The following is a 144,179-nucleotide window of genomic DNA, read 5'->3' as shown; positions in this document are numbered from 1 at the left end:
ACAAATACAATTTGATTTGATTTGACACCTGTGATAATATTCGGGACATTAGATCGACAGGTACAAACCGCGATTTCGAATTCAACTCTGACTCAGCTGTACCCTTGTTCACACCGGACCCTATTCCTTTGTTTCCTGGGCTAAGAATACGCCGCAGGACGGCAGAGGGCTGGGGTCTTGGTGAGACTGAGATTCAAATAAAATCGCCGGCACTCCCCTCTGTTTTATTGGCAAATGTCCAGTCACACGAGAATAAGATGGATGAGCTTCATTCTAGACATGAAAAGCTGCAATTTTATAAGCTTTGCAGAAACCTGTCTGACTGAATCTATGAACATAGAACTACAGTTGAAGTCGGAAGTTTACACAGACTTAGGCTGGAATCATTCAAACTAGTTTTTCAACCACTCCACAAATTTCTTGTTAACAAACTATAGTTTTGGCAAGTCGGTTAGGACATATACTTTGTGCATGACACAAGTAATTTTTCCAACAATTGTTTACAGACGGATTATTTCACTTATAATTCACTGTATCACAATTCCAGTGGGTCAGAAGTTTACATACACTAAGTTGACTGTGACTTTAAACAACTTGGAAAATTCCAGAAAATGATGTCATGGCTTTAGAAGCTTCTGATAGGCTAATTGACATCATTTGAGTCAATCGGAGGTGTACCTGTGGATGTATTTCAAGGCCTACCTTCAAACTCAGTGCCTCTTTGCTTGACATCATGGGAAAATCAAATTGTAGACCTCCACATGTCTGGTTCATCCTTGGGAGCAATTTCCAAATGCCTGAAGGTACCACGTTCATCTGTACAAACAAAAGTACAGAGGTATAAACACCATGGGACCACACAGCCGTCATATCGCTCAAGAAGGAGACGCGTTCTCTCTCCTAGAGATGAACGTACTTTGTTGCGAAAAGTACAAATCAATCCCAGAACAACAGCAAAAGACCTTGTGAAGATGCTGGAGGAAACAGGTACAAAAGTATCTATATCCACAGTAAAACGAGTCCTATATCGATATAACCTGAAAGGCTGCTCAGCAAGGAAGAAGCCACTGCTCCAAAACCGACTACGGCTTGCAACTGCACATGGGGACAAAGATCGTACTTTTTGGAGAAATGTCCTCTGCTCTGATGAAACAACTTATTGTGGGAAGCTTGTGGAATGCTACCCGAAACGTTTGACCCAAGTTAAACAATTTAAAGGCAATGCTACCAAATACTAATTGAGTGTATGTAAACTTCTGACCCACTGGGAATGTGATGAAAGAACTAAAAGATGAAATAAATCATTCTCTCTACTATTATTCTGACATTTCACATTCTTAAAATAAAGTGGTGATCCTAACTGACCTGAGAATGGAAATTTGTACTAGGATTAAATGTCAGGAATTGTGAAAAACTGAGTTAATATATTTGGCTAAGGTGTATGTAAACTTCCGACTTCAACTGTGAGTGGTTTCTCCATGCCTCATCCAACTTTTGGCCTGTGCCTCATCCAACTTTTGGCTGCTGGACAATGCTCCTGTTCCATAACTTGTGCTTGCACAGGAAGGGCCTGCAGTCTCGCTACTTGAAAAAAGGAAAATAAGAAAAATGTGTTAGCCATATGTAACAACATTTACAAGACATTGTAAAGGGTCATTTATATAATTAGTGTAAATACTTACTCAGATTCACTGGACATGGCAACTTTGGAGATCAGCTTCAATACCATGCAGGCATTGCCTGGTGTCTTCATGCACTAGTGCCTGTCAGCTGTAGCAGTTGTATGGGCCAAGTAGTCAGCAACAAGTGCCTTCTCTGCGTCTGTGAAGCTGGCTTTGATATTTGTCTCAAAAATGTGTCTTGCTACCTGGCTCGTGACGTTGGGAGTTGGTATCTGATGAAAGAACAAGAAAAAACAGTTTTGATTTTAGAAACCTGTACTGTCAAAAAAGTATTGTGTAATGATAAAAAACTGTGTTCTACTTAACAGTGTTGTACTTAATTGGCATGAAACCTTTGTAGGTCATTGGAAGGGTTGTAGATGGCTCTTCCAGTTGTGGAAATGAAGAATCTCTCATCTTCTTCCACGTCATCAAAGTTTTGAAGACAAGCAGGTTGAACGTGTCGGTAGTACATATCCAACCACTGAAAATGTAGACAAAAAATACATATTTACCAGGATGGTATTAAATCAATCACATTCACAATAACTAGATTGTGGTAAACATACTTACTGCGTCTTCCTCCTCGTCTAACGAAACGGTTGCCACTTGCTGTGTCCCTGTCTTGTGTTGCTTAACACCGATGACAGTCCATTTCTCACCATTTGGCAACTTGCACGACTCCCTTGAGAGCCATTCGTTCAGCTACAATAGGAAATGTGACATATCAATAAAACATATGCCAAAAAAGAAAATACGATTCAACATTATAGCAAATGTATGACATTAGTTAACTTACGGTCATATTTTTTACAACTCCAGCCCTTTGGAGATGTTTCAGCATGAGCAGAGACTCCAGGTAGTACAGAATGAGCAGTTGTTCATTTTCGTCCAAGGATTCTTCACTCATGGCCTTCCTAATGACACCCAGAAAGTCTTTCTTAGCCACCTCCAAGATTGCCAAACATTATTTTTGGTGTCTTCGCGACTGTCACCATCTGTGTGTACCTGCAGAAAAACAATAATACATTAATGATATGCAGAACGTCAATAATACACACTTAAAATGTAACATACATTTCTGTGAAGATCAATTTTAAATATATACCTTTTCCCAGTAATATCGTGAGACACTTGCTTGCTCATGGACTTCTGGATGTCATTCAGGCACTCTTGGAAATGCTTGCATTGCTCATATAAGCCCCTGTCTGTCTGGATGAGGTTTGTTGCAGTGGTGTTGTAGCGAAGAAACCTCTTCAGATTCTTCATGTAGTTTGCAGTGGTTTGCTTATTCTGTCCAATGTTTGCAAGCTTGGTAAAAAATAACCTGATTTTTTCCAAGTCATGGACAAAATCCAGTGACGGTATGGTGGAGTCTATGCACAACAAAAACCTTGACACATTTGCAACCTGTACATCAAAATGAAATAATGTTAGTTACATAGTTAATAACTACTTTAGAATGTAGTAATTCTTATTTTAATTATTTCAATAGTTAAATTAAGTAAAATTGCTGTACATACCTCCTGTTTGAAATTGGGAAAGTTGTGGTCGTCACGGAGATATTTGCCAAATCCAGCCAGCAGATCACAATCCAGAGGGTGCTTTTGGTATAAACCACTGCTTTGCATCGCCTTTCTCAGTTTCTTGTTCCATGACCGGGTCATTGGTCTGGAAAACATTTGGTATGCAGATATGAATCAATAAAATACATCCATGTTCACTTATACATTTATGTGTAGTACTTGATAAAGAGATTATTTATATTTGTATTTACTTACGGTTGGTACAAGGCAGACTGGTCATCCTCCATTTTGATGTCTGATTCTGCATCTACATCTGCATCTTCAGTTGGTGCCAACACAAGAGCCACTTCCACTTGGCTGAAATATCATACAGATAAACAAAAACATTTATATTATATTACAATCAAACATGATTGGACAACAGTTAAAATGAGTTAAAATATTATGTAACTTGCATATATATTATTTTATCAGTGTAAAAAACATCTTACCCAGGTGATTGTTTGACTTCTGGCTTGTTCTTAACAATGTGACCAGTTTGTTCAAGCTTCTGGATCAGGAGTCGGAATGCATCTTGTTGTGTAACGATACAGCTGAGTGAGCTGTTGTCAAAGATCCTGCCTTGCCAAAGATGCTCTATCATGGAATCTCGGGCAGCGGCAATTTCTTGAATAATCTCTTGTTTTGGTTTTAGCTTCATGCACACTCTGCTGAGGTGTCGAGAGATGTTGTCCTGGTTGTTCAAGCAAAATCTGCAGACAAGAGGGATCCTTCTTTTGTTTTCTGTAAGACAATAAATGCACAATAAGTTAATGTAATGAAGTTATTACTTAATAAAACATATACAGCAGGATTTACAAACAAATAAAATATTGGTTGCCAAGTGATTTCAAAGACATTTTGCACAATAAATAGCAATATGTCAATACTTATACACCTATTATTACTAGTTCTAGCAGAGCTACTACTAACATTAATAACACCAAGATAGTAATAGTCATAGACATTGAATAATTAAAGAGATAACTTACACTGAACCAGTAGCAGTTCCAGATGCCATCTTGCGCCAAAAGGAAGGAAGTAATAGGAGTTTAAAGAAATCTAAATAAGAAATCTCTGAAGAATAAGGAAATAAGCAATAATCCAAAATCTCAGCTCCCAGAAGGAAAGAGTGTTGCCTTTGCTCTCAATTGGAAGTTCTGTTCTGAACTAGATTATATTCTGGTGTCTTGGTCAATATATGTACAATCAGATAGGCCCAACCCTTTTCTTCATTAAAATATTCCATTCAGGGTAAATTGACACATTAGCAGATGAATTGATCACAGATCAAGTGTTAAATTGCCAAGCCCCAATGAAATAGATATTAGGTAACATTAGCATATGGTATAGAATATCACTTCACTCCTCACAATAGCTCTAGCACCTTTGGGTACAATCCTCAGATATTCTGTGGAGAACATTCAGTTTCCATAGGGAATGAATGGGAGTCGAGTCTCCCGCCCTAGCTCCCGTACCGTAAGGATTACCTTTGTTGATTTTAAGCATCCTGGAGCAACCGGAAGTGGTAAGATTGATCCTAAACGTGGTTTTGATATCAATTAGTGAAAAACACTGCATTCAACCCTCTGTAAATCAGTCAGTTCTTTATGTAAATACTTGAAGCTCAGGATTCTGTAAAAGCGTATCCCAATGAGGACAAATGTTTACTTTCAGCTTCCTGTGACAAACAGAAGTCATACGGGCTGTTTCGAAGTGTTACTCTCATTTGAATAAAGTTGAAAGGCTGGGAGGATCTTTACATTTACATTTTTAGTCATTTAGCAGACGCTCTTATCCAGAGCGACTTACAGGAGCAATTAGGGTTAAGTGCCTTGCTCAAGGGCACATCGGCAGATTTTTCACCTAGTCGGCTAGGAACCAGCGACCTTTCGGTTAATGGCACTACGCTCTTAACCACTAAGCTACCTGTTAACCCACCATAATCTTTAGCTATTCCCTTCTTCAGAGCTCTAGTCGGTCCAGTGAGGGGATCCATGCTCCCTCACCAGACAGTCACATATTCTATTCATCTTTACATCTTTACATGTTAAACCAGTGCATCACTTTATTCCCAAACCACGGGTCACGGGTTCCCCTCCCCACCTATCAATGAAAAACAGTAAGAGACATTGTGATTGCTGTCTTCCACCCCCCACTCCAACCTCCCACTGTAAAGTCAAATCCAGTTCCGTTTCCACATAGGGTCCAGGCTGACCCCAAAAGTTCTGTTTTTATATTGTTTTGTTTGAGAGTTTGTTGGTCTGGGGAATGTGTGGTGAGGTGTGTGTATCTGTGTGTGCGTATCAGGTGGAGTGTGTATGTGTGCTTCGGGGTGAGAGCGGCAGAACCGTTGACACTAGAAACACAATTCAACCACAGAAACATTCCTAAGGTCCTCCCGATTTGCACAAGCCTACCCTTGACCATTTGGAATTAACCCTTAACAGTGAAAACAGGGTGTATTTATTCAAACAGTTGACCGTGACCTCACTTTCCATAGAAATACATTGCCTGTTGCACTAACTTCAACCTGATGCTTATGTGGGTTATGATTGCTACATCAAACTGTCTTCTATGACAACCCATCAGGCCACTATTAGGTTTACCTCTGTAAATCAGTCAGTTCTTTATGTAAAGACTTGAAGCTCAGGATTCTGTAAAAGTGTGTCCCAATGAGGATATATGTTTACTTTCAGCTTAAAATTGGGGTCATATGGGCTGTTTCGAAGGGTTAAAAAGGTCACATCCTTCCAAAATGTCAAATGTGTGATTAGGCAACCCTCATGAACCGGTACAAAATGACCAGTGCCCCCCTGTGGCCGAACCCGGGTAGGGGATGTGTGGCCCCCCTAGGGGGTCTCTCCTTACCCGACCATGGATCCTTAGTCCACCCCGGGGCCCCTCGTTCCATCCCCACCATCTAAACCTGGTAACCCGTTCGATCACCCTGTGGAAAAGCGGGACTGAATCAGCTTAAAATGACCAGTAGACCTCCACATGTCTGGTTCATCCTTGGGAGCAATTTCCAAACGCCTGAAGGTACCACGTTCATCTGTACAAACAATAGTACGGAAGTATAAACACCATGGGACCACGCAGCCGTCATACCGCTCAGGAAGGAGACGCGTTCTGTCTCCTCGAGATGAACGTACTTTGGTGCGAAAAGTACAAATAAATCCCAGAACAACAGCAAAGGACCTTGTGAAGATGCTGGAGGAAACAGGTACAAAATTATCTATATCCACAGTAAAACGAGTCCTATATCGACATAACCTGAAAGGCCGCTCAGCAAGGAAGAAGCCAATGTTCCAAAACCGCTTGCAACTGCACATGGGGACAAAGATCGTACTTTTTGGAGAAATGTCCTCTGGTCTGATGAAACAAAAATATAACTGTTTGGCCATAATGACCATCGTTATGTTTGGAGGAGAAAGGGGATATTTGAAAGCCAAAGAACACCATCCCAACCGTGACGAACAGGGGTGGCAGCATCATGATGTGGGAGTGCTTTGCTGCAGGAGGGACTGTTGCACTTCACAAAATAGATGGCATCATGAGGAAGGAAAAATATGTGGATATATTGAAGCAACATCTCAAGACATCAGTCAGGAAGTTAAAGCTTGGTCTCAAATGGGTCTTCCAAATGGACAATGACCCCAAGCATACTTACAAAATTGTGGCAAAATGGCTTAAGGACAACAAAGTCAAGGTATTGGAGTGGCCATCACAAAGCCCTGACATCAATCCTATAGAAAATGTGTGGCCAGAACTGAAAAAGCGTGTGCGAGCAAGGAGGCCTACAAACCTGACTCAGTTACACCAGCTCTGTCAGGAGGAATGGGCCAAAATTCAACCAACTTATTGTGGAAAGCCTGTGGAAGGCTACCCGAAACGTTTGACCCAAGTTAAACAATTTAAAGGCAATGCAACCAAATACTAATTGAGTGTATGTGGGTTATGACCCACTGGGAATGTGATGAAAGAAATAAATGCTGACATAAATCATTCTCTCTACTATTATTCTGACATATCACATTCTTAAAATAAAGTGGTGATCCTAACTGACCTAAGAATGGGAATTTGTACTAGGATTAAATGTCAGGAATTGTGAAAAACTGAGTTTAAATGTATTTGGCTAAGGTGTATGTCAACTTCCGACTTCAACTGTAAGTGGTTTCACCATGCAGCGACACGATCGAACGACGGTGGCCTCTGGCAAATCCAAAGGGGTAGGGGTGTCCTTCTTCATAAACAACAACTGGTGCACTGCTTCCAGTGTGAAGGAAAATCATGATTTTGCTCAGCTGACATAGATTACCTCATGGTAAGCTGCAGACCTTCTATCTACTAAGAGAGTTCTCATTCATAATTGTGACCCGTTTCAGGAAGAAAGCCATATGTCGCACGTCACTATTTCACAGGAGAGGCACATTTATTTATTTTTAAATCAAAACGTGTTTTATGGCAGAAATGCCTTCTGGAACATGTGAACTTTCATGTGCTTTAATAACAAACTTGTATGCCATCTGTAAATACTAATACAATTATCACATTATGAGCCTAGTTGGTTTAGCCATGGAAAAAGACTTGAACCTTCCCGCTAGCCATGATTGGCTGAGATTATGAATGTGCTGGAAATGCAGAGAGATGAGTTCAGATTGGTCTGCTATGTAGCACACTTCTGTCTATAACATGAGCTGTTCAGTATGTGTAGATAATCCTTGCTACCGTGGCTTTTTTTGAAAGATATAATGGAGAACTGCAAAAGTGTTGCTACTGCTCTCAACAACATTGCTTCCCTGAATTTAGCAGGCGCTATCGACAAAGATCAGTGTGAAAAACTTGTGTTGGCCTACTTTCTGGAGGACGATCGTGCCATGCTGACTCTCTCTGAATCTGTCATTGAACCAGAAATTGTAGAGTCTTCTGATGACAGTGATGGGGAAGAAATTACGATCAACAGTGGAAAGAGTTGACTGAGTTTTGAATTCAGTGGAATGCTAATTGGAAGCAGACTATGATAGCTAAGGAGATGGAGAACATTCTGGTGTTTGATTGCAAATGCGGAGGGAGTCGAAAAGAGAACACAGAAGGCTGTTATATAAAATACCTGTCATTGGATTACATCTTCAAACTAAGGGCAACCATGGTGTCCATAACAGAGAGGGAGAAGAGTCTAGCTAGCTACATTTTCAGATATTATACGTTTCTAATTTTGTCAGAAAGTCATTTTCCTTGCAAGTTAAAGCGTACTTTTAGCTAGCTAGCTAACGTTAGCTGGCTGGCTCGCTAGCTAATGTTATGTGTATGATCTGTGTAGTAATATTATTAGTATCTCAGAAATCCATTTGCATTCCTAGTTAAAACCTAATGTTAGCTAGGTAGTTAACATTGAACCTCGTTGGTTAGCTTTAGCTACCTGCAGATTCATACTACAGCATTTCATGCATGGTGGCTAGCTATGACAATCGGTTTGTATTGCTAGTACTGTATGGGTGAAGATTATGGCTAATTGTTTAGCTAGCTAGCTAATTTACATGTCTAAACAATATACCACATCGCCAGATGATTACATGATCTGTATACTAATATTATTCATATCTCAGACATTCATTTGCATTGCTAGTTATAGCCTAATGTTAGCTAACAAAAGACTCCACTTTGCCAGATGATTACATGACCCATCAAGTTAGCCAGGTGTGTCTGGGGGTGATTATGGCCATCTATTGTATTTCATGAACAAGTGAACAGCTCTAGACAATAGAGACCCATCTTCTTAGATAGATGTGGCTGGGGAGTGGTTATAGCCTCTCTTTCACATGACCCATCAATTTAGAGAAGTGTGTCTGGGTAAGCCTCATCTAATAATGCTAAATAATGTTATCTGGAATTTGTCTTTCAGCATGAGTAGAACACGGCCGACTCTCCTCCACCAGTCATACAAGGAGAATGGTCTAATGCCTCCCATCAAAAAGAGAGCTGGCCCAAGCAAGCACAGGTTACACCTGAAGCATGAGGACTTGTAGCAAGTTGTGAACTTCATCAACAACTATGCAGAGGATAATGCAATAGTATTACCTGGATGCCACCCAGGACACAAACACCTTGGTGGAAAGCTGCTGCCATCTCATTTGACAAAAGCAGCGGTGTGGAATCTCTACAAGGAATTGATGACAACACTTGGTATGTAAAGCATAAACAACATGTTTTCATTTACCTTCAACATGATTGGCACTAATTTTATTGATCTTACATTATTTGTTTATTTTCCAGAGGTAAGTGCAGTTGGGCTGTCTTCCTTCAGGAATTTGTGGAGAAAATTGCTGCCCCACATCTCAAGCACTAAGCCCAGGACAAACCTGTGCTGGCAGTTCCAGAGGAACAACAATCAGGTCTTCAGATCTGCCAATCTGCCAGAAGCTGTAAAATCAGCTAAGCTGAAGAAGCAAGAGCAGCATCTCCTGCTTGTTCAGAGTGAGCAGTCTGTCTACCAGAAGATGGTTTCTGACTGCAAGACCACCTGTCAAGACCTGCAGTTTTCTCTGGGTGGCCCTACTGAACAAGCAAGAAAAGAAATTAGGATGCATTACAGATTAGATTTTGCTCAACAGGTAAGCAACATTTGCTCCTTTATACTGATTGAGGACCTTATTACTGATGAATGTGTTTGTTTTTATGACTGTGTTTTTCTTTCTGCTTGCATTTTGTGTTTATTCTGATGTGTGTATTTTCGGTAATTTATGTAATTCAGGGATAATCTGTAAAAGAGACCTTGGTCTCACTATGAATCCCTGACAAAATAAAGGTTATATATTTTTTTAAATAAATGTAAAGCAGCCACGCGTCTTTCACTGACCTGTGTAAAGACAGACTGACATTGATGTGACAATACATTTTCATTTCTCTAATGTTCTTTTGTTGTTGTTTGCAGGTGCACTGTCCTTCTGACCCTATGCAGCCAGGTCCCATCTACTTTTTAACAAGAACAAGTTTGTGCTCTGGTGTTGTGCCTGGCGGACCATGCACAAGCTCCACCACAGTCTGGACACAGGCCACACAAAGTCTTCCCCTGACTGGTGCTTCGGCCTCATCAAGCAGCGCTTCAGAAAGACCAGAGTGAACACTTTGTCAGAGATTGCTGGTATGGTGAAGGACAGCACTGTGACAGGGGTCAACATCCCACAGCTGGTTGGACTGGAGGATGGTACGGTGCTGGTGGAAAGCTATGGCTGGCAACAACGCCTGACACGTACTTCAGGCCGCTGCCACAGATAAAGCAGTACCAGCACTTCAGGTGAATATCATTTTCATTGCATTGTATGAGGTTATTCTTATTATCTAAACTTGGGAGGTGAATTGATGTTATGCAAGGTTATAATGTCGTCTACGTTTTTTTGTTTTACAGCTTCGATGCTCTGGAGCCTGGTATTGTTGTGGCCAAGGAGCGTTCGGACTCAGTCGGGACCAGGTTTCAGCTGCTGCGCAACGCTGATGTCTTTCCTCCTATAGATGGTCTGCCTTTAAAAGCACCATCTAGACTGGACACAATTAGACAAACTTATATTTTTTAGAAGATCAGGGAGTTTTGCGACGAAGAGGACATGGACATCATATGCCCTGCACCAAAGTCAAGGGCAGGACAGAAACAGGCTCTCCGAATATAGATTCCCTTGTTCATGCGTGGTGCGGATGGACCAGTTCATCACTGGGGGCGAGTTTTGTACTGACTCAATGTTTCAAAACCAGGTCAAGAGATATGCTATGAATAGAGTATATCTAAGCCTTATTAACACTCTCTCTCTCTCTCTCTCTCTCTCTCTCTCGCTCTCTCTCTCTCTCTCTCTCTCTCTCTCTCTCTCTCTCTCTCTCTCTCTCTATCCCCCTCTCTCATATTTCTCTTTCCCTATTTCTATCTCTCCCTCTGTTGTTGTCCAGCTCGTTATTATTCTTTTTTTCAGCTTTGTCCATATCCTCTATAATTACTGTAATTGTCCATCTCTCTGAGACAGGCACCTGAAATGGACCTCTGATTACAAAACACGGGGCTTGAATCCAGCCTGATCATGTCCTGTTTGTCATCCCAATGATCCCACCACTTCATAAATTCACTCCCACTTACTCTCCATTATCAGCTAGTATAATTATAGTATCATTATAGTATCATCTACATCATCCAATTGTATCATTTGCCAGTTGAATAACATATTTACTATATGAAGAAATGTGCAGACTATCAGATCACATGCTGTTAAATCGACTAACATGTACTTGATCTCCTTGATCTATTGATTGATCAGTTGTGTTCTCTAAGCCTTGGCCTAGTTAAAATATTTCTAGCCTATCTATCTACTGTCTCTATCTATGGGTAACAGGGTTGACGTGTTATGATTGATGTGTTCAGTTTTCCATCACAAAACACTAGAAAATGGCCAAAATGAGTAGGACCAGCTCACCTGCTTTTACACGATGATTTGACTATTAGATGTTCAATGTTTCTTAAAAAAAAGAAATAAAAAAATAACATTTTACTATATTAAAACGAGAGTTCAGTTCACGTAACAGGGTTGACATTAAACATTAGGGACAATGTAAATTATTCACTGACTTTGTCAAAGCAACAAAATAACTCGGACTTTACAATCATGGTGAAAACTTGGGGACATTTTTTGGGTTAAAGGAAAAATCCACTCAAAAACTATATATATATATATATATATATATATTTATTTGGTAGTCCACTGTTGATACAGTCACAATTATTTTTCCATGTCAGCAGTCAAGTTTTCAAGATATAGCACTTTCAAGAAGAAAAGTGTAGCATGCTATATCCTTTAATCTTCCTAGAACATGACGTGGGACATGCCAAAATTGGGACTTTCAGAGAAAACAACCAATTTATTTTATTGAAAACACACTACTATTGGAATCTTTACATTGATTTAGTTTAGTTATATCATTGATGTACAGTATGTGACACAACTATTAAATTGAGTGTTTTATCAACATGTACACACACAATGTCACAAGGACATTAAAGGCACTCTATAAACCACAACACAGAGCTGTCACTATGCTATTACTACACTATAGACCTTATTCACTCGAGAATACTACTTTTCTGTACACTATGGACCGCTCGACACTATCAATAACAAAAGCTAACCAGGTTCACATTCAGTCTGTTAGAATTTTTAATCCAGAGTATTTTACAATATGGTAATAGCTCAACCCAGCCCTCTGGTAGGTTATTGAGTTTACACCATTATTGCTTCTTCTACCCATTCTTTCAGATAGGAGATGTGTCAAGGGCCATTATCACTTATGCCATTATCATGTGAATGTGTGATTGGTTCCATCTGTTGAACACCTGTTGAAGTCTTCTTATTTCCTCATCATCAGCTGTCATACATTCACCCATTACAAACCTTTTATGTAATTAATAAGATATTCTGCTCCAATTTTCCACATACATTCGCTTTATTCCTCCACTATAATTTTAAATCCTTTCTTTCATTTCTTTACAGTACTAAACTGTACTCCTTTCTTTCATTTCTTTACAGTAATAGACCAACCCTCTAGAAAGTTGAGAGCACTCTCTCCATAGTGCTTGTACAGTACAAATGCAACCTCATCCTTGCTTGCACTTTTAGGGCTCAGAAACGGCTGTAGATCTCTCTTTTCTCTATCCTTCTTCTCTAACCCTGCTCTCTATTTATTTATCCATCTGCACTCTATACTAGCTCTCTCTATCCTTTTTCATGCAGTATTCATCAATTTTCTGTAGCATCACTCTATCTATCAGAGGGCCATGGTGAGATGGAGAAGCGGCACTTATCTCGATTAGTTTCCCAAGCTAACCACCTGCTTTCTTTGAACAGTAATCAGAGCTTCATTACATTTTAGTCATTTTAGCAGACGCTCTTATCCAGAGCGATTTACAGTTAGTGAGTGCATACATTATTATCTTTATTTATTTATTTATTAATTTTTTCATACTGGCCCCCCGTGGGAATCGAACACACAACCCTGGCGTTGCAAACACCATGCTCTACATCCCTGCCGGACATTCCCTCCCCTACCCTGGGCCAATTGAGCGCCGCTACGGTCTCCCGGTCGCGGCCGGCTACGACAGAGTCTGGATTCGAACCAGGATCTCGAGTGGCACAGCTAGCACTTAGACTTGGCTTAAACCACTGCGCTACTCGGGACCACAACAATGTGGTTCACACCAAGTCAGTGTTAATATTTCTCTGTCGCCCTCTGTTTTATTTCTCTATTTTTCTCCAAATCTCCCTGTGTCTGGGCAATTAAGAGATTACAAATTAGATTACAAGTATGCAGGTTAAGGGGGCTGCATGGAGAGTCAGGTTCAGCTCAGTTCATCCTCCTCCTTTCCCTCTCTTTATTTCTCTACTTTCTCTCTCTCACACACACACACACACTACTTTCGTTCTTTGTCTTTCTAATTCTATCTTTCTCTCTCTGTAGGAGCACGGTGTACAATTAAGTCTAGCAGTATACTATGCAGGCTAATAGGCCAGAGGAGACACTGATGACATTAGATAACATTAGTGACAGTCTCGAGACTGGGAGAGAGAGGAGGCCACAGGTTCATCTGGAGGCCACAAGTATAGCGGTCAGAGAGAGCATGGACATTGGGCTTGTGATGGTCAGTCCATATTTATTGGGTTTATGATGGTCAGATTGAGGCGGCCAGTGAAAGCATGGTCATTTATTGTTCGTTCCATGAAATGAGTCCCTTTTGGGTAGTGTAACTTGGTGAAAAAAAAACATAAAAAATAAAAGAAAACATAACTTTTTTACATTCTGTCATAAAGAGCACATCTTCAACTTAATAAAAACATGTTTTCCCATCTCAAGAGGGTAAAAAAAAATATATATATAGTAAGTGCCTATTAAGTGCCAAATAAAGTAACAGGGTTGACCATAATAGGGTTGATGATTTCATCTTAAATCAGCTATAAATCCCTTTGTGACAGGAGGAATGTAATCTTGTTGTGTGCAACAGGGAGGGGTAATTGAATGCAAGCTTAAAACATTTTTTATAGCCTGTCTATCTATGGGTAACTGTTCATTTCATTAAAATTTTAGTCATTTAGCAGACACTCTTATCCAGAGCGACATACATTAGTGCATTAATTTTAAGACAGCTAGGTGAGGTAACAACTTACCACAATCGTAGCAAGTACATATTCCCTCAACAAAGTAGTTATCAGCAAAGTCAGTGTTAGTAGTACAATCATGACATGTTGACATGTTATGCTCGACCCATTCAATTTTCCACCACAAAACACCAGAAAACGGACAAAAAGAGTAGAACCAGCTCAACTGCTTTATCACTATGATTTAACTATTAGATGTTCAATGTTTATTTTTACAAAATAATTTAAAAAGGAATGGTTTCACCATATTAAAACGAGAGTACAGTTTCCTTAACAGGGTGACCTTAAAATAAGGGAGAGGTTGTTTTTCTTTATCTTAAAATGAAACAATAATCACATGAAATAAATAATAATCTCCAGAAATGACTTTGTCAAAGCAACAAAACAACTAAGGCTTTACAATGATGGTGAAAACCTGGAGGAATTTTGTGGTTAAGTGGGTTAAAATCTTCCTAGAAGTAATACTAATAATAATAACTTAGTATAGCGCTTTTCAATACAAGTTACAAAGTGCTTCACAACATAAAATAATACAATAAAAGTACTATCAAAGAAACGAGAAATGAATTTTTTTTCTAATTAAAGGCTATGCTCAAACCCTACACCCCAACCCGAGCACTCCGTTCTGCCAACTCTGGTGTCTTGGCCCTCCCACCCCCAGTCGAAGCTCTTCTCTGTCCTGGCATCCCAATGGTGGAACCAGCTTTCCCCAGAAGCTAGGACAGCAAAGTCCCTGCCCATCTTCCGAAAACATCTGAAATCCTACCTCTTCAAACAGTATCTTAAAGCTTCCTTATTGAGGTAAAATGTACTTTCTATGCCTGTGATATGTGGTTGTCCCACCTAGCTATCTTAAGATGAACACACTAACTGTACGTCGCTCTGGATAAGAGTGTCTGCTAAATTACTAAAATGTAAATGTAAAATGTAAATCATATATTGAAAGCATACTGTACATTAAAAGTATCTTTATAAAAGTGTGTTTAGCATTGATATAAAAAGAGGCACTGAATCTGCAAGCCTGATCTCATCTACTGTAGCAGACCATTCCAAAGGGCCCTAATGGCAAATGCCTGGTCTTTAGTTTCAACCTAGACTTTGAAATGGTCAACAGCGCCCTGCCAGAGGATCTCAGGATGCGTCCTGGCTCGTAGGGAGATAAAATATCTGAGATATAGGATGGGGCTAAACCTTAAACGTGATTAATACATCTATTCCCAAAGTAACTGGTAGCCAGCGAAGAGAAGCTAAAATAGGTGTGATATGGTTACATTTCCTGGTGCCTGTTAAAAGCTGAGATGAAGCATTTTCAACTAACTGTAGATGATGGAATGATTCTGACTGAGACAGGTATACAAATAGTTACAGTGATCTAGGCGTGAGGAAATTAAAGCATGTATACGTTTCTCCAGATCAATGACTGAGATAAAACTTGACTTTAGCATATTTCTTAGATGATAAAAGCAGGACTGGACAACCTTTTTAACATGCAACTCGAGGTTTAGGTCAGGGTCAAAGAAGACACCAAGGTTTCTGGCCATTTGCTTTACCTTTGTGGACAAATGGCCAACGTTATCTACAATCTGAGTTAAAGCAAGGTGGGGACCAAATACAACCTCTGAAGGTGTCACAGCGGGTGCACAGAGGGACATGCCAAAATACTGAATTTTGGCACTTTAGCAAATCTTTATTCATATTAAACATCAGATTTATTGAATTGTACATGTGGTATATATTAAAGTGCACTTCATTTAATATAACAGGCTTTTAAAATTAAATATTGGTGCACTATTTCTACTCAACATATCAAAGGGACGCGAAAGGGACTCACTTCGTGGAACGGCCCTTATGATGGTCAGAAAGAAACTGGCCCCTTTCTACGGCAATGTTATTTACTGTTTATCCCTTTCAGTCATGCACACATGATAGAAATTTGTGAATATATCTTAGATCTTTGATTAGATTTGATTAGATCATAGTTCTATCTCATCCGATAACACACAGACTATACCATAAATGTCAGTGTATGACAGTTTGCGTCGATGCACAGTTGATATATAGTGTTGAGTAAACAAACAGAGAGAGAGCAAGAGAGAGGTAGAGAGATGTAGAGAGAGACAAAGTAGTCACTAAAACACGTTCAGAAGTGTATTCTGTCCAGTTTCCACAGCCTTGACCTTATCCCCACTGGACGAGACAGAAGGACAGAAGACTGAATCCCTTTTGAAATTCAACCCTATAAACAACAGCAATGGTTTCAATGCAAACTGCTGTTTGTGCTCCTACAGTATATGACTTTACTGGCTGTTGTGAGAACAAATCAGCTATGGAAACAAAGACTGCATAATTTGTGCAGGGTATTGAGATGCTCAATCGGTATCCATCTGTAATCATTTTAATCAAGAGTGAAATCTTATCTCATGAATCTAAAGCGCTTTAATTGTCCATGGAACTTAATTCCCTATTCATGCACTGTATTCTCTCTACCCGTATTCTGACCTTGAATTTAGGAATGAGGTAACGCATGTTTCAGCCAGCTATTCATTCGGGGTGGCGATTAAAGAAATGAAGGCGTGGCGGAGGTGTGTCTACCAATTCTGACCTTGACTTATTTATTATTTATTATTATTCATAAATACTTTCTTACCCTAAATAATATACAAGATCAGAGTATTTTTTAAATCTGCCAATTGGTGCTGAAAAGTACATGGGCTTCTTTCATTGATCCCTAATATTCTGAACGGTTCACTCCATATATTCTAGTGAGTCTGTTGAGAAAATTCAAATTAAAGGGACATCAAATTTAAAGGGATGGCTTTAGATAAATGTCCTGAAAACCCTATTGAATGAAAACTCCACCAGAAAATCTGTTGGCCAGCAAGTGGAAGGGTTTTCAGCGGTTGAATTAAATGTATTCAGTGCGCACAAGGGAAATACGCCTGCAAATCCCTTTATGCATCTGCATAAGGTAAGTCTGAATACCAACTACTGAGAAGTGCATAGGAAAGGCATGCCTAGGAAAGGCGTACATTTCCTAAGTCTGAATCGGGACCCATATGAGTAATGCATTCTCATAATCTCCAATTACTTATTGAATCATTGAACAGAGGGGATGGGCATTGAGGCTAACATACTGTATCTGACCTTTAACATTAGCTAGTATTTTTCAGGTGAGTTCCTAATTCATAGAAAACCCTGAAAAACAGCTCTAGCTGTAAACCCACTTCTCTGCAGCTAGTTGAAGGACGTATGAATGTTATGTAAATATGCATACAGTACATAGGTAATGGATGGAACTTTTTATGACTAAGCTTGAAATGTCGGTCATGGGTGAATAGAAAACAAAGGTGAGGTAAGGTTAAATGGTAGATTTGTGTCAGAAACCTGAGCTAAGAAGGCAGCTTTATAAAACATGATCATCAGTTAGCCTAGATAGAGAGATACATGGAGATCTATCGCTTTCAACTACAACTCAGTGACCTCAACTAATGACACATAGTGAGAGGGAGAGGTTGATGAATCCAAGATCTAGGGCAACAGCACTAGGTCTGGGGATCATGTGAGATTTTGGCCACTACGAAAAGGGAGGAAAAACAGACAACTTTCCCAACAAATCCCAAGTTTTGGTAGGCGGGGCTTAAAATGTGGGCAGGTGAAAAATAATCCCCTCGGAAACATGACAGACACAATGTGGACGCTAGATAGCTAGGCTAATTTTAGTCAAACCCAGTCAGTGGCACATTCAAACGACTCCCTCGACACACAAATTCATTGAAAATATTTTCCGCAAGCAACATCTAGCCAGGTACTAATTCTGGAGGTTCACTCCAGGGCAAAAACCAAAAACCCAATTGACGCTTGTATTACTAGCAGACTTGTATGTCAGAATATGTTAATATGGGAGGCAAAAGGCATACCTAGGGAGACGACTGATGACCAGATCCACTTGGTAGCCATTCAGCTATTTGACCGACGTGACACGTGACACCCTGAGTCCTTCAGGATTAGGATGGTGCATGTGTGTGTGTGTACATTTGTGTACGTGTGTGTACGTGTGTACGTGTGTGTGCATGCATGGGTGGATTCGGAGGTAGCTGCTAAAGATGTGACCGTGTACACACACACCATAGCTGTCGTATGCAAAGGACTGCTATCATCCTAGCTAATAAACAACCACCCCTCTTTAACGCAGATGATTATGCCTTATAATCATGCTAAATATAACTCTAATTAGGTTTGAGCTGTAAGTCAACAAGATATGCAAAGTGCTGTATAGTGCGTAAGCACATTCAAATATCTGCTTGCGATTGCTGCATCCATTTATTTATTTTTTACTTTTAAATTAATTATTTACACCAATTGATTCTGGCAGAATATAACTTATAAATGCCTTGTGAGTTTAGTTCAATTGTTTTACCCCATAAGCACCCAAAATATAAGCCTGTTTTACTCAAAACATGGTTCAAACTATAATTGTTATCTCATGGAGGGTCAGTCCTTGCATCCATAGCTCTGTCTATGAATTTGAGAGTGATTACATTTCTCCAGCACCATCCCTCAACTATTTACCCTTTATATTCAACAAAAATCTGAACCATGAGAAATGGTGTAATTATCAACAAATGAAGTCCCTGATCCACTTGATAGTCTGAAGTAGTTACAAAGTAACCTTGGGACAAATACAACTAATATATTGTTACATCGGCGGCCAGTAAAGGAAATGGAGTAGCTGCCATCTGAAGTGAAGATTTGCACAATTGTGAAAACTCTGAATTCAAACAATACATTTAGATAAGCACAGGTGGAACCTTGAAGACAAGGTTATTACATTTGAGGCTTCAAGCAGTATACATTTTCCTCAAATATTCTCTCTCCCACTCTGGTCCTTTCTATGTTTCCCTCTTTATTTCTTCCAATCTAAATCCTCATCATGTTAATCTTCACTTTGATTTAAATGTTTGCTTCCCTCTCCTGTTGTGCTCCCTCGCCCTTCTCCTCACTTCTCCTTCCTCTATTTCCCTTCTCTCCATTGAAGTGAAAAGTCAACTTAGTTTCTATTCCCCCCTGTCAAACCCATCATGTTTTTCTTAAATGTTCTTAATTTTACTTCCATCTCCTGCTAGCCTTTGATCATGTTCTGCTTCTCCTCCTCCTTTCTCCACTACCCCTCTTGTTTTATACTTTTTCAGCTAGTTCTCCTGAGCTCCTATCATTCTTGCTGACTCATCTTCTGGCGGATTGGTCTGGGCTGTGGCCTATCAGGCCTAATCAGGCACTCAATAAGACACCCGAGGGGGGAAAGGTTCCTTATGTAACTAGGTCCTGCTGGCTAATTACATTTACATTTTAGTCATTTAGCAGACGCTCTTATCCAGAGCGACTTACAGGAGCAATTAGGGTTAAGTGCCTTGCTCAAGGGCACATCAACAGATTTTTCACCTAGTCGGCTCGGGGATTAGAACGAGCGACCTTTCGGTTACTGGCACAACGCTCTTAACCACTAAGCTACCTGCCGCTAATCGGCTGGCCGGTGTGACGCCCATTCTACCCCCGTGGCTATTTCCATCTCTGGGTCTGAGAGGTTGCTTTTTAGGATTTGGCATAGGAGGGAGGCACCTGTGGTGGCATTGCGTGTGTAAGGTGGATGGCAGAGAGGTTGGACAGCAATTTTACGTCAACATCGCTTTTCGTCAACACCCACTGATAACTCTAATGCTACCAACGCCACGCACCACCTTGTATTGAGCTTCCTCATTCACCTCAGTGAAAAACGGCACTGTCCAATTTACAGTAGCTATTACAGTGAAAACATACCATGCTATTGTTTGAGGAGAGTGCAGAACAACAAAAAATGTATCACGGCAACTGGTTTGATACATTCACCTCTGAAGGTAAATAATGTACTTACATTCAGTAATCTTGAGGTAAAATGTAGCATAGTTTGGTTTGATATAATCCATTTTTATATTCAAATGTAGGAACTGGGTTCTACAGTTTGAACCCTTGCTGTCTCCACAACCACCACGCCCGGCCATCTAGATGTGTGAAAGTTAGTGTATAAGCTAATGATCCATCATGTATGATATTTCTGGGAGTGTGTAAACTTACATTTTGTATTACCATATTATTTTTGTATGTTCTCTGTAGTTATGTAGTTCTCTGTAGTGAAAATGTATCATATGACCAATTCTGCACATCTGGGCAGACTTGAAACAATATAGTCCAAAATAGTCCACAAACACACTGCTGCCATCTAGTGGCCAAAATTTAAATTGCGCCTAAACAGAAGCAGAAGAACACCATCCCAACCGTGAAGCACGGGGGTGCAGCATCATGCTGTAGGGGTGCTTTGCTGCAGGAGGGACTGGTGCACTTCACAAAATAGATGGCATCATGAGGAAGGAAAATGATGTGGATATATTGAAGCAACATCTCAAGACATCAGTCAGGAAGTTAAAGCTTGGTCACAAACGGGCCTTTCAAATGGACAATGACCCCAAGCATACTTCCAAAGTTTTGGCAAAATGGCTTAAGGACAACAAAGTCAAGGTATTGGAGTGGCCATCACAAAGCCATGACCTCAATCCTATAGAACATTTGTGGGCAGAACTGAAAAAGCGTGTGCGAGCAAGGAGGCCTACAAACCTGACTCAGTTACATCAGCTCTGTCAGGAAGAATGGGCCAAAATTCACCCAACTTATTGTGGGAAGCTTGTGGAAGGCTACCCAAAACGTTTGACCCAAGTTAAACAATTTAAAGGCAATGCTACCAAATATTAATTGAGTGTATGTAAACTTCTGACCCACTGGGAATGTGATGAAAGAAATAAAAGCTTAAATACATCATTCTCTCTACTATTATTCTGACATTTCACATTTTTTATATAAAGTGGTGATCCTAACTGACCTAAGACAGGGAATTTGTACTAGGATTAAATGTCAGGAATTTCTGAAAAACTGAGTTTAAATGTATTTGGCTAAGGTGTATGTAAACATCCGACTTCAACTGTATGAATCCCTCTGGGTGCTGGGGTGTGGGTGGCTGGTTCCGGTCGCTCAGCTGGTCCCGAAAGATCGAGTTCTCTCCTCTCCAGGTGTTGGACAACCTGGAGAACACGATCCATCACTTCTCCCAAGCTGGCTAGTATCATCGAATGCTCCCGGACCCATGCCACGACTCCGGGCATGTGCTCATCTCCTGCTGACTCCATGTCCGGGTGTTTGATTCTGTGATGAGGTGATGTTGAAGGAGTCAGGCGCAGAGTCAGGCGCAGAGTTACGCAGTAACGCGTCAAAAACTCCAGTGCGCAAAACAGGCGCACTGGAAAATACAAGGTACACAGGGAAATATCCCGGCGATACAAAATACAAGGAGCTCCACCGAGCTACACTACTTTCCACAATAAACAATCACACATAAAGACAAGGGGGCAGAGGGAACACTTATACATGTACTGATGAGGGGATATGAACCAGGTGTGTGTAATAAACAAGACAAAACAAATGGAATGATAAGATGAGGAGCGGCAGTGGCTAGAAGGCCGGTGACGACGAACGCCAAAGTCTGCCCGAACAAGGAGAGGTGGCAGCTTCAGAGGAAGTCGTGACATCTATAAGTTTGACACTCATGTTTGGCCCTTTGCCTGCTTTTTGTACAGGAATTACGAGATACATTTCCCTAGCTAAGTTACTATCCATTCATAAAGGTTGGACTATAATCATGTCACTGGACATGCTTTGGCGCCAGAGCAGCCCAGAGTCGGTCCAAGAAAGTTGGGTATTGTTCTTGCTCCTTTGGCCAGTCCAGGTAGTTCCTGGTCTTCACCAGTCTGGCCAGCCTGTGGTGGGTGGACAGCTGACAAGGAGGGATTTCCTCCAAGAAGACCAGGATGAGGAAGTCCCTTTGCTCCACCCGCAGCCAGAGGAGCAAAGCAGCGTACCACCCTGCTTGCCACCGCTGGCTTCTCTCTGAAGCTAAGCAGGGTTGGTCCCTGGAAAGGAGACCAGATGCTGCTGGAAGTGGTGTTGTAGGGCCAGTAGGAGGCACTCTTTCCTCTGATCTAAAAAATAAATATCCCAATGCCCCAGGGCAGTGATTGGTTACATTGCCCTGTGTAGGGTGCCGTCTTTCGGATGGGACGTTAAACAGGTGTTTTGACTCTCTGTGGTCACTGAAGATCCCATGGCACTTATCGTAAGAGTAGGGGTGTTAACCTTGGTGTCCTGCCTAAATTCCCAATTTGGCCCACATACCATCATGGCCACCTCCCAGCTTCCAATTGGCTCATTCATCCCCTTCCTCTCCCCTGTAACTATTCCCCAGGCTGTTGCTGTAAATGAGAATTTGTTCTCAGTCAACTTACCGGGTTAAATAAAATAAATCAATAAGCTTCATCTCCAAAGAGCACCAGTTGCTGTGGAGGTAGTGGTGGCTGACCAAGCAGACGGTCCGGCGGCTGCTGTGGTGACTGTCTGTGATGTTGTCCACAATGTCCTTCCCCAGCTGGAAGTCTCTGCTGTGCATGAGCAGGAAAGGTGTACCTCATTGTTACAGGTTAGGCAGAAGCTCCTCCACCACCCAGCGCTCATCTTTCCCACTGTAGGACACAAAGGTGTTGTAACGGTAGCTTCCCTTGTTGTTCAGGAGCACAACCTCCTCCAGCCAGCCACGAGTGATGTAGAACAGATCAATCAGATACTATCCAGCCAGGTGATATAGTAGCACCACTAGCGTAAAGAGCAAGAGGCCCAGGGAGTTGTAAACAAACAAAATGAACCCTATGTCCATTGAACAATGGATTTGAGCAAGTTCTGAGTGCCATGCTTATCTTTGCAACTTATTCCCTCGAAGGTAGAGTCCCAAAACATGATTCCGTTTCGCCCACCTATGAAATCAAGCATTGCCGCAACTGCATTGTAAAGGTAGATCTTGTATAAACAGATGCCTTAGGCTCTTTAGGGGCCCAGTGAATTTTTCCATTATCATAAGCTCACTCTAAATATCCAAATGTAAGTCTCTCAATGACTGTAAGTCTTCGCAAAGGTCATTTTCCAGGTAGCCGATTCTGCAGCCATAGAGTACCAGGGTCTCCAATCTAGTCGAGTTGTGAAAGATGATGGCAAGACCAGTTTGCCGATTGAGGACTGCTCCTATAAGTTGCAAATCCCTCAGGTGCAGACGTGTATTCAGACTGGTTAGATCCACAAATGAAGCTGAGGGCTTTGACTCTAGCTTGAAGCGTTGAAGTAACTTGAAGTAGCTCCCAGCAAAGATGGACCCGCACAGGATCCACTCTGTCCTCGCAGTGAGCTCAATGACAGCCTCACAAAGGCCTGTCACAGTCCTGAAAAGACACCGTCTCGCTGTAGAGATGCAGGCCCAAGCCTGGGTTCGGTGTACTATCGCCCCCAGTAATGAGAGCTGATGCAGAGGTATTTCAGACATCGAGGTATGCTGCCAAATACACGACATATAAGTATGTGGACACCCCTTTAAATTAGTGTATTCCGCTATTTCAGCCACACCCGTTGCTGACAGGGGTATAAAATTGAGTACACCGCCATGCAATCTCCATAGACAAACATCAGCAGTAGAATGGCCTTACTGAAGAGCTCAGTGACTTTCAACGTGGCACCATCATCGGATGCCACCTTTCCAATAAGTCAGTTCGTCTAATTTCTGCCCTACTAGAGCAGACCCGGTCAATTGTAAGTGCTGTTATTGTGAAGTAAAAACATCTAGGATTAACAATGGCTCAACCGCGAAATGGTAGGCCACACAAGCTCACAGAACGGGACCGCCGAGTGCTGAAGCGCGTAACGTGTAAAAATCGTCTGTCCTTGGTTGCAACACTCACTACTGAGTTCCAAACTGCCTTTGGAAGCAACATCAGCACAAGAACTGTTCTTCGGGAGCTTCATGAAATGGGCTTCCATGGCCAAGCAAGCCTAAGATCACCATGCGCAATGCCAAGCGTTGTCTGGAGTGGAGTAAAGCTCGCCGCCATTGGACTCTGGAGCAGTGGAAACACGTTCTCTGGAGTGATGAATCACGCTTCACCATCTGGCAGTCCAACAGACAAATCTGGGTTTGGCGGATGCCAGGAGAACGCTACCTGCCCCAATCCATAGGACCAACTGTAAAGTTTGGTGGAGGAGGAATAATGGTCTGGGGATGTTTTTCATGGTTCGGGCTAGGCCCCTTAGTACCAGTGATGGGAAATCTTAACTTTATAGCAAACAATGACATTCTAGACGATTCTGTGCTTACAACTTTGTGGCAATAGTTTGGAGAAGGCCCTTTCCTGTTTCAGCATGACAATGCCCCTGTGCACAAAGCGAGGTCCATATAGAAATGGTTTGTCGAGATCGGTGTGGAAGAACTTGACTGGCCTGCACAGAGGCCTGACCTCAACCCTATCGAATACCTTTGGGATGAATTGGAACGCCGACTGCGAGCCAGGCCTAATCGCCCAACATCTGTGCCTGATCTCACAAATGGTCTTGTGGCTGAATGGAAGCAAGTCCACGCAGCAATGTTCCAATATCTAGTGGAAAGCCTTCCCAGAAGAGTGGAGGCTGTTATAGCAGCAAAGGGGGGACCAACTCTATATTAATGATTTTGGAATGAGATGTTCGACGAGCAGGTGTCCACAAACCTTTAATCATGTAGTATACAACATTTTTGATTTTGGAGGGAAGTTCCGGTCTCCCAGAGACAGATTCTTTATTGAACTAAGGTGAGCAAAAGATGATGCCTCAATGTGCACCAGTGGATTTGCCTCTAGAGGGAGGTGCTCCAAGCAGTGCAGATCAAAAAAATGTAATTATTTGATTTCTGATATCTGGTTATGGAGTAGGTTTAAAACCTTCAACTTCTGCAATCCCAGAAAGGCAAAGTTTTCGATTGTGGATATACGACCATCACTTAATAACAGTTCTTCCAGGTTTTTAATGCAACAGAACTCTCCACGATGAATGCTAAAAATAATATTTGCCTGTAATTATAGGGCTTCTAACCACAAGATAAGACTATGTTGAGTTTTGCAAAGGGATGTGAATCTTGTATTGTTTAAGGAAAATTAATTAATAGACAAAACTTGGAGATTTCTCAAGACATGGATAAAGCACAGATAAATAAATGTATGTGTGACGCATACAAATATATATGGTTATATTTTGTTGTTGTTGTGATATCCAATTGGTAGTTACGATCTTGAGAGGTGAAGGTCGAGAGCCATGCATCCTCCAAAATATGACCTGCCAAGCCCCACTGCTTCTTGACACACCGCTCCATGCACCAATGTGTCGGAGGAAACACCATCCAATTGACACGGCCCGCCACAATGAGTCGCTAAAGCACGATGAACCAAGGCAATCCCCCGGCCAAACCCCCACCTAACCCAGACGATGCTGGGCCAATGTGTGCCGCCCCAAGGGGCTTCCGGTCACGGCCGGCTGTGACACAGCCTGGGATCGAACCCGAGGCTGTAGTGGCGCATCAGCACTGCGATGCAGTGCCACTCGGGAGGCCTGTACGGTCATATTTTTTACATTTTAATTTGTTTGTTATTTTATGGAGCCATACCTTGTATTGTTCTTTAGGCCTCCCAGGTATTTGCATTGAAAGTAATGTATATGATTACTGCCGCTAGGGCGAACTGTTACGTCAATGGGGAGCGTTAGTGGGATCGTGAGATCTTGGAGGTTTTTTCTTCAATCGTGGAGAATGCCTACTACTGAACACTACTAACGTTTCTCCGTCTCATCATTTCACCCTGTTAATTTAGTTATGTAATGTTCAAAAGTGAAATATGACTCTCAATATATTGAGATAACATGGTTAACTATATAGTCCATGAGTTTGGTGATGTTTGAAGGCAAGTGAAGGGAGTTTTAACCGAGTGAAGAACTTGTTGGTATTTTCCCCATTGTAAGTAGGTTGCTTCTGGTTTACATGTAAGAGAAGGGATTAAGATGGCGTCCAAACATTTTTGTACTTTTTTTCAACAATGTTTTAGATACTATTTGTTTTATTTTCTATGAACAAAGGCTCAGTTTAGTTCAGGTAATATATGTACATATGTGATGTCAGGATAAAATGTGTTAAAGTGTTAATATTTGTACGAAAATAGTGTTTAAACGACAGGGTGTTGTACGACAACACCCTGTGGTTCTCCGCTAACATCAAGGCGGTGACCCGATCCTGTAGGTTCATGCTCTACAACATTCGGAGAGTACGACCCTGCCTTACACAGGAAGCGGCACAGGTCCTAGTCCAGGGACTTGTCATCTCCCGTCTGGATTACTGCAACTCGCTGTTGGCTGGGCTCCCTGCCTGTGCCATTAAACCCCTACAACTCATCCAGAATGCCGCAGCCCGTCTGGTGTTCAACCTTCCCAAGTTCTCTCACGTCACCCCGCTCCTCCGCACACTCCACTGGCTTCCAGTTGAAGCTCACATCTGCTACAAGACCATGGTGCTTGCCTACGGAGCTGTGAGGGGAACGGCACCTCCGTACCTTCAGGCTCTGATCAGTCCCTACACCCAAACGAGGGCATTGCGTTCATCCACCTCTGGCGTGCTGGCCCCCCTACCTCTGCGGAAGCATAGTTCCCGCTCAGCCCAGTCAAAACTGTTCGCTGCTCTGGCACCCCAATGGTGGAACAAGCTCCCTCACGACGCCAGGACAGCGGAGTCACTCACCACCTTCCGGAGACACTTGAAACCCCACCTCTTTAAGGAATACCTAGGATAGGATAAAGTAATCCTTCTACCCCCCCTTACCCCACCCCAAAGAAAGAAAAAAAAACATATTGTAAAGTGGTTATCCCACTGGCTACAAGGTGAATGCACCAATTTGTAAGTCGCTCTGGATAAGAGCGTCTGCTAAATGATGTAAATGTAAATGTAAATGTAAATGTTTGCTAGCTTTATCCTAACCAATTTTATCTTGGCTAAGCGCTAGCTAGTACTAGGATAGTTGGTTTCAGTTCATGTTAGCTTACATGTTAATGGTTTATAATGTAATGGTTGTAGCATTGTTTAGCATAGGCCTCTAGTAATTTATAGCTTTTTCGAAATTGACACTGATAGTACAGTGAGTTATATATAATGTGAACGTGTAGATGTATGGTGATAGTTTTTTTAACCTGAGACCTTTTGTTTTTGATACTGGAATATGGAATGTGAAGATGTAATACTACAATAGAGTTGTAATGTATAATTGATTTTGACAACAAAAAAATGAACAAAAGAGAACAATGTTTTAATAAATCTTGGAGAATATTCAGACCTCTTAACTTTTTCCACTTTGTTACGTTACACCCTTATTCTAAAATGTATTACATTGTCTTTTTCCTCATCAATATACACACAATACCCCATAATGACAAAGAAAAAAAACAGGTTTTTAGAAATGTTTGCAAATGTATTAGAAATAAAAAACTGAAATATGACATTTACATAAGTATTCAGACCCTTTACTCAGTACTTTGTTGAAGCATCTTTGGCAGCCTAAAGTCTTCTTGGGTATGACTCTACAAGCTTGGCACACCTGTATTTGGGGAGTTTCTCTCATTCTTCTCTGCAGATCCTCTCAAGCTCTGTCAGGTTAGATGGGGAGCGTCGCTGCACAGCTATGTTCAGGTCTCTAAAGAGATGTTCGATTGGGTTCAAGTCCGGGCTCTGGCTGGGCCACTCAAGGACATTCAGAGACTTGTCCCGAAGCTACTCCTGCGTTGTTTTGGCTGTGTGCTTAGGGTCATTGTCCTGTTGGAAGGTGAACCTTCGCCCCAGTCTGAGGTCCTGAGTGGTCTGGAGCAGGTTTTCATCAAGGATCTCTCTGTACTTTGTTCCGTTAATCATTCCCTCGATCCTGACAAGTCTCCCAGTCCCTGCCGCTGAAAAACATCCCCACAGCATGATGCTGCGACCACCATGCGTCACCGTAGGGATGGTGGCAGGTTTCCTCCAAACGTGACGCATGGCATTCAGGCCAAAGTGTCCAATATTGGTTTCATCAGACAAGAGAATCTGGTTTCTCATTGTCTGAGAGTCCTTTAGGTGCCTTTTGGCATTCCCTCGATCCTGACAAGTCTCCCAGTCCCTGCCGCTGAAAAACATCCCCACAGCATGATGCTGCGACCACCATGCGTCACCGTAGGGATGGTGGCAGGTTTCCTCCAAACGTGACGCATGGCATTCAGGCCAAAGTGTCCAATATTGGTTTCATCAGACAAGAGAATCTGGTTTCTCATTGTCTGAGAGTCCTTTAGGTGCCTTTTGGCAAACTCCAAGCGGGCTTTCATGTGCCTCTTACTGAGGAGTGGCTTCCGTCTGGCCACTCTACCATAAAGGCCTGATTTGTGGAGTGCTGCAGAGATGGCTGTCCTTCTGGAAGGTTCTCCGATCTCCACAGAGGAACTCTGGAGCTCTGTCAGAGTGGCCATGGTCACCTCCCTGACCAAGGCCCTGCTCCCCCAATTGCTCAGTTTGGCCGGGCAGCCAGCTCTAGGAAGAGTTGGTGGTTCCAAACTTCTTCCATTTAAGAATGATGGAGGCCACTGTGGCTTCTTGGGGAACTTCAATACTACAGAAATGTTTTGTGTACCCTTCCCCAGATCTGTGCCTCAAAATAATCCTGTCTCTGTGCTCTATGGACAATTCCTTCGACTTGGTTTTTGCTCTGACATGCACTGTCAACTGTGGGACCTTAAATAGGCAGGTGTGTGCCTTTCCAAATCATGTCCAATCAATTGAATTTACTACAGGTGGACTCCAATCAAGTTGTAGAAACATCTCAAGGATGATCAATGGAAACAGGATGTACCTGAGCTCAATTTCGAGTCTCATATTAAAAGGGTCTGAATACTTATGTAAATAAGGTATTTCTGTTTTTTTGTTTTAATAAATATGCAAAAAGTTCTACAAACCTGTTTTCACTTTGTCATTATGGGGTAATTTGTGTAGATTGATGAGGAAATTAATATTTTTAATTCATCCATTTTAGAATGAGGCTGTAACGTAACAAAATGTTGAAAAGGGGAAGTGGTCTGAATACTTTCCGAATGCCCTGTATTTCCAACCCCTTTTCAATAAAACAAATTAGCATGCTAGAACTGATAAAACATTTTAACACATCAAGAATTAAGGCAAAACACAGGAAAACCCTCTAGAGCCCATTAGATACATTCACTCGGAGGTGGTTTAAACTTCATTCTAATTTAAACTTTGCTTATGGAAAACCATATCAAGCTAAATGTTTTACGCATGCTCAGTTCGAGCGCTGCGCTAGTGGACGCAGCCCGTAGAATGCCGCAGCCCGTCTGGTGTTCAACCTTCCCAAGTTCTCTCACATCACCCCCCACCTCCGCACACTCCACTGGCTTCCAGTTGAAGCTCGCATCCGTTACAAGACCATGGTGCTTGACTATGGAGCAGTGAGGGGAACGGCACCTCCGTACCTTCAGGCTCTGATCAGTCCCTACACCCAAACGAGGGCATTGCGTTCATCCACATCTGGCCTGCTGGCTCCCCTTCCTCTGCGGAAGCATAGTTCCCGCTCAGCCCAGTCAAAACTGTTCGCTGCTCTGGTACCCAAATGGTAGAACAAGCTCCCTCACGACGCCAGGACAGCGGAGTCACTCACCACCTTCCGGAGACATTTGAAACCCCACCTCTTTAAGGAATACCTGGGATAGGATAAAGTAATCCTTCTACCCACCCCCCCCCCCAAAAAAAATAAATAAATAAATAACATAAATATGAACAAAAAAAAAATTTGAACATTAAATAAATATTTAAAAAAAAATAAAAAAATAAAAAAAATTGTAAAGTGGTTATCCCACTGGCTATAGGGTGAATGCACCAATTTGTAAGTCGCTCTGGATAAGAGCGTCTGCTAAATGACGTAAATGTAAATGTAAATGTATGGACATTTTAAATGGAAGTTATGGAACTCCCTCACGTGCTTCTGTTATGGGGAAAAGTCCCCAATGAAACTGATATTAAATGTGGAGGATGATACATATGTTGGCCATTAAGTAGCCTATCAATTTATATGCCTATGTAAGCTACTGTAGCCTACCATTTGATACAACAAAAATGACGATATCACTGGAGTCATTGCAAATCAATTTGTGCCACTTGTGTATCCTTCCTGGAGCTGGCAAAGGATGTAATAAATAGCTTATAACTTCAGTTTGTTGTTGTTGTAGCCTTGTGTTATTATGCAATTATTAATGGCCATGTATAGTTAATGAAATTGGAAGTTATCAATTGTGATCATGGTCACAGTTCTATCACAATTGCAGATCAGCTGTTGTTAGAATGCATTAGATTGAAGGTAACTGTCAGTCAGATTAGGCTACAGGTTTTTTTTTTAAATACCTATTTAGTTGATATCCATATTATTAAAATATTATTAAATGATTGAAATTACGACCCCATCCTCAGTAGCGGGTTCCAGCAGGCTATTGGGCAAACAGAAGCACTTCTTACCTTGCTATTCATGTTATATACATTAGTCTGTCAATTTCAACTAAGCAAGCTGCTAAATCGTTCATTTGACATATTGCTTAGGCTACTGTAGGCTATCAGGGGCTATAGGCTACCTACATCTAGCTAACCAAACCATGGCAAATTTGAATTACAATCATAAACCCAGATTTTAGTCAGTAGGCCTAGCCTATGCCTATTGAAATGACAAGTCAATCTTGAAAATAGGCCATTTATATTGGTTTGTAGTCTTAACATCGGGCACATAATAACAGCACAATTGCCAGAAAATAGCCTAACATTTGTTTTTTGAAGTTCGTCCAAGTGTTTCTTGCTCAGAGATTTAGAGATCCTATGTACAACTTTCATCCCTGAAACTTTACTGTTGGATTTATCTATAGTTATGCACATGCACTTAAGGTATTTATTGACAATTCAATTTTTTGATTTATTAGGATCCCCATTAGCCGACGCCAATGGCGACAGCTAGCCTTACTAGGGTCCGATACATAACAAAAAAGACATTACAGATAAAATACTTTACAATTTACATTTCAAAACATGAACATGTAGTGTGTGTGTGTGCATCTATCACTTACACATACATGTCAGTACATACACACAACATAGCAGTCAAACGAGTTAACATCCATTAATGTAAAATGATCTGGCGAGTTTAATAAAAGCAAATTATGTTTTCTCTTGCGACATATTCAAATTCGTTTATCAGTCACGTTAGCTCACAATAATTATTATTTTGATGGAAAACCGAATTTAGCTTCTTACGTCGTAAAAAGTTATGTTGATATTCCTTCTTAATTTGCTTGATAACATTATTGAAAAATTGTTTATTGGCTAAATGTGGCAACTCCTCTCTTGCTGCTGAAAAAAAAGGGATAGTTTTAAGGCCTTGTGGGCGGGTTTTGAGTAGTCATTGCGATACAAATTTTGCCCAGACCTGGCAACCCTGATTGCATCTCATCTATAATAATTTAGAGGCATACTAAGAAATGAAATGTTTTTAAAACCTGCAAACCCACCTTTACCGGTGGTCTTTAGATGAGGGAAAGTCAAGACAATATCTTCAAGACCATAGAAACTTGGGATCGCATATCTAGTTGCATTAGATAGTTTGGGCTACTCAGAGTGGCAATCTCAGACCACATGACTAATCAAAAGAGAACCATCGCGCTCTCCCAGAAGCTTGGCTGGTGCGTAAAATCTGCGAATTCAGACAAACGAAGAGGTGTAATGGGTGTCGTGGAAATTCTAACCAAGTAGGAGAGTCACAGTCGTTTCTTCAAACAATCATACTTTAATATCGATTAATTGTTCCAATAATGGAGCTGGTCAATGACCACCCGTAGGTGATCGTTGAGAGCCCAACGAGCAAAGTAGGGTTTACAACCTTAATAGACCAAGAACATCCTCCTGAGTACGTGACAAAAAACAGATATGCTGGAATGGGTCAAAAAGTGAGGTTTGGTATGTGAGAAAGGAGTATTGCCCAGCCAGATTCACATTTGCTGTGAAGACTATTCTAATTGTATAGAAACCAGGGTTTGGCCCCTAAGACAAGGTTATTCTTATCAGCTATCCATACCAGAGCCATCTCCTCCCTGGTACCTCATAGTACACAAACACCAATTCAATCTATGGAATGTAGGCTTTAGGTTTTACCACCTAGCCATCATAAATCAATTGCCAGCCCAAGCTCCAGAGGCAACTCAGTTCACATAGACACAAAGTGAGAAAGTATTTATCAAACCTTATTCGATGCATAAACAGTATTAAAACCTAATCTCGTCATTTTCTACCATATGGGTTCGCACTCAAAAATATGTAGCATAATGCTTATTTTTTTTACTGCATCAGGGATAGTGTACATAGACATTTCGGCTTTACAGCCTTCTTCAGTGTGTAGGTATAATTGTCTTTCATTCAAAACAGCATTTGTAAAGAACAACAGATGAGCAGCAGGTGCTTCTAATCATTGTTGCCACTCATCGGCCAATCAGGGTCTACCTGTTTACAAATTAGTCACAAAAAGATACAGAATTATAGGGAATGGGAGCGGGCACGAAGAGCAACACACAAATCAATCGCCCCAGGTGTCCGCTTACCTAAACACATCACATCAATTCATGAGATAGCCCAGGAATGTCAGTGAAGATGTGTTATTACTACACTACATAAAACCTCTGTCAAGTAATTTTGGCCCTGCATTATCAAAAGAGTGGTAAATTGTTTAATCCCATCAACTACAGTGGGGGAAAAAAGTATTTAGTCAGCCAACAATTGTGCAAGTTCTCCCACTTAAAAAGATGAGAGAGGCCTGTAATTTTCATCATAGGTACACGTCAACTATGACAGACAAAATGAGAAAAAGAAATCCAGAAAATCACATTGTATGATTTTTTATGAATTTATTTGCAAATTATGGTGGAAAATAAGTATTTGGTCAATAACAAACATTTCTCAATACTTTGTTATATACCCTTTGTTGGCAATGACACAGGTCAAGCGTTTTCTGTAAGTCTTCACAAGGTTTTCACACACTGTTGCAGGTATTTTGGCCCATTCCTCCATGCAGATCTCCTCTAGAGCAGTGATGTTTTGGTGCTGTCGCTGGGCAACACGGACTTTCAACTCCCTCCAAAGATTTTCTATGGGGTTGAGATCTGGAGACTGGCTTGGCCACTCCAGGACCTTGAAATGCTTCTTACGAAGCCACTTCTTCATTGCCCGGGCGGTGTGTTTGGGATCATTGTCATGCTGAAAGACCCAGCCACGTTTCATCTTCAATGCCCTTGCTGATGGAAGGAGGTTTTCACTCAAAATCTCACAATACATGGCCCCATTCATTCTTTCCTTTACACGGATCAGTCGTCTTGGTCCCTTTGCAGAAAAACAGCCCCAAAGCATGATGTTTCCACCCCCATGCTTCACAGTAGGTATGGTGTTCTTTGGATGCAACTCAGCATTCTTTGTCCTCCAAACAAGACGAGTTGAGTTTTTACCAAAAGGTTCTATTATGGTTTCATCTGACCAAATGACATTCTCCCAATCCTCTTCTGGATCATCCAAATGCACTCTAACAAACTTCAGACGGGTCTGGACATGTACTGGCTTAAGCAGGGGGACACGTCTGGCACTGCAGGATTTGAGTCCCTGGCAGCGTAGTGTGTTACTGATGGTAGGCTTTGTTACTTTGGTCCCAGCTCTCTGCAGGTCATTCACTAGGTCCCCCCGTGTGGTTCTGGGATTTTTGCTCACCGTTCTTGTGATCATTTTGACCCCACGGGGTGAGATCTTGCGTGGAGCCCCAGATCGAGGGAGATTATCAGTGGTCTTGTATGTCTTCCATTTCCTAATAATTGCTCCCACAGTTGATTTCTTCAAACCAAGCTGCTTACCTATTGCAGATTCAGTCTTCCCAGCCTGGTGCAGGTCTACAATTTTGTTTCTGGTGTCCTTTGACAGCTCTTTGGTCTTGGCCATAGTGGAGTTTGGAGTGTGACTGTTTGAGGTTGTGGACAGGTGTCTTTTATACTGATAACAAGTTCAAACAGGTGCCATTAATACAGGTAACGAGTGGAGGACAGAGGAGCCTCTTAAAGAAGAAGTTACAGGTCTGTGAGAGCCAGAAATCTTGCTTGTTTGTAGGTGACCAAATACTTATTTTCCACCATAATTTGCAAATAAATTCATTAAAAATCATACAATGTGATTTTCTGGATTTTTTTTTCTCAATTTGTCTGACATAGTTGACGTGTACCTATGATGAAAATTACAGGCCGCTCTCATCTTTTTAATTGGGAAAACTTGCACAATTGTTGGCTGACTAAATACTTTTTTCCCCCACTGTACATCTAGAGATATTGTAGAGAACCAACAGGAACATATGTTATATGTTTTAAGATGATGTAAATAATTGAATGTATTGGAGTGAATGGATACTTAGTAAAAATCATTTGAGCAAAAAAGTTACATTTTCTGATGTTCTAAAAGCCCGCTGAAAGCACCTGGAAGAATCTCCTCAGTGTCACTCTGTTTGGAGTTTTGGCTCTTTGGATCATCTGGGTTTCTGGTTGGATGAGTGAGAAATGCGTGATGACTTATAGAGGAAGGTTGCCTCAATTTTTTTACCAGATATTGTTATGGTGGTAACGTTACAGTAAGCAGCTTTGATGTCGACAATATGACACTTCACATATGAGAGAAGACACGCATCCCAATGACTTCTCCAAATTCCACAAACTGGTTGAGTGCAGCATCTCAGGTCAACTGGCAGAGCCTCATCCTTCTAGAGGACTACAAATATCAGATGTATACAGTTAGGTTGGTAATTTTGTGGTAAATCCAAAAGACCCAATGATAGAGGAGTTGGTCACACACACACACACACACACACACACACACACACACACACACACACACACACACACACACAAAGGAGAACTGGTTAGACTTTGACTGTAACAACACAAAGCGATGCAACAGTAAGTTTATTTCAGATTAATCTCAACTCTCACTTCTCCTAAATCTTATCTTAATAAAGCACCTTTATTTTTGCTGACTGAAAATATGACTGCTGATATATAACAGAGAAAGAAGCATGAACAGCAGTTATGGTTTTCCAGTGAATCTGTTTAGTTTTTTTTAAAGGTGAACAGAATTTCATTTGACAGAAATACATAGAGCAGAATATACAGTGCATTCGGAAAGTATAAAGACCCCTTCCCTTTTTCCACATTTTGTTACATTAGTCTTATTCTAGAATGTATTTTTTTTTTTTAAATCCTCATCAATCTACACACAATACCCCATAATGACAAAGCAGTTGATTAAAAATAAAAAACAGACATACCTTATTTACATAAGTATTCAGACCCTTTGCTATGAGACTCGAAAATGAGCTCAGGTGCATCCTGTTTCCATTGATCATCCTTGAGATGTTTCTACAACTTGATTGGAGTCCAGCTGTTGTAAATTCAATTGATTGGACATGATTTGGAAATGCACACACCTGTCTATATAAGGTCCCACAGTTGACAGTGCATGTCAGAGCAAAAACCAAGCCATGATGTTGAAGGAATTGTCCGTAGAGCTCCGAGACAGGGTTGTGTCCAGGCACAGATCTGGGGAAGGGTACCAAAACATTTCTGCAGCATTGAAGGTCCCCAAGAACACAGTGGCCTCCATAATTCTTAAATGGAAGAAGTTTGGAACCACCAAGACTCTTCCTAGAGCTGGCCGCCCGGCCAAACTGAGCAATCAGGGTAGAAGGGCCTTGGTCAGGGTGGTGACCAAGTACCCAATGGTCACTCTGACAGAGCTCCAGAGTTCCTCTGTGGAGATGGGAGAACCTTCCAGAAGGACAACCGTATCTGCAGCACTCCACCAATCAGGCCTTTCTGGTAGAGTGGCCAGACGGAAGCCACTCCTCATTAAAAGGCACTTGACAGCCCGCTTGGAGTTTGCCAAAAGGCACCTAAAGGACTCTGACCATGAGAAACAAGATTCTCTGGTCTGATGAAACCAAGATTGAACTCTTTGGCCTGAATGTCCAACAGTCACGTCTGGAGGAAACCTGGCAACATCCCTACAGTGAAACATGGTGGTGGCAGCATCATGCTGTGGGGATTGTTTTCAGCGGCAGGGACTGGGAGACAAGTCAGCATCGAGGGAAAGATGAACGGAGCAAAGTACAGAGAGATCCTTGATGAAAACATGCTCCAGAGTGCTCAGGACCTCAGACTGGGACGAAGGTTCAACTTCCAACAGGACAATGACCCTAAGCACACAGCCAAGACAATGCAGGAGTGGCTTCGGGACAAGTCTCTGAATGTCCTTGAATGGCCCAGCCAGAGCCCGGACTTGAACCCGATCTAACATCTCTGGAGAGACCTGAAAATAGCTGTGCAGCGACGCTCCCCATCCAACCTAACAGAGCTTGAGAGGATCTGCAGAGAAGAATGGGAGAAACTCCCCAAATACAGGTGTACCAAGCTTGTAGCATTATACCCAAGAAGACTCAAGGCTGTATTCGCTGCCAAAGGTGTTTCAACGAAGTACTGAGTAAAGGGTCTGAATACTTATGTAAATGTCATATTTCCGTTTTTTTTAAATATACATCTGCTAAAATTTATAAAAAACAGTTTTTGCTTGGTCATTATGGGGTATTGTGTTTAGATTGATGAGGGGGGAAAACAATTTAATCAATTTTAGAATAAGGCTCTTACGTAACAAAATATGGAAAAAGTCAAGGGGTCTGAATACCTTCCGAATGCACTGTATAGTTGGGTAACACTTTACCTTACAGTACCAATAGCTACATCCCATACGTACAACACTGTTATATTGGGTCGTAAGCCAGGTAGCCTAATAATACAACCCCACAAGGATTCCACACTGTTTTCAAAGTAAAGCAACCAGCCACAGGCGGCGTGTTGCGATGTTTTGTAGTGATAAGAAAAAGTCTGAAGAAAGTTGCACACACTATTACTCTGTGAGTATACAACTTTCTCTTTTCATTTTCCAAGTTTATGGTATGCCCCTTGTCAATGATTTCAGTTTGCATCTTTAGCTCTTGCTTGAACTCCCGAGTGGCGCAGTGGTCTAAGGCACTGCATCGCAGTGCTAACTGTGCCACTAGAGATCCTGGTTCGAATCCAGGCTCTGTCGCAGCCGGCCGCGACCGGGAGACTCATGGGCGGCGCATAATTGGCCCAGCGTCGTCTAGGGTAGGGGAGGGAATGGCCGGCAGGGATGTAGCTCAGTTGATAGAGCATGGCGTTTGCAACGCAAGGGTTGTGGGTTCGATTCCCACGGGGGGCCAGTATAAAAAAAATATGTAATCACTAACGGTAAGTCGCTCTGGAAAAGAGCGTCTGCTAAAATGTGTAAATGTAATAAAGACAAAACTAACATAGACTGACTTGCACTGACCTGACGTGACCATATGGTGGTGCTGTGGACTCATACATTGACTGGACTCGGATCTAGAGTCTGAGGAAATCAAGAACATATCATTCACTACTGTGCATTTTAAACTTTATTGTGAATACTGAAGATACATAAAAGATATATGACTTATTGTATCTGAGTGGACTACAGAAGTACAGTAGGTTTACACTCTTGTCTATAATCAAAACATTTAATGATTTGCTGTCAAATCCATACATCATAATTTAATATTCCATCAATATTCTTCAATCAACCATTATAGTATTTCAGTTAAACATGAACAAAAACCAGTATGAAACTCGATATAATTTACGTTAGGCAATTACATACATTTCTATTTATACATCCAGAATTATGAATCTATTTTATATAAATTTTTTCTAGTGAACTAAAAAGTGTTGTAAATTGATACAAAGGTCAGATTTGTGGAGTGCAACTCCTCAAAATACCACGGTCCTGACAAGAAAGATATTAATAAATCATAGCATTTCTGAAATAAAGTAGGTATACTGAACAACAGAGGTTTTGCCTCTAGAATATCAATATAACATTATGTTATACACCCTGTACAACAGAAACACATACAACAACATTCAAACAAACCCTTTCATAGAGTGTTAAGGCAGTCCATATTGATATTATAGTGCTTCAATACACATTTGAATTGCATAAGCAGCCCACAGTTTCTATTTCTGCTACATTACTATCTCTAGATTTTCTATATCACTTAACGCCATTTTCAAATCGGCAAAAACAAGACAACCATTTACACGTAATGCAAACTATAAAGCCCCAGATTATACATTTCATTTAAATGTATACACCACCTACATTCTTAGTAATATTGCACAAAATGACTCCAGTGGATCATGAATGATGAATCCAAACGAGGAATTACAATGAGGAGACAGTGAAAGCTACAAATGGAGTTTAGAAACATTCACAGATGCAAGAAGAGGTGGGTCAGGAGGGAGCTGCAGTTGAGTGGGGGATGACTTGGATGAGGACCAGGGCTGGCTCCAGGCATAAGTGACATTGTGTCCTCGGCCCTGATGAAGACACAAAATATCAACGGGAAGAGAAATCATCCGAGAAGGTGGATGATGACACAGAGGTACTCTAACTTGAAATACTCGACCGGTAACCTTAATATAGTGGGTGTAATTTGATAAGTTGATGTTTGATGTCTACTTTGTTTGATGGTCTTTACTGAATAAGTTTCACAAAAATGTTAGGCTGACAGACTGTGTCTATCTATGCAATGAACTTGTGTCATCCTTTTGTCATACAGTAGGGGGCAGAAGACAATGCTAAATGAATCTACTCATACAACATACATACACACCCACCACTGTTAAAACTGAAATGTATCACACATAGACATACTCATACATACCGTGCACTTGCACCAACATGCATGAGGAAAATGACACAGAAACACTAGTCAGAAGACATACCGGTAGACATACACACACACACCAGACACACCCACACAAACACCAGACACACCCACACACACACCAGACACACCCACACACCCACACACACACACCAGACACACCCACACACACACCAGACACACCCACAAACACACCAGACACACCCACACACACACCCCCACACACACACACACACACCAGACACACCCACACACACACCAGACACACACACACACCAGACACACCCACACACACACCAGACACACCCACACACACACCAGTGGAGGCTGCTGAGGGGAGAACGGCTCATAATAACGTTTGGAACAGAGCAAATGGAATGGCATCCAACACATGGAAACCAGTGTTATTATTACACAGCCTGACAATAACAAGGGCATCGGACGTCCATCTCCCTTAAAACCATGTACAGTGTTTTAAGTCTGGGAACTCATCAGAGCGTACTGATGTTGCTAATTGATTTAGCGAGCACACTTCAGGGACTCCAAAACAGAAGGTGCTCCTATGAATACCTAATGAGAGAGATCAAGACACACCCAGACTGTTTCAGTGGGGATTCATGTGTCTGTGCGGACTAAAATAGATGGAAACCTGGACATCAAAAGGGTCAATACTGGGTGTGTGATTGGGAGTTTCTGTGTATTTTCTTTGTTCATTACAGCTCACCTTGGCCAGTTTCTCTCCCTCCTCTCTCTTCACCACTCTCTCGTGTGTCACATGAGCCTGTAAGAGATCACAAAAAGTTCCTGAAAACATAATCTTCTTTCATCTATTCTCTCTTTCATCATCTACTTACACTAACACAGTCCTCTGTTTTATTTTCTGCATGCATTGACACAAATACAGTGCATTCGGAACATATTCAGAGCCCCTTGACTTTTTCCACATTTTGTTACGTTACAGCCTTATTCTAAAATTGAATAAATAAATAAATAAAAACACAATACCCCATAATGACAAAGCGAAAACAGGTTTTTAGAAATTTTATAAAAAATTAAAAACAGAAATACCTTATTTACATAAGTATTCAGACCGTTTGCTATGAAACTCGAAATTGAGCTCAGGTGCATCTGTTTCCATTGATCTTCCTTGAGATGTTTCTACAACTTAATTGGAGTCCACCTGTGGTAAATTCAGTTCATTGGACATGATTTGGAAAGGCACACACCTGTCTATATAAGGTCCCACAGTTGACAGTGCATGTCAGTGCAAAAACCAAGCCGTGTGTATGTGTGTTTGTGTTTGTGTTTGTGTGTGTGTGTGTGTGTGTGTGTGTGTGGCCATGGCCGTGGCCGTGTGTGTGTGCATGTTCACGTGCAGATTTAATTAACAGAAAGTAACAAACAAAAATCAACTAAAAATCTATTTGAAAGTCTGTTTGACTTCCAGCCCTCAATTCGACCTCGGTCCTTGGTAGTCGCTGTCCTATCACTGTGATAAGGAGACCAAGAATGGATGAAGAAGGCCAGCTCTCCCTCTCTCTCAGCTGGAGTCACTCTCCTCTACACAATTAGCATCAAACCACGGTTACCCCGGTCATCGTGGCGGTGAGGGATGCAACCCTGTGAGCGAGAGACTCTAGCAGGGACTCTAAATAACATTTCTACTACTTTAGGTGGTTCCTAATTGGACAGAACACCATGCTGTACATAGCCTATAGGGAACAACACTGTGGATCCATTACCTCGTAAAGGAACAATAAAGAAATGCCATTCAGGTTTACGTGGTAAATTAAAGTTATTCTTGGCATTGGAATGCCTTTAAAGGATTTTGAGAGGCACTTTATGGATATTGTTGATTACAGTAACATGATTAGAAATTGACCCACTAACAGAATGACGGAAGATGAAAGCCCACATGTGCATGCAGAGATGTTGTAACAAGCACACACGTATACACGCGCACGCACACACACTTATGAAAATGCTTATCCCTGTTACAGTTTACAGCTTTTCTCGATTGTTTACACACATTTTCTGAAAGCATGCCTCATATTCTCAGAACTCTACAAACAAATCAAAAAACACACACACAATGGGCAAAACCCCTCAATTCTCCAGCAAAATGAAACTTTACATTCAAAACAATGTTATTTCTTATCAAAATGGTATTTTGTTTTCAAATGACACACACAAACCATCATATGAATATACATTTATAAGAACCAGTTGAACACTGATGTGCTCAATGTAAAACACTATGATGAATGGAAAACACTTCTTCTTCATTCATCATAATGACTTAGGCCTTTTTTTGGTTCAGTGTTGCCATTACTACAGACAGTACATACATATGTGTGTTGTAAAATATTTGAGAATATTGTTTTTATACACATTGTTTAACACACAAATACACGGTAACAAATATATTTCATTTTTCCCACAAAAACAATGTACACAGTGTACATCCCATTCCCAACCAACACAAAGTTGCACATACAGTGGTCTACATACAAAACAGAAGAATTTAATGTATACAGTTACAGTAAAAATAAAAAAATAAAAAATATATATATGCTGCTCTTCTGTTGCGGTCTGGCCACAGCACCTCATCCACATCACAAGCAATGTTTTCCCTGGCCAAGCAGCGGGGGAAATATCGCCTAGCATGGCGATTCCAGCCATGAAAAGCATCAGCTGCTATATCTCCACATGCATCTTCCATAGCTTGGAGAAGAGGTATACGCGTTTGTGGATTTCGGTCATACACTTTCCTTCTCCAGGCAGAAAAAAATTCCTCAATAGGATTGAGGAATGGAGAATATGGAGGGAGATAAACAACTAAAAAGCGTGGGTGGGCAGTGAACCAGTTACGAATCAGAGCAGCCCTGTGGAAACTTACATTGTCCCAAATGACAACGTACCTGAGCTGCTCTGGGCCATCTACCTGATCTGGTGGAATGAGTGTGTTGTGTAGGGTGTCCAGGAATGTGATCAGATGGGCGGTGTTGTAGGGGCCAAGGGTAGCATGGTGATGGATGACGCCGTGGAGGGTAATCGCTGCACACATTGTGATGTTCCCTCCGCGCTGGCCAGGGACTTGAACAATGGCACGCTGGCCGATGATATTCCTTCCCCTCTTTCTTCTTTTTGTGAGGTTGAATCCAACCTCATCAATGAAGATGAACTGGTGCTCCACTGCAGCCACCTCTAGCTCAAGGACTCTCTGAAACACACATGACAATATCAGAAATAGACATGGAGTGGTCACTATTTTGAAGCACAATCATTATGATTACAATACTGAAATATGTATAATTTATACAGTGTTGAGAGTATGCATCAATTGTGGGATTGTATAGGACTCACATGCACATAGTTATATCGCAATTCTTTGACTCTTTCTGAATTGCGTTCAAATGGCACCCTGTAGACCTGCTTCATCCTGAGATTATTTCTGCGCAAGACACGGTCCAGTGTTGATAAGCTTACCCTATCAATATTTTGAAATATCTAATTGTTTTATATTATTTTTCTATGTATTTGCCGTAATGTTATGGCTTTATTTTCTAGGACCATGTTCATGATTTCAGTTTCCTGTTCAGGAGACAGAACACGTTCCCGACCACCTTGTGTTGGTAATCTTTCAGTTCTGCCAAACAAATAGTAAAATGCTGTAAATACAAAGTAGAAATACATTTCCCAAATACTTGAAACATACTTTATTTTTACAGTCCTACAGAACAGTCCACAGGCAATACTGTACTACTGTACTCATTGAGTACTGTATTGATATGCAGTACTGCAATTTTCTATTGAGAGTAGATTTCTTACCTATTCTCATTTCGGGAATGTCCGGATGATGGATGCTACAGTGTACATGCTCAAATTTGGCTGTACTCTTTTCCCAGCCTCCCTCATTGTTAGACCATGGTTGACCACATGATCAACCAAAGTGGCTCGGATCTCATCAGAGATTACGGTCCTTGGCCTTCCTCGTCCTCGTCCTCGTCCTTGTCCTCCTCCTCTTACTCTCACTCCTCTGGCTCTGCCTCTGTTTCCAATGTTGGCATCCATTGCTCCAAAACAGAAGAGCTCACCTGTTGCCCTTTTATGCTAAAGCTCTTATTGCTAATTGTAAAACTGTGTGACGGGTGTTTGCCCATGTGATGAGTCAGTGTGCATATTTGAATGGCAGTGTGTTCATTGTGAAAACAAGAGATTTTCTGCATGAAAATTGTGCCAAATGCAAAGATTTGTGTGTAGTGTTTAAAAAAAAGTGTATTGTAGAACTGCGTTTGAGTGTAAAGCAGGAATTGTGCTTGTAGTTTAGCAGAATTGGTTCAGGGGGTTGGTGCATGAGTTACATGTTGTGGTCATTGTGTCTCAAGTACCAGTATTTGTGTGTAAACAATTGAGAAAAACTGTAATTCCTTATTCTAAACACCTGGGCTCTCTATCACTAAATGCTACACACATATTACCTCCCAAAGCCCTCTTCAATTACACCCACTACTGATACTGTACTGCCCTGAAAACAGCCAACCAACCATAACCTGGATACTGTTCAAGTAGGACTGCTGAATTTCAATTACAACTGACACACCACCACATCAAAACTTAAAGGGATAGTTCCCCTACATCAGATATATCCATATTATTTATTTAGTAGCCAGTTTATCTAAAGCAGTTTCTCCCTGTCCATAGACTGATTTCAAGGTAAGGAAACCAATATCTAAATATGTAATTTCGCTAAACTATCCCGGTAAGTTGCTGTTACTGTACTGTGTGTATGCTACATGTTGTACGAGAAAGGAGTCTTACCTGTGAAGCCTTCATTTTCTGCAGTCAACAACTGACTTATCGCCAAAGAGTGATGAATGTGTGTGTGTGTGTGTGTGTGTGTGTGTGTGTGTGTGTGTGTGTGTGTGTGTGTGTGTGTGTGTGTGTGTGTGTGTGTGTGTGTGTGTGTGTGTGTGTGTGTGTGTGTGTGCATTTGGATAGATAGAGTCTGTGTATGTGCAACTGCAGAATTTCTGCACACATACTAGCACACATACTAGCACACTCTTGCAAACACACTAAACTTATTAGGTATACCTTACTGAATCAACAAATCAAGTCAGGATCCAATTTACTGGCTGTGCTGGTTTGTGTCAAAAACTAATCAGCAATGATAAATAGTGCACATTTCCCTAAACATGTCTTTGGGGAGGAAAATATACAAAACACAAGACCTGCAAACTGTGAACTGAATTTCAATGAGAGGAAGGTGACTGGAATAATGTCAGAAGTTTAAAGGGAGAGGGTAAGTGTGAGACATCACATATACAACTGATATACTGTACGCTTTATGTATAGTGCATGAATATGTTATAGATAGTAAATAAACTGGAAACGAAGGTAAATAAATTGGAAAGCACTAAAAGCTCCTCAATGCTCAATCACTGGGGGTATGGTCTGTCGACTGATAATCACTCGTGGACAGATCTACGTAAACATAACTGGTACCGTATAATCTGTCAGGAAGGAATGGGATGTGTGGGATAACAAGCATTTTTTACATTTACATTTTAGTCATTTAGCAGACGCTCTTATCCAGAGCGACTTACATTTAAGTTTTTATACTGGCCCCCCGTGGGAATCGAACCCACAACCCTGGCATTGCAAACGCCATGCTCTACCAACTGAGCTACATCCCTGCCGGCCATTCCCTCCCCTACCCTGGACGACGCTGGGCAAATTGTGCACCGCCCCATGGGTCTCCCGGTCGTGGCCGGCTACGACAGAGCCTGGATTCGAACCAGGATCTCTAGTGGCACAGCTAGCACTGCGATGCAGCGCCTTAGACCACTGCGCCACTCGGGAGAGTGAGCAGTAGTAGTTCCGGTGTTTGGGTTTTTCGTCACTGGTTATTTGGACAAACTACGATTTCGCAGATGTTAGCATCAATCAAATTTCTGAAGGGGAGGGGAAATTCGCCCCGTAACTTGCAAAGACAGAGGGTGGAGCTCCTCGTTCCGTTTTCACTCTTTGTTCTAGCATCTCTTGATCCCTTCTCTTAACACGGATGAAACCAGAACAATTACGCAAGACTTTGGTTCTGAGTTAACCAAGATTAATCCACTAAAAACGAGGTCTCTTGGTTGGTTGCACTGATGTCCTTAACAGTGCATTAAAAAGAACATCTGCAGTGATTTGCTGGTGAAATCTGCAAGGCACCAGAAATCAATGTGATACATTTTTTCAGTAATTCAACTGCAGACAATTTGAAAGATAGTTCTATAGTTCTGGGAAACAACTGTGTGTGAGTGTGCTTGGGTGTGTGAGTAATAGAGAGCACAATTGAGAGAGAAAGAGAGAGAGAGAGAGAGAGAGAGAGAGAGAGAGAGAGAGAGAGAGAGAGAGAGAGAGAGAGAGAGTTACTAAAGCGACAAAGAGAAAAATACAGTAAAGGCACATTATCTTAACAAACAGCCAAAAAGCACAAAGTGAAGTTGAGTACTGTAGGGGTAAACTATCTCTCTCCCTTTCGCCCTCTCTCTCTTTCTCGCCGGTCAGGACCGGTTCTCCATCAGCCCAGTAGAGCTTTCTGTCAATTTAAACGACCCAAGGCCATATGTAATATACAGCAGATTTGAATGTACAGCACAACCAGGTAGTTTTGAGGTTGCATAGGTCCTTGAGTTGGACAGTTCCACTGAAATTACACTCACGCTCTGGTCCAGAGTGATCAGACCTATAATTTGAGACCATTTGGGAAAATATTAGAGCTTTCTGTCAATTTTAAACGACCCCAGGCCAAATGTAATTTACAGCTCATTTGAATGTAAAGCAAAACCAGATCGTTTTGAGGTTCTATAGCTACTTGAGTTGAACAGTTCCACTGTAATTACACACATGCTAGGAGGATCTTCTGTGGAGAACATCTTCCCAGCCATTAAACATTCAGTTTTCATAGGGAATGAATGGGAGTCGCGTCTCGCACCCTAGCTCCCAATCCAAACCTTGCACAGTGACGGTTCTGGTACCTACGTGTCCGGGAGGACCAGACGAACACCCCTCACCCTGGGCCTGAGCTTACTCCATGGAACTACAGGCCTCCAGGCCTCTAGGCCTACACTCCCTGCCCGGTCAACACAACTCTACCTGGGCGTGAGAGTACAACTGAACCCTTCCCGGTCAACACCCCTCACCCTGGGCCTGAGCTTACTCCATGGAACTACAGGCCTCCAGGCCTCTAGGCCTACACTCCCTGCCCGGTCAACACAACTCTACCTGGGCGTGAGAGTACAACTGAACCCTTCCCGGTCAACACCCCTCACCCTGGGCCTGAGCTTACTCCATGGAACTACAGGCCTCCAGGCCTCTAGGCCTACACTCCCTGCCCGGTCAACACAACTCTACCTGGGCTTGAGAGTACAACTTACTCCCTGCAACAACAGACATCCAGGCCTCTAGGCCTACACCGGCTCGAGATTATCTAGAGTCACCAAAGGATATTTTGTGGAGAAAATCTTCCCAGCCTTTCAACATTCAGTTTTCATAGGGAATGAATGGGAGTCGCGTCTCCCAAACTAGCTCCTGAACCAAACCTCGTTAGGTTTAGGTAGGAAGGGGTATGTGCAGCAGTCTGAATTTAATATATTTCCAGATTATGGTTCGGGGGCATTTAAAGAGCAACACATGTGAAGAGCAGCTGTTTTGGGCAAGAAATTGACATCCAAAAAGGTCTTAGGACAAGGCCCAAAATAAAGCCTGACCTACATTTGAGGTGCTTCTGGGTGAGAGCAGCAGAACCGTTGAGGTTAGAAACACAATTAAACCACAGGAACATTCCTAAGGTCCTCCCGACCACGTGGAATTAACCCTTAACAGTGAAAACAGTTTATTACAAATTATGGCAAAAGTGTGTTCAATAGATAAGAAGGGTGGAAATAAAAACTATTTTTTTAATGTGTTGTTTAATTTAAAGTACAGGATACCCAAAACGGACATTTTAAGTCGAACATACATGGCTAAATATATTACTAAAATTTCAGATTTACATTTTAAAAGGGGGTTTAAGGATAGTTTTGAGTCCCATCAGTTATTGGTGATTTCAAGCTGACTGACGTAGCTGTCAAGCCATTCCAAATCTTCTCCTTCTCCACCAATTTTTTTTTTGTTGCACCCCATAGTCAAATAACAGTTCTTCCTGCACCGGAATGTCTCGTTTGGCAATGAAAAGGATGACGTTCCACACTTTGCCATCCTCTTCAAATTGCTGAAGCTGACCCTTTATGTTTCTTCTCTTTCTGGAGTGGTTGATCCTCCGTCCAATTGTGTCCATCTCTGGGTAGCAAGGGCAGGGCACAGTCTTTGTCACGATCGTCACACATAGAGGACCAATGCGCAGCGTTGAAGGTGAACATATTTTATTACTATAAATGATCACACGATCAAAAACGAAAACGTGACGTCTACGGTTTCACACAAACCGAAATGAACAAGAAACCACAAACACAACGTGAAAGACAGATAGTTAAATATGGCTCCCAATCAGAGACAACGAGCCAACAGCTGACACTCGTTACCTCTGATTGGGAGTCACTCAAACAAAGAAATACAATAACCTAGAACCCACAACAAAACATAGAAACTAACACCCTGGCTCAACATACGAGAGTCCCCCGAGCCAGGGCGTGACAGTACCCCCCCCTAAAGGCGCGGACTCCGACCGCGCCAACGAAACACAACAGGGGAGGGACCGGGTGGGCACTCCGCCTAGGCGGCGGATCCGGCTCCAGTGGAACAGGCACGTGCCGTGCCGGACCGACGACGCACACCACTGGCTTGGTGTGGGGAACAGGCACGGGCCGTGCTGCACTGACGACGCACACCACTGGCTTGGTGTGGGGAGCAGGAGCGGGCCGGACAGGGCTGACGAACCGCCCCACAGACTTGGTGCTGGGAGCAGGAATGGACCGGACCGGGCTGGCGATGTGCACCACATACCTGGTGCGGAGAGCAGGAACGGGCAGAGCCGGGCTGACGAGACGCACCACAGACTTGACGCGGGGAGCAGGAATGGGCCGGACCGGGCTGGCGACGCGTACCCCCGACCTGGTGCGGGGAGCAGGAACGGGCAGAGCCGGGCTGACGAGACGCACCACAGACTTGATGCGGGGAGCAGGAATGGGCCGGACCGGGCTGGCGACGCGTACCCCCGACCTGGTGCGGGGAGCAGGAACGGGCAGAGCCGGGCTGACGAGACGCACCACAGACTTGATGCGGGGAGCAGGAATGGGCCGGACTGGGCTGGCGACGCGCACCGCAGGTTCGGTGCGGGGAGCAGGAATAGACCGGACCGTACTGGGGACACACACCACTGGCTCTACACCGGGATCTGGAACGGGCCGGACCGGACTGGCAACACACGCCAGTACCTCTCGCCGTGCCTCCACACCTTCCATCCCCTCTTCTACCAGTGGCCCCCGTAACCCGGCGGCCTTCTCCGGCAACCCACTGGACCGCTCTATCGCGGCCTCCTGCTGGTCCGCCGTCGTGAGCCCCCCCCTAAAAAATTTCGGGGCGTCTCTCCTACCCTTGGACCACGTCTCCATATCCCTCGCCAGCTTCTCGCCCTTCTGCCATAATGTCAAGCCCTTGTCTTCCTCCCTCGGCTTGACCCAGTCCAGGAGGCGAAGGAGATCTGTGAGGGATCTCCCTGGCGATGGCTCCTGAACACGCTGCTTGGTCCCATCTTGGTGGTTTCTTCTGTCACGATCGTCACACATAGAGGACCAATGCGCAGCGTTGAAGGTGAACATATTTTATTACTATAAATGATCACACGATCAAAAACGAAAATGTGACGTCTACGGTTTCACACAAACCGAAATGAACAAGAAACCACAAACACAACGTGAAAGACAGATAGTTAAATATGGCTCCCAATCAGAGACAACGAGCCAACAGCTGACACTCGTTACCTCTGATTGGGAGTCACTCAAACAAAGAAATACAATAACCTAGAACCCACAACAAAACATAGAAACTAACACCCTGGCTCAACATACGAGAGTCCCCCGAGCCAGGGTGTGACAGTCTTTGCATCTATGCAGCACGTTTTCCCTGATGCATCGTTGTAGAAGTATAGGTACCCCATCTCGTCTTCATCTGTTGCTGCCAAAAGTTTTTTCCCTTGCTTCCCTGAGATTGGGAGACCGTGGTAGTCACAGATGACTTCCCCTTTTGCAAATGTCTGTGTCGTCATGACCTTTCTTCCTTTGACAGGGTCACTGGCAATGTACAGTCCTTTCCACTTCTGGGACTTCACCAGCTTCATAATTGCCTTGTTGTCTTTTGTTGTGTCAGTGTTGCTTGAAGGTCGCCAGTAACGAAGGACATCCTCCACCTTCACTTTGTTCTTCTCCCAGTTCTGCCGTTCAATGTATATCTCTACTTTTCTGGCAGTGGGTTCTCTTCTGGGAAAGTGAGCTGTAACAAAGCAAAGACAAAAATACATGTGTTATTTTTAATTTAATTTATTCAATAGCAGAAGCCCTTATCCAGGACTACATACAGTCATAGTTGTGTGACTAAATAAAGTACATTCTCGTAATACCTAATATGATAAAATTGTATTCAGTTTACTGTATTTTAGCTGCATGTTACCGATGACATAATCCCGTCTCATTTTCCCTTGCTGGCTTCTCCACTTGTCATAACAGAATCTCTCATGCTTTCCTGCAATCAGTAGTCTGTCCTTCTTCTTGATTGATTGTCCATCAACTGTGACAGGGAAGTGTTGATAGAAGAGGTTCAAGGCCTGTGCCTGATCCAACTTTTGGCTGCTGGACAATGCTCCTGTTCCATAACTTGTGCTTGCGCAGGAGGGGCCTGCAGTCTCACTACTTGAAAAAAGGAAAATATCAAAAATGTGTTAGCCATATGTAACAACATTTACAAGACATTGTAAAGGGTCATTTATAAAATTAGTGTAAATACTTACTCAGATTCACTGGACATGGCAACTTTGGAGATCAGCTTCAATACCATGAAGGCATTGACTGGTGTCTTCATGCGGTAGTGCCTGTCAGCTGTAGCAGTTGTATGGGCCAAGTAGTCAGCAACAAGTGCCTTCTCTGCGTCTCTGAAAATGGCTTTGGTATTTGTCTCAAAAATGTGTCTTGCTTACAAGAAAAAACAGTTTTGATTTTTGAAAAATGTACTGTCAAAAAGAATAGTGTAATGATACAAAACAGTGTTCTACTTAACAGTGTTGTACTTACTTGGCATGAAACCTTTGTAGGTCATTGGAAGGGTTGTAGATGGCTCTTCCAGTTGTGGAAAAGAAGAATCTCTCATCTTCTTCCACGTCATCAGAGTTTTGAAGAAAAGCTGGTCGAACGTGTCGGTAGTACATATCCAATCACTGATAATGTAGACAAAAAAAAACATATTTACCAGGTTTGTATTATATCAATCACATTCACAATAACTAGATTGTGGTAAATATACTTACTGCATCTTTCCTCCTCATCTAACGAAATGGTTGCCACTTGCTGTGTCCCTGTCTTGTGTTGCTTAACACTGATGACAGTCCATTTCTCACCATTTGGCAACTTGCACGCCTCCCTTGAGAGCCATTCGTTCAGCTACATTAGGAAATGTGACATATCCATAAAACATATGTCAAAAATGCAAATACATTTCAACATTAGGGCAATTATATGACATTAGTTAAGTTACGGTCATATTTTTTAAAACTCCAGCCCTTTGGAGATGTTTCAGCATGAGCAGAGACTCCAGGTAGTACAGAATGAGCAGTTGTTCATTTTCTTCCAAGGATTCTTCACTCATGGCCTTCCCAATGACACCCAGAAAGTCTTTCTTGGCCGCCTCTAAGATTGCCAAACATTCTTTTGGTGTCTTCTCGACTGTCACCATCTGTGTGTACCTGCAGAAAAACAATAATACATTAATGATTTGCAGAACATCAATAATACACACTTAAAATGTAAAATACATTTCTGTGAGGATCAATTTTAAATATATACCTTTCCCCAGTAATTTCCTGAGATACCTGCTTGCTCATGGACTTCTGATGGTCATTCAGGCACTCTTTGAAATGCTTGCATTGCTCATACAAGTCCCTGTCTGTCTGGATGAGGTTTGTTGCAGTGGTGTTGTAGCGAAGAAACCTCTTCAGATTCTTCATGTAGTTTGCAATGGTTTGCTTATTCTGTCCAATGTTTGCAAGCTTGGTAAAAAATAACCTGCTTTTTTCCAAGTCATAGACAAAATTCAGGGATGGTTTTGTGGAGTCCATGTAAAACATAAACCTTGACACATTTGCAACCTGTACATGAAAATGAAAATAATGTTAGTTACATAGTTAATAACTACTTTAGAATGTAGTAATTCTTATTAAAATATTTCAATAGTTAAATTAAGTAAAATTGCTGTACATACCTCCTGTTTGAAATTGTGAAAGTTGTGGTCGTCACGGAGATATTTGCCAAATCCAGCCAGCAGATCACAATCCAGAGGGTGCTTTTGGTATAAACCACTGCTTTGCATCTCCTTTCTCAATTTGTTGTCCCATGAATAGTTCATTGGTCTGGAAAACATTTGGTATGCAGATTAGAATAAATCAAATACATCCATGTTCACTTATACACTTATGTGTAGTACTTGTTCAAGATATTATTTATATTTGTATTTACTTACGGTTGGTACAAGGCAGACTGGTCATCCTCCATTTTGATGTCTGATTCTGCATCTACATCTGCATCTTCAGTTAGTGCCAACACATGAGCCACTTCCACTTGGCTGAAATATCATACAGATAAACAAAAACATTTATATTATATTACAATCAAACATAATTGGAAAACAGTTAAAATTAGTTAAAATAATATGTAACTTGCATATATATTATTTTATCAGTGTAAAAAATATCTTACTCATGTGATTGTTTGACTTCTGGCTTGTTCTTAACAATGTGACCAGTTTGTTCAAGCTTCTGGATCAGGAGTCGGAGTGCGTCTTGATGTGTAACGATACAGCTGAGTGAGCTGTTGTCAAAGATCCTGCCTTGCCAAAGATGCTCTATCATGGAATCTCAGGCAGCGGCAACTTCTTGAATAATCTCTTGTTTTGGTTTTAGCTTCATGCACACTCTGCTGAGGTGTAGAGAGATGTTGTCCTGGTTGTTCAAGCAAAATCTGCAGACAAGAGGGATCCTTCTTTGTTTTCTGTAAGAAAATAAATGCACAATAAGTTCATGTAATGAAGTTACTACTTAATAAAACATATACAGCATGATTTACAAACAAATACAATATCTGTTGCCAAGTGATTTCAGAAAATTTTTGCGCAATAAATAGCAATATGTCAATAGTTATACACCTGTTATTACTAGTTCTAGCAGAGCTACTACTAACATTAATAACAGCAAGATAATAATAGTCATATACATTGAATAAGTAAAGAGAAAACTTACCCTGAACCATTAGCAGTTCCAGATGCCATCTTTCTCCAAAAGGAAGGAAGTAATAGGAATTTTTCAAAGAAATCTCTGAAGAATAAGGAAATAAGCAATAATCCAAAATCTCAGCTCCCAAGAGTGTTGCCTTTGCTCTCAATTGGAAGTTCTGTTCTGAACTAGATTATATTCTGGTGCCTTGGTCAATATATGTACAATCAGATAGGCCCAACCCTTTTCCTCATTAAAATATTCCATTCAGGGTAAATTGACACTTTAGCAGATGAATTGATCACAGATCAAGTGATAAGTTGCCAAGCTCCATTAAAATAAAAAATTAGGTACCATTACAATATGGTATAGAATATCACTTCACTCCTCACAATAGCTCTAGCACCTTTGGGTACAATCCTCAGATCTTCTGTGGAGAACATTCAGTTTCCATAGGCAATGAATGGGAGTCGCGTCTCCCGCCCTAGCTCCCAAACCGGGAGGACGAGAAGAACACGGGGATACCAAGTTCTAGCAAATCCGATAAACTAGCGAGGAACTATGGGTTGGGGGCAAATAAAGAGTAACATATGTGAAGAGCAGCTGTCTCTGACGTTTTTGGGGCAAAATATTGACATCCAGAAATGTCTTAGGACAAGGCCCAAAATGAAGCCTGACCTAAATTTGAGGAGCTTCGGGGTGAGAGCAGCAGAACCGTTGAGGCTAGAAACAAATTTTAACCACAGGAACGTTCTTAAGGTCCTCCCGACCACGTGGAATTAACCCTTAACAGTGAAAACAGTTTATTACAAATTATGGCAAAAGTGTGTTCAATAGATAAGAAGTGTGGAAATAAAAATAATACGCAGGTTGTTCTTTTTATGTGTTGTTTAATTTAAAGTACAGGATACCCAAAACTGACATTTTAAGTCGAACATGCATGGCTAAATATATTACAACAATTTCAGATTTACATTTTAAAAGTATATAAGGATATAAGGATAGTTTTGAGTCCCATCAGTTATTGGTGATTTCAAGCTGACTGACCTAGCTGTCAAGCCGTTCCAAATCTTCTCGTTCTCCACCAAAATATTTTCTTGACACCCCATAGTCAAATAACAGTTCTTCCTGCACCGGAATGTCTCGTTTGGCAATGAAAAGGATGACGTTCCACACTTCGCCATCCTCTTCAAATTGCTGAAGCTGAACCTTTATGTTTCTTCTCTTTCTGGAGTGGTTGATCCTCCGTCCAATTGTGTCCATCTCTGGGTGGCAAGGGCAGGGCACAGTCTTTGCATCTATGCAGCACGTTTTCCCTGATGCATCCTTGTAGAAGTATAGGTACCCCATCTCGTCTTCATCTGTTGCTGCCAAAAGTGTTTTCCCTTGCTTCCCTGAGATTGGGAGACCGTGGTAGTCACAGATGACTTCCCCTTTTGCAAATGTCCGTGTCGTCATGACCTTTCTTCCTTTGACAGGGTCACTGGCAATGTACAGTCCTTTCCACTTCTGGGACTTCACCAGTTTCATAATTGCCTTGTTGTATCTTGTTGTGTCAGCATTGCTTGAAGGTCGCCAGTAACGAAGGACATCCTCCACCTTCACTTTGTTCTTCTCCCAGTTCTGCCGTTCAATGTATATCTCTACTCTTCTGGCAGTGGGTTCTCTTCTGGGGAAGTGAGCTGTAACAATGCAAAGACAAAAATAAATGTGTTATTATTAATTTAATTTATTCAATAGCAGAAGCCCTTATCCAGGACTACTTACAGTCATAATTGTGTGACTAAATAAAGTACATTCTCGTAATACCTAATATGGTAAAATTCTGTTCAGTTTACTGTATTTTAGCTGCGTCTTACCGATCACATAATCCCGTCTCATTTTCCCTTGCTGGCTTCTCCACTTGTCATAACATAATCTCTCATGCTTTCCTGCAATCAGTAGTCTGTCCTTCTTCTTGATTGATTGTCCATCAACTGTGACAGGGAAGTGTTGATAGAAGAGGTTCAAGGCCTGTGCCTGATCCAACTTTTGGCTGCTGGACAATGCTCCTGTTCCATAACTTGTGCTTGCGCAGGAGGGGCCTGCAGTCTCACAACTTGAAAAAAGGAAAATAACAAAAATGTGTTAGCCATATGTAACAACATTTACAAGACATTGTAAAGGGTCATTTATATAATTAGTGTAAATACTTACTCAGATTCACTGGACATGGCAACTTTGGAGATCAGCTTCGATACCATGCAGGCATTGCCTGGTGTCTTCATGCGGTAGTGCCTGTCAGCTGTAGCAGTTGTATGGGCCAAGTAGTCAGCAACAAGTGACTTCTCTGCGTCTCTGAAGCTGGCTTTGGTATTTGTCTCAAAAATCTGTCTTGCTACTTGATTCGTGATGTTGGGGAGTTTGTATCTGATGAAAGAACAAGAAAAAACAGTTTTGGTTTTAGAAACCTGTACTGTCAAAAAAGTATTGTGTAATGATAAAAAACAGTGTTCTACTTAACAGTGGTGTACTTACTTGGCATGAAACCTTTGTAGGTCATTGGAAGGGTTGTAGATGGCTCTTCCAGTTGTGGAAATGAAGAATCTCTCATCTTCTTCCACGTCATCAGAGTTTTGAAGAAAAGCTGGTCGAACGTCTCGGTAGTACATATCCAACCACTTAAAATGTAGACAAAAAAAACATATTTACCAGGTTTGTATTAAATCAATCACATTCACAATAACAAGATTGTGGTAAATATACTTACTGCATCTTCCTGCTCGTCTAACAAAACAGTTTCCACATGCTGTGTCCCTGTCTTGTGTTGCTTAACCCCGATGACTGTCCATTTCTCACCATTTGGCAACTTGCACGACTCCCTTGAGAGCCATTCGTTCAGCTACAATAGGAAATGTGACATATCAATAAAACATATGCCAAAAAAATTAATACGATTCAACATTATAGCAAATATATGACATTAGTTAACTTACGGTCATATTTTTTACAACTCCAGCCCTTTGGAGATGTTTCAGCATGAGCAGAGACTCCAGGTAGTACAGAATGAGCAGTTGTTCATTTTCGTCCAAGGATTCTTCACTCATGGCCTTCCCAATGACACCCAGAAAGTCTTTCTTGGCCACCTCTAAGATTGCCAAACATTCTTTTGGTGTCTTCTCGACTGTCACCATCTGTGTGTACCTGCAGAAAAACAATAATACATTAATGATTTGCAGAATGTCAATAATACACACTTAAAATGTTAAATACATTTCTGTGAGGATCAATTTTAAGTATATACCTTTTCCCAGTAATTTCCTGAGATACCTGCTTGCTCATGGACTTCTGATGGTCATTCAGGCACTCTTTGAAATGCTTGCATTGCTCATATAAGCCCCTGTCTGTCTGGATGAGGTTTGTTGCAGTGGTGTTGTAGCGAAGAAACCTCTTCAGATTCTTCATGTAGTTTGCAATGGTTTGCTTATTCTGTCCAATGTTTGCAAGCTTGGTAAAAAATAACCTGCTTTTTTCCAAGTCATAGACAAAATTCAGGGATGGTTTTGTGGAGTCCATGTAAAACATAAACCTTGACACATTTGCAACCTGTACATGAAAATGAAAATAATGTTAGTTACATAGTTAATAACTACTTTAGAATGTAGTAATTCTTATTAAAATATTTCAATAGTTAAATTAAGTAAAATTGCTGTACATACCTCCTGTTTGAAATTGTGAAAGTTGTGGTCGTCACGGAGATATTTGCCAAATCCAGCCAGCAGATCACAATCCAGAGGGTGCTTTTGGTATAAACCACTGCTTTGCATCTCCTTTCTCAGTTTCTTGTTCCATGACCGGGTCATTGGTCTGGAAAACATTTGGTATGCAGATATGAATAAATAAAATACATCCATGTTCACTTATACATTTATGTGTAGTACTTGTTAAAGAGATTATTTATATTTGTATTTACTTACGGTTGGTACAAGGCAGACTGGTCATCCTCCATTTTGATGTCTGATTCTGCATCTACATCTGCATCTTCAGTTGGTGCCAACACATGAGCCACTTCCACTTGGCTGAAATATCATACAGATAAACAAAAACATTTATATTATATTACAATCGAACATGATTGGACAACAGTTAAAATGAGTTAAAATATTATGTAACTTGCATATATATTATTTTATCAGTGTAAAAAATATCTTACCCAGGTGATTGTTTGACTTCTGGCTTGTTCTTAACAATGTGACCAGTTTGTTCAAGCTTCTGGATCAGGAGTCGGAGTGCGTCTTGATGTGTAACGATACAGCTGAGTGAGCTGTTGTCAAAGATCCTGCCTTGCCAAAGATGCTCTATCATGGAATCTCGGGCAGCGGCAATTTCTTGAATAATCTCTTGTTTTGGTTTTAGCTTCATGCACACTCTGCTGAGGTGTCGAGAGATGTTGTCCTGGTTGTTCAAGCAAAATCTGCAGACAAGAGGGATCCTTCTTTGTTTTCTGTAAGACAATAAATGCACAATAAGTTAATGTAATGAAGTTATTACTTAATAAAACATATACAGCAGGATTTACAAACAAATAAAATATTGGTTGCCAAGTGATTTCAAATACATTTTGCACAATAAATAGCAATATGTCAATACTTATACACCTATTATTACTAGTTCTAGCAGAGCTACTACTAACATTAATAACACCAAGATAGTAATAGTCATAGACATTGAATAATTAAAGAGATAACTTACACTGAACCAGTAGCAGTTCCAGATGCCATCTTGCGCCAAAAGGAAGGAAGTAATAGGAATTTAAAGAAATCTAAATAAGAAATCTCTGAAGAATAAGGAAATAAGCAATAATCCAAAATCTCAGCTCCCAGAAGGAAAGAGTGTTGCCTTTGCTCTCAATTGGAAGTTCTGTTCTGAACTAGATTATATTCTGGTGTCTTGGTCAATATATGTACAATCAGATAGGCCCAACCCTTTTCTTCATTAAAATATTCCATTCAGGGTAAATTGACACATTAGCAGATGAATTGATCACAGATCAAGTGTTAAATTGCCAAGCCCCAATGAAATAGATATTAGGTAACATTAGCATATGGTATAGAATATCACTTCACTCCTCACAATAGCTCTAGCACCTTTGAGTACAATCCTCAGATCTTCTGTGGAGAACATTCAGTTTCCATAGGGAATGAATGGGAGTCGAGTCTCCCGCCCTAGCTCCCGTACCGTAAGGATTACCTGTGTTGATTTTAAGCATCCTGGAGCAACCGGAAGTGGTAAGATTGATCCTAAAAGTGGTTTTGATATCAATTAGTGAAAAACACTGCATTCAACCCTCTGTAAATCAGTCAGTTCTTTATGTAAATACTTGAAGCTCAGGATTCTGTAAAAGCGAATCCCAATGAGGACAAATGTTTACTTTCAGCTTCCTGTGACAAACAGAAGTCATACGGGCTGTTTCGAAGTGTTACTCTCATTTGAATAAAGTTGAAAGGCTGGGAGGATCTTAACATTTACATTTTTAGTCATTTAGCAGACGCTCTTATCCAGAGCGACTTACAGGAGCAATTAGGGTTAAGTGCCTTGCTCAAGGGCACATCGGCAGATTTTTCACCTAGTCGGCTTGGAACCAGCGACCTTTCGGTTAATGGCACTACGCTCTTAACCACTAAGCTACCTGTTAACCCACCATAATCTTTAGCTATTCCCTTCTTCACATCTGTCAGAGCTCTAGTCGGTCCAGTGAGGGGATCCATGCTCCCTCACCAGACAGTCACATATTCTATTCATCTTTACATCTTTACATGTTAAGCCAGTGCATCACTTTATTCCAAAACCACGGGTCACGGGTTCCCCTCCCCACCTATCAATTAAAAACAGTAAGAGACATTGTGATTTCTGTCTTCCACCCCCCACTCCAACCTCCCACTGTAAAGTCAAATCCAGTTCGGTTTCCACATAGGGTCCAGGCTGACCCCAAAAGTTCTGTTTTGATATTGTTTTGCTTTGAGAGTTTGTTGGTCTGGGGAATGTGTGGTGAGGTGTGTGTATCTGTGTGTGCGTATCAGGTGGAGTGTGTATGTGTGCTTCGGGGTGAGAGCGGCAGAACCGTTGACGCTAGAAACACAATTCAACCACAGAAACATTCCTAAGGTCCTCCCGATTTGCACAAGCCTACCCTTGACCATTTGGAATTAACCCTTAACAGTGAAAACAGGGTGTATGTATTCAAACAGTTGACCGTGACCTCACTTTCCATAGAAATACATTGCCTGTTGCACTAACTTCAACCTGATGCCTATGTGGGTTATGATTGCCACATCAAACTGTCTTCTATGACAACCCATCAGGCCACTATTAGGTTTACCTCTGTAAATCAGTCAGTTCTTTATGTAAAGACTTGAAGCTCAGGATTCTGTAAAAGTGTGTCCCAATGAGGATATATGTTTACTTTCAGCTTCCTGTGACACCCAGAAGTGCCTTAAATTGGGGTCATATGCGCTGTTTCGAAGGGTTAAAAAGGTCACATCCTTCCAAAATGTCAAATGTGTGATTAGGCAACCCTCATGAACCGGTACAAAATGACCAGTGCCCCCCTGTGGCCGAACCCGGGTAGGGGATGTGTGGCCCCCCTAAGGGGTCTCTCCTAACCCGACCATGGATCCTTAGTCCACCCCGGGCCCCTCGTTCCATCCCCCCCATCTAAACCTGGTAACCCGTTCGATCACCCTGTGGAAAAGCGGGACTGAATCAGCTTAAAATGACCAGTAGACCTCCACATGTCTGGTTCATCCTTGGGAGCAATTTCCAAACGCCTGAAGGTACCACGTTCATCTGTACAAACAATAGTACGGAAGTATAAACACCATGGGACCACGCAGCCGTCATACCGCTCAGGAAGGAGACGCGTTCTGTCTACTCGAGATGAACGTACTTTGGTGCGAAAAGTACAAATAAATCCCAGAACAACAGCAAAGGACCTTGTGAAGATGCTGGAGGAAACAGGTACAAAAGTATCTATATCCACAGTAAAACGAGTCCTATATCGACATAACCTGAAAGGCCGCTCAGCAAGGAAGAAGCCAATGCTCCAAAACCGACTACGGCTTGCAACTGCACATGGGGACAAAGATCGTACTTTTTGGAGAAATGTCCTCTGGTCTGATGAAACAAAAATATAACTGTTTGGCCATAATGACCATCGTTATGTTTGGAGGAGAAAGGGGATATTTGCAAGCCAAAGAACACCATCCCAACCGTGAAGCACAGGGGTGGCAGCATCATGCTGTGGGAGTGCTTTGCTGCAGGAGGGACTGGTGCACTTCGCAAAATAGATGGCATTATGAGGAAGGAAAATTATGTGGATATATTGAAGCAACATCTCAAGACATCAGTCAGGAAGTTAAAGCTTGGTCTCAAATGGGTCTTCCAAATGGACAATGACCACAAGCATACTTACAAAGTTGTGGCAAAATGGCTTAAGGACAACAAAGTCAAGGTATTGGAGTGGCCATCACAAAGCCCTGACATCAATCCTATAGAAAATTTGTGGCCAGAACTGAAAAAGCGTGTGCGAGCAAGGAGGCCTACAAACCTGACTCAGTTACACCAGCTCTGTCAGGAGGAATGGGCCAAAATTCAACCAACTTATTGTGGGAAGCCTGTGGAAGGCTACCCGAAACGTTTGACCCAAGTTAAACAATTTAAAGGCAATGCAACCAAATACTAATTGAGTGTATGTAAACTTCTGACCCACTGGGAATGTGATGAAATAAATAAAAGATGAAATAAATCATTCTCTCTACTATTATTCTGACATTTCACATTCTTAAAATAAAGTGGTGATCCTAACTGACCTAAGAATGGGAATTTGTACTAGGATTAAATGTTAGGAATTGTGAAAAACTGAGTTTAAATGTATTTGGCTAAGGTGTATGTAAACTTCCGACTTCAACTGTAAGTGGTTTCACCATGCAGCGACACGATCGAACGACAGTGGCCTCTGGCAAATCCAAAGGGGTAGGGGTGTCCTTCTTCATAAACAACAACTGGTGCACTGCTTCCAGTGTGAAGGAAAATCATGATTTTGCTCAGCTGACATATATTACCTCATGGTAAGCTGCAGACCTTCTATCTACTAAGAGAGTTCTCATTCATAATTGTGACCGTTTCAGGAAGAAAGCCATATGTCGCATGTCACTATTTCACAGGAGAGGCACATTTATTTATTTTTTAAATCAAAACGTGTTTTATGGCAGAAATGCCATCTTGAACATGTGAACTTTCATGTGCTTTAATAACAAACTTGTATGCCATCTGTAAATACTAATACAATTATTACATTATGAGCCTAGTTGGTTTAGCCATGGAAAAAGACAGGAACCTTCCCGCTAGCCATGATTGGCTGAGATGATGAATGTGATGGAAATGCAGAGAGATGAGTTCGGATTGGTCTGCTATGTAGCACACTTCTGTCTATAACATGAGCTGTTCAGTATGTGTAGATAATCCTTGCTACCGTGGCTTTTTTTGAAAGATATAATGGAGAACTGCAAAAGTGTTGCTACTGCTCTCAACAACATTGCTTCCCTGAATTTAGCAGGCGCTATCGACAAAGATCAGTGGGAAAAACTTGTGTTGGAGTACCTTCTGGAGGACGATCGTGCCATGCTGACTCTCTCTGAATCTGTCATTGAACCAGACATTGTAGAGTCTTCTGATGACAGTGATGGGGAAGAAATTACGATAAACAGTGGAAAGAGTTGACTGAGTTTTGAATTCAGTGGAATGCTAATTGGAAGCAGACTATGATAGCTAAGGAGATGGAGAACATTCTGGTGTTTGATTGCAAATGCGGAGGGAGTCGAAAAGAGAACACAGAAGGCTGTTATATAAAATACCTGTCATTGGATTACATCTTCAAACTAAGGGCTACCATGGTGTCCATAACAGAGAGGGAGAAGAGTCTAGCTAGCTACATTTTCAGATATTATACGTTTCTAATTTTGTCAGAAAGTCGTTTTCTTGCAAGTTAAAGCGTACTGTTAACTAGCTAGCTAACGTTAGCTGGCTGGCTCACTAGCTAATGTTATGTGTATGATCTGTGTAGTAATATTATTAGTATCTCAGAAAACCATTTGCATTGCTAGTTAAAACCTAATGTTAGCTAGCTAGATAACATTGAACCTCGTTGGTTAGCTTTAGCTACCTAAAGATTCATACTACAGCATTTCGTGCATGGTGGCTAGCTATGACAATCTGTTTGTATTGCTAGTATTGTATGGGTTAAGATTATGGCTAATTGTTTAGCTAGCTACCTAACTTACATGTCTAAACAATATACCACATCGCCAGATGATTACATGATCTGTATACTAATATTATTCATATCTCAGAAATTCATTTGCATTGCTAGTTATAGCCTAATGTTAGCTAACAAAAGACTCCACTTTGCCAGATGATTACATGACCCATCAAGTTAGCCAGGTGTGTCTGGGGGTGATTATGGCCATCTATTGTATTTCATGAACAAGTGAACAGCTCTAGACAATAGAGACCCATTTTCTTAGCTAGATGTGGCTGGGGGGTGGTTATAGCCTCTCTTTCACATGACCCATCAATTTAGAGAAGTGTGTCTGGGTAAGCCTCATCTAATAATGCTAAATAATGTTATCTGGATTTTGTCTTTCAGCATGAGTAGAACACGGCCGACTCTCCTCCACCAGTCATACAAGGAGAATGGTCTAATGCCTCCCATCAAAAAGAGAGCCGGCCCAAGCAAGCACAGGTTACACCTGAAGCATGAGGACTTGTAGCAAGTAGTGAACTTCATCAACAACTATGCAGAGGATAATGCAATAATATTACCAGGACGCCACCCAGGAAACAAACACCTGCAATCAGTAGTCTGTCCTGCTTGATTGATTGTCCATCAACTGTGACAGGGAAGTGTTGATAGAAGAGGTTCAAGGTCTGTGCCTCATCCAACTTTTGGCTGCTGGACAATGCTCCTGTTCCATAACTTGTGCTTGCACAGGAAGGGCCTGCAGTCTCGCTACTTGAAAAAAGGAAAATAAGAAAAATGTGTTAGCCATATGTAACAACATTTACAAGACATTGTAAAGGGTCATTTATATAATTAGTGTAAATACTTACTCAGATTCACTGGACATGGCAACTTTGGAGATCAGCTTCAATACCATGCAGGCATTGCCTGGTGTCTTCATGCACTAGTGCCTGTCAGCTGTAGCAGTTGTATGGGCCAAGTAGTCAGCAACAAGTGCCTTCTCTGCGTCTGTGAAGCTGGCTTTGATATTTGTCTCAAAAATGTGTCTTGCTACCTGGCTCGTGACGTTGGGGAGTTTGTATCTGATGAAAGAACAAGAAAAAAAAGTTTTGATTTTAGAAATCTGTACTGTCAAAAAAGTATTGTGTAATGATAAAAAACAGTGTTCTACTTAACAGTGTTGTACTTACTTGGCATGAAACCTTTGTAGGTCATTGGAAGGGTTGTAGATGGCTCTTCCAGTTGTGGAAATGAAGAATCTCTCATCTTCTTCCACGTCATCAGATTTTTGAAGAAAAGCTGGTCGAACGTGTCGGTAGTACATATCCAACCACTGAAAATGTAGACAAAAAAAACATATTTACCAGGTTTGTATTAAATCAATCACATTCACAATAACTAGATTGTGGTAAACATACTTACTGCGTCTTCCTCCTCGTCTAACGAAACGGTTGCCACTTGCTGTGTCCCTGTCTTGTGTTGCTTAACACCGATGACAGTCCATTTCTCACCATTTGGCAACTTGCACGACTCCCTTGAGAGCCATTCGTTCAGCTACAATAGGAAATGTGACATATCAATAAAACATATGCCAAAAAAGAAAATACGATTCAACATTATAGCAAATATATGACATTAGTTAACTTACGGTCATATTTTTTACAACTCCAGCCCTTTGGAGATGTTTCAGCATGAGCAGAGACTCCAGGTAGTACAGAATGAGCAGTTGTTCATTTTCGTCCAAGGATTCTTCACTCATGGCCTTCCTAATGACACCCAGAAAGTCTTTCTTAGCCACCTCCAAGATTGCCAAACATTATTTTTGGTGTCTTCGCGACTGTCACCATCTGTGTGTACCTGCAGAAAAACAATAATACATTAATGATATGCAGAACGTCAATAATACACACTTAAAATGTAACATACATTTCTGTGAGGATCAATTTTAAATATATACCTTTTCCCAGTAATTTCCTGAGATACCTGCTTGCTCATGGACTTCTGGATGTCATTCAGGCACTCTTGGACTGTCTGGATGAGGTTTGTTGCAGTGGTGTTGTAGCGAAGAAACCTCTTCAGATTCTTCATGTAGTTTGCAATGGTTTGCTTATTCTGTCCAATGTTTGCAAGCTTGGTAAAAAATAACCTGCTTTTTTCCAAGTCATAGACAAAATTCAGGGATGGTTTTGTGGAGTCCATGTAAAACATAAACCTTGACACATTTGCAACCTGTACATGAAAATGAAAATAATGTTAGTTACATAGTTAATAACTACTTTAGAATGTAGTAATTCTTATTAAAATATTTCAATAGTTAAATTAAGTAAAATTGCTGTACATACCTCTTGTTTGAAATTGGGAAAGTTGTGGTCGTCACGGAGATATTTGCCAAATCCAGCCAGCAGATCACAATCCAGAGGGTGCTTTTGGTATAAACCACTGCTTTGCATCGCCTTTCTCAGTTTCTTGTTCCATGACCGGGTCATTGGTCTGGAAAACATTTGGTATGCAGATATGAATAAATAAAATCCATCCATGTTCACTTATACATTTATGTGTAGTACTTGTTAAAGAGATTATTTATATTTGTATTTACTTACGGTTGGTACAAGGCAGACTGGTCATCCTCCATTTTGATGTCTGATTCTGCATCTACATCTGCATCTTCAGTTGGTGCCAACACATGAGCCACTTCCACTTGTCTGAAATATCATACAGATAAAACAAAACATTTATATTATATTACAATAAAAAATGATTGGACAACAGTTAAAATGAGTTAAAATATTATGTAACTTGCATATATATTATTTTATCAGTGTAAAAAATATCTTACCCAGGTGATTGTTTGACTTCTGGCTTGTTCTTAACAATGTGACCAGTTTGTTCAAGCTTCTGGATCAGGAGTCGGAGTGCGTCTTGATGTGTAACAATACAGCTGAGTGAGCTGTTGTCAAAGATCCTGTCTTGCCAAAGATGCTCTATCATGGAATCTCGGGCAGCGGCAATTTCTTGAATAATCTCTTGTTTTGGTTTTAGCTTCATGCACACTCTGCTGAGGTGTCGAGAGATGTTGTCCTGGTTGTTCAAGCAAAATCTGCAGACAAGAGGGATCCTTCTTTGTTTTCTGTAAGACAATAAATGAACAATACGTTAATGTAATGAAGTTGTTACTTAATAAAACATATACAGCAGGATTTACAAACAAATAAAATGTTGGTTGCCAAGTGATTTCAAAGACATTTTGCACAATAAATAGCAATATGTCAATACTTATACACCTATTATTACTAGTTCTAGCAGAGCTACTACTAACATTAATAACACCAAGATAGTAATAGTCATAGACATTGAATAATTAAAGAGATAACTTACACTGAACCAGTAGCAGTTCCAGATGCCATCTTGCGCCAAAAGGAAGGAAGTAATAGGAATTTAAAGAAATCTAAATAAGAAATCTCTGAAGAATAAGGAAATAAGCAATAATCCAAAATCTCAGCTCCCAGAAGGAAAGAGTGTTGCCTTTGCTCTCAATTGGAAGTTCTGTTCTGAACTAGATTATATTCTGGTGTCTTGGTCAATATATGTACAATCAGATAGGCCCAACCCTTTTCTTCATTAAAATATTCCATTCAGGGTAAATTGAGACATTAGCAGATGAATTGATCACAGATCAAGTGTTAAATTGCCAAACCCCAATGAAATAGATATTAGGTAACATTAGCATATGGTATAGAATATCACTTCACTCCTCACAATAGCTCTAGCACCTTTGGGTACAATCCTCAGATCTTCTGTGGAGAACATTCAGTTTCCATAGGGAATGAATGGGAGTCGAGTCTCCCGCCCAGACAGTCACATATTCTATTCATCTTTACATCTTTACATGTTAAGCCAGTGCATCACTTTATTCCCAAACCATGGTTCACGGGTTCCCCTCCCCACCTATCAATTAAAAACAGTAAGAGACAAATTATGATTGCTGTCTTCCACCCCCCACTCCAACCTCCCACTGTAAAGTCAAATCCAGTTCCGTTTCCACATAGGGTCCAGGCTGACCCCAAAAGTTCTGTTTTGATATTGTTTTGTTTGAGAGTTTGTTGGTCTGGGGAATGTGTGGTGAGGTGTGTGTATCTGTGTGTGCGTATCAGGTGGAGTGTGTATGTGTGCTTTGGGGTGAGAGTGGCAGAACCGTTGACACTAGAAACACAATTCAACCACAGAAACATTCAGATCCTCCCAATCTGCACAAGCCTACCCTTGACCATTTGGAATTAACCCTTAACAGTGAAAACAGGGTGTATTTATTCAAACAGTTGACCGTGACCTCACTTTCCATAGAAATACATTGCCTGTTGCACTAACTTCAACCTGATGCTTATGTGGGTTATGATTGCTACATCAAACTGTCTTCTATGACAACCCATCAGGCCACTATTAGGTTTACCTCTGTAAATCAGTCAGTTCTTTATGTAAAGACTTGAAGCTCAGGATTCTGTAAAAGTGTGTCCCAATGAGGATATATGTTTACTTTCAGCTTAAAATTGGGGTCATATGGGCTGTTTCGAAGGGTTAAAAAGGTCACATCCTTCCAAAATGTCAAATGTGTGATTAGGCAACCCTCATACACCGGTACAAAATGACCAGTGCCCCCCTGTGGCCGAACCCGGGTAGGGGATGTGTGGCCCCCCTAGGGGTCTCTCCTAACCCGACCATGGATCCTTAGTCCACTCCGGGGCCCCTCGTTCCATCCCCACCATCTAAACCTGGTAACCCGTTCGATCACCCTGTGGAAAAGCGGGACTAAATCAGCTTAAAATGACCAGTAGACCTCCACATGTCTGGTTCATCCTTGGGAGCAATTTCCAAACGCCTGAAGGTACCACGTTCATCTGTACAAACAATAGTACGGAAGTATAAACACCATGGGACCACGCAGCCGTCATACCACTCAGGAAGGAGACGCGTTCTGTCTCCTCGAGATGAACGTACTTTGGTGCGAAAAGTACAAATAAATCCCAGAACAACAGCAAATGACCTTGTGAAGATGCTGGAGGAAACAGGTACAAAAGTATCTATATCCACAGTAAAACGAGTCCTATATCGACATAACCTGAAAGGCCGCTCAGCAAGGAAGAAGCCAATACTCCAAAACCACTTGCAACTGCACATGGGGACAAAGATCGTACTTTTTGGAGAAATGTCCTCTTGTCTGATGAAACAAAAATATAACTGTTTGGCCATAATGACCATCGTTATGTTTGGAGGAGAAAGGGGATATTTGCAAGCCAAAGAACACCATCCCAACCGTGAAGAACAGGGGTGGCAGCATCATGCTGTGGGAGTGCTTTGCTGCAGGAGGGACTGGTGCACTTCACAAAATAGATGGCATCATGAGGAAGGAAAAATATGTGGATATATTGAAGCAAAATCTCAAGACATCAGTCAGGAAGTTAAAGCTTGGTCTCAAATGGGTCTTCCAAATGGACAATGACCCCAAGCATACTTACAAAATTGTGGCAAAATGGCTTAAGGACAACAAAGTCAAGGTATTGGAGTGGCCATCACAAAGTGTGGCCAGAACTGAAAAAGCGTGTGCGAGCAAGGAGGCCTACAAACCTGACTCAGTTACACCAGCTCTGTCAGGAGGAATGGGCCAAAATTCAACCAACTTATTGTGGGAAGCCTGTGGAAGGCTACCCGAAACGTTTGACCCAAGTTAAACAATTTAAAGGCAATGCAACCAAATACTAATTGAGTGTATGTGGGTTATGACCCACTGGGAATGTGATGAAATAAATAAATGCTGACATAAATCATTCTCTCTACTATTATTCTGACATATCACATTCTTAAAATAAAGTGGTGATCCTAACTGACCTAAGAATGGGAATTTGTACTAGGATTAAATGTCAGGAATTGTGAAAAACTGAGTTTAAATGTATTTGGCTAAGGTATATGTCAACTTCCGACTTCAACTGTAAGTGGTTTCACCATGCAGCGACACGATCGAACGACGGTGGCCTCTGGCAAATCCAAAGGGGTAGGGGTGTCCTTCTTCATAAACAACAACTGGTGCACTGCTTCCAGTGTGAAGGAAAATCATGATTTTGCTCAGCTGACATAGATTACCTCATGGTAAACTGCAGACCTCCTATCTACTAAGAGAGTTCTCATTCATAATTGTGACCCGTTTCAGGAAGAAAGCCATATGTCGCACGTCACTATTTCACAGGAGAGGCACATTTATTTATTTTTAAATCAAAACGTGTTTTATGGCAGAAATGCCTTCTGGAACATGTGAACTTTCATGTGCTTTAATAACAAACTTGTATGCCATCTGTAAATACTAATACAATTATCACATTATGAGCCTAGTTGGTTTAGCCATGGAAAAAGACAGGAACCTTCCCGCTAGCCATGATTGGCTGAGATGATGAATGTGCTGGAAATGCAGAGAGATGAGTTCGGATTGGTCTGCTATGTAGCACACTTCTGTCTATAACATGAGCTGTTCAGTATGTGTAGATAATCCTTGCTACCGTGGCTTTTTTTGAAAGATATAATGGAGAACTGCAAAAGTGTTGCTACTGCTCTCAACAACATTGCTTCCCTGAATTTAGCAGGCGCTATCGACAAAGATCAGTGGGAAAAACTTGCGTTGGACTACTTTCTGGAGGACGATCGTGCCATGCTGACTCTCTCTGAATCTGTCATTGAACCAGACATTGTAGAGTCTTCTGATGACAGTGATGGGGAAGAAATTACGATCAACAGTGGAAAGAGTTGACTGAGTTTGGAATTTAGTGGAATGCTAATTGGAAGCAGACTATGATAGCTAAGGAGATGGAGAACATTCTGGTGTTTGATTGCAAATGTGGAGGGAGTCGAAAAGAGAACACAGAAGGCTGTTATATAAAATACCTGTCATTGGATTACATCTTCAAACTAAGGGCAACCATGGTGTCCATAACAGAGAGGGAGAAGAGTCTAGCTAGCTACATTTTCAGATATTATACGTTTCTAATTTTGTCAGAAAGTCATTTTCCTTGCAAGTTAAAGCGTGCTTTTAGCTAGCTAGCTAACGTTAGCTGGCTGGCTCGCTAGCTAATGTTATGTGTATGATCTGTATAGTAATATTATTAGTATCTCAGAAATACATTTGCATTGCTAGTTAAAACCTAATGTTAGCTAGCTAGTTAACATTGAACCTCGTTGGTTAGCTTTAGCTACCTGCAGATTCATACTACAGCATTTCATGCATGGTGGCTAGCTATGACAATCTGTTTGTATTGCTAGTACTGTATGGGTTGAGATTATGGCTAATTGTTTAGCTAGCTAGCTAATTTACATGTCTAAACAATATACCACATCGCCAGATGATTACATGATCTGTATACTAATATTATTCATATCTCAGACATTCATTTGCATTACTAGTTATAGCCTAATGTTAGCTAACAAAAGACTCCACTTTGCCAGATGATTACATGACCCATCAAGTTAGCCAGGTGTGTCTGGGGGTGATTATGGCCATCTATTGTATTTCATGAACAAGTGAACAGCTCTAGACAATAGAGACCCATCTTCTTAGCTAGATGTGGCTGGGGGGTGGTTATAGCCTCTCTTTCACATGACCCATCAATTTAGAGAAGTGTGTCTGGGTAAGCCTCATCTAATAATGCTAAATAATGTTATCAGGAATTTGTCTTTCAGCATCAGTAGAACACGGCCGACTCTCCTCCACCAGTCATACAAGGAGAATGGTCTAATGCCTCCCATCAAAAAGAGAGCTGGCCCAAGCAAGCACAGGTTACACCTGAAGCATGAGGACTTGTAGCAAGTTGTGAACTTCATCAACAACTATGCAGAGGATAATGCAATAGTATTACCTGGATGCCACCCAGGACACAAACACCTTGGTGGAAAGCTGCTGCCATCTCATTTGACAAAAGCAGCGGTGTGGAATCTCTACAAGGAATTGATGACAACACTTGGTATGTAAAGCATAAACAACATGTTTTCATTTACCTTCAACATGATTGGCACTAATTTTATTGATCTTACATTATTTGTTTATTTTCCAGAGGTAAGTGCAGTTGGGCTGTCTTCCTTCAGGAATTTGTGGAGAAAATTGCTGCCCCACATCTCAAGCACTAAGCCCAGGACAAACCTGTGCTGGCAGTTCCAGAGGAACAACGATCAGGTCTTCAGATCTGCCAATCTGCCAGAAGCTGTAAAATCAGCTAAGCTGAAGAAGCAAGAGCAGCATCTCCTGCTTGTTCAGAGTGAGCAGTCTGTCTACCAGAAGATGGTTTCTGACTGCAAGACCACCTGTCAAGACCTGCAGTTTTCTCTGGGTGGCCCTACTGAACAAGCAAGAAAAGAAATTAGGATGCATTACAGATTTTGCTCAACAGGTAAGCAACATTTGCTCCTTTATACTGATTGAGGACCTTATTACTGATGAATGTGTTTGTTTTTATGACTGTGTTTTTCTTTCTGCTTGCATTTTGTGTTTATTCTGATGTGTGTATTTTCGGTAATTTATGTAATTCAGGGATCATCTGTAAAAGAGACCTTGGTCTCAGTATGAATCCCTGACAAAATAAAGGTTATATATATTTTTTAATAAATGTAAAGCAGCCACGCGTCTTTCACTGACCTGTGTAAAGACAGACTGACATTGATGTGACAATACATTTTCATTTCTCTAATGTTCTTTTGTTGTTGTTTGCAGGTGCACTGTCCTTCTGACCCTATGCAGCCAGGTCCCATCTACTTTTTAACAAGAACAAGTTTGTGCTCTGGTGTTGTGCCTGGCAGACCATGCACAAGCTCCACCACAGTCTGGACCTTCACTTCCTGGTCACAGGCCACACAAAGTCTTCCCCTGACTGGTGCTTCGGCCTCATCAAGCAGCGCTTCAGAAAGACCAGAGTGAACACTTTGTCAGAGATTGCTGGTATGGTGAAGGACAGCACTGTGACAGGGGTCAACATCCCACAGCTGGTTGGACTGGAGGATGGTACGGTGCTGGTGGAAAGCTATGGCTGGCAACAACGCCTGACACGTACTTCAGGCCGCTGCCACAGATCAAGCAGTACCAGCACTTCAGGTGAACATCATTTTAATTGCATTGTATGAGGTTATTCTTGTTATCTAAACTTGGGAGGTGAATTGATGTTATGCAAGGTTATAATGTCTTCTACATTTTTTTGTTTTACAGATTCGATGCTCTGGAGCCTGGTATTGTTGTGGCCAAGGAGCGTTCGGACTCAGTCGGGACCAGGTTTCAGCTGCTGCGCAACGCTGATGTCTTTCCTCCTATAGATGGTCTGCCTTTAAAAGCACCATCTGGACTGGACACAATTAGACAAACTTATATTTTTTAGAAGATCAGGGAGTTTTGCGACGAAGAGGACATGGACATCATATGCCCTGCACCAAAGTCAAGGGCAGGACAGAAACAGGCTCTCCAAATATAGATTCCCTTGTTCATGCGTGGTGCGGATGGACCAGTTCATCACTGGGGGCGAGTTTTGTACTGACTCAATGTTTCAAAACCAGGTCAAGAGATATGCTATGAATAGAGTATATCTAAGCCTTATTAACACTACCTCTCTCTCTCTCTCTCTCTCTCTCTCTCTCTCTCTCTCTCTCTCTCTCTCTCTCTCTCTCTCTCTCTCTGTCTCTCTCTCTCTCTCTCTCTCTCTCTCTCTCCTCTCCCTCTCCTCTCTCTCTCTCTCTCTCTCTCTCTCTCTCTCTCTCTCTCTCTCTCTCTCTCTCTCTCTCTCTCTCATATTTCTCTTTCCCTATTTCTATCTCTACATACATTCACTCCCACTTACTCTCCATTATCAGCTAGTATAATTATAGTATCATCTACATAATCCAATTGTATCATTTGCCAGTTGAATAACATATTTACTATATGAAGAAATGTGCAGACTATCAGATCACATGCTGTTAAATCGACTAACATGTACTTGATCTCCTTGATCTATTGATTGATCAGTTGTGTTCTCTAAACCTTGGCCTAGTTAAAATATTTCTAGCCTATCTATCTACTGTCTCTATCTATGGGTAACAGGGTTGACGTGTTATGATTGATGTGTTCAGTTTTCCGTCAAAAAACACTAGAAAATGGCCAAAATTAGTAGGACCAGCTCACCTGGTTTTACACGATGATTTGACTATTAGATGTTCAATGTTTCTTAAAAAAAAGAAAGAAAAAAATAACGTTTTACTATATTAAAACGAGAGTTCAGTTCACGTAACAGGGTTGACATTAAACATTAGGGACAATGTAAATTATTCACAAATTATTCACTGACTTTGTCAAAGCAACAAAATAACTCGGACTTTACAATCATGGTGAAAACTTGGGGACATTTTTTGGGTTAAAGGAAAAATCCACTCAAAAACTAATATATATATATATATATATATATATATATATATATATATATATATATATATATATATATATTTATTTGGTAGTCCACTGTTGATACAGTCACAATTATTTTTCCATGTCAGCTGTCAAGTTTTCAAGATATAGCACTTTCAAGAAGAAAAGTGTAGCATGCTATATCCTTTAATCTTCCTAGAACATGACGTGGGACATGCCAAAATTGGGACTTTCAGAGAAAATAACCAATTTATTTTATTGAAAACACACTACTATTGGAATCTTTACATTGATTTAGTTTAGTTATATCATTGATGTACAGTATGTGACACAACTATTAAATTGAGTGTTTTATCAACATGTACACAAACAATGTCACAAGGACATTAAAGGCACTCTATAAACCACAACACAGCGCTGTCACTATGCTATTACTACACTATAGACCTTATTCACTCGGGAATACTACTTTTCTGTACACTATGGACCGCTCGACACTATCAATAACAAAAGCTAACCAGGTTCACATTCAGTCTGTTAGAATTTTTAATCCAGAGTTTTTTACAATATGGTAATAGCTCAACCCAGCCCTCTGGTAGGTTATTGAGTTTACACCATTATTGCTTCTTCTACCCATTCTTTCAGATAGGAGATGTGTCAAGGGCCATTATCACTTATGCCATTATCATGTGAATGTGTGATTGGTTCCATCTGTTGAACACCTGTTGAAGTCTTCTTATTTCCTCGTCATCAGCTGTCATACATTCACCCATTACAAACCTTTTATGTAATTAATAAGATATTCTGCTCCAATTTTCCACATACATTCTCTTTATTCCTCCACTATAATTTTAAATCCTTTCTTTCATTTCAGTACTAGACTGTAATCCTTTCTTTCATTTCTTTACAGTAATAGACCAACCCTCTAGAAAGTTGAGAGCACTCTCTCCATAGTGCTTGTACAGTACAAATGCAACCTCATCCTTGCTTGCACTTTTAGGGCTCAGAAACGGCTGTAGATCTCTCTTTTCTCTATCCTTCTTCTCTAACCCTGCTCTCTATTTCTTTATCCATCTGCACTCTATACTAGCTCTCTCTATCCTTTTTCATGCAGTATTCATCAATTTTCTGTAGCATCACTCTATCTATCAGAGGGCCATGGTGAGATGGAGAAGCGGCACTTATCTCGATTAGTTTCCCAAGCTAACCACCTGCTTTCTTTGAACAGTAATCAGAGCTTAGGTCCCATTCATTACATTTTAGTCATTTTAGCAGACGCTCTTATCCAGAGCGATTTACAGTTAGTGAGTGCATACATTATTATCTTTATTTATTTATTTATTTATTTTTTCATACTGGCCCCCCGTGGGAATCGAACACACAACCCTGGCGTTGCAAACACCATGCTCTACATCCCTGCCGGCCATTCCCTCCCCTACCCTGGGCCAATTGAGCGCCGCTACGGTCTCCCGGTCGCGGCCGGCTACGACAGAGTCTGGATTCGAACCAGGATCTCGAGTGGCACAGCTAGCACTTAGACTTGGCTTAAACCACTGCGCCACTCGGGACCACAACAATGTGGTTCACACCAAGTCAGTGTTAATATTTCTCTGTCGCCCTCTGTTTTATTTCTCTATTTTTCTCCAAATCTCCCTGTGTCTGGGCAATTAAGAGATTACAAATTAGATTACAAGTATGCAGGTTAAGGGGGCTGCATGGAGAGTCAGGTTCAGCTCAGTTCATCCTCCTCCTTTCCCTCTCTTTATTTCTCTACTTTCTCTCTCACACACACACACACACACACTACTTTCGTTCTTTGTCTTTCTAATTCTATCTTTCTCTCTCTGTAGGAGCACGGTGTACAATTAAGTCTAGCAGTATACTATGCAGGCTAATAGGCCAGAGGAGACACTGATGACATTAGATAACATTAGTGACAGTCTCGAGACTGGGAGAGAGAGGAGGCCACAGGTTCATCTGGAGGCCACAAGTATAGCGGTCAGAGAGAGCATGGACATTGGGCTTGTGATGGTCAGTCCATATTTATTGGGTTTATGATGGTCAGATTGAGGCGGCCAGTGAAAGCATGGTCATTTATCGTTCGTTCCATGAAATGAGTCCCTTTTGGGTAGTGTAACTTGGTGAAAAAAAAACATAAAAAATAAAAGAAAACATAACTTTTTTACATTCTGTCATAAAGAGCACATCTTCAACTTAATAAAAACATGTTTTCCCATCTCAAGAGGGTAAAAAAAATATAATATATATAGTAAGTGCCTATTAAGTGCCAAATAAAGTAACAGGGTTGACCATAATAGGGTTGATGATTTCATCTTAAATCAGCTATAAATCCCGCTGTGACAGGAGGAATGTAATCGTGTTGTGTGCAACAGGGAGGGGTAATTGAATGCAAGCTTAAACCATTTTTTATAGCCTGTCTATCTATGGGTAACTGTTCATTTCATTTAAATTTTAGTCATTTAGCAGACACTCTTATCCAGAGCGACATACATTAGTGCATTAATTTTAAGACAGCTAGGTGAGGTAACAACTTACCACAATCGTAGCAAGTACATATTCCCTCAACAAAGTAGTTATCAGCAAAGTCAGTGTTAGTAGTAAAATCATGACATGTTGACATGTTATGCTCGACCCATTCAATTTTCCACCACAAAACACCAGAAAACGGACAAAAAGAGTAGAACCAGCTCAACTGCTTTATCACTATGATTTAACTATTAGATGTTCAATGTTTATTTTTACAAAATAATTTAAAAAGGAATAGTTTCACCATATTAAAACGAGAGTACAGTTTCCTTAACAGGGTGACCTTAAAATAAGGGAGAGGTTGTTTTTCTTTACCTTAAAATGAAACAATAATCACATGAAATAAATAATAATCTCCAGAAATGACTTTGTCAAAGCAACAAAACAACTAAGGCTTTACAATGATGGTGAAAACCTGGAGGAATTTTGTGGTTAAGTGGGTTAAAATCTTCCTAGAAGTAATACTAATAATAATAACTTAGTATAGCGCTTTTCAATACAAGTTACAAAGTGCTTCACAACATAAAATAATAAAATAAAAGTACTATCAAAGAAACGAGAAATGAATTTTTTTTCTAATTAAAGGCTATGCTCAAACCCTACACCCCAACCCGAGCACTCCGTTCTGCCAACTCTGGTGTCTTGGCCCTCCCACCCCCAGTCGAAGCTCTTCTCTGTCCTGGCATCCCAATGGTGGAACCAGCTTCCCCCAGAAGCTAGGACAGCAAAGTCCCTGCCCATCTTCCGAAAACATCTGAAATCCTACCTCTTCAAACAGTATCTTAAAGCTTCCTTATTGAGGTAAAATGTACTTTCTATGCCTGTGATATGTGGTTGTCCCACCTAGCTATCTTAAGATGAACACACTAACTGTACGTCGCTCTGGATAAGAGTGTCTGCTAAATTACTAAAATGTAAATGTATAAAATATAAATCATATATTGAAAGCATACTGTACATTAAAAGTATCTTTATAAAAGTGTGTTTAGTATTGATATAAAAAGAGGCACTGAATCTGCAAGCCTGATCTCATCTACTGTAGCAGACCATTCCAAAGGGCCCTAATGGCAAATGCCTGGTCTTTAGTTTCAACCTAGACTTTGAAATGGTCAACAGCGCCCTGCCAGAGGATCTCAGGATGCGTCCTGGCTCATAGGGAGATAAAATATCTGAGATATAGGATGGGGCTAAACCTTAAACGTGATTAATACATCTATTCCCAAAGTAACTGGTAGCCAGCGAAGAGAAGCTAAAATAGGTGTGATATGGTTACATTTCCTGGTGCCTGTTAAAAGCTGAGATGAAGCATTTTCAACTAACTGTAGATGATGGAATGATTCTGACTGAGACAGGTATACAAATAGTTACAGTGATCTAGGCGTGAGGAAATTAAAGCATGTATACGTTTCTCCAGATCAATGACTGAGATGAAACTTGACTTTAGCATATTTCTTAGATGATAAAAGCAGTACTGGACAACCTTTTTTATATGCAAATCGAGGTTTAGGTCAGGGTCAAAGAAGACACCAAGGTTTCTGGCCATTTGCTTTACCTTTGTGGACAAATGGCCAACGTTATCTACAATCTGAGTTAAAGCAAGGTGGGGACCAAATACAACCTCTGAAGGTGTCACAGCGGGTGCACAGAGGGACATGCCAAAATGTTGAATTTTGGCACTTTAGCAAATCTTTATTCATATTAAACATCAGATTTATTGAATTGTACATGTGGTATATATAAAGTGCACTTCACTTAATATAACAGGCTTTTAAAATTAAATATTGGTGCACTATTTCTACTCAACATATCAAAGGGACGCAAAAGGGACTCGCTTCGTGGAACGGCCCTTATGATGGTCAGAAAGAAACTGGCCCCTTTCTACGGCAATGTTATTTACTGTTTATCCCTTTCAGTCATGTACACATGATATAAATTAGTGAATCTATCTTAGATCTTTGATTAGATTAGATTAGATCATAGTTCTATCTCATCCGATCACACACAGACTATACCATAAATGTGAGTGTATGACAGTTTGCGTCGATGCACAGTTGATATATAGTGTTGAGTAAACAAACAGAGAGAGAGCAAGAGAGAGGTAGAGAGAGGTAGAGAGAGACAAAGTAGTCACTAAAACACATTCAGAAGTGTATTCTGTCCAGTTTCCACAGCCTTGACCTTATTCCCACTGGACGAGACAGAAGAACAGAAGACTGAATCCCTTTTGAAATTCAATCCTACAAAAACAACAGCAATGGTTTCTATTCAAACCGCTGTTTGTGCTCCTACAGTATATGACTTTACTGGCTGTTGGGAGAACAAATCGGCTATGGATACAAAGACTGTATAAATTGTGCAGGGTATTGAGATGCTCAATCGGTATCCATGTGTAATCATTTTAATCAAGAGTGAAATCTTATCTCATGAATCTAAAGTGCTTTAATTGTCCATGGAACTTAATTCCCTATTCATGCACTGTTCTCTCTACCCGTATTCTGACCTTGAATTTAGGAATGAGGTAATGCATGTTTCAGTTTGCTATTCATTCGGGGTGGCGATCAAAGAAATGAAGGTGTGACGGAGGTGTGTCTACCAATTCTGACCTTGACTTATTTATTATTTATTATTATTCATAAATACTTTCCTACCCTAAATACTATACAAGATCAGAGTGTTTTTTCAATCTGCCAATTGGTGCTGAAAAGTACATTTTTTTATTTTATTTTTTTTATTTCACCTTTATTTAACCAGGTAAGCCAGTTGAGAACAGGTTCTCATTTACAACTGCGACCTGGCCAAGATAAAGCAAAGCAGTGCAATAAAAACAACACAGAGTTACATATGGGGTAAAAAACATAAAGTCAAAAATACAACAGAAAATATATATACAGTGTGTGCAAATGTAGCAAGTTATGGAGGTAAGGCAATAAATAGGCTATAATGCAAATTAATTACAATAGTATTAACACTGGAATGCTAGATGTGCAAGAGATTATGTGCAAATAGAGATACTGGGGTGCAAAAGAGCAAAATAAATAACAATATAGGGATGAGGTAGTTGGGTGGGCTAATTTCAGATGGGCTGTGTACAGGTGCAGTGATCGGTAAGGTGCTCTGACAACTGATGCTTAAAGTTATTGAGGGAGATAAGAGTCTCCAGCTTCAGAGATTTTTGCAATTCGTTCCAGTCATTGGCAGCAGAGAACTGGAAGGAATGGCGGCCAAAGGAGGTGTTGGCTTTGGGAATGACCAGTGAGATATACCTGCTGGAGCGCAGACTACGGGTGGGTGCTGCTATGGTGACCAATGAGCTAAGATAAGGCGGGGATTTGCCTAGCAGTGATTTATAGATGGCCTGGAGCCAGTGGGTTTGACGACGAACATGTAGTGAGGACCAGCCAACAAGAGCGTACAGGTCACAGTGGTGGGTAGTGTATGGGGCTTTGGAGACAAAACGGATGGCACTGTGATAGACTACATCCAATTTGCTGAGTAGAGTGTTGGAGGCTATTTTGTAAATGACATCACCGAAGTCAAGGATCGGTAGGATAGTCAGTTTTACGAGGGCATGTTTGGCAGCATGAGTGAAGGAGGCTTTGTTGCGAAATAGGAAGCCGATTCTAGATTTAACTTTGGATTGGAGATTCTTTATGTGAGTCTGGAAGTTGAGTTTACAGTCTAACCAGACACCTAGGTATTTGTAGTTGTCCACATACTCTAGGTCAGACCCGTCGAGAGTGGTGATTCTAGTCGGGTGGGCGGGTGCCAGCAGCGTTCGATTGAAAAGCATGCATTTAGTTTTACTAGTGTTTAAGAGCAGTTGGAGGCTACTGAAGGATTGTTGTATGGCATTGAAGCTCGTTTGGAGGTTTGTTAACACAGTGTCCAATGAAGGGCCAGATGTATACAAAATGGTGTCGTCTGCGTAGAGGTGGATCTGAGAGTCACCAGCAGCAAGAGCGACATCATTGATATACACGGAGAAAAGTGTCGGCCCAAGAATTGAACCCTGTGGCACCCCCATAGAGACTGCCATAGGTCCAGACAACAGGCCCTCCGATTTGACACACTGAACTCTATCTGAGAAGTAGTTGGTGAACCAGGCGAGGCAGTCATTTGAGAAACCAAGGCTATTTAGTCTGCCAATAAGAATGCGGTGGTTGACAGAGTCGAAAGCCTTGGACAGGTCGATGAAGACGGCTGCACAGTGCTGTCTATTATCAATCGCGGTTATAATATCGTTTAGGACCTTGAGCGTGGCTGAAGTGCACCCATGACCAGCTCGGAAACCGGATTGCATAGCGGAGAAGGTACGGTGGTATTCGAAATGGTCGGTGATCTGTTTGTTAACTTGGCTTTCAAATACTTTCGAAAGGCAGGGCAGGATGGATATAGGTCTGTAGCAGTTTGGATCTAGAGTGTCACCCCCTTTGAAGAGGGGGATGACCGCGGCAGATTTCCAATCTCTGGGGATCTCAGACATTATGAAAGAGAGGTTGAACAGACTAGTAATAGGGGTTGCGACAATTTCGGCGGCTAGTTTTAGAAAGAAAGGGTCCAGATTGTCTAGCCCAGCTGATTTGTAGGGGTCCAGATTTTGCAGCGCTTTCAAAACATCAGCTGTCTGAATTTGTGTGAAGGAGAAGCGGGGGGGGGGCATGGGCAAGTTGCAGCAGAGGGTGCAGAGTTGGTGGCCGGGGTAGTGGTAGCCAGATGGAAAGCATGGCCAGCTGTAGCAAAATGCTTGTTGAAATTCTCGATTATTGTAGATTTATCGGTGGTGATAGTGTTTCCTAGCCTCAGTGTAGTGGGCAGCTGGGAGGAAGTGCTCTTATTCTCCATGGACTTTACAGTGTCCCAAAACTTTTTGGAGTTAGTGCTACAGGATGCAAATTTCTGTTTGAAAAAGTTAGCCTTTGCTTTCCTGACTGCTTGTGTATATTGGTTCCTAACTTCCCTGAAAAGTTGCATATCGCCGGGGCTATTTTTTGAATGGGGCATGTTTATTTAAGATTGAGAGGAAATTACTTTTAAGGAACAACCAGGCATCCTCTACTGACGGAATGAGATCTATATCCATCCAGGATACCTGGGCCAGGTCAATTAGGAAGGCCTGCTCGCTAAAGTGTTTTAGGGAGCGTTTGACAGTGATGAGGGGTGGTCGTTTGACCGCGGACCCATTACGGACGCAGGCAATAAGGCAGTGATCGCTGAGATCCTGGTTGAAGACAGCTGAGGTGTATTTAGAGGGTATGTTAGTCAGGATGATATCTATGAGGGTACCCATGTTTACGGATTTAGGGTTGTACCTGGTAGGTTCGTTGATAATTTGCGTGAGGTTGAGGGCATGTAACTTGGATTGTAGGATGGCTGGGGTATTAAGCATATCCCAATTTAGGTCACCAAGCAGTACAAACTCTGAGGATAAATGGGGGGCAATCAATTCACATATGGTGTCCAGGGCACAGCTGGGGGCTGAGGGGGGTCTGTAGCAAGCGGCAACAGTGAGAGACTTATTTCTGGAAAGGTGGATTTTTAGAAGTAGAAGATCAAACTGTTTGGGCACAGACCTGGATAGTATGATAGAGCTCTGCAGGCTATCTCTACAGTAGATTGCAACTCCACCCCCTTTGGCAGTTCTATCTAGACGGAAAATGTTATAGTTGGGGATGGAAATTTCAGAATTTTTGGTGGCCTTCCTGAGCCAGGATTCAGACACTGCTAGAACATCAGGGTTGGCAGAGTGTGCTAACGCAGTGAATAACTCAAACTTAGGAAGTAGACTTCTGATATTTATGTGCAAGAAACCAAGACTTTTGCGATTACAGAAGTCAGCAAATGATAGCGCCTGGGGAGTAGGAGTGATACTGAGGGCTGCAGGGCCTGGGTTAGCCTCTACATCACCAGAGGAACAGAGGAGGACTAGAATAAGGATACGGCTAAAGGCTTTAAGAACTGGTCTTCTAGTGCGTTGGGTACATAGAATAAAGGGGGCAGATTTCCGGGTGTTATAGAAAAGATTCAGGGCATTATGTACAGACAAGGATATGGAAGGATATGAGTAAAGTGGAGGTAAACCTAAGCGTTGGGTAACAATGAAAGAGATAGCATCGCTGGAGGCATCAATTGAGTCGGTCTCCGCGTGTATAGGGGGAGGGGCAAAGGAGCTATCTAAGGCAGGTTTAGCTAGGCTGGGGGGTCTACAGTGAAATAGTACAATTAGAAATAACCGAAACAACAATAAACTAACCATGTTTGGGCTGAGGCTAAACATAAACAGGATGTAGTACCATAAAAAGGAACAGTCCAGCAGACATCAGCTGTATAACTGAGTTATCATAAGGTCCGGTGGTAAAGCACTAGTGAGTAAGAGGCCACGGCTAGCGTGTGCTAGCGGGCCGGGGCTAGCAGATGGAATCTTCGTGGTTAACGTCGTAACCACATCAGACGATTTCGTCGGCAGACCAGTCGTGTAGGATCGGCGGGGCTCCGTGTCAACACTAGGTGGTCCCGTCCGGTTGACAGAGAGGTAGATAGCCGGGAGATGGGCCTAGCTCAGGATGATTAGCCAGACCACAGCGTCCGTTTTGTTGTAGCTAGCTGGTAGCGATGAATCCGGAGTTAAAGGTCCAGTGATTCAGTGATTCCGGCAGAAAAACTGATATGTTCTGGGTCGATAACGCGCTGTGCAGACTGGCCGAATATCCGGTGATTTATGTCCAGTGATTAAAATTAATCCCGCAGAAAAAAATCCAATGTTCTGGGTGAAATACCGCTAGCTGTGGCTAATAGCAAGTAGCTAGTTAGCTGGCTAGCTAGTTTCAACTGGAGATTCTAGATTCTAGATAAAGGTAAGTCAATAATAGAATCCGTTCCACATTGAGTGAGGCGGGTTGCAGGAAAGTATATTTTGTAGAAGGATGAAAAGTCTGATAGGGAAATATGTACGAAAAATACAGAAAAATAGGGTATTTACAGGCTATTTACAGACATACGACAAAAACAGAACTGCACTACTACGCCATCTTGGATATCAATGGGCTATACATGGGCTTCCTTCATTGATCCCTAATATTCTGAACGGTTCGCTCCATATATTCTAGTGAGTCTGTTGAGAAAATTCAAATTAAAGGGACATCAAATTTAAAGGGATGGCTTTAGATAAATGTACCGAAAACCCTATTGAATGAAAACTCCACCAGAAAATCTGTTGGCCAGCAAGTGGAAGGGTTTTCAGCGGTTGAATTAAATGTATTCAGTGCACACAAGGGAAATACGCCTGCAAATCCCGTTATGCATCTGCATAAGGTAAGTCTGAATACCAACTACTGAGAAGTGCATAGGAAAGGCATGCCTAGGAAAGGTGTACATTTCCTAAATCTGAATCGGGACCCATATGAGTAATGCATTCTCATAATCTCCAATTACTTATTGAATCATTGAACAGAGGGGATGGGCATTGAGGCTAACATAATGTATCTGACCTTTAACATTAGCTAGTATTTTTCAGGTGAGTTCCTTATTCATAGGAAACCCTGAAAAACAGCTCTAGCTGTAAACCCACTTCTCTGCAGCTGGTTGAAGGACGTATGAATGTTATGTAAATATGCATACAGTACATAGGTAATGGATGGAACTTTTTATTACTAAGCTTGAAATGTCGGTCATGGGTGAATAGAAAACAAAGGTGAGGTAAGGTAAGGTTAAATGGTAGATTTGTGTCAGAAACCTGAGCTAAGCAGGCAACTTTATTAAACATGATCATCAGTTAGCCTAGATATATAGATACATGGAGAGCTATCGCTTTCAACTCCAACTCAGTGACCTCAACTAATGAGGACACATAGTGAGAGGGAGAGGTTGATGAATCCAAGATCTAAGTCAACAGCACTAGGTCTGGGGATCATGTGAGATTTTGGCCACTACGAAAAGGGAGGAAAAACAGACAACTTTCCCAACAAATCCCAAGTTTTGGTAGGCGGGGCTTAAAATGTGGGCAGGTGAAAAATAATCCCCTCGGAAACATGACAGACACAATGTGGACGCTAGATAGCTAGGCAAATTTTAGTCACAGCCAGTCAGTGGCACATGCAAACGACTCCCTCGACACACAAATTCATTGAAAATATTCTCCACAAGCAGCATCTAGCTAGGTACTAATTCTGGTTCACTCCAGGGCAAAAACCAAAAACCCAATTGACGCTTGTATTACCAGAAGACTTGTATGTCAGAATATGTTAATATGGGAGGCAAAAGGCATACCTAGGGAGACGACTGATGACCAGATCCACTTGGTAGCCATTCAGCTATTTGACCGACGTGACACGTGACACCCTGAGTCCTTCAGGATTAGGATGGTGCATGTGTGTGTGTGTACATTTGTGTACGTGTGTGTACGTGTGTACGTGTGTGTGCATGCATGGGTGGATTCGGAGGTAGCTGCTAAAGATGTGACCGTGTACACACACACCATAGCTGTCGTATGCAAAGGACTGCTATCATCCTAGCTAATAAACAACCACCCCTCTTTAACGCAGATGATTATGCCTTATAATTATGCTAAATATAACTCTAATTAGGTTTGAGCTGTAAGACAACAAGATATGCAAAGTGCTGTATAGTGCATAAGCACATTCAAATATCTGCTTGCGATTGCTGCATCCATTTATTTATTTTTTACTTTTAAATTAATTATTTACACCAATTGATTCTGGCAGAATATAACTTATAAATGCCTCGTGAGTTTAGTTCAATTGTTTTACCCCATAAGCACCCAAAATATAAGCCTGTTTTACTCAAAACATTGTTCAAACTATAATTGTTATCTCATGGAGGGTCAGTCCTTGCATCCATAGCTCTGTCTATGAATTTGAGAGTGATTACATTTCTCCAGCACCATCCCTCAGCTATTTACCCTTTATATTGAACAATAATCTGAACCATGAGAAATTGTGTAATTATCAACAAATGAAGTCCCTGATCCACTTGATAGTCTGAAGTAGTTACAAAGTAACTATAGAATACAACTAATATATTGTTACATCGGCAGCCAGTAAAGGACATGGAGTAGCTACCATCTGAAGTGAAGATTTGCACAATTGTGAAAACTCTGAATTCAAACAATACATTTAGATGAGCACAGGTGGAACCTTGAAGACAAGGCTATTACATTTGAGGCTTCAAGCAGTATACATTTTCCTCAAATATTCTCTCTCCCACTCTGGTCCTTTCTATGTTTCCCTCTTTCTTTCTTCCAAACTAAATCCTCATCATGTTAATCTTCACTTTGATTTAAATGTTTGCTTCCCTCTCCTGTTGTGCTCCCTCGCCCTTCTCCTCACTTCTCCTTCCTCTATTTCCCTTCTCTCCGTTGAAGTGAAAAGTCAACTTAGTTTCTATTCCCCCCTGTCAAACCCATCATGTTTTTCTTAAATGTTCTTAATTTTACTTCCATCTCCTGCTAGCCTTTTATCATGTTCTGCTTCTCCTCCTCCTTTCTCCACTACCCCTCTTGTTTTATGCTTTTTCAGCTAGTTCTCCTGAGCTCCTATCATTCTTGCTGACTCATCTTCTGGCGGATTGGTCTGGGCTGTGGCCTATCAGGCCTAATCAGGCACTCAATAAGACACCCGAGGGGGGAAAGGTTCCTTATGTAACTAGGTCCTGCTGGCTAATTACATTTACATTTTAGTCATTTAGCAGACGCTCTTATCCAGAGCGACTTACAGGAGCAATTAGGGTTAAGTGCCTTGCTCAAGGGCACATCAACAGATTTTTCACCTAGTCGGCTCGGGGATTAGAACGAGCGACCTTTCGGTTACTGGCACAACGCTCTTAACCACTAAGCTACCTGCCGCTAATCGGCTGGCCGGTGTGACGCCCATTCTACCCCCGTGGCTATTTCCATCTCTGGGTCTGAGAGGTTGCTTTTTAGGATTTGGCATAGGAGGGAGGCACCTGTGGTGGCATTGCGTGTGTAAGGTGGATGGCAGAGAGGTTGGACAGCAATTTTACGTCAACATCGCTTTTCGTCAACACCCACTGATAACTCTAATGCTACCAACGCCACGCACCACCTTGTATTGAGCTTCCTCATTCACACCAGTGAAAAACGGCACTGTCCAATTTACAGTAGCTATTACAGTGAAAACATACCATGCTATTGTTTGAGGAGATTGCAGAACAACAAAAAATGTATCACGGCAACTGGTTTGATACATTCACCTCTGAAGGTAAATAATGTACTTACATTCAGTAATCTTGAGGTAAAATGTAGCATAGTTTGGTTTAATATAATCCATTTTTATATTCAAATGTAGGAACTGGGTTCTACAGTTTGAACCCTTGCTGTCTCCACAACCACCACGCCCGGCCATCTAGATGTGTGAAAGTTAGTGTATAAGCTAATGATCCATCATGTATGATATTTCTGGGAGTGTGTAAACTTACGTTTTGTATTACCATATTATTTTTGTATGTTCTCTGTAGTTATGTAGTTCTCTGTAGTGAAAATGTATCATATGACCAATTCGGCACATCTGGGCAGACTTGAAACAATATAGTCCAAAATAGTCCACAAACACACTGCTGCCATCTAGTGGCCAAAATATAAATTGTGCCTAAACAGAAGCAGAAGAACACCATCCCAACCGTGAAGCACGGGGGTGGCAGCATCATGCTGTGGGGGTGCTTTGCTGCAGGAGGGACTGGTGCACTTCACAAAATAGATGGCATCATGAGGAAGGAAAATGATGTGGATATATTGAAGCAACATCTCAAGACATCAGTCAGGAAGTTAAAGCTTGGTCACAAACGGGCCTTTCAAATGGACAATGACCCCAAGCATACTTCCAAAGTTTTGGCAAAATGGCTTAAGGACAACAAAGTCAAGGTATTGGAGTGGCCATCACAAAGCCATGACCTCAATCCTATAGAACATTTGTGGGCAGAACTGAAAAAGCGTGTGCGAGCAAGGAGGCCTACAAACCTGACTCAGTTACATCAGTTCTGTCAGGAAGAATGGGCCAAAATTCACCCAACTTATTGTGGGAAGCTTGTGGAAGGCTACCCAAAACGTTTGACCCAAGTTAAACAATTTAAAGGCAATGCTACCAAATATTAATTGAGTGTATGTAAACTTCTGACCCACTGGGAATGTGATGAAAGAAATAAAAGCTTAAATACATAATTCTCTCTACTATTATTCTGACATTTCACATTTTTTATATAAAGTGGTGATCCTAACTGACCTAAGACAGGGAATTTGTACTAGGATTAAATGTCAGGAATTTCTGAAAAACTGAGTTTAAATGTATTTGGCTAAGGTGTATGTAAACATCCGACTTCAACTGTATGAATCCCTCTGGGTGCTGGGGTGTGGGTGGCTGGTTCCGGTCGCACAGCTGGTCCCGAAAGATCGGGTTCTCTCCTCTCCAGGTGTTGGACAACCTGGAGAACACGATCCATCACTTCTCCCAAGCTGGCTAGTATCATCGAATGCTCCCGGACCCATGCCACGACTCCGGGCATGTGCTCATCTCCTGCTGACTCCATGTCCGGGTGTTTGATTCTGTGATGAGGTGATGTTGAAGGAGTCAGGCGCAGGAGGGCAAATCACAGAATAACAGGCTTCATTCCGCAAACACAGAGTTACGCAGTAACGCGTCAAAAACTCCAGTGCGCAAAACAGGCGCACTGGAAAATACAAGGTACACAGGGAAATATCCCGGCGATACAAAATACAAGGAGCTCCACCGAGCTACACTACTTTCCACAATAAACAATCACACATAAAGACAAGGGGGCAGAGGGAACACTTATACATGTACTGATGAGGGGATATGAACCAGGTGTGTGTAATAAACAAGACAAAACAAATGGAATGATAAGATGAGGAGCGGCAGTGGCTAGAAGGCCGGTGACGATGAACGCCAAAGTCTGCCCGAACAAGGAGAGGTGGCAGCTTCAGAGGAAGTCGTGACATCTATAAGTTTGACACTCATGTTTGGCCCTTTGCCTGCTTTTTGTACAGGAATTACGAGATACATTTCCCTAGCTAAGTTACTATCCATTCATAAAGGTTGGACTATAATCATGTCACTGGACATGCTTTGGCGCCAGAGCAGCCCAGAGTCGGTCCAAGAAAGTTGGGTATTGTTCTTGCTCCTTTGGCCAGTCCAGGTAGTTCCTGGTCTTCACCAGTCTGGCCAGCCTGTGGTGGGTGGACAGCTGACAAGGAGGGATTTCCTCCAAGAAGACCAGGATGAGGAAGTCCCTTTGCTCCACCCGCAGCCAGAGGAGCAAAGCAGCGTACCACCCTGCTTGCCACCGCTGGCTTCTCTCTGAAGCTAAGCAGGGTTGGTCCCTGGAAAGGAGACCAGATGCTGCTGGAAGTGGTGTTGTAGGGCCAGTAGGAGGCACTCTTTCCTCTGATCTAAAAAATAAATATCCCAATGCCCCAGGGCAGTGATTGGTTACATTGCCCTGTGTAGGGTGCCGTCTTTCGGATGGGACGTTAAACAGGTGTTTTGACTCTCTGTGGTCACTGAAGATCCCATGGCACTTATCGTAAGAGTAGGGGTGTTAACCTTGGTGTCCTGCCTAAATTCCCAATTTGGCCCACATACCATCATGGCCACCTCCCAGCTTCCAATTGGCTCATTCATCCCCTTCCTCTCCCCTGTAACTATTCCCCAGGTTGTTGCTGTAAATGAGAATTTGTTCTCAGTCAACTTACCGGGTTAAATAAAATAAATCAATAAGCTTCATCTCCAAAGAGCACCAGTTGCTGTGGAGGTAGTGGTGGCTGACCAAGCAGACGGTCCGGCGGCTGCTGTGGTGACTGTCTGTGATGTTGTCCACAATGTCCTTCCCCAGCTGGAAGTCTCTGCTGTGCATGAGCAGGAAAGGTGTACCTCATTGTTACAGGTTAGGCAGAAGCTCCTCCACCACCCAGCGCTCATCTTTCCCACTGTAGGACACAAAGGTGTTGTAACGGTAGCTTCCCTTGTTGTTCAGGAGCACAACCTCCTCCAGCCAGCCACGAGTGATGTAGAACAGATCAATCAGATACTATCCAGCCAGGTGATATAGTAGCACCACTAGCGTAAAGAGCAAGAGGCCCAGGGAGTTGTAAACAAACAAAATGAACCCTATGTCCATTGAACAATGGATTTGAGCAAGTTCTGAGTGCCATGCTTATCTTTGCAACTTATTCCCTCGAAGGTAGAGTCCCAAAACATGATTCCGTTTCGCCCACCTATGAAATCAAGCATTGCCGCAACTGCATTGTAAAGGTAGATCTTGTATAAACAGATGCCTTAGGCTCTTTAGGGGCCCAGTGAATTTTTCCATTATCATAAGCTCACTCTAAATATCCAAATGTAAGTCTCTCAATGACTGTAAGTCTTCGCAAAGGTCATTTTCCAGGTAGCCGATTCTGCAGCCATAGAGTACCAGGGTCTCCAATCTAGTCGAGTTGTGAAAGATGATGGCAAGACCAGTTTGCCGATTGAGGACTGCTCCTATAAGTTGCAAATCCCTCAGGTGCAGACGTGTATTCAGACTGGTTAGATCCACAAATGAAGCTGAGGGCTTTGACTCTAGCTTGAAGCGTTGAAGTAACTTGAAGTAGCTCCCAGCAAAGATGGACCCGCACAGGATCCACTCTGTCCTCGCAGTGAGCTCAATGACAGCCTCACAAAGGCCTGTCACAGTCCTGAAAAGACACCGTCTCGCTGTAGAGATGCAGGCCCAAGCCTGGGTTCGGTGTACTATCGCCCCCAGTAATGAGAGCTGATGCAGAGGTATTTCAGACATCGAGGTATGCTGCCAAATACACGACATATAAGTATGTGGACACCCCTTTAAATTAGTGTATTCCGCTATTTCAGCCACACCCGTTGCTGACAGGGGTATAAAATTGAGTACACCGCCATGCAATCTCCATAGACAAACATCAGCAGTAGAATGGCCTTACTGAAGAGCTCAGTGACTTTCAACGTGGCACCATCATCGGATGCCACCTTTCCAATAAGTCAGTTCGTCTAATTTCTGCCCTACTAGAGCAGACCCGGTCAATTGTAAGTGCTGTTATTGTGAAGTAAAAACATCTAGGATTAACAATGGCTCAACCGCGAAATGGTAGGCCACACAAGCTCACAGAACGGGACCGCCGAGTGCTGAAGCGCGTAACGTGTAAAAATCGTCTGTCCTTGGTTGCAACACTCACTACTGAGTTCCAAACTGCCTTTGGAAGCAACATCAGCACAAGAACTGTTCTTCGGGAGCTTCATGAAATGGGCTTCCATGGCCAAGCAAGCCTAAGATCACCATGCGCAATGCCAAGCGTTGTCTGGAGTGGAGTAAAGCTCGCCGCCATTGGACTCTGGAGCAGTGGAAACACGTTCTCTGGAGTGATGAATCACGCTTCACCATCTGGCAGTCCAACAGACAAATCTGGGTTTGGCGGATGCCAGGAGAACGCTACCTGCCCCAATCCATAGGACCAACTGTAAAGTTTGGTGGAGGAGGAATAATGGTCTGGGGATGTTTTTCATGGTTCGGGCTAGGCCCCTTAGTACCAGTGATGGGAAATCTTAACTTTATAGCAAACAATGACATTCTAGACGATTCTGTGCTTACAACTTTGTGGCAATAGTTTGGAGAAGGCCCTTTCCTGTTTCAGCATGACAATGCCCCTGTGCACAAAGCGAGGTCCATATAGAAATGGTTTGTCGAGATCGGTGTGGAAGAACTTGACTGGCCTGCACAGAGGCCTGACCTCAACCCTATCGAATACCTTTGGGATGAATTGGAACGCCGACTGCGAGCCAGGCCTAATCGCCCAACATCTGTGCCTGATCTCACAAATGGTCTTGTGGCTGAATGGAAGCAAGTCCACGCAGCAATGTTCCAATATCTAGTGGAAAGCCTTCCCAGAAGAGTGGAGGCTGTTATAGCAGCAAAGGGGGGACCAACTCTATATTAATGATTTTGGAATGAGATGTTCGACGAGCAGGTGTCCACAAACCTTTAATCATGTAGTATACAACATTTTTGATTTTGGAGGGAAGTTCCGGTCTCCCAGAGACAGATTCTTTATTGAACTAAGGTGAGCAAAAGATGATGCCTCAATGTGCACCAGTGGATTTGCCTCTAGAGGGAGGTGCTCCAAGCAGTGCAGATCAAAAAAATGTAATTATTTGATTTCTGATATCTGGTTATGGAGTAGGTTTAAAACCTTCAACTTCTGCAATCCCAGAAAGGCAAAGTTTTCGATTGTGGATATACGACCATCACTTAATAACAGTTCTTCCAGGTTTTTAATGCAACAGAACTCTCCACGATGAATGCTAAAAATAATATTTGCCTGTAATTATAGGGCTTCTAACCACAAGATAAGACTATGTTGAGTTTTGCAAAGGGATGTGAATCTTGTATTGTTTAAGGAAAATTAATTAATAGACAAAACTTGGAGATTTCTCAAGACATGGATAAAGCACAGATAAATAAATGTATGTGTGACGCATACAAATATATATGGTTATATTTTGTTGTTGTTGTGATATCCAATTGGTAGTTACGATCTTGAGAGGTGAAGGTCGAGAGCCATGCATCCTCCAAAATATGACCTGCCAAGCCCCACTGCTTCTTGACACACCGCTCCATGCACCAATGTGTCGGAGGAAACACCATCCAATTGACACGGCCCGCCACAATGAGTCGCTAAAGCACGATGAACCAAGGCAATCCCCCGGCCAAACCCCCACCTAACCCAGACGATGCTGGGCCAATGTGTGCCGCCCCAAGGGGCTTCCGGTCACGGCCGGCTGTGACACAGCCTGGGATCGAACCCGAGGCTGTAGTGGCGCATCAGCACTGCGATGCAGTGCCACTCGGGAGGCCTGTACGGTCATATTTTTTACATTTTAATTTGTTTGTTATTTTATGGAGCCATACCTTGTATTGTTCTTTAGGCCTCCCAGGTATTTGCATTGAAAGTAATGTATATGATTACTGCCGCTAGGGCGAACTGTTACGTCAATGGGGAGCGTTAGTGGGATCGTGAGATCTTGGAGGTTTTTTCTTCAATCGTGGAGAATGCCTACTACTGAACACTACTAACGTTTCTCCGTCTCATCATTTCACCCTGTTAATTTAGTTATGTAATGTTCAAAAGTGAAATATGACTCTCAATATATTGAGATAACATGGTTAACTATATAGTCCATGAGTTTGGTGATGTTTGAAGGCAAGTGAAGGGAGTTTTAACCGAGTGAAGAACTTGTTGGTATTTTCCCCATTGTAAGTAGGTTGCTTCTGGTTTACATGTAAGAGAAGGGATTAAGATGGCGTCCAAACATTTTTGTACTTTTTTTCAACAATGTTTTAGATACTATTTGTTTTATTTTCTATGAACAAAGGCTCAGTTTAGTTCAGGTAATATATGTACATATGTGATGTCAGGATAAAATGTGTTAAAGTGTTAATATTTGTACGAAAATAGTGTTTAAACGACAGGGTGTTGTACGACAACACCCTGTGGTTCTCCGCTAACATCAAGGCGGTGACCCGATCCTGTAGGTTCATGCTCTACAACATTCGGAGAGTACGACCCTGCCTTACACAGGAAGCGGCACAGGTCCTAGTCCAGGGACTTGTCATCTCCCGTCTGGATTACTGCAACTCGCTGTTGGCTGGGCTCCCTGCCTGTGCCATTAAACCCCTACAACTCATCCAGAATGCCGCAGCCCGTCTGGTGTTCAACCTTCCCAAGTTCTCTCACGTCACCCCGCTCCTCCGCACACTCCACTGGCTTCCAGTTGAAGCTCACATCTGCTACAAGACCATGGTGCTTGCCTACGGAGCTGTGAGGGGAACGGCACCTCCGTACCTTCAGGCTCTGATCAGTCCCTACACCCAAACGAGGGCATTGCGTTCATCCACCTCTGGCGTGCTGGCCCCCCTACCTCTGCGGAAGCATAGTTCCCGCTCAGCCCAGTCAAAACTGTTCGCTGCTCTGGCACCCCAATGGTGGAACAAGCTCCCTCACGACGCCAGGACAGCGGAGTCACTCACCACCTTCCGGAGACACTTGAAACCCCACCTCTTTAAGGAATACCTAGGATAGGATAAAGTAATCCTTCTACCCCCCCTTACCCCACCCCAAAGAAAGAAAAAAAAACATATTGTAAAGTGGTTATCCCACTGGCTACAAGGTGAATGCACCAATTTGTAAGTCGCTCTGGATAAGAGCGTCTGCTAAATGATGTAAATGTAAATGTAAATGTAAATGTTTGCTAGCTTTATCCTAACCAATTTTATCTTGGCTAAGCGCTAGCTAGTACTAGGATAGTTGGTTTCAGTTCATGTTAGCTTACATGTTAATGGTTTATAATGTAATGGTTGTAGCATTGTTTAGCATAGGCCTCTAGTAATTTATAGCTTTTTCGAAATTGACACTGATAGTACAGTGAGTTATATATAATGTGAACGTGTAGATGTATGGTGATAGTTTTTTTAACCTGAGACCTTTTGTTTTTGATACTGGAATATGGAATGTGAAGATGTAATACTACAATAGAGTTGTAATGTATAATTGATTTTGACAACAAAAAAATGAACAAAAGAGAACAATGTTTTAATAAATCTTGGAGAATATTCAGACCTCTTAACTTTTTCCACTTTGTTACGTTACACCCTTATTCTAAAATGTATTACATTGTCTTTTTCCTCATCAATATACACACAATACCCCATAATGACAAAGAAAAAAAACAGGTTTTTAGAAATGTTTGCAAATGTATTAGAAATAAAAAACTGAAATATGACATTTACATAAGTATTCAGACCCTTTACTCAGTACTTTGTTGAAGCATCTTTGGCAGCCTAAAGTCTTCTTGGGTATGACTCTACAAGCTTGGCACACCTGTATTTGGGGAGTTTCTCTCATTCTTCTCTGCAGATCCTCTCAAGCTCTGTCAGGTTAGATGGGGAGCGTCGCTGCACAGCTATGTTCAGGTCTCTAAAGAGATGTTCGATTGGGTTCAAGTCCGGGCTCTGGCTGGGCCACTCAAGGACATTCAGAGACTTGTCCCGAAGCTACTCCTGCGTTGTTTTGGCTGTGTGCTTAGGGTCATTGTCCTGTTGGAAGGTGAACCTTCGCCCCAGTCTGAGGTCCTGAGTGGTCTGGAGCAGGTTTTCATCAAGGATCTCTCTGTACTTTGTTCCGTTAATCATTCCCTCGATCCTGACAAGTCTCCCAGTCCCTGCCGCTGAAAAACATCCCCACAGCATGATGCTGCGACCACCATGCGTCACCGTAGGGATGGTGGCAGGTTTCCTCCAAACGTGACGCATGGCATTCAGGCCAAAGTGTCCAATATTGGTTTCATCAGACAAGAGAATCTGGTTTCTCATTGTCTGAGAGTCCTTTAGGTGCCTTTTGGCATTCCCTCGATCCTGACAAGTCTCCCAGTCCCTGCCGCTGAAAAACATCCCCACAGCATGATGCTGCGACCACCATGCGTCACCGTAGGGATGGTGGCAGGTTTCCTCCAAACGTGACGCATGGCATTCAGGCCAAAGTGTCCAATATTGGTTTCATCAGACAAGAGAATCTGGTTTCTCATTGTCTGAGAGTCCTTTAGGTGCCTTTTGGCAAACTCCAAGCGGGCTTTCATGTGCCTCTTACTGAGGAGTGGCTTCCGTCTGGCCACTCTACCATAAAGGCCTGATTTGTGGAGTGCTGCAGAGATGGCTGTCCTTCTGGAAGGTTCTCCGATCTCCACAGAGGAACTCTGGAGCTCTGTCAGAGTGGCCATGGTCACCTCCCTGACCAAGGCCCTGCTCCCCCAATTGCTCAGTTTGGCCGGGCAGCCAGCTCTAGGAAGAGTTGGTGGTTCCAAACTTCTTCCATTTAAGAATGATGGAGGCCACTGTGGCTTCTTGGGGAACTTCAATACTACAGAAATGTTTTGTGTACCCTTCCCCAGATCTGTGCCTCAAAATAATCCTGTCTCTGTGCTCTATGGACAATTCCTTCGACTTGGTTTTTGCTCTGACATGCACTGTCAACTGTGGGACCTTAAATAGGCAGGTGTGTGCCTTTCCAAATCATGTCCAATCAATTGAATTTACTACAGGTGGACTCCAATCAAGTTGTAGAAACATCTCAAGGATGATCAATGGAAACAGGATGTACCTGAGCTCAATTTCGAGTCTCATATTAAAAGGGTCTGAATACTTATGTAAATAAGGTATTTCTGTTTTTTTGTTTTAATAAATATGCAAAAAGTTCTACAAACCTGTTTTCACTTTGTCATTATGGGGTAATTTGTGTAGATTGATGAGGAAATTAATATTTTTAATTCATCCATTTTAGAATGAGGCTGTAACGTAACAAAATGTTGAAAAGGGGAAGTGGTCTGAATACTTTCCGAATGCCCTGTATTTCCAACCCCTTTTCAATAAAACAAATTAGCATGCTAGAACTGATAAAACATTTTAACACATCAAGAATTAAGGCAAAACACAGGAAAACCCTCTAGAGCCCATTAGATACATTCACTCGGAGGTGGTTTAAACTTCATTCTAATTTAAACTTTGCTTATGGAAAACCATATCAAGCTAAATGTTTTACGCATGCTCAGTTCGAGCGCTGCGCTAGTGGACGCAGCCCGTAGAATGCCGCAGCCCGTCTGGTGTTCAACCTTCCCAAGTTCTCTCACGTCACCCCCCACCTCCGCACACTCCACTGGCTTCCAGTTGAAGCTCGCATCCGTTACAAGACCATGGTGCTTGACTATGGAGCAGTGAGGGGAACGGCACCTCCGTACCTTCAGGCTCTGATCAGTCCCTACACCCAAACGAGGGCATTGCGTTCATCCACATCTGGCCTGCTGGCTCCCCTTCCTCTGCGGAAGCATAGTTCCCGCTCAGCCCAGTCAAAACTGTTCGCTGCTCTGGTACCCAAATGGTAGAACAAGCTCCCTCACGACGCCAGGACAGCGGAGTCACTCACCACCTTCCGGAGACATTTGAAACCCCACCTCTTTAAGGAATACCTGGGATAGGATAAAGTAATCCTTCTACCCACCCCCCCCCCAAAAAAAATAAAATAAATAAATAACATAAATATGAACAAAAAAAAAATTTGAACATTAAATAAATATTTAAAAAAAAATAAAAAAATAAAAAAAATTGTAAAGTGGTTATCCCACTGGCTATAGGGTGAATGCACCAATTTGTAAGTCGCTCTGGATAAGAGCGTCTGCTAAATGACGTAAATGTAAATGTAAATGTATGGACATTTTAAATGGAAGTTATGGAACTCCCTCACGTGCTTCTGTTATGGGGAAAAGTCCCCAATGAAACTGATATTAAATGTGGAGGATGATACATATGTTGGCCATTAAGTAGCCTATCAATTTATATGCCTATGTAAGCTACTGTAGCCTACCATTTGATACAACAAAAATGACGATATCACTGGAGTCATTGCAAATCAATTTGTGCCACTTGTGTATCCTTCCTGGAGCTGGCAAAGGATGTAATAAATAGCTTATAACTTCAGTTTGTTGTTGTTGTAGCCTTGTGTTATTATGCAATTATTAATGGCCATGTATAGTTAATGAAATTGGAAGTTATCAATTGTGATCATGGTCACAGTTCTATCACAATTGCAGATCAGCTGTTGTTAGAATGCATTAGATTGAAGGTAACTGTCAGTCAGATTAGGCTACAGGTTTTTTTTTTAAATACCTATTTAGTTGATATCCATATTATTAAAATATTATTAAATGATTGAAATTACGACCCCATCCTCAGTAGCGGGTTCCAGCAGGCTATTGGGCAAACAGAAGCACTTCTTACCTTGCTATTCATGTTATATACATTAGTCTGTCAATTTCAACTAAGCAAGCTGCTAAATCGTTCATTTGACATATTGCTTAGGCTACTGTAGGCTATCAGGGGCTATAGGCTACCTACATCTAGCTAACCAAACCATGGCAAATTTGAATTACAATCATAAACCCAGATTTTAGTCAGTAGGCCTAGCCTATGCCTATTGAAATGACAAGTCAATCTTGAAAATAGGCCATTTATATTGGTTTGTAGTCTTAACATCGGGCACATAATAACAGCACAATTGCCAGAAAATAGCCTAACATTTGTTTTTTGAAGTTCGTCCAAGTGTTTCTTGCTCAGAGATTTAGAGATCCTATGTACAACTTTCATCCCTGAAACTTTACTGTTGGATTTATCTATAGTTATGCACATGCACTTAAGGTATTTATTGACAATTCAATTTTTTGATTTATTAGGATCCCCATTAGCCGACGCCAATGGCGACAGCTAGCCTTACTAGGGTCCGATACATAACAAAAAAGACATTACAGATAAAATACTTTACAATTTACATTTCAAAACATGAACATGTAGTGTGTGTATGTGCATCTATCACTTACACATACATGTCAGTACATACACACAACATAGCAGTCAAACGAGTTAACATCCATTAATGTAAAATGATCTGGCGAGTTTAATAAAAGCAAATTATGTTTTCTCTTGCGACATATTCAAATTCGTTTATCAGTCACGTTAGCTCACAATAATTATTATTTTGATGGAAAACCGAATTTAGCTTCTTACGTCGTAAAAAGTTATGTTGATATTCCTTCTTAATTTGCTTGATAACATTATTGAAAAATTGTTTATTGGCTAAATGTGGCAACTCCTCTCTTGCTGCTGAAAAAAAAGGGATAGTTTTAAGGCCTTGTGGGCGGGTTTTGAGTAGTCATTGCGATACAAATTTTGCCCAGACCTGGCAACCCTGATTGCATCTCATCTATAATAATTTAGAGGCATACTAAGAAATGAAATGTTTTTAAAACCTGCAAACCCACCTTTACCGGTGGTCTTTAGATGAGGGAAAGTCAAGACAATATCTTCAAGACCATAGAAACTTGGGATCGCATATCTAGTTGCATTAGATAGTTTGGGCTACTCAGAGTGGCAATCTCAGACCACATGACTAATCAAAAGAGAACCATCGCGCTCTCCCAGAAGCTTGGCTGGTGCGTAAAATCTGCGAATTCAGACAAACGAAGAGGTGTAATGGGTGTCGTGGAAATTCTAACCAAGTAGGAGAGTCACAGTCGTTTCTTCAAACAATCATACTTTAATATCGATTAATTGTTCCAATAATGGAGCTGGTCAATGACCACCCGTAGGTGATCGTTGAGAGCCCAACGAGCAAAGTAGGGTTTACAACCTTAATAGACCAAGAACATCCTCCTGAGTACGTGACAAAAAACAGATATGCTGGAATGGGTCAAAAAGTGAGGTTTGGTATGTGAGAAAGGAGTATTGCCCAGCCAGATTCACATTTGCTGTGAAGACTATTCTAATTGTATAGAAACCAGGGTTTGGCCCCTAAGACAAGGTTATTCTTATCAGCTATCCATACCAGAGCCATCTCCTCCCTGGTACCTCATAGTACACAAACACCAATTCAATCTATGGAATGTAGGCTTTAGGTTTTACCACCTAGCCATCATAAATCAATTGCCAGCCCAAGCTCCAGAGGCAACTCAGTTCACATAGACACAAAGTGAGAAAGTATTTATCAAACCTTATTCGATGCATAAACAGTATTAAAACCTAATCTCGTCATTTTCTACCATATGGGTTCGCACTCAAAAATATGTAGCATAATGCTTATTTTTTTTACTGCATCAGGGATAGTGTACATAGACATTTCGGCTTTACAGCCTTCTTCAGTGTGTAGGTATAATTGTCTTTCATTCAAAACAGCATTTGTAAAGAACAACAGATGAGCAGCAGGTGCTTCTAATCATTGTTGCCACTCATCGGCCAATCAGGGTCTACCTGTTTACAAATTAGTCACAAAAAGATACAGAATTATAGGGAATGGGAGCGGGCACGAAGAGCAACACACAAATCAATCGCCCCAGGTGTCCGCTTACCTAAACACATCACATCAATTCATGAGATAGCCCAGGAATGTCAGTGAAGATGTGTTATTACTACACTACATAAAACCTCTGTCAAGTAATTTTGGCCCTGCATTATCAAAAGAGTGGTAAATTGTTTAATCCCATCAACTACAGTGGGGGAAAAAAGTATTTAGTCAGCCAACAATTGTGCAAGTTCTCCCACTTAAAAAGATGAGAGAGGCCTGTAATTTTCATCATAGGTACACGTCAACTATGACAGACAAAATGAGAAAAAGAAATCCAGAAAATCACATTGTATGATTTTTTATGAATTTATTTGCAAATTATGGTGGAAAATAAGTATTTGGTCAATAACAAACATTTCTCAATACTTTGTTATATACCCTTTGTTGGCAATGACACAGGTCAAGCGTTTTCTGTAAGTCTTCACAAGGTTTTCACACACTGTTGCAGGTATTTTGGCCCATTCCTCCATGCAGATCTCCTCTAGAGCAGTGATGTTTTGGTGCTGTCGCTGGGCAACACGGACTTTCAACTCCCTCCAAAGATTTTCTATGGGGTTGAGATCTGGAGACTGGCTTGGCCACTCCAGGACCTTGAAATGCTTCTTACGAAGCCACTTCTTCATTGCCCGGGCGGTGTGTTTGGGATCATTGTCATGCTGAAAGACCCAGCCACGTTTCATCTTCAATGCCCTTGCTGATGGAAGGAGGTTTTCACTCAAAATCTCACAATACATGGCCCCATTCATTCTTTCCTTTACACGGATCAGTCGTCTTGGTCCCTTTGCAGAAAAACAGCCCCAAAGCATGATGTTTCCACCCCCATGCTTCACAGTAGGTATGGTGTTCTTTGGATGCAACTCAGCATTCTTTGTCCTCCAAACAAGACGAGTTGAGTTTTTACCAAAAGGTTCTATTATGGTTTCATCTGACCAAATGACATTCTCCCAATCCTCTTCTGGATCATCCAAATGCACTCTAACAAACTTCAGACGGGTCTGGACATGTACTGGCTTAAGCAGGGGGACACGTCTGGCACTGCAGGATTTGAGTCCCTGGCAGCGTAGTGTGTTACTGATGGTAGGCTTTGTTACTTTGGTCCCAGCTCTCTGCAGGTCATTCACTAGGTCCCCCCGTGTGGTTCTGGGATTTTTGCTCACCGTTCTTGTGATCATTTTGACCCCACGGGGTGAGATCTTGCGTGGAGCCCCAGATCGAGGGAGATTATCAGTGGTCTTGTATGTCTTCCATTTCCTAATAATTGCTCCCACAGTTGATTTCTTCAAACCAAGCTGCTTACCTATTGCAGATTCAGTCTTCCCAGCCTGGTGCAGGTCTACAATTTTGTTTCTGGTGTCCTTTGACAGCTCTTTGGTCTTGGCCATAGTGGAGTTTGGAGTGTGACTGTTTGAGGTTGTGGACAGGTGTCTTTTATACTGATAACAAGTTCAAACAGGTGCCATTAATACAGGTAACGAGTGGAGGACAGAGGAGCCTCTTAAAGAAGAAGTTACAGGTCTGTGAGAGCCAGAAATCTTGCTTGTTTGTAGGTGACCAAATACTTATTTTCCACCATAATTTGCAAATAAATTCATTAAAAATCATACAATGTGATTTTCTGGATTTTTTTTTCTCAATTTGTCTGACATAGTTGACGTGTACCTATGATGAAAATTACAGGCCGCTCTCATCTTTTTAATTGGGAAAACTTGCACAATTGTTGGCTGACTAAATACTTTTTTCCCCCACTGTACATCTAGAGATATTGTAGAGAACCAACAGGAACATATGTTATATGTTTTAAGATGATGTAAATAATTGAATGTATTGGAGTGAATGGATACTTAGTAAAAATCATTTGAGCAAAAAAGTTACATTTTCTGATGTTCTAAAAGCCCGCTGAAAGCACCTGGAAGAATCTCCTCAGTGTCACTCTGTTTGGAGTTTTGGCTCTTTGGATCATCTGGGTTTCTGGTTGGATGAGTGAGAAATGCGTGATGACTTATAGAGGAAGGTTGCCTCAATTTTTTTACCAGATATTGTTATGGTGGTAACGTTACAGTAAGCAGCTTTGATGTCGACAATATGACACTTCACATATGAGAGAAGACACGCATCCCAATGACTTCTCCAAATTCCACAAACTGGTTGAGTGCAGCATCTCAGGTCAACTGGCAGAGCCTCATCCTTCTAGAGGACTACAAATATCAGATGTATACAGTTAGGTTGGTAATTTTGTGGTAAATCCAAAAGACCCAATGATAGAGGAGTTGGTCACACACACACACACACACACACACACACACACACACACACACACACACACACACACACACAAAGGAGAACTGGTTAGACTTTGACTGTAACAACACAAAGCGATGCAACAGTAAGTTTATTTCAGATTAATCTCAACTCTCACTTCTCCTAAATCTTATCTTAATAAAGCACCTTTATTTTTGCTGACTGAAAATATGACTGCTGATATATAACAGAGAAAGAAGCATGAACAGCAGTTATGGTTTTCCAGTGAATCTGTTTAGTTTTTTTTAAAGGTGAACAGAATTTCATTTGACAGAAATACATAGAGCAGAATATACAGTGCATTCGGAAAGTATAAAGACCCCTTCCCTTTTTCCACATTTTGTTACATTAGTCTTATTCTAGAATGTATTTTTTTTTTTTAAATCCTCATCAATCTACACACAATACCCCATAATGACAAAGCAGTTGATTAAAAATAAAAAACAGACATACCTTATTTACATAAGTATTCAGACCCTTTGCTATGAGACTCGAAAATGAGCTCAGGTGCATCCTGTTTCCATTGATCATCCTTGAGATGTTTCTACAACTTGATTGGAGTCCAGCTGTTGTAAATTCAATTGATTGGACATGATTTGGAAATGCACACACCTGTCTATATAAGGTCCCACAGTTGACAGTGCATGTCAGAGCAAAAACCAAGCCATGATGTTGAAGGAATTGTCCGTAGAGCTCCGAGACAGGGTTGTGTCCAGGCACAGATCTGGGGAAGGGTACCAAAACATTTCTGCAGCATTGAAGGTCCCCAAGAACACAGTGGCCTCCATAATTCTTAAATGGAAGAAGTTTGGAACCACCAAGACTCTTCCTAGAGCTGGCCGCCCGGCCAAACTGAGCAATCAGGGTAGAAGGGCCTTGGTCAGGGTGGTGACCAAGTACCCAATGGTCACTCTGACAGAGCTCCAGAGTTCCTCTGTGGAGATGGGAGAACCTTCCAGAAGGACAACCGTATCTGCAGCACTCCACCAATCAGGCCTTTCTGGTAGAGTGGCCAGACGGAAGCCACTCCTCATTAAAAGGCACTTGACAGCCCGCTTGGAGTTTGCCAAAAGGCACCTAAAGGACTCTGACCATGAGAAACAAGATTCTCTGGTCTGATGAAACCAAGATTGAACTCTTTGGCCTGAATGTCCAACAGTCACGTCTGGAGGAAACCTGGCAACATCCCTACAGTGAAACATGGTGGTGGCAGCATCATGCTGTGGGGATTGTTTTCAGCGGCAGGGACTGGGAGACAAGTCAGCATCGAGGGAAAGATGAACGGAGCAAAGTACAGAGAGATCCTTGATGAAAACATGCTCCAGAGTGCTCAGGACCTCAGACTGGGACGAAGGTTCAACTTCCAACAGGACAATGACCCTAAGCACACAGCCAAGACAATGCAGGAGTGGCTTCGGGACAAGTCTCTGAATGTCCTTGAATGGCCCAGCCAGAGCCCGGACTTGAACCCGATCTAACATCTCTGGAGAGACCTGAAAATAGCTGTGCAGCGACGCTCCCCATCCAACCTAACAGAGCTTGAGAGGATCTGCAGAGAAGAATGGGAGAAACTCCCCAAATACAGGTGTACCAAGCTTGTAGCATTATACCCAAGAAGACTCAAGGCTGTATTCGCTGCCAAAGGTGTTTCAACGAAGTACTGAGTAAAGGGTCTGAATACTTATGTAAATGTCATATTTCCGTTTTTTTTAAATATACATCTGCTAAAATTTATAAAAAACAGTTTTTGCTTGGTCATTATGGGGTATTGTGTTTAGATTGATGAGGGGGGAAAACAATTTAATCAATTTTAGAATAAGGCTCTTACGTAACAAAATATGGAAAAAGTCAAGGGGTCTGAATACCTTCCGAATGCACTGTATAGTTGGGTAACACTTTACCTTACAGTACCAATAGCTACATCCCATACGTACAACACTGTTATATTGGGTCGTAAGCCAGGTAGCCTAATAATACAACCCCACAAGGATTCCACACTGTTTTCAAAGTAAAGCAACCAGCCACAGGCGGCGTGTTGCGATGTTTTGTAGTGATAAGAAAAAGTCTGAAGAAAGTTGCACACACTATTACTCTGTGAGTATACAACTTTCTCTTTTCATTTTCCAAGTTTATGGTATGCCCCTTGTCAATGATTTCAGTTTGCATCTTTAGCTCTTGCTTGAACTCCCGAGTGGCGCAGTGGTCTAAGGCACTGCATCGCAGTGCTAACTGTGCCACTAGAGATCCTGGTTCGAATCCAGGCTCTGTCGCAGCCGGCCGCGACCGGGAGACTCATGGGCGGCGCATAATTGGCCCAGCGTCGTCTAGGGTAGGGGAGGGAATGGCCGGCAGGGATGTAGCTCAGTTGATAGAGCATGGCGTTTGCAACGCAAGGGTTGTGGGTTCGATTCCCACGGGGGGCCAGTATAAAAAAAATATGTAATCACTAACGGTAAGTCGCTCTGGAAAAGAGCGTCTGCTAAAATGTGTAAATGTAATAAAGACAAAACTAACATAGACTGACTTGCACTGACCTGACGTGACCATATGGTGGTGCTGTGGACTCATACATTGACTGGACTCGGATCTAGAGTCTGAGGAAATCAAGAACATATCATTCACTACTGTGCATTTTAAACTTTATTGTGAATACTGAAGATACATAAAAGATATATGACTTATTGTATCTGAGTGGACTACAGAAGTACAGTAGGTTTACACTCTTGTCTATAATCAAAACATTTAATGATTTGCTGTCAAATCCATACATCATAATTTAATATTCCATCAATATTCTTCAATCAACCATTATAGTATTTCAGTTAAACATGAACAAAAACCAGTATGAAACTCGATATAATTTACGTTAGGCAATTACATACATTTCTATTTATACATCCAGAATTATGAATCTATTTTATATAAATTTTTTCTAGTGAACTAAAAAGTGTTGTAAATTGATACAAAGGTCAGATTTGTGGAGTGCAACTCCTCAAAATACCACGGTCCTGACAAGAAAGATATTAATAAATCATAGCATTTCTGAAATAAAGTAGGTATACTGAACAACAGAGGTTTTGCCTCTAGAATATCAATATAACATTATGTTATACACCCTGTACAACAGAAACACATACAACAACATTCAAACAAACCCTTTCATAGAGTGTTAAGGCAGTCCATATTGATATTATAGTGCTTCAATACACATTTGAATTGCATAAGCAGCCCACAGTTTCTATTTCTGCTACATTACTATCTCTAGATTTTCTATATCACTTAACGCCATTTTCAAATCGGCAAAAACAAGACAACCATTTACACGTAATGCAAACTATAAAGCCCCAGATTATACATTTCATTTAAATGTATACACCACCTACATTCTTAGTAATATTGCACAAAATGACTCCAGTGGATCATGAATGATGAATCCAAACGAGGAATTACAATGAGGAGACAGTGAAAGCTACAAATGGAGTTTAGAAACATTCACAGATGCAAGAAGAGGTGGGTCAGGAGGGAGCTGCAGTTGAGTGGGGGATGACTTGGATGAGGACCAGGGCTGGCTCCAGGCATAAGTGACATTGTGTCCTCGGCCCTGATGAAGACACAAAATATCAACGGGAAGAGAAATCATCCGAGAAGGTGGATGATGACACAGAGGTACTCTAACTTGAAATACTCGACCGGTAACCTTAATATAGTGGGTGTAATTTGATAAGTTGATGTTTGATGTCTACTTTGTTTGATGGTCTTTACTGAATAAGTTTCACAAAAATGTTAGGCTGACAGACTGTGTCTATCTATGCAATGAACTTGTGTCATCCTTTTGTCATACAGTAGGGGGCAGAAGACAATGCTAAATGAATCTACTCATACAACATACATACACACCCACCACTGTTAAAACTGAAATGTATCACACATAGACATACTCATACATACCGTGCACTTGCACCAACATGCATGAGGAAAATGACACAGAAACACTAGTCAGAAGACATACCGGTAGACATACACACACACACCAGACACACCCACACAAACACCAGACACACCCACACACACACCAGACACACCCACACACCCACACACACACACCAGACACACCCACACACACACCAGACACACCCACAAACACACCAGACACACCCACACACACACCCCCACACACACACACACACACCAGACACACCCACACACACACCAGACACACACACACACCAGACACACCCACACACACACCAGACACACCCACACACACACCAGTGGAGGCTGCTGAGGGGAGAACGGCTCATAATAACGTTTGGAACAGAGCAAATGGAATGGCATCCAACACATGGAAACCAGTGTTATTATTACACAGCCTGACAATAACAAGGGCATCGGACGTCCATCTCCCTTAAAACCATGTACAGTGTTTTAAGTCTGGGAACTCATCAGAGCGTACTGATGTTGCTAATTGATTTAGCGAGCACACTTCAGGGACTCCAAAACAGAAGGTGCTCCTATGAATACCTAATGAGAGAGATCAAGACACACCCAGACTGTTTCAGTGGGGATTCATGTGTCTGTGCGGACTAAAATAGATGGAAACCTGGACATCAAAAGGGTCAATACTGGGTGTGTGATTGGGAGTTTCTGTGTATTTTCTTTGTTCATTACAGCTCACCTTGGCCAGTTTCTCTCCCTCCTCTCTCTTCACCACTCTCTCGTGTGTCACATGAGCCTGTAAGAGATCACAAAAAGTTCCTGAAAACATAATCTTCTTTCATCTATTCTCTCTTTCATCATCTACTTACACTAACACAGTCCTCTGTTTTATTTTCTGCATGCATTGACACAAATACAGTGCATTCGGAACATATTCAGAGCCCCTTGACTTTTTCCACATTTTGTTACGTTACAGCCTTATTCTAAAATTGAATAAATAAATAAATAAAAACACAATACCCCATAATGACAAAGCGAAAACAGGTTTTTAGAAATTTTATAAAAAATTAAAAACAGAAATACCTTATTTACATAAGTATTCAGACCGTTTGCTATGAAACTCGAAATTGAGCTCAGGTGCATCTGTTTCCATTGATCTTCCTTGAGATGTTTCTACAACTTAATTGGAGTCCACCTGTGGTAAATTCAGTTCATTGGACATGATTTGGAAAGGCACACACCTGTCTATATAAGGTCCCACAGTTGACAGTGCATGTCAGTGCAAAAACCAAGCCGTGTGTATGTGTGTTTGTGTTTGTGTTTGTGTGTGTGTGTGTGTGTGTGTGTGTGTGGCCATGGCCGTGGCCGTGTGTGTGTGCATGTTCACGTGCAGATTTAATTAACAGAAAGTAACAAACAAAAATCAACTAAAAATCTATTTGAAAGTCTGTTTGACTTCCAGCCCTCAATTCGACCTCGGTCCTTGGTAGTCGCTGTCCTATCACTGTGATAAGGAGACCAAGAATGGATGAAGAAGGCCAGCTCTCCCTCTCTCTCAGCTGGAGTCACTCTCCTCTACACAATTAGCATCAAACCACGGTTACCCCGGTCATCGTGGCGGTGAGGGATGCAACCCTGTGAGCGAGAGACTCTAGCAGGGACTCTAAATAACATTTCTACTACTTTAGGTGGTTCCTAATTGGACAGAACACCATGCTGTACATAGCCTATAGGGAACAACACTGTGGATCCATTACCTCGTAAAGGAACAATAAAGAAATGCCATTCAGGTTTACGTGGTAAATTAAAGTTATTCTTGGCATTGGAATGCCTTTAAAGGATTTTGAGAGGCACTTTATGGATATTGTTGATTACAGTAACATGATTAGAAATTGACCCACTAACAGAATGACGGAAGATGAAAGCCCACATGTGCATGCAGAGATGTTGTAACAAGCACACACGTATACACGCGCACGCACACACACTTATGAAAATGCTTATCCCTGTTACAGTTTACAGCTTTTCTCGATTGTTTACACACATTTTCTGAAAGCATGCCTCATATTCTCAGAACTCTACAAACAAATCAAAAAACACACACACAATGGGCAAAACCCCTCAATTCTCCAGCAAAATGAAACTTTACATTCAAAACAATGTTATTTCTTATCAAAATGGTATTTTGTTTTCAAATGACACACACAAACCATCATATGAATATACATTTATAAGAACCAGTTGAACACTGATGTGCTCAATGTAAAACACTATGATGAATGGAAAACACTTCTTCTTCATTCATCATAATGACTTAGGCCTTTTTTTGGTTCAGTGTTGCCATTACTACAGACAGTACATACATATGTGTGTTGTAAAATATTTGAGAATATTGTTTTTATACACATTGTTTAACACACAAATACACGGTAACAAATATATTTCATTTTTCCCACAAAAACAATGTACACAGTGTACATCCCATTCCCAACCAACACAAAGTTGCACATACAGTGGTCTACATACAAAACAGAAGAATTTAATGTATACAGTTACAGTAAAAATAAAAAAATAAAAAATATATATATGCTGCTCTTCTGTTGCGGTCTGGCCACAGCACCTCATCCACATCACAAGCAATGTTTTCCCTGGCCAAGCAGCGGGGGAAATATCGCCTAGCATGGCGATTCCAGCCATGAAAAGCATCAGCTGCTATATCTCCACATGCATCTTCCATAGCTTGGAGAAGAGGTATACGCGTTTGTGGATTTCGGTCATACACTTTCCTTCTCCAGGCAGAAAAAAATTCCTCAATAGGATTGAGGAATGGAGAATATGGAGGGAGATAAACAACTAAAAAGCGTGGGTGGGCAGTGAACCAGTTACGAATCAGAGCAGCCCTGTGGAAACTTACATTGTCCCAAATGACAACGTACCTGAGCTGCTCTGGGCCATCTACCTGATCTGGTGGAATGAGTGTGTTGTGTAGGGTGTCCAGGAATGTGATCAGATGGGCGGTGTTGTAGGGGCCAAGGGTAGCATGGTGATGGATGACGCCGTGGAGGGTAATCGCTGCACACATTGTGATGTTCCCTCCGCGCTGGCCAGGGACTTGAACAATGGCACGCTGGCCGATGATATTCCTTCCCCTCTTTCTTCTTTTTGTGAGGTTGAATCCAACCTCATCAATGAAGATGAACTGGTGCTCCACTGCAGCCACCTCTAGCTCAAGGACTCTCTGAAACACACATGACAATATCAGAAATAGACATGGAGTGGTCACTATTTTGAAGCACAATCATTATGATTACAATACTGAAATATGTATAATTTATACAGTGTTGAGAGTATGCATCAATTGTGGGATTGTATAGGACTCACATGCACATAGTTATATCGCAATTCTTTGACTCTTTCTGAATTGCGTTCAAATGGCACCCTGTAGACCTGCTTCATCCTGAGATTATTTCTGCGCAAGACACGGTCCAGTGTTGATAAGCTTACCCTATCAATATTTTGAAATATCTAATTGTTTTATATTATTTTTCTATGTATTTGCCGTAATGTTATGGCTTTATTTTCTAGGACCATGTTCATGATTTCAGTTTCCTGTTCAGGAGACAGAACACGTTCCCGACCACCTTGTGTTGGTAATCTTTCAGTTCTGCCAAACAAATAGTAAAATGCTGTAAATACAAAGTAGAAATACATTTCCCAAATACTTGAAACATACTTTATTTTTACAGTCCTACAGAACAGTCCACAGGCAATACTGTACTACTGTACTCATTGAGTACTGTATTGATATGCAGTACTGCAATTTTCTATTGAGAGTAGATTTCTTACCTATTCTCATTTCGGGAATGTCCGGATGATGGATGCTACAGTGTACATGCTCAAATTTGGCTGTACTCTTTTCCCAGCCTCCCTCATTGTTAGACCATGGTTGACCACATGATCAACCAAAGTGGCTCGGATCTCATCAGAGATTACGGTCCTTGGCCTTCCTCGTCCTCGTCCTCGTCCTTGTCCTCCTCCTCTTACTCTCACTCCTCTGGCTCTGCCTCTGTTTCCAATGTTGGCATCCATTGCTCCAAAACAGAAGAGCTCACCTGTTGCCCTTTTATGCTAAAGCTCTTATTGCTAATTGTAAAACTGTGTGACGGGTGTTTGCCCATGTGATGAGTCAGTGTGCATATTTGAATGGCAGTGTGTTCATTGTGAAAACAAGAGATTTTCTGCATGAAAATTGTGCCAAATGCAAAGATTTGTGTGTAGTGTTTAAAAAAAAGTGTATTGTAGAACTGCGTTTGAGTGTAAAGCAGGAATTGTGCTTGTAGTTTAGCAGAATTGGTTCAGGGGGTTGGTGCATGAGTTACATGTTGTGGTCATTGTGTCTCAAGTACCAGTATTTGTGTGTAAACAATTGAGAAAAACTGTAATTCCTTATTCTAAACACCTGGGCTCTCTATCACTAAATGCTACACACATATTACCTCCCAAAGCCCTCTTCAATTACACCCACTACTGATACTGTACTGCCCTGAAAACAGCCAACCAACCATAACCTGGATACTGTTCAAGTAGGACTGCTGAATTTCAATTACAACTGACACACCACCACATCAAAACTTAAAGGGATAGTTCCCCTACATCAGATATATCCATATTATTTATTTAGTAGCCAGTTTATCTAAAGCAGTTTCTCCCTGTCCATAGACTGATTTCAAGGTAAGGAAACCAATATCTAAATATGTAATTTCGCTAAACTATCCCGGTAAGTTGCTGTTACTGTACTGTGTGTATGCTACATGTTGTACGAGAAAGGAGTCTTACCTGTGAAGCCTTCATTTTCTGCAGTCAACAACTGACTTATCGCCAAAGAGTGATGAATGTGTGTGTGTGTGTGTGTGTGTGTGTGTGTGTGTGTGTGTGTGTGTGTGTGTGTGTGTGTGTGTGTGTGTGTGTGTGTGTGTGTGTGTGTGTGTGTGTGTGTGTGTGTGCATTTGGATAGATAGAGTCTGTGTATGTGCAACTGCAGAATTTCTGCACACATACTAGCACACATACTAGCACACTCTTGCAAACACACTAAACTTATTAGGTATACCTTACTGAATCAACAAATCAAGTCAGGATCCAATTTACTGGCTGTGCTGGTTTGTGTCAAAAACTAATCAGCAATGATAAATAGTGCACATTTCCCTAAACATGTCTTTGGGGAGGAAAATATACAAAACACAAGACCTGCAAACTGTGAACTGAATTTCAATGAGAGGAAGGTGACTGGAATAATGTCAGAAGTTTAAAGGGAGAGGGTAAGTGTGAGACATCACATATACAACTGATATACTGTACGCTTTATGTATAGTGCATGAATATGTTATAGATAGTAAATAAACTGGAAACGAAGGTAAATAAATTGGAAAGCACTAAAAGCTCCTCAATGCTCAATCACTGGGGGTATGGTCTGTCGACTGATAATCACTCGTGGACAGATCTACGTAAACATAACTGGTACCGTATAATCTGTCAGGAAGGAATGGGATGTGTGGGATAACAAGCATTTTTTACATTTACATTTTAGTCATTTAGCAGACGCTCTTATCCAGAGCGACTTACATTTAAGTTTTTATACTGGCCCCCCGTGGGAATCGAACCCACAACCCTGGCATTGCAAACGCCATGCTCTACCAACTGAGCTACATCCCTGCCGGCCATTCCCTCCCCTACCCTGGACGACGCTGGGCAAATTGTGCACCGCCCCATGGGTCTCCCGGTCGTGGCCGGCTACGACAGAGCCTGGATTCGAACCAGGATCTCTAGTGGCACAGCTAGCACTGCGATGCAGCGCCTTAGACCACTGCGCCACTCGGGAGAGTGAGCAGTAGTAGTTCCGGTGTTTGGGTTTTTCGTCACTGGTTATTTGGACAAACTACGATTTCGCAGATGTTAGCATCAATCAAATTTCTGAAGGGGAGGGGAAATTCGCCCCGTAACTTGCAAAGACAGAGGGTGGAGCTCCTCGTTCCGTTTTCACTCTTTGTTCTAGCATCTCTTGATCCCTTCTCTTAACACGGATGAAACCAGAACAATTACGCAAGACTTTGGTTCTGAGTTAACCAAGATTAATCCACTAAAAACGAGGTCTCTTGGTTGGTTGCACTGATGTCCTTAACAGTGCATTAAAAAGAACATCTGCAGTGATTTGCTGGTGAAATCTGCAAGGCACCAGAAATCAATGTGATACATTTTTTCAGTAATTCAACTGCAGACAATTTGAAAGATAGTTCTATAGTTCTGGGAAACAACTGTGTGTGAGTGTGCTTGGGTGTGTGAGTAATAGAGAGCACAATTGAGAGAGAAAGAGAGAGAGAGAGAGAGAGAGAGAGAGAGAGAGAGAGAGAGAGAGAGAGAGAGAGAGAGAGAGAGTTACTAAAGCGACAAAGAGAAAAATACAGTAAAGGCACATTATCTTAACAAACAGCCAAAAAGCACAAAGTGAAGTTGAGTACTGTAGGGGTAAACTATCTCTCTCCCTTTCGCCCTCTCTCTCTTTCTCGCCGGTCAGGACCGGTTCTCCATCAGCCCAGTAGAGCTTTCTGTCAATTTAAACGACCCAAGGCCATATGTAGTATACAGCAGATTTGAATGTACAGCACAACCAGGTAGTTTTGAGGTTGCATAGGTCCTTGAGTTGGACAGTTCCACTGAAATTACACTCACGCTCTGGTCCAGAGTGATCAGACCTATAATTTGAGACCATTTGGGAAAATATTAGAGCTTTCTGTCAATTTTAAACGACCCCAGGCCAAATGTAATTTACAGCTCATTTGAATGTAAAGCAAAACCAGATCGTTTTGAGGTTCTATAGCTACTTGAGTTGAACAGTTCCACTGTAATTACACACATGCTAGGAGGATCTTCTGTGGAGAACATCTTCCCAGCCATTAAACATTCAGTTTTCATAGGGAATGAATGGGAGTCGCGTCTCGCACCCTAGCTCCCAATCCAAACCTTGCACAGTGACGGTTCTGGTACCTACGTGTCCGGGAGGACCAGACGAACACCCCTCACCCTGGGCCTGAGCTTACTCCATGGAACTACAGGCCTCCAGGCCTCTAGGCCTACACTCCCTGCCCGGTCAACACAACTCTACCTGGGCGTGAGAGTACAACTGAACCCTTCCCGGTCAACACCCCTCACCCTGGGCCTGAGCTTACTCCATGGAACTACAGGCCTCCAGGCCTCTAGGCCTACACTCCCTGCCCGGTCAACACAACTCTACCTGGGCGTGAGAGTACAACTGAACCCTTCCCGGTCAACACCCCTCACCCTGGGCCTGAGCTTACTCCATGGAACTACAGGCCTCCAGGCCTCTAGGCCTACACTCCCTGCCCGGTCAACACAACTCTACCTGGGCTTGAGAGTACAACTTACTCCCTGCAACAACAGACATCCAGGCCTCTAGGCCTACACCGGCTCGAGATTATCTAGAGTCACCAAAGGATATTTTGTGGAGAAAATCTTCCCAGCCTTTCAACATTCAGTTTTCATAGGGAATGAATGGGAGTCGCGTCTCCCAAACTAGCTCCTGAACCAAACCTCGTTAGGTTTAGGTAGGAAGGGGTATGTGCAGCAGTCTGAATTTAATATATTTCCAGATTATGGTTCGGGGGCATTTAAAGAGCAACACATGTGAAGAGCAGCTGTTTTGGGCAAGAAATTGACATCCAAAAAGGTCTTAGGACAAGGCCCAAAATAAAGCCTGACCTACATTTGAGGTGCTTCTGGGTGAGAGCAGCAGAACCGTTGAGGTTAGAAACACAATTAAACCACAGGAACATTCCTAAGGTCCTCCCGACCACGTGGAATTAACCCTTAACAGTGAAAACAGTTTATTACAAATTATGGCAAAAGTGTGTTCAATAGATAAGAAGGGTGGAAATAAAAACTATTTTTTTAATGTGTTGTTTAATTTAAAGTACAGGATACCCAAAACGGACATTTTAAGTCGAACATACATGGCTAAATATATTACTAAAATTTCAGATTTACATTTTAAAAGGGGGTTTAAGGATAGTTTTGAGTCCCATCAGTTATTGGTGATTTCAAGCTGACTGACGTAGCTGTCAAGCCATTCCAAATCTTCTCCTTCTCCACCAATTTTTTTTTTGTTGCACCCCATAGTCAAATAACAGTTCTTCCTGCACCGGAATGTCTCGTTTGGCAATGAAAAGGATGACGTTCCACACTTTGCCATCCTCTTCAAATTGCTGAAGCTGACCCTTTATGTTTCTTCTCTTTCTGGAGTGGTTGATCCTCCGTCCAATTGTGTCCATCTCTGGGTAGCAAGGGCAGGGCACAGTCTTTGTCACGATCGTCACACATAGAGGACCAATGCGCAGCGTTGAAGGTGAACATATTTTATTACTATAAATGATCACACGATCAAAAACGAAAACGTGACGTCTACGGTTTCACACAAACCGAAATGAACAAGAAACCACAAACACAACGTGAAAGACAGATAGTTAAATATGGCTCCCAATCAGAGACAACGAGCCAACAGCTGACACTCGTTACCTCTGATTGGGAGTCACTCAAACAAAGAAATACAATAACCTAGAACCCACAACAAAACATAGAAACTAACACCCTGGCTCAACATACGAGAGTCCCCCGAGCCAGGGCGTGACAGTACCCCCCCCTAAAGGCGCGGACTCCGACCGCGCCAACGAAACACAACAGGGGAGGGACCGGGTGGGCACTCCGCCTAGGCGGCGGATCCGGCTCCAGTGGAACAGGCACGTGCCGTGCCGGACCGACGACGCACACCACTGGCTTGGTGTGGGGAACAGGCACGGGCCGTGCTGCACTGACGACGCACACCACTGGCTTGGTGTGGGGAGCAGGAGCGGGCCGGACAGGGCTGACGAACCGCCCCACAGACTTGGTGCTGGGAGCAGGAATGGACCGGACCGGGCTGGCGATGTGCACCACATACCTGGTGCGGAGAGCAGGAACGGGCAGAGCCGGGCTGACGAGACGCACCACAGACTTGACGCGGGGAGCAGGAATGGGCCGGACCGGGCTGGCGACGCGTACCCCCGACCTGGTGCGGGGAGCAGGAACGGGCAGAGCCGGGCTGACGAGACGCACCACAGACTTGATGCGGGGAGCAGGAATGGGCCGGACCGGGCTGGCGACGCGTACCCCCGACCTGGTGCGGGGAGCAGGAACGGGCAGAGCCGGGCTGACGAGACGCACCACAGACTTGATGCGGGGAGCAGGAATGGGCCGGACTGGGCTGGCGACGCGCACCGCAGGTTCGGTGCGGGGAGCAGGAATAGACCGGACCGTACTGGGGACACACACCACTGGCTCTACACCGGGATCTGGAACGGGCCGGACCGGACTGGCAACACACGCCAGTACCTCTCGCCGTGCCTCCACACCTTCCATCCCCTCTTCTACCAGTGGCCCCCGTAACCCGGCGGCCTTCTCCGGCAACCCACTGGACCGCTCTATCGCGGCCTCCTGCTGGTCCGCCGTCGTGAGCCCCCCCCTAAAAAATTTCGGGGCGTCTCTCCTACCCTTGGACCACGTCTCCATATCCCTCGCCAGCTTCTCGCCCTTCTGCCATAATGTCAAGCCCTTGTCTTCCTCCCTCGGCTTGACCCAGTCCAGGAGGCGAAGGAGATCTGTGAGGGATCTCCCTGGCGATGGCTCCTGAACACGCTGCTTGGTCCCATCTTGGTGGTTTCTTCTGTCACGATCGTCACACATAGAGGACCAATGCGCAGCGTTGAAGGTGAACATATTTTATTACTATAAATGATCACACGATCAAAAACGAAAATGTGACGTCTACGGTTTCACACAAACCGAAATGAACAAGAAACCACAAACACAACGTGAAAGACAGATAGTTAAATATGGCTCCCAATCAGAGACAACGAGCCAACAGCTGACACTCGTTACCTCTGATTGGGAGTCACTCAAACAAAGAAATACAATAACCTAGAACCCACAACAAAACATAGAAACTAACACCCTGGCTCAACATACGAGAGTCCCCCGAGCCAGGGTGTGACAGTCTTTGCATCTATGCAGCACGTTTTCCCTGATGCATCGTTGTAGAAGTATAGGTACCCCATCTCGTCTTCATCTGTTGCTGCCAAAAGTTTTTTCCCTTGCTTCCCTGAGATTGGGAGACCGTGGTAGTCACAGATGACTTCCCCTTTTGCAAATGTCTGTGTCGTCATGACCTTTCTTCCTTTGACAGGGTCACTGGCAATGTACAGTCCTTTCCACTTCTGGGACTTCACCAGCTTCATAATTGCCTTGTTGTCTTTTGTTGTGTCAGTGTTGCTTGAAGGTCGCCAGTAACGAAGGACATCCTCCACCTTCACTTTGTTCTTCTCCCAGTTCTGCCGTTCAATGTATATCTCTACTTTTCTGGCAGTGGGTTCTCTTCTGGGAAAGTGAGCTGTAACAAAGCAAAGACAAAAATACATGTGTTATTTTTAATTTAATTTATTCAATAGCAGAAGCCCTTATCCAGGACTACATACAGTCATAGTTGTGTGACTAAATAAAGTACATTCTCGTAATACCTAATATGATAAAATTGTATTCAGTTTACTGTATTTTAGCTGCATGTTACCGATGACATAATCCCGTCTCATTTTCCCTTGCTGGCTTCTCCACTTGTCATAACAGAATCTCTCATGCTTTCCTGCAATCAGTAGTCTGTCCTTCTTCTTGATTGATTGTCCATCAACTGTGACAGGGAAGTGTTGATAGAAGAGGTTCAAGGCCTGTGCCTGATCCAACTTTTGGCTGCTGGACAATGCTCCTGTTCCATAACTTGTGCTTGCGCAGGAGGGGCCTGCAGTCTCACTACTTGAAAAAAGGAAAATATCAAAAATGTGTTAGCCATATGTAACAACATTTACAAGACATTGTAAAGGGTCATTTATAAAATTAGTGTAAATACTTACTCAGATTCACTGGACATGGCAACTTTGGAGATCAGCTTCAATACCATGAAGGCATTGACTGGTGTCTTCATGCGGTAGTGCCTGTCAGCTGTAGCAGTTGTATGGGCCAAGTAGTCAGCAACAAGTGCCTTCTCTGCGTCTCTGAAAATGGCTTTGGTATTTGTCTCAAAAATGTGTCTTGCTTACAAGAAAAAACAGTTTTGATTTTTGAAAAATGTACTGTCAAAAAGAATAGTGTAATGATACAAAACAGTGTTCTACTTAACAGTGTTGTACTTACTTGGCATGAAACCTTTGTAGGTCATTGGAAGGGTTGTAGATGGCTCTTCCAGTTGTGGAAAAGAAGAATCTCTCATCTTCTTCCACGTCATCAGAGTTTTGAAGAAAAGCTGGTCGAACGTGTCGGTAGTACATATCCAATCACTGATAATGTAGACAAAAAAAAACATATTTACCAGGTTTGTATTATATCAATCACATTCACAATAACTAGATTGTGGTAAATATACTTACTGCATCTTTCCTCCTCATCTAACGAAATGGTTGCCACTTGCTGTGTCCCTGTCTTGTGTTGCTTAACACTGATGACAGTCCATTTCTCACCATTTGGCAACTTGCACGCCTCCCTTGAGAGCCATTCGTTCAGCTACATTAGGAAATGTGACATATCCATAAAACATATGTCAAAAATGCAAATACATTTCAACATTAGGGCAATTATATGACATTAGTTAAGTTACGGTCATATTTTTTAAAACTCCAGCCCTTTGGAGATGTTTCAGCATGAGCAGAGACTCCAGGTAGTACAGAATGAGCAGTTGTTCATTTTCTTCCAAGGATTCTTCACTCATGGCCTTCCCAATGACACCCAGAAAGTCTTTCTTGGCCGCCTCTAAGATTGCCAAACATTCTTTTGGTGTCTTCTCGACTGTCACCATCTGTGTGTACCTGCAGAAAAACAATAATACATTAATGATTTGCAGAACATCAATAATACACACTTAAAATGTAAAATACATTTCTGTGAGGATCAATTTTAAATATATACCTTTCCCCAGTAATTTCCTGAGATACCTGCTTGCTCATGGACTTCTGATGGTCATTCAGGCACTCTTTGAAATGCTTGCATTGCTCATACAAGTCCCTGTCTGTCTGGATGAGGTTTGTTGCAGTGGTGTTGTAGCGAAGAAACCTCTTCAGATTCTTCATGTAGTTTGCAATGGTTTGCTTATTCTGTCCAATGTTTGCAAGCTTGGTAAAAAATAACCTGCTTTTTTCCAAGTCATAGACAAAATTCAGGGATGGTTTTGTGGAGTCCATGTAAAACATAAACCTTGACACATTTGCAACCTGTACATGAAAATGAAAATAATGTTAGTTACATAGTTAATAACTACTTTAGAATGTAGTAATTCTTATTAAAATATTTCAATAGTTAAATTAAGTAAAATTGCTGTACATACCTCCTGTTTGAAATTGTGAAAGTTGTGGTCGTCACGGAGATATTTGCCAAATCCAGCCAGCAGATCACAATCCAGAGGGTGCTTTTGGTATAAACCACTGCTTTGCATCTCCTTTCTCAATTTGTTGTCCCATGAATAGTTCATTGGTCTGGAAAACATTTGGTATGCAGATTAGAATAAATCAAATACATCCATGTTCACTTATACACTTATGTGTAGTACTTGTTCAAGATATTATTTATATTTGTATTTACTTACGGTTGGTACAAGGCAGACTGGTCATCCTCCATTTTGATGTCTGATTCTGCATCTACATCTGCATCTTCAGTTAGTGCCAACACATGAGCCACTTCCACTTGGCTGAAATATCATACAGATAAACAAAAACATTTATATTATATTACAATCAAACATAATTGGAAAACAGTTAAAATTAGTTAAAATAATATGTAACTTGCATATATATTATTTTATCAGTGTAAAAAATATCTTACTCATGTGATTGTTTGACTTCTGGCTTGTTCTTAACAATGTGACCAGTTTGTTCAAGCTTCTGGATCAGGAGTCGGAGTGCGTCTTGATGTGTAACGATACAGCTGAGTGAGCTGTTGTCAAAGATCCTGCCTTGCCAAAGATGCTCTATCATGGAATCTCAGGCAGCGGCAACTTCTTGAATAATCTCTTGTTTTGGTTTTAGCTTCATGCACACTCTGCTGAGGTGTAGAGAGATGTTGTCCTGGTTGTTCAAGCAAAATCTGCAGACAAGAGGGATCCTTCTTTGTTTTCTGTAAGAAAATAAATGCACAATAAGTTCATGTAATGAAGTTACTACTTAATAAAACATATACAGCATGATTTACAAACAAATACAATATCTGTTGCCAAGTGATTTCAGAAAATTTTTGCGCAATAAATAGCAATATGTCAATAGTTATACACCTGTTATTACTAGTTCTAGCAGAGCTACTACTAACATTAATAACAGCAAGATAATAATAGTCATATACATTGAATAAGTAAAGAGAAAACTTACCCTGAACCATTAGCAGTTCCAGATGCCATCTTTCTCCAAAAGGAAGGAAGTAATAGGAATTTTTCAAAGAAATCTCTGAAGAATAAGGAAATAAGCAATAATCCAAAATCTCAGCTCCCAAGAGTGTTGCCTTTGCTCTCAATTGGAAGTTCTGTTCTGAACTAGATTATATTCTGGTGCCTTGGTCAATATATGTACAATCAGATAGGCCCAACCCTTTTCCTCATTAAAATATTCCATTCAGGGTAAATTGACACTTTAGCAGATGAATTGATCACAGATCAAGTGATAAGTTGCCAAGCTCCATTAAAATAAAAAATTAGGTACCATTACAATATGGTATAGAATATCACTTCACTCCTCACAATAGCTCTAGCACCTTTGGGTACAATCCTCAGATCTTCTGTGGAGAACATTCAGTTTCCATAGGCAATGAATGGGAGTCGCGTCTCCCGCCCTAGCTCCCAAACCGGGAGGACGAGAAGAACACGGGGATACCAAGTTCTAGCAAATCCGATAAACTAGCGAGGAACTATGGGTTGGGGGCAAATAAAGAGTAACATATGTGAAGAGCAGCTGTCTCTGACGTTTTTGGGGCAAAATATTGACATCCAGAAATGTCTTAGGACAAGGCCCAAAATGAAGCCTGACCTAAATTTGAGGAGCTTCGGGGTGAGAGCAGCAGAACCGTTGAGGCTAGAAACAAATTTTAACCACAGGAACGTTCTTAAGGTCCTCCCGACCACGTGGAATTAACCCTTAACAGTGAAAACAGTTTATTACAAATTATGGCAAAAGTGTGTTCAATAGATAAGAAGTGTGGAAATAAAAATAATACGCAGGTTGTTCTTTTTATGTGTTGTTTAATTTAAAGTACAGGATACCCAAAACTGACATTTTAAGTCGAACATGCATGGCTAAATATATTACAACAATTTCAGATTTACATTTTAAAAGTATATAAGGATATAAGGATAGTTTTGAGTCCCATCAGTTATTGGTGATTTCAAGCTGACTGACCTAGCTGTCAAGCCGTTCCAAATCTTCTCGTTCTCCACCAAAATATTTTCTTGACACCCCATAGTCAAATAACAGTTCTTCCTGCACCGGAATGTCTCGTTTGGCAATGAAAAGGATGACGTTCCACACTTCGCCATCCTCTTCAAATTGCTGAAGCTGAACCTTTATGTTTCTTCTCTTTCTGGAGTGGTTGATCCTCCGTCCAATTGTGTCCATCTCTGGGTGGCAAGGGCAGGGCACAGTCTTTGCATCTATGCAGCACGTTTTCCCTGATGCATCCTTGTAGAAGTATAGGTACCCCATCTCGTCTTCATCTGTTGCTGCCAAAAGTGTTTTCCCTTGCTTCCCTGAGATTGGGAGACCGTGGTAGTCACAGATGACTTCCCCTTTTGCAAATGTCCGTGTCGTCATGACCTTTCTTCCTTTGACAGGGTCACTGGCAATGTACAGTCCTTTCCACTTCTGGGACTTCACCAGTTTCATAATTGCCTTGTTGTATCTTGTTGTGTCAGCATTGCTTGAAGGTCGCCAGTAACGAAGGACATCCTCCACCTTCACTTTGTTCTTCTCCCAGTTCTGCCGTTCAATGTATATCTCTACTCTTCTGGCAGTGGGTTCTCTTCTGGGGAAGTGAGCTGTAACAATGCAAAGACAAAAATAAATGTGTTATTATTAATTTAATTTATTCAATAGCAGAAGCCCTTATCCAGGACTACTTACAGTCATAATTGTGTGACTAAATAAAGTACATTCTCGTAATACCTAATATGGTAAAATTCTGTTCAGTTTACTGTATTTTAGCTGCGTCTTACCGATCACATAATCCCGTCTCATTTTCCCTTGCTGGCTTCTCCACTTGTCATAACATAATCTCTCATGCTTTCCTGCAATCAGTAGTCTGTCCTTCTTCTTGATTGATTGTCCATCAACTGTGACAGGGAAGTGTTGATAGAAGAGGTTCAAGGCCTGTGCCTGATCCAACTTTTGGCTGCTGGACAATGCTCCTGTTCCATAACTTGTGCTTGCGCAGGAGGGGCCTGCAGTCTCACAACTTGAAAAAAGGAAAATAACAAAAATGTGTTAGCCATATGTAACAACATTTACAAGACATTGTAAAGGGTCATTTATATAATTAGTGTAAATACTTACTCAGATTCACTGGACATGGCAACTTTGGAGATCAGCTTCGATACCATGCAGGCATTGCCTGGTGTCTTCATGCGGTAGTGCCTGTCAGCTGTAGCAGTTGTATGGGCCAAGTAGTCAGCAACAAGTGACTTCTCTGCGTCTCTGAAGCTGGCTTTGGTATTTGTCTCAAAAATCTGTCTTGCTACTTGATTCGTGATGTTGGGGAGTTTGTATCTGATGAAAGAACAAGAAAAAACAGTTTTGGTTTTAGAAACCTGTACTGTCAAAAAAGTATTGTGTAATGATAAAAAACAGTGTTCTACTTAACAGTGGTGTACTTACTTGGCATGAAACCTTTGTAGGTCATTGGAAGGGTTGTAGATGGCTCTTCCAGTTGTGGAAATGAAGAATCTCTCATCTTCTTCCACGTCATCAGAGTTTTGAAGAAAAGCTGGTCGAACGTCTCGGTAGTACATATCCAACCACTTAAAATGTAGACAAAAAAAACATATTTACCAGGTTTGTATTAAATCAATCACATTCACAATAACAAGATTGTGGTAAATATACTTACTGCATCTTCCTGCTCGTCTAACAAAACAGTTTCCACATGCTGTGTCCCTGTCTTGTGTTGCTTAACCCCGATGACTGTCCATTTCTCACCATTTGGCAACTTGCACGACTCCCTTGAGAGCCATTCGTTCAGCTACAATAGGAAATGTGACATATCAATAAAACATATGCCAAAAAAATTAATACGATTCAACATTATAGCAAATATATGACATTAGTTAACTTACGGTCATATTTTTTACAACTCCAGCCCTTTGGAGATGTTTCAGCATGAGCAGAGACTCCAGGTAGTACAGAATGAGCAGTTGTTCATTTTCGTCCAAGGATTCTTCACTCATGGCCTTCCCAATGACACCCAGAAAGTCTTTCTTGGCCACCTCTAAGATTGCCAAACATTCTTTTGGTGTCTTCTCGACTGTCACCATCTGTGTGTACCTGCAGAAAAACAATAATACATTAATGATTTGCAGAATGTCAATAATACACACTTAAAATGTTAAATACATTTATGTGAGGATCAATTTTAAGTATATACCTTTTCCCAGTAATTTCCTGAGATACCTGCTTGCTCATGGACTTCTGATGGTCATTCAGGCACTCTTTGAAATGCTTGCATTGCTCATATAAGCCCCTGTCTGTCTGGATGAGGTTTGTTGCAGTGGTGTTGTAGCGAAGAAACCTCTTCAGATTCTTCATGTAGTTTGCAATGGTTTGCTTATTCTGTCCAATGTTTGCAAGCTTGGTAAAAAATAACCTGCTTTTTTCCAAGTCATAGACAAAATTCAGGGATGGTTTTGTGGAGTCCATGTAAAACATAAACCTTGACACATTTGCAACCTGTACATGAAAATGAAAATAATGTTAGTTACATAGTTAATAACTACTTTAGAATGTAGTAATTCTTATTAAAATATTTCAATAGTTAAATTAAGTAAAATTGCTGTACATACCTCCTGTTTGAAATTGTGAAAGTTGTGGTCGTCACGGAGATATTTGCCAAATCCAGCCAGCAGATCACAATCCAGAGGGTGCTTTTGGTATAAACCACTGCTTTGCATCTCCTTTCTCAGTTTCTTGTTCCATGACCGGGTCATTGGTCTGGAAAACATTTGGTATGCAGATATGAATAAATAAAATACATCCATGTTCACTTATACATTTATGTGTAGTACTTGTTAAAGAGATTATTTATATTTGTATTTACTTACGGTTGGTACAAGGCAGACTGGTCATCCTCCATTTTGATGTCTGATTCTGCATCTACATCTGCATCTTCAGTTGGTGCCAACACATGAGCCACTTCCACTTGGCTGAAATATCATACAGATAAACAAAAACATTTATATTATATTACAATCGAACATGATTGGACAACAGTTAAAATGAGTTAAAATATTATGTAACTTGCATATATATTATTTTATCAGTGTAAAAAATATCTTACCCAGGTGATTGTTTGACTTCTGGCTTGTTCTTAACAATGTGACCAGTTTGTTCAAGCTTCTGGATCAGGAGTCGGAGTGCGTCTTGATGTGTAACGATACAGCTGAGTGAGCTGTTGTCAAAGATCCTGCCTTGCCAAAGATGCTCTATCATGGAATCTCGGGCAGCGGCAATTTCTTGAATAATCTCTTGTTTTGGTTTTAGCTTCATGCACACTCTGCTGAGGTGTCGAGAGATGTTGTCCTGGTTGTTCAAGCAAAATCTGCAGACAAGAGGGATCCTTCTTTGTTTTCTGTAAGACAATAAATGCACAATAAGTTAATGTAATGAAGTTATTACTTAATAAAACATATACAGCAGGATTTACAAACAAATAAAATATTGGTTGCCAAGTGATTTCAAATACATTTTGCACAATAAATAGCAATATGTCAATACTTATACACCTATTATTACTAGTTCTAGCAGAGCTACTACTAACATTAATAACACCAAGATAGTAATAGTCATAGACATTGAATAATTAAAGAGATAACTTACACTGAACCAGTAGCAGTTCCAGATGCCATCTTGCGCCAAAAGGAAGGAAGTAATAGGAATTTAAAGAAATCTAAATAAGAAATCTCTGAAGAATAAGGAAATAAGCAATAATCCAAAATCTCAGCTCCCAGAAGGAAAGAGTGTTGCCTTTGCTCTCAATTGGAAGTTCTGTTCTGAACTAGATTATATTCTGGTGTCTTGGTCAATATATGTACAATCAGATAGGCCCAACCCTTTTCTTCATTAAAATATTCCATTCAGGGTAAATTGACACATTAGCAGATGAATTGATCACAGATCAAGTGTTAAATTGCCAAGCCCCAATGAAATAGATATTAGGTAACATTAGCATATGGTATAGAATATCACTTCACTCCTCACAATAGCTCTAGCACCTTTGAGTACAATCCTCAGATCTTCTGTGGAGAACATTCAGTTTCCATAGGGAATGAATGGGAGTCGAGTCTCCCGCCCTAGCTCCCGTACCGTAAGGATTACCTGTGTTGATTTTAAGCATCCTGGAGCAACCGGAAGTGGTAAGATTGATCCTAAAAGTGGTTTTGATATCAATTAGTGAAAAACATTGCATTCAACCCTCTGTAAATCAGTCAGTTCTTTATGTAAATACTTGAAGCTCAGGATTCTGTAAAAGCGAATCCCAATGAGGACAAATGTTTACTTTCAGCTTCCTGTGACAAACAGAAGTCATACGGGCTGTTTCGAAGTGTTACTCTCATTTGAATAAAGTTGAAAGGCTGGGAGGATCTTAACATTTACATTTTTAGTCATTTAGCAGACGCTCTTATCCAGAGCGACTTACAGGAGCAATTAGGGTTAAGTGCCTTGCTCAAGGGCACATCGGCAGATTTTTCACCTAGTCGGCTTGGAACCAGCGACCTTTCGGTTAATGGCACTACGCTCTTAACCACTAAGCTACCTGTTAACCCACCATAATCTTTAGCTATTCCCTTCTTCACATCTGTCAGAGCTCTAGTCGGTCCAGTGAGGGGATCCATGCTCCCTCACCAGACAGTCACATATTCTATTCATCTTTACATCTTTACATGTTAAGCCAGTGCATCACTTTATTCCAAAACCACGGGTCACGGGTTCCCCTCCCCACCTATCAATTAAAAACAGTAAGAGACATTGTGATTTCTGTCTTCCACCCCCCACTCCAACCTCCCACTGTAAAGTCAAATCCAGTTCGGTTTCCACATAGGGTCCAGGCTGACCCCAAAAGTTCTGTTTTGATATTGTTTTGCTTTGAGAGTTTGTTGGTCTGGGGAATGTGTGGTGAGGTGTGTGTATCTGTGTGTGCGTATCAGGTGGAGTGTGTATGTGTGCTTCGGGGTGAGAGCGGCAGAACCGTTGACGCTAGAAACACAATTCAACCACAGAAACATTCCTAAGGTCCTCCCGATTTGCACAAGCCTACCCTTGACCATTTGGAATTAACCCTTAACAGTGAAAACAGGGTGTATGTATTCAAACAGTTGACCGTGACCTCACTTTCCATAGAAATACATTGCCTGTTGCACTAACTTCAACCTGATGCCTATGTGGGTTATGATTGCCACATCAAACTGTCTTCTATGACAACCCATCAGGCCACTATTAGGTTTACCTCTGTAAATCAGTCAGTTCTTTATGTAAAGACTTGAAGCTCAGGATTCTGTAAAAGTGTGTCCCAATGAGGATATATGTTTACTTTCAGCTTCCTGTGACACCCAGAAGTGCCTTAAATTGGGGTCATATGCGCTGTTTCGAAGGGTTAAAAAGGTCACATCCTTCCAAAATGTCAAATGTGTGATTAGGCAACCCTCATGAACCGGTACAAAATGACCAGTGCCCCCCTGTGGCCGAACCCGGGTAGGGGATGTGTGGCCCCCCTAAGGGGTCTCTCCTAACCCGACCATGGATCCTTAGTCCACCCCGGGCCCCTCGTTCCATCCCCCCCATCTAAACCTGGTAACCCGTTCGATCACCCTGTGGAAAAGCGGGACTGAATCAGCTTAAAATGACCAGTAGACCTCCACATGTCTGGTTCATCCTTGGGAGCAATTTCCAAACGCCTGAAGGTACCACGTTCATCTGTACAAACAATAGTACGGAAGTATAAACACCATGGGACCACGCAGCCGTCATACCGCTCAGGAAGGAGACGCGTTCTGTCTACTCGAGATGAACGTACTTTGGTGCGAAAAGTACAAATAAATCCCAGAACAACAGCAAAGGACCTTGTGAAGATGCTGGAGGAAACAGGTACAAAAGTATCTATATCCACAGTAAAACGAGTCCTATATCGACATAACCTGAAAGGCCGCTCAGCAAGGAAGAAGCCAATGCTCCAAAACCGACTACGGCTTGCAACTGCACATGGGGACAAAGATCGTACTTTTTGGAGAAATGTCCTCTGGTCTGATGAAACAAAAATATAACTGTTTGGCCATAATGACCATCGTTATGTTTGGAGGAGAAAGGGGATATTTGCAAGCCAAAGAACACCATCCCAACCGTGAAGCACAGGGGTGGCAGCATCATGCTGTGGGAGTGCTTTGCTGCAGGAGGGACTGGTGCACTTCGCAAAATAGATGGCATCATGAGGAAGGAAAATTATGTGGATATATTGAAGCAACATCTCAAGACATCAGTCAGGAAGTTAAAGCTTGGTCTCAAATGGGTCTTCCAAATGGACAATGACCACAAGCATACTTACAAAGTTGTGGCAAAATGGCTTAAGGACAACAAAGTCAAGGTATTGGAGTGGCCATCACAAAGCCCTGACATCAATCCTATAGAAAATTTGTGGCCAGAACTGAAAAAGCGTGTGCGAGCAAGGAGGCCTACAAACCTGACTCAGTTACACCAGCTCTGTCAGGAGGAATGGGCCAAAATTCAACCAACTTATTGTGGGAAGCCTGTGGAAGGCTACCCGAAACGTTTGACCCAAGTTAAACAATTTAAAGGCAATGCAACCAAATACTAATTGAGTGTATGTAAACTTCTGACCCACTGGGAATGTGATGAAATAAATAAAAGATGAAATAAATCATTCTCTCTACTATTATTCTGACATTTCACATTCTTAAAATAAAGTGGTGATCCTAACTGACCTAAGAATGGGAATTTGTACTAGGATTAAATGTTAGGAATTGTGAAAAACTGAGTTTAAATGTATTTGGCTAAGGTGTATGTAAACTTCCGACTTCAACTGTAAGTGGTTTCACCATGCAGCGACACGATCGAACGACAGTGGCCTCTGGCAAATCCAAAGGGGTAGGGGTGTCCTTCTTCATAAACAACAACTGGTGCACTGCTTCCAGTGTGAAGGAAAATCATGATTTTGCTCAGCTGACATATATTACCTCATGGTAAGCTGCAGACCTTCTATCTACTAAGAGAGTTCTCATTCATAATTGTGACCGTTTCAGGAAGAAAGCCATATGTCGCATGTCACTATTTCACAGGAGAGGCACATTTATTTATTTTTTAAATCAAAACGTGTTTTATGGCAGAAATGCCATCTTGAACATGTGAACTTTCATGTGCTTTAATAACAAACTTGTATGCCATCTGTAAATACTAATACAATTATTACATTATGAGCCTAGTTGGTTTAGCCATGGAAAAAGACAGGAACCTTCCCGCTAGCCATGATTGGCTGAGATGATGAATGTGATGGAAATGCAGAGAGATGAGTTCGGATTGGTCTGCTATGTAGCACACTTCTGTCTATAACATGAGCTGTTCAGTATGTGTAGATAATCCTTGCTACCGTGGCTTTTTTTGAAAGATATAATGGAGAACTGCAAAAGTGTTGCTACTGCTCTCAACAACATTGCTTCCCTGAATTTAGCAGGCGCTATCGACAAAGATCAGTGGGAAAAACTTGTGTTGGAGTACCTTCTGGAGGACGATCGTGCCATGCTGACTCTCTCTGAATCTGTCATTGAACCAGACATTGTAGAGTCTTCTGATGACAGTGATGGGGAAGAAATTACGATCAACAGTGGAAAGAGTTGACTGAGTTTTGAATTCAGTGGAATGCTAATTGGAAGCAGACTATGATAGCTAAGGAGATGGAGAACATTCTGGTGTTTGATTGCAAATGCGGAGGGAGTCGAAAAGAGAACACAGAAGGCTGTTATATAAAATACCTGTCATTGGATTACATCTTCAAACTAAGGGCTACCATGGTGTCCATAACAGAGAGGGAGAAGAGTCTAGCTAGCTACATTTTCAGATATTATACGTTTCTAATTTTGTCAGAAAGTCGTTTTCTTGCAAGTTAAAGCGTACTGTTAACTAGCTAGCTAACGTTAGCTGGCTGGCTCACTAGCTAATGTTATGTGTATGATCTGTGTAGTAATATTATTAGTATCTCAGAAAACCATTTGCATTGCTAGTTAAAACCTAATGTTAGCTAGCTAGATAACATTGAACCTCGTTGGTTAGCTTTAGCTACCTAAAGATTCATACTACAGCATTTCGTGCATGGTGGCTAGCTATGACAATCTGTTTGTATTGCTAGTATTGTATGGGTTAAGATTATGGCTAATTGTTTAGCTAGCTACCTAACTTACATGTCTAAACAATATACCACATCGCCAGATGATTACATGATCTGTATACTAATATTATTCATATCTCAGAAATTCATTTGCATTGCTAGTTATAGCCTAATGTTAGCTAACAAAAGACTCCACTTTGCCAGATGATTACATGACCCATCAAGTTAGCCAGGTGTGTCTGGGGGTGATTATGGCCATCTATTGTATTTCATGAACAAGTGAACAGCTCTAGACAATAGAGACCCATTTTCTTAGCTAGATGTGGCTGGGGGGTGGTTATAGCCTCTCTTTCACATGACCCATCAATTTAGAGAAGTGTGTCTGGGTAAGCCTCATCTAATAATGCTAAATAATGTTATCTGGATTTTGTCTTTCAGCATGAGTAGAACACGGCCGACTCTCCTCCACCAGTCATACAAGGAGAATGGTCTAATGCCTCCCATCAAAAAGAGAGCCGGCCCAAGCAAGCACAGGTTACACCTGAAGCATGAGGACTTGTAGCAAGTAGTGAACTTCATCAACAACTATGCAGAGGATAATGCAATAATATTACCAGGACGCCACCCAGGAAACAAACACCTGCAATCAGTAGTCTGTCCTGCTTGATTGATTGACCATCAACTGTGACAGGGAAGTGTTGATAGAAGAGGTTCAAGGTCTGTGCCTCATCCAACTTTTGGCTGCTGGACAATGCTCCTGTTCCATAACTTGTGCTTGCACAGGAAGGGCCTGCAGTCTCGCTACTTGAAAAAAGGAAAATAAGAAAAATGTGTTAGCCATATGTAACAACATTTACAAGACATTGTAAAGGGTCATTTATATAATTAGTGTAAATACTTACTCTGATTCACTGGACATGGCAACTTTGGAGATCAGCTTCAATACCATGCAGGCATTGCCTGGTGTCTTCATGCACTAGTGCCTGTCAGCTGTAGCAGTTGTATGGGCCAAGTAGTCAGCAACAAGTGCCTTCTCTGCGTCTGTGAAGCTGGCTTTGATATTTGTCTCAAAAATGTGTCTTGCTACCTGGCTCGTGACGTTGGGGAGTTTGTATCTGATGAAAGAACAAGAAAAAAAAGTTTTGATTTTAGAAATCTGTACTGTCAAAAAAGTATTGTGTAATGATAAAAAACAGTGTTCTACTTAACAGTGTTGTACTTACTTGGCATGAAACCTTTGTAGGTCATTGGAAGGGTTGTAGATGGCTCTTCCAGTTGTGGAAATGAAGAATCTCTCATCTTCTTCCACGTCATCAGATTTTTGAAGAAAAGCTGGTCGAACGTGTCGGTAGTACATATCCAACCACTGAAAATGTAGACAAAAAAAACATATTTACCAGGTTTGTATTAAATCAATCACATTCACAATAACTAGATTGTGGTAAACATACTTACTGCGTCTTCCTCCTCGTCTAACGAAACGGTTGCCACTTGCTGTGTCCCTGTCTTGTGTTGCTTAACACCGATGACAGTCCATTTCTCACCATTTGGCAACTTGCACGACTCCCTTGAGAGCCATTCGTTCAGCTACAATAGGAAATGTGACATATCAATAAAACATATGCCAAAAAAGAAAATACGATTCAACATTATAGCAAATATATGACATTAGTTAACTTACGGTCATATTTTTTACAACTCCAGCCCTTTGGAGATGTTTCAGCATGAGCAGAGACTCCAGGTAGTACAGAATGAGCAGTTGTTCATTTTCGTCCAAGGATTCTTCACTCATGGCCTTCCTAATGACACCCAGAAAGTCTTTCTTAGCCACCTCCAAGATTGCCAAACATTATTTTTGGTGTCTTCGCGACTGTCACCATCTGTGTGTACCTGCAGAAAAACAATAATACATTAATGATATGCAGAACGTCAATAATACACACTTAAAATGTAACATACATTTCTGTGAGGATCAATTTTAAATATATACCTTTTCCCAGTAATTTCCTGAGATACCTGCTTGCTCATGGACTTCTGGATGTCATTCAGGCACTCTTGGACTGTCTGGATGAGGTTTGTTGCAGTGGTGTTGTAGCGAAGAAACCTCTTCAGATTCTTCATGTAGTTTGCAATGGTTTGCTTATTCTGTCCAATGTTTGCAAGCTTGGTAAAAAATAACCTGCTTTTTTCCAAGTCATAGACAAAATTCAGGGATGGTTTTGTGGAGTCCATGTAAAACATAAACCTTGACACATTTGCAACCTGTACATGAAAATGAAAATAATGTTAGTTACATAGTTAATAACTACTTTAGAATGTAGTAATTCTTATTAAAATATTTCAATAGTTAAATTAAGTAAAATTGCTGTACATACCTCTTGTTTGAAATTGGGAAAGTTGTGGTCGTCACGGAGATATTTGCCAAATCCAGCCAGCAGATCACAATCCAGAGGGTGCTTTTGGTATAAACCACTGCTTTGCATCGCCTTTCTCAGTTTCTTGTTCCATGACCGGGTCATTGGTCTGGAAAACATTTGGTATGCAGATATGAATAAATAAAATCCATCCATGTTCACTTATACATTTATGTGTAGTACTTGTTAAAGAGATTATTTATATTTGTATTTACTTACGGTTGGTACAAGGCAGACTGGTCATCCTCCATTTTGATGTCTGATTCTGCATCTACATCTGCATCTTCAGTTGGTGCCAACACATGAGCCACTTCCACTTGTCTGAAATATCATACAGATAAAACAAAACATTTATATTATATTACAATAAAAAATGATTGGACAACAGTTAAAATGAGTTAAAATATTATGTAACTTGCATATATATTATTTTATCAGTGTAAAAAATATCTTACCCAGGTGATTGTTTGACTTCTGGCTTGTTCTTAACAATGTGACCAGTTTGTTCAAGCTTCTGGATCAGGAGTCGGAGTGCGTCTTGATGTGTAACAATACAGCTGAGTGAGCTGTTGTCAAAGATCCTGTCTTGCCAAAGATGCTCTATCATGGAATCTCGGGCAGCGGCAATTTCTTGAATAATCTCTTGTTTTGGTTTTAGCTTCATGCACACTCTGCTGAGGTGTCGAGAGATGTTGTCCTGGTTGTTCAAGCAAAATCTGCAGACAAGAGGGATCCTTCTTTGTTTTCTGTAAGACAATAAATGAACAATACGTTAATGTAATGAAGTTGTTACTTAATAAAACATATACAGCAGGATTTACAAACAAATAAAATGTTGGTTGCCAAGTGATTTCAAAGACATTTTGCACAATAAATAGCAATATGTCAATACTTATACACCTATTATTACTAGTTCTAGCAGAGCTACTACTAACATTAATAACACCAAGATAGTAATAGTCATAGACATTGAATAATTAAAGAGATAACTTACACTGAACCAGTAGCAGTTCCAGATGCCATCTTGCGCCAAAAGGAAGGAAGTAATAGGAATTTAAAGAAATCTAAATAAGAAATCTCTGAAGAATAAGGAAATAAGCAATAATCCAAAATCTCAGCTCCCAGAAGGAAAGAGTGTTGCCTTTGCTCTCAATTGGAAGTTCTGTTCTGAACTAGATTATATTCTGGTGTCTTGGTCAATATATGTACAATCAGATAGGCCCAACCCTTTTCTTCATTAAAATATTCCATTCAGGGTAAATTGAGACATTAGCAGATGAATTGATCACAGATCAAGTGTTAAATTGCCAAACCCCAATGAAATAGATATTAGGTAACATTAGCATATGGTATAGAATATCACTTCACTCCTCACAATAGCTCTAGCACCTTTGGGTACAATCCTCAGATCTTCTGTGGAGAACATTCAGTTTCCATAGGGAATGAATGGGAGTCGAGTCTCCCGCCCAGACAGTCACATATTCTATTCATCTTTACATCTTTACATGTTAAGCCAGTGCATCACTTTATTCCCAAACCATGGTTCACGGGTTCCCCTCCCCACCTATCAATTAAAAACAGTAAGAGACAAATTATGATTGCTGTCTTCCACCCCCCACTCCAACCTCCCACTGTAAAGTCAAATCCAGTTCCGTTTCCACATAGGGTCCAGGCTGACCCCAAAAGTTCTGTTTTGATATTGTTTTGTTTGAGAGTTTGTTGGTCTGGGGAATGTGTGGTGAGGTGTGTGTATCTGTGTGTGCGTATCAGGTGGAGTGTGTATGTGTGCTTTGGGGTGAGAGTGGCAGAACCGTTGACACTAGAAACACAATTCAACCACAGAAACATTCAGATCCTCCCAATCTGCACAAGCCTACCCTTGACCATTTGGAATTAACCCTTAACAGTGAAAACAGGGTGTATTTATTCAAACAGTTGACCGTGACCTCACTTTCCATAGAAATACATTGCCTGTTGCACTAACTTCAACCTGATGCTTATGTGGGTTATGATTGCTACATCAAACTGTCTTCTATGACAACCCATCAGGCCACTATTAGGTTTACCTCTGTAAATCAGTCAGTTCTTTATGTAAAGACTTGAAGCTCAGGATTCTGTAAAAGTGTGTCCCAATGAGGATATATGTTTACTTTCAGCTTAAAATTGGGGTCATATGGGCTGTTTCGAAGGGTTAAAAAGGTCACATCCTTCCAAAATGTCAAATGTGTGATTAGGCAACCCTCATACACCGGTACAAAATGACCAGTGCCCCCCTGTGGCCGAACCCGGGTAGGGGATGTGTGGCCCCCCTAGGGGTCTCTCCTAACCCGACCATGGATCCTTAGTCCACTCCGGGGCCCCTCGTTCCATCCCCACCATCTAAACCTGGTAACCCGTTCGATCACCCTGTGGAAAAGCGGGACTAAATCAGCTTAAAATGACCAGTAGACCTCCACATGTCTGGTTCATCCTTGGGAGCAATTTCCAAACGCCTGAAGGTACCACGTTCATCTGTACAAACAATAGTACGGAAGTATAAACACCATGGGACCACGCAGCCGTCATACCACTCAGGAAGGAGACGCGTTCTGTCTCCTCGAGATGAACGTACTTTGGTGCGAAAAGTACAAATAAATCCCAGAACAACAGCAAATGACCTTGTGAAGATGCTGGAGGAAACAGGTACAAAAGTATCTATATCCACAGTAAAACGAGTCCTATATCGACATAACCTGAAAGGCCGCTCAGCAAGGAAGAAGCCAATACTCCAAAACCACTTGCAACTGCACATGGGGACAAAGATCGTACTTTTTGGAGAAATGTCCTCTTGTCTGATGAAACAAAAATATAACTGTTTGGCCATAATGACCATCGTTATGTTTGGAGGAGAAAGGGGATATTTGCAAGCCAAAGAACACCATCCCAACCGTGAAGAACAGGGGTGGCAGCATCATGCTGTGGGAGTGCTTTGCTGCAGGAGGGACTGGTGCACTTCACAAAATAGATGGCATCATGAGGAAGGAAAAATATGTGGATATATTGAAGCAAAATCTCAAGACATCAGTCAGGAAGTTAAAGCTTGGTCTCAAATGGGTCTTCCAAATGGACAATGACCCCAAGCATACTTACAAAATTGTGGCAAAATGGCTTAAGGACAACAAAGTCAAGGTATTGGAGTGGCCATCACAAAGTGTGGCCAGAACTGAAAAAGCGTGTGCGAGCAAGGAGGCCTACAAACCTGACTCAGTTACACCAGCTCTGTCAGGAGGAATGGGCCAAAATTCAACCAACTTATTGTGGGAAGCCTGTGGAAGGCTACCCGAAACGTTTGACCCAAGTTAAACAATTTAAAGGCAATGCAACCAAATACTAATTGAGTGTATGTGGGTTATGACCCACTGGGAATGTGATGAAATAAATAAATGCTGACATAAATCATTCTCTCTACTATTATTCTGACATATCACATTCTTAAAATAAAGTGGTGATCCTAACTGACCTAAGAATGGGAATTTGTACTAGGATTAAATGTCAGGAATTGTGAAAAACTGAGTTTAAATGTATTTGGCTAAGGTATATGTCAACTTCCGACTTCAACTGTAAGTGGTTTCACCATGCAGCGACACGATCGAACGACGGTGGCCTCTGGCAAATCCAAAGGGGTAGGGGTGTCCTTCTTCATAAACAACAACTGGTGCACTGCTTCCAGTGTGAAGGAAAATCATGATTTTGCTCAGCTGACATAGATTACCTCATGGTAAACTGCAGACCTCCTATCTACTAAGAGAGTTCTCATTCATAATTGTGACCCGTTTCAGGAAGAAAGCCATATGTCGCACGTCACTATTTCACAGGAGAGGCACATTTATTTATTTTTAAATCAAAACGTGTTTTATGGCAGAAATGCCTTCTGGAACATGTGAACTTTCATGTGCTTTAATAACAAACTTGTATGCCATCTGTAAATACTAATACAATTATCACATTATGAGCCTAGTTGGTTTAGCCATGGAAAAAGACAGGAACCTTCCCGCTAGCCATGATTGGCTGAGATGATGAATGTGCTGGAAATGCAGAGAGATGAGTTCGGATTGGTCTGCTATGTAGCACACTTCTGTCTATAACATGAGCTGTTCAGTATGTGTAGATAATCCTTGCTACCGTGGCTTTTTTTGAAAGATATAATGGAGAACTGCAAAAGTGTTGCTACTGCTCTCAACAACATTGCTTCCCTGAATTTAGCAGGCGCTATCGACAAAGATCAGTGGGAAAAACTTGCGTTGGACTACTTTCTGGAGGACGATCGTGCCATGCTGACTCTCTCTGAATCTGTCATTGAACCAGACATTGTAGAGTCTTCTGATGACAGTGATGGGGAAGAAATTACGATCAACAGTGGAAAGAGTTGACTGAGTTTGGAATTTAGTGGAATGCTAATTGGAAGCAGACTATGATAGCTAAGGAGATGGAGAACATTCTGGTGTTTGATTGCAAATGTGGAGGGAGTCGAAAAGAGAACACAGAAGGCTGTTATATAAAATACCTGTCATTGGATTACATCTTCAAACTAAGGGCAACCATGGTGTCCATAACAGAGAGGGAGAAGAGTCTAGCTAGCTACATTTTCAGATATTATACGTTTCTAATTTTGTCAGAAAGTCATTTTCCTTGCAAGTTAAAGCGTGCTTTTAGCTAGCTAGCTAACGTTAGCTGGCTGGCTCGCTAGCTAATGTTATGTGTATGATCTGTATAGTAATATTATTAGTATCTCAGAAATACATTTGCATTGCTAGTTAAAACCTAATGTTAGCTAGCTAGTTAACATTGAACCTCGTTGGTTAGCTTTAGCTACCTGCAGATTCATACTACAGCATTTCATGCATGGTGGCTAGCTATGACAATCTGTTTGTATTGCTAGTACTGTATGGGTTGAGATTATGGCTAATTGTTTAGCTAGCTAGCTAATTTACATGTCTAAACAATATACCACATCGCCAGATGATTACATGATCTGTATACTAATATTATTCATATCTCAGACATTCATTTGCATTACTAGTTATAGCCTAATGTTAGCTAACAAAAGACTCCACTTTGCCAGATGATTACATGACCCATCAAGTTAGCCAGGTGTGTCTGGGGGTGATTATGGCCATCTATTGTATTTCATGAACAAGTGAACAGCTCTAGACAATAGAGACCCATCTTCTTAGCTAGATGTGGCTGGGGGGTGGTTATAGCCTCTCTTTCACATGACCCATCAATTTAGAGAAGTGTGTCTGGGTAAGCCTCATCTAATAATGCTAAATAATGTTATCAGGAATTTGTCTTTCAGCATCAGTAGAACACGGCCGACTCTCCTCCACCAGTCATACAAGGAGAATGGTCTAATGCCTCCCATCAAAAAGAGAGCTGGCCCAAGCAAGCACAGGTTACACCTGAAGCATGAGGACTTGTAGCAAGTTGTGAACTTCATCAACAACTATGCAGAGGATAATGCAATAGTATTACCTGGATGCCACCCAGGACACAAACACCTTGGTGGAAAGCTGCTGCCATCTCATTTGACAAAAGCAGCGGTGTGGAATCTCTACAAGGAATTGATGACAACACTTGGTATGTAAAGCATAAACAACATGTTTTCATTTACCTTCAACATGATTGGCACTAATTTTATTGATCTTACATTATTTGTTTATTTTCCAGAGGTAAGTGCAGTTGGGCTGTCTTCCTTCAGGAATTTGTGGAGAAAATTGCTGCCCCACATCTCAAGCACTAAGCCCAGGACAAACCTGTGCTGGCAGTTCCAGAGGAACAACGATCAGGTCTTCAGATCTGCCAATCTGCCAGAAGCTGTAAAATCAGCTAAGCTGAAGAAGCAAGAGCAGCATCTCCTGCTTGTTCAGAGTGAGCAGTCTGTCTACCAGAAGATGGTTTCTGACTGCAAGACCACCTGTCAAGACCTGCAGTTTTCTCTGGGTGGCCCTACTGAACAAGCAAGAAAAGAAATTAGGATGCATTACAGATTTTGCTCAACAGGTAAGCAACATTTGCTCCTTTATACTGATTGAGGACCTTATTACTGATGAATGTGTTTGTTTTTATGACTGTGTTTTTCTTTCTGCTTGCATTTTGTGTTTATTCTGATGTGTGTATTTTCGGTAATTTATGTAATTCAGGGATCATCTGTAAAAGAGACCTTGGTCTCAGTATGAATCCCTGACAAAATAAAGGTTATATATATTTTTTAATAAATGTAAAGCAGCCACGCGTCTTTCACTGACCTGTGTAAAGACAGACTGACATTGATGTGACAATACATTTTCATTTCTCTAATGTTCTTTTGTTGTTGTTTGCAGGTGCACTGTCCTTCTGACCCTATGCAGCCAGGTCCCATCTACTTTTTAACAAGAACAAGTTTGTGCTCTGGTGTTGTGCCTGGCAGACCATGCACAAGCTCCACCACAGTCTGGACCTTCACTTCCTGGTCACAGGCCACACAAAGTCTTCCCCTGACTGGTGCTTCGGCCTCATCAAGCAGCGCTTCAGAAAGACCAGAGTGAACACTTTGTCAGAGATTGCTGGTATGGTGAAGGACAGCACTGTGACAGGGGTCAACATCCCACAGCTGGTTGGACTGGAGGATGGTACGGTGCTGGTGGAAAGCTATGGCTGGCAACAACGCCTGACACGTACTTCAGGCCGCTGCCACAGATCAAGCAGTACCAGCACTTCAGGTGAACATCATTTTAATTGCATTGTATGAGGTTATTCTTGTTATCTAAACTTGGGAGGTGAATTGATGTTATGCAAGGTTATAATGTCTTCTACATTTTTTTGTTTTACAGATTCGATGCTCTGGAGCCTGGTATTGTTGTGGCCAAGGAGCGTTCGGACTCAGTCGGGACCAGGTTTCAGCTGCTGCGCAACGCTGATGTCTTTCCTCCTATAGATGGTCTGCCTTTAAAAGCACCATCTGGACTGGACACAATTAGACAAACTTATATTTTTTAGAAGATCAGGGAGTTTTGCGACGAAGAGGACATGGACATCATATGCCCTGCACCAAAGTCAAGGGCAGGACAGAAACAGGCTCTCCAAATATAGATTCCCTTGTTCATGCGTGGTGCGGATGGACCAGTTCATCACTGGGGGCGAGTTTTGTACTGACTCAATGTTTCAAAACCAGGTCAAGAGATATGCTATGAATAGAGTATATCTAAGCCTTATTAACACTACCTCTCTCTCTCTCTCTCTCTCTCTCTCTCTCTCTCTCTCTCTCTCTCTCTCTCTCTCTCTCTCTCTCTCTGTCTCTCTCTCTCTCTCTCTCTCTCTCTCTCTCCCTCTCCTCTCTCTCTCTCTCTCTCTCTCTCTCTCTCTCTCTCTCTCTCTCTCTCTCTCTCTCTCTCTCTCTCTCATATTTCTCTTTCCCTATTTCTATCTCTACATACATTCACTCCCACTTACTCTCCATTATCAGCTAGTATAATTATAGTATCATCTACATAATCCAATTGTATCATTTGCCAGTTGAATAACATATTTACTATATGAAGAAATGTGCAGACTATCAGATCACATGCTGTTAAATCGACTAACATGTACTTGATCTCCTTGATCTATTGATTGATCAGTTGTGTTCTCTAAACCTTGGCCTAGTTAAAATATTTCTAGCCTATCTATCTACTGTCTCTATCTATGGGTAACAGGGTTGACGTGTTATGATTGATGTGTTCAGTTTTCCGTCAAAAAACACTAGAAAATGGCCAAAATTAGTAGGACCAGCTCACCTGGTTTTACACGATGATTTGACTATTAGATGTTCAATGTTTCTTAAAAAAAAGAAAGAAAAAAATAACGTTTTACTATATTAAAACGAGAGTTCAGTTCACGTAACAGGGTTGACATTAAACATTAGGGACAATGTAAATTATTCACAAATTATTCACTGACTTTGTCAAAGCAACAAAATAACTCGGACTTTACAATCATGGTGAAAACTTGGGGACATTTTTTGGGTTAAAGGAAAAATCCACTCAAAAACTATATATATATATATATATATATATATATATATATATATATATATATATATATATATATATATTTATTTGGTAGTCCACTGTTGATACAGTCACAATTATTTTTCCATGTCAGCTGTCAAGTTTTCAAGATATAGCACTTTCAAGAAGAAAAGTGTAGCATGCTATATCCTTTAATCTTCCTAGAACATGACGTGGGACATGCCAAAATTGGGACTTTCAGAGAAAATAACCAATTTATTTTATTGAAAACACACTACTATTGGAATCTTTACATTGATTTAGTTTAGTTATATCATTGATGTACAGTATGTGACACAACTATTAAATTGAGTGTTTTATCAACATGTACACAAACAATGTCACAAGGACATTAAAGGCACTCTATAAACCACAACACAGCGCTGTCACTATGCTATTACTACACTATAGACCTTATTCACTCGGGAATACTACTTTTCTGTACACTATGGACCGCTCGACACTATCAATAACAAAAGCTAACCAGGTTCACATTCAGTCTGTTAGAATTTTTAATCCAGAGTTTTTTACAATATGGTAATAGCTCAACCCAGCCCTCTGGTAGGTTATTGAGTTTACACCATTATTGCTTCTTCTACCCATTCTTTCAGATAGGAGATGTGTCAAGGGCCATTATCACTTATGCCATTATCATGTGAATGTGTGATTGGTTCCATCTGTTGAACACCTGTTGAAGTCTTCTTATTTCCTCGTCATCAGCTGTCATACATTCACCCATTACAAACCTTTTATGTAATTAATAAGATATTCTGCTCCAATTTTCCACATACATTCTCTTTATTCCTCCACTATAATTTTAAATCCTTTCTTTCATTTCAGTACTAGACTGTAATCCTTTCTTTCATTTCTTTACAGTAATAGACCAACCCTCTAGAAAGTTGAGAGCACTCTCTCCATAGTGCTTGTACAGTACAAATGCAACCTCATCCTTGCTTGCACTTTTAGGGCTCAGAAACGGCTGTAGATCTCTCTTTTCTCTATCCTTCTTCTCTAACCCTGCTCTCTATTTCTTTATCCATCTGCACTCTATACTAGCTCTCTCTATCCTTTTTCATGCAGTATTCATCAATTTTCTGTAGCATCACTCTATCTATCAGAGGGCCATGGTGAGATGGAGAAGCGGCACTTATCTCGATTAGTTTCCCAAGCTAACCACCTGCTTTCTTTGAACAGTAATCAGAGCTTAGGTCCCATTCATTACATTTTAGTCATTTTAGCAGACGCTCTTATCCAGAGCGATTTACAGTTAGTGAGTGCATACATTATTATCTTTATTTATTTATTTATTGATTTTTTCATACTGGCCCCCCGTGGGAATCGAACACACAACCCTGGCGTTGCAAACACCATGCTCTACATCCCTGCCGGCCATTCCCTCCCCTACCCTGGGCCAATTGAGCGCCGCTACGGTCTCCCGGTCGCGGCCGGCTACGACAGAGTCTGGATTCGAACCAGGATCTCGAGTGGCACAGCTAGCACTTAGACTTGGCTTAAACCACTGCGCCACTCGGGACCACAACAATGTGGTTCACACCAAGTCAGTGTTAATATTTCTCTGTCGCCCTCTGTTTTATTTCTCTATTTTTCTCCAAATCTCCCTGTGTCTGGGCAATTAAGAGATTACAAATTAGATTACAAGTATGCAGGTTAAGGGGGCTGCATGGAGAGTCAGGTTCAGCTCAGTTCATCCTCCTCCTTTCCCTCTCTTTATTTCTCTACTTTCTCTCTCACACACACACACACACACACTACTTTCGTTCTTTGTCTTTCTAATTCTATCTTTCTCTCTCTGTAGGAGCACGGTGTACAATTAAGTCTAGCAGTATACTATGCAGGCTAATAGGCCAGAGGAGACACTGATGACATTAGATAACATTAGTGACAGTCTCGAGACTGGGAGAGAGAGGAGGCCACAGGTTCATCTGGAGGCCACAAGTATAGCGGTCAGAGAGAGCATGGACATTGGGCTTGTGATGGTCAGTCCATATTTATTGGGTTTATGATGGTCAGATTGAGGCGGCCAGTGAAAGCATGGTCATTTATCGTTCGTTCCATGAAATGAGTCCCTTTTGGGTAGTGTAACTTGGTGAAAAAAAAACATAAAAAATAAAAGAAAACATAACTTTTTTACATTCTGTCATAAAGAGCACATCTTCAACTTAATAAAAACATGTTTTCCCATCTCAAGAGGGTAAAAAAAATATAATATATATAGTAAGTGCCTATTAAGTGCCAAATAAAGTAACAGGGTTGACCATAATAGGGTTGATGATTTCATCTTAAATCAGCTATAAATCCCGCTGTGACAGGAGGAATGTAATCGTGTTGTGTGCAACAGGGAGGGGTAATTGAATGCAAGCTTAAACCATTTTTTATAGCCTGTCTATCTATGGGTAACTGTTCATTTCATTTAAATTTTAGTCATTTAGCAGACACTCTTATCCAGAGCGACATACATTAGTGCATTAATTTTAAGACAGCTAGGTGAGGTAACAACTTACCACAATCGTAGCAAGTACATATTCCCTCAACAAAGTAGTTATCAGCAAAGTCAGTGTTAGTAGTAAAATCATGACATGTTGACATGTTATGCTCGACCCATTCAATTTTCCACCACAAAACACCAGAAAACGGACAAAAAGAGTAGAACCAGCTCAACTGCTTTATCACTATGATTTAACTATTAGATGTTCAATGTTTATTTTTACAAAATAATTTAAAAAGGAATAGTTTCACCATATTAAAACGAGAGTACAGTTTCCTTAACAGGGTGACCTTAAAATAAGGGAGAGGTTGTTTTTCTTTACCTTAAAATGAAACAATAATCACATGAAATAAATAATAATCTCCAGAAATGACTTTGTCAAAGCAACAAAACAACTAAGGCTTTACAATGATGGTGAAAACCTGGAGGAATTTTGTGGTTAAGTGGGTTAAAATCTTCCTAGAAGTAATACTAATAATAATAACTTAGTATAGCGCTTTTCAATACAAGTTACAAAGTGCTTCACAACATAAAATAATAAAATAAAAGTACTATCAAAGAAACGAGAAATGAATTTTTTTTCTAATTAAAGGCTATGCTCAAACCCTACACCCCAACCCGAGCACTCCGTTCTGCCAACTCTGGTGTCTTGGCCCTCCCACCCCCAGTCGAAGCTCTTCTCTGTCCTGGCATCCCAATGGTGGAACCAGCTTCCCCCAGAAGCTAGGACAGCAAAGTCCCTGCCCATCTTCCGAAAACATCTGAAATCCTACCTCTTCAAACAGTATCTTAAAGCTTCCTTATTGAGGTAAAATGTACTTTCTATGCCTGTGATATGTGGTTGTCCCACCTAGCTATCTTAAGATGAACACACTAACTGTACGTCGCTCTGGATAAGAGTGTCTGCTAAATTACTAAAATGTAAATGTATAAAATATAAATCATATATTGAAAGCATACTGTACATTAAAAGTATCTTTATAAAAGTGTGTTTAGTATTGATATAAAAAGAGGCACTGAATCTGCAAGCCTGATCTCATCTACTGTAGCAGACCATTCCAAAGGGCCCTAATGGCAAATGCCTGGTCTTTAGTTTCAACCTAGACTTTGAAATGGTCAACAGCGCCCTGCCAGAGGATCTCAGGATGCGTCCTGGCTCATAGGGAGATAAAATATCTGAGATATAGGATGGGGCTAAACCTTAAACGTGATTAATACATCTATTCCCAAAGTAACTGGTAGCCAGCGAAGAGAAGCTAAAATAGGTGTGATATGGTTACATTTCCTGGTGCCTGTTAAAAGCTGAGATGAAGCATTTTCAACTAACTGTAGATGATGGAATGATTCTGACTGAGACAGGTATACAAATAGTTACAGTGATCTAGGCGTGAGGAAATTAAAGCATGTATACGTTTCTCCAGATCAATGACTGAGATGAAACTTGACTTTAGCATATTTCTTAGATGATAAAAGCAGTACTGGACAACCTTTTTTATATGCAACTCGAGGTTTAGGTCAGGGTCAAAGAAGACACCAAGGTTTCTGGCCATTTGCTTTACCTTTGTGGACAAATGGCCAACGTTATCTACAATCTGAGTTAAAGCAAGGTGGGGACCAAATACAACCTCTGAAGGTGTCACAGCGGGTGCACAGAGGGACATGCCAAAATGTTGAATTTTGGCACTTTAGCAAATCTTTATTCATATTAAACATCAGATTTATTGAATTGTACATGTGGTATATATAAAGTGCACTTCACTTAATATAACAGGCTTTTAAAATTAAATATTGGTGCACTATTTCTACTCAACATATCAAAGGGACGCAAAAGGGACTCGCTTCGTGGAACGGCCCTTATGATGGTCAGAAAGAAACTGGCCCCTTTCTACGGCAATGTTATTTACTGTTTATCCCTTTCAGTCATGTACACATGATATAAATTAGTGAATCTATCTTAGATCTTTGATTAGATTAGATTAGATCATAGTTCTATCTCATCCGATCACACACAGACTATACCATAAATGTGAGTGTATGACAGTTTGCGTCGATGCACAGTTGATATATAGTGTTGAGTAAACAAACAGAGAGAGAGCAAGAGAGAGGTAGAGAGAGGTAGAGAGAGACAAAGTAGTCACTAAAACACATTCAGAAGTGTATTCTGTCCAGTTTCCACAGCCTTGACCTTATTCCCACTGGACGAGACAGAAGAACAGAAGACTGAATCCCTTTTGAAATTCAATCCTACAAAAACAACAGCAATGGTTTCTATTCAAACCGCTGTTTGTGCTCCTACAGTATATGACTTTACTGGCTGTTGGGAGAACAAATCGGCTATGGATACAAAGACTGTATAAATTGTGCAGGGTATTGAGATGCTCAATCGGTATCCATGTGTAATCATTTTAATCAAGAGTGAAATCTTATCTCATGAATCTAAAGTGCTTTAATTGTCCATGGAACTTAATTCCCTATTCATGCACTGTTCTCTCTACCCGTATTCTGACCTTGAATTTAGGAATGAGGTAATGCATGTTTCAGTTTGCTATTCATTCGGGGTGGCGATCAAAGAAATGAAGGTGTGACGGAGGTGTGTCTACCAATTCTGACCTTGACTTATTTATTATTTATTATTATTCATAAATACTTTCCTACCCTAAATACTATACAAGATCAGAGTGTTTTTTCAATCTGCCAATTGGTGCTGAAAAGTACATTTTTTTATTTTATTTTTTTTATTTCACCTTTATTTAACCAGGTAAGCCAGTTGAGAACAGGTTCTCATTTACAACTGCGACCTGGCCAAGATAAAGCAAAGCAGTGCAATAAAAACAACACAGAGTTACATATGGGGTAAAAAACATAAAGTCAAAAATACAACAGAAAATATATATACAGTGTGTGCAAATGTAGCAAGTTATGGAGGTAAGGCAATAAATAGGCTATAATGCAAATTAATTACAATAGTATTAACACTGGAATGCTAGATGTGCAAGAGATTATGTGCAAATAGAGATACTGGGGTGCAAAAGAGCAAAATAAATAACAATATAGGGATGAGGTAGTTGGGTGGGCTAATTTCAGATGGGCTGTGTACAGGTGCAGTGATCGGTAAGGTGCTCTGACAACTGATGCTTAAAGTTATTGAGGGAGATAAGAGTCTCCAGCTTCAGAGATTTTTGCAATTCGTTCCAGTCATTGGCAGCAGAGAACTGGAAGGAATGGCGGCCAAAGGAGGTGTTGGCTTTGGGAATGACCAGTGAGATATACCTGCTGGAGCGCAGACTACGGGTGGGTGCTGCTATGGTGACCAATGAGCTAAGATAAGGCGGGGATTTGCCTAGCAGTGATTTATAGATGGCCTGGAGCCAGTGGGTTTGACGACGAACATGTAGTGAGGACCAGCCAACAAGAGCGTACAGGTCACAGTGGTGGGTAGTGTATGGGGCTTTGGAGACAAAACGGATGGCACTGTGATAGACTACATCCAATTTGCTGAGTAGAGTGTTGGAGGCTATTTTGTAAATGACATCACCGAAGTCAAGGATCGGTAGGATAGTCAGTTTTACGAGGGCATGTTTGGCAGCATGAGTGAAGGAGGCTTTGTTGCGAAATAGGAAGCCGATTCTAGATTTAACTTTGGATTGGAGATTCTTTATGTGAGTCTGGAAGTTGAGTTTACAGTCTAACCAGACACCTAGGTATTTGTAGTTGTCCACATACTCTAGGTCAGACCCGTCGAGAGTGGTGATTCTAGTCGGGTGGGCGGGTGCCAGCAGCGTTCGATTGAAAAGCATGCATTTAGTTTTACTAGTGTTTAAGAGCAGTTGGAGGCTACTGAAGGATTGTTGTATGGCATTGAAGCTCGTTTGGAGGTTTGTTAACACAGTGTCCAATGAAGGGCCAGATGTATACAAAATGGTGTCGTCTGCGTAGAGGTGGATCTGAGAGTCACCAGCAGCAAGAGCGACATCATTGATATACACGGAGAAAAGTGTCGGCCCAAGAATTGAACCCTGTGGCACCCCCATAGAGACTGCCATAGGTCCAGACAACAGGCCCTCCGATTTGACACACTGAACTCTATCTGAGAAGTAGTTGGTGAACCAGGCGAGGCAGTCATTTGAGAAACCAAGGCTATTTAGTCTGCCAATAAGAATGCGGTGGTTGACAGAGTCGAAAGCCTTGGACAGGTCGATGAAGACGGCTGCACAGTGCTGTCTATTATCAATCGCGGTTATAATATCGTTTAGGACCTTGAGCGTGGCTGAAGTG

This window comes from Coregonus lavaretus, assembly GCF_964263955.1.
Source record: "Coregonus lavaretus genome assembly, chromosome: 25".
NCBI classification, from domain to species: Eukaryota; Metazoa; Chordata; class Actinopteri; order Salmoniformes; family Salmonidae; genus Coregonus; species Coregonus lavaretus.
The sequence above is the reverse complement of the archived record's forward strand: the minus strand, read 5'-3'. Positions refer to the sequence as shown.